General features: G+C 38.1%; 3 protein-coding genes across 3 annotated transcripts; 2 read left to right on the top strand and 1 right to left on the bottom strand.

Annotated features, from left to right (window-relative positions):
- The first annotated feature begins 27,150 nt into the window (after positions 1 to 27,150).
- On the top strand, positions 27,151 to 29,177 carry LOC149232597 (flavonoid 3'-monooxygenase CYP75B137-like). The gene is made up of 2 exons (XM_089379451.1): positions 27,151 to 28,116; positions 28,351 to 29,177. Exons 1-2 carry the CDS (start codon positions 27,199 to 27,201, stop codon positions 28,978 to 28,980), a joined length of 1,548 nt encoding a protein of 515 aa, XP_089235577.1. The 5' UTR covers positions 27,151 to 27,198; the 3' UTR covers positions 28,981 to 29,177.
- A 4,062-nt stretch (positions 29,178 to 33,239) lies between these two features.
- Positions 33,240 to 106,561, bottom strand: LOC149232596 (midasin-like). Its single transcript, XM_089381948.1, has 6 exons — positions 106,346 to 106,561; positions 34,262 to 34,343; positions 34,018 to 34,139; positions 33,754 to 33,918; positions 33,501 to 33,628; positions 33,240 to 33,252 (listed from the first exon to the last, which is right to left on the bottom strand). The coding sequence occupies exons 1-6, from the start codon at positions 106,559 to 106,561 to the stop codon at positions 33,240 to 33,242; spliced, it is 726 nt and encodes a 241-aa protein (XP_089238074.1).
- Positions 106,562 to 122,156: 15,595 nt separating this feature from the next.
- LOC149232595 (DNA polymerase delta catalytic subunit-like) lies at positions 122,157 to 129,014 on the top strand. The gene is made up of 17 exons (XM_089381947.1): positions 122,157 to 122,549; positions 122,671 to 122,796; positions 122,887 to 122,970; positions 124,712 to 124,777; positions 124,870 to 124,935; positions 125,037 to 125,124; positions 125,588 to 125,667; positions 125,846 to 125,959; positions 126,210 to 126,324; positions 126,463 to 126,635; positions 127,126 to 127,197; positions 127,403 to 127,477; positions 127,810 to 127,899; positions 128,034 to 128,194; positions 128,464 to 128,541; positions 128,652 to 128,735; positions 128,927 to 129,014. Exons 1-17 carry the CDS (start codon positions 122,157 to 122,159, stop codon positions 129,012 to 129,014), a joined length of 1,953 nt encoding a protein of 650 aa, XP_089238073.1.
- The last annotated feature ends 15,165 nt before the right edge of the window (positions 129,015 to 144,179 follow it).

The raw sequence follows: 144,179 nt of genomic DNA, 5'->3' as shown, positions 1-144,179 counted from the left end.
CCTAGGATCAGTGACATGAATTTTTATTTGCATAATGTGGGTATTGTCAGCTTAGGCTAGCATCATTTGGTATCAGAGCGGAATTGTGGTTGAAACATTTGGTATCAGAGGAGAATAAGGAAATTCTGTGTAAAAGGTCTTTGAGAAATTTATAACAGAGTTATGTTTTAAGATGTGTATGCAGGCAAGAGGAGATCAGATTTTAATATGACAAGCAGTAGGCACACAGGGATAAAGTGCAGTAGAATTTATAGATGCAAGAAATAGAGAACAATCCATTCAAAGTGTAGGAGAATGGTAAAACAAGATCATGGAGAGATCTTGAAGGTAGCGTCATAAGAAGGTGAGAAGATTATAGCGACCTAGAGCAAGGAGTGCTCAATTGGTTCCAGAGGAAAGAACCAGAGAAATGCTAAAAGACTGAGATCAGAGGAGAGAAGCTTAGTGAGGCATATGTAGCAAGAAGGAGACTTGTTACTCCAGAGGTATTGTTGCAACTCACAAAGGCAATTCCACAGAGGATGTGGGTAGAATTTCTAAGGGATAAAATAAGCTGGTAAAAGTTTTTGAATGAAAGAAAAATGTTGCAGAACATTGAGGAATATCAACAGAGGTTGGAAAAGAGGACAGTTGTGTTCTTAAAAGGTGCAGATGAGTTGAAGCCTGGAAGGAGCAGAGAGAAGTGCTCAAAGAGGTTCCATAGAAAAAGAACCAAGTGCTTGCCAAAAGACCAAGTATAGACGGGAGCTTGGTGAGGTAAGTGGAAACAGGGAGGACTTGTTGCTGTAGAGGCTTTAATGCAGCTCGTAGTGAGTGAGTGAAAGGACTCATAGAGATGGAGAAGAATATGACTACTGATATTCATAGTGGAGGTTCTGAGGAAGACCACAACAGAAGAAAAGTGAAGAAAGAGAATACCAAAGCAAATGGCAAGAGAATGAGTAAATTGGAGTGTGACAAAGAGGTTGCTGAGTTAAAAGAACAACTCAGTGTATTGAGGATGATACTTGAGGAACGCTAAAGACTAGGTTGGGTCTTGAAAAATAAGCCAGTGAAGTTTTCTATGTTACAGAGAAGGCTACAACAGAAGCAAGTAAAGTGGTTGATGGAAAAAAGCAGAGAATCTGAGTTGGAAATGGAATTTTCCATTTGTGAAGTAGAACAGGGTGAAGTTTTGGGTGAAGAAGAAGGAATTATTGATGATTTTCTGAACTGTTGGACAAATGCATACCAACAAGAAAATGTAAAACCTTATATTGTTGAATCTAATAATTTTGATGTGATTATAGGTTTCGCAGAGGATGAGCAATCTTTTGAAGCTGTCAAAAGTATGGAAGAGTATATTTTAGAAGATAAAAACTCTGAAGTAAAGAATGATGGAGAATGTGCCTTGAATGATAAAAGCAGTGAATTATTGCATTAGAAAGACTTTAGTAATACATTGATGTTTGAAGTTGTGACAACATAAGAAAAATTTCTTGTGAAAGGAGATGAAATTTAGTCTAAAGAACTGATATGTGAAGCAATAGTTGAGACTATTGAACCTTGTAATTTTCAAACTAGTAATTTGTGTATAAATGCAGGAATCATAAGTAATGATGAAGTACTTATGAAGTGTCATAGAGAAATTGAATTTATGGAGTATTTGTTGGGAAATTCAGACTATGATAGTGTGATTGCAGAGGAAGGCGTCCAGCAAAGAAATGATTTGGACGTAGAAATTGAATTGATGGTGGATTTGATGAGGAAAGTGTCTCAAAAGGAGAAGAGGATAGTAAGAGAGCAAAGCAGCAACAAGAAAAAGATAACAGTAGACTGTGAGAGCATAGCTAGTGGGGTAATGGAGCATAAAGTGTGGACACCTAGAGAACAACAAAAAAGTGGTACATCCGATATTGTTGTTAACCATTGGATCAAATGTGCTTTGATCAACGATGGAGGATCGTCAATTAGTTTTGTTGATCGGGTGAACCAACAACTCTTGGATTGAAAGGTAAGATCAATGACGGAGAGTTAGTGAGATAATTTTTGTGGAAAAAGTGGACGCGATGAAGGTTTATTCAATAGGCTTAAACCCTCATTGAATTCCAACGATCGAGACCGTTCATTGGTTCATGATCGAATGGTGATCGCGCGAAGAAGGTGAGCATCAATAAATGAGCAAAGGTCATCGATTGGCGGAAAGGTAAGGCTTACGTGCATCTTATGTGTATTTCTATTATAAGAGGGTTATAATACAAAATCAAGTGGATTAATATATTTTGAGTTAAATTGGGTGTAACCAAACGAAATTGACCATGGTATGAGGTTTGGTCAATAAGCACGGGGTATAGATTAACCAAGGTTAAGGAGGGCTGAATAAAGTTCTGCTGGAAGGCTTTGATAAATTTTAGGAATATGGACAGTCAATTAAATCATTTCCGCATACGATTTAATTAAGGGGCCTTAAACCTTGGTTTAAGGAGGTTTTCACCATGGATCAAGTGATTAATTCCTATGACCAGTGACATGAAATTTTATTTGCATAATGTGGGTATTGTCGGCTTAGGCTGGCATCACATTGTGAGAAAGAGGGGCATGATGAAGAAAATTGCTGGAAGTTGCACCCTGAACTGAGACCTGAAAGGAATGGTAGAAAGGGGAAGCAGAAGGTCGTCACCACCATGCAACAAAACCAAGATTCCAAGTTAGAGGAAGATGAGAAGGTTGCAGCTGCAGTATTTGCACGAGGTAGGCCCATTGACTTGGGGTCTGATTCTGGTCATGAAATGAATTTTACAGCCCTTGGGATCGCGGTAGGAGGACCCATAGATTTGGGGTCTGATTCTGGCCATGAATCAAGGATTTCAACATACATAATGAAAAGGGCACTCCCCACAGTAGGACTCCAAGAACTTGAGGAGATCAACCACCGCATCCAAGCATAGAATGCTGAGCTAAGGAGGCTTCTACAGGAGGAAAGGGAAAAAAAACAAAGATTACTATGCCAGTTGCAAGCCAAAGATGAGGCCTTCGAAAAGCTGCAACATCGCTATCTAGAGGTAAAAAGCGATTCCTCAATTTCATATGATTTTCATGATGATGAATTCGTTGCTTTTGAAAAACTTACTACAGGGATTGGATGCAAACTATTGACGAATATGGGGTATCAAGGAAAGGGCCTTGACATCAAAGGCCAAGGCATCGTAAACCCCATCGAAGTCGATGAATTTTCACATCGTGCAGGACTTGGATACACCAGAAACGAAATGGGAGAAAGCTCCAATACAGCTAGTAACCAGCCAAAAACAGACGATGAACTTCTCTCCTCATAGTCGAGCGATAGTGGGGGCCCCATAAACACTTATCGGAGGAACACCAAGGGAAAGCAACCCAAGGAAACCTCGACAGTTTGGAGGAAAAAGAATCATTGAAGCCATTGTAACAAAGATTGACACCAACAAACCGCATGTCCAAGAAAGGTGAAGACGAAAGCTGAACATGTTCAGCAAATGAAACCACCCCATTCACGGTGGTCTAATATGTTAAGTTGGTTTTTCCAAGGTAGTAGCTTGTTATGGCCACCATTATAAATCATACGTTGCAAGTAAATGTAAAAGTAATGGTCTGTTTCCTATCACTTCAAACCACAACGATGATATTTTGGCCTTTCTTTACTAGTAGTTGACGTATTGATTACATTTTATGTAATCCTTGGCCAAGGAGTGTGTGTTATAAACTCTTGGCAAGCAAGGCTTGTTAAGTCATGTGTGGTGTGCATGATTGCAAAAAAAAGTGTACTAGTTTTACGTGCAAGTGATCGAAAATGTGGGTTGAAAGGACACGAACAGTGTGCTAAGTGTAAATGCTTTTGGGGTCCAAAAGCTCCTCAGTTGGGAGGATTGATCTAGGTGGATCTTCAGACACCAGTGGCATGGAAAAAGCTCAAAATTCAAAGTGGCATAAATATGATGAACTTGACACCAGATTGAAGTTCTCATTGTCCTAATTCCAACGGTGTGAATGACACTCCAATCTAAGTTCGGATGAAGGAGATATAGGAAGTCAAAGTTGGGTTGACTTTTTTATTACTGGGCAGGATTAATGAAGGCACAATTTACACATTTTCTGGTGGACGGAATTCAGCCAACTATGGCCAGATTCCGGGTAAAATTGTTGCCTTGTTAAAATGACTCCTTTGGTCCAAAACCGAATTTTCAAAATTTCACAATTTGTTTTATACAACAAAAAAAAATATAAAAAAAAGGGGTGGCGGGCCACCAACCCCGCCACCCCAACACATACCATATAACAATATAAAATATTGGTGGAGGGGCGGGCCATGACCCCCAGCCCCTCCCATGGATCCATCCCAATGGAATCACCATACATTAAAAGGCACGGGAGTTGGGTGGGCCAACCCATTTAATATAAACCACAACCCATGGCTCAACATGAAACGAGAACGACGGGGTTTGGGTAGGGTCAGCCCTTGGGGCACAGACCCGATCCTGAAACTCAACAGCCACGTAACTGCACGGTGGAGGTGGGTACGGTGGGCAGGCCACCCAAGGCGGGCCCAGCCCAACCATAATGTAAAAAAAAGGGTTTGTTTAAATATAGTTTGATTCGATGTATAAAAAAAGGAGGTGGGGTTTGACCACCCAACCTCCTCCCTATTAACTGGGATCCTTAACCAACTCAGCCAACTGTCCACTTTGGAAAATCCACCGGCCAATTTTTATTTAAACACAGTTTGTTAGTGTGCCCAGGAAGAGGAGGCAGTGCATGCAGTTTGAGGTAGAATTTTGCAGGAGGGCCAAAATTTCACTTTGTCAGATTTTGACAAATTTTATATGGTTTCAGCATTTCTCGATGCCACGAACACAATGGTGCTATCCATTTCTCCATTAGAGTTCTTCATTTTTTGTCCATTTTTCAGTATGGAGGTATAAAACTCCTTTTTTGTTGTAACCAATGCTTGTACTCTTCTTTCTTATTCCACTTAATGAATGAAGGCCGCCCCATTGATCGAGCAGGGCTTAGAGATGTATTTCAAGTCGGACGAACTCCGTTATCAAATTTTGTTGTCTTCTTTCATGCGTTATGTGTTTCTCCTCTTTTCTCATGTGCACATTAAGTTTTCTATGTTAAGCTACAATTTATGCATGTAATTCTTTAATACATCTATAATTAAAAGATCTCGGATCAAAAGCTTAGTTAAGTAGTGGGAAATTAGTCAAACTCAATGATCATCCAATTAACTCATCAATCAACCCAAAATAGCTAGTGCATGCAGAGAATTCGAGTTGCCCGCTTGAGGTAGAGAATCTCAAGGAAACTTTTAGGGGCTAATATTACCAAGTGGGCTAATATTCCATGCTTTTTCCAGAAAAACGATTCACCAATTTCCATTTTTCTAAAAATGAATTCGCCCAAATTTTATAGTATAAAATTATTTGACCTTAAAAATTTCCAATATTATATATTGTCTAACCTAAAATAATTAGAAATCTAACTTTTTTTTTACAAAATTACCATTAAACATTTTAAACTTTGGATATTAGGCACTAATAAGATTTGCCAAGGTTTCTAAACTTTAAGATAAAATTTCATCCTTAAAATTTTCCTTGGTAGAGATTCCAAGGCAGTGTAACATTAGTTGTCAACTAGTCTTGAGTGTACAACAATTGTGTAACCGAAAGAATTGTGCAATTCAAATAGAGGAATTTCCTAAATAATATGGGCAAATTCTTCAAGGAACAATGCAACGAAATAGGAGCTCAAGCTGAAGCAAAATTGGACTAGGTCTACGTCAGAGGCCTTTAGTGAGAAGAGAGATAAGTTGTGCACTTGCAGGGTGAGCTCAATTGAGCAAAGAAATTTTAATACATATCTATTCATTTAATTAATGCAAGCAAACATTAGGGTTTTCAGCATATTTCTTTCCCGATATAAGAATACTTTTTGCATGTGTGTTATTTCTTCTTGCATGTCTGAAATTTTATTCTAAATGTAAATTAATGTCTGTAGAATAGTAGATTAGGTTTGTGTCTTCTGATTTTGATTAAAACTTCATAGGCAGTTGCCAATATACAACCTATTTCCACATGGTATCAGAGTAGGAAATTCGAAGTTGTTTCTTAAAGGTTCGAATTTGAAGATTAATGTAGCAGGATTTCTTCATTGCTGAGAAGATGGTCTTCAATAGACGAAGTCTAGAGTATGCCTTGGAAGGAACCTCAAATTTTGTTGAATGGAAGGATCACATGGAGGAAATATTGGATGATAATGGATTGCTATAATACATCAAGACCAATGTCGTAAAACCTCAAGCATCTATTGCCTAAAACCTTGCTCAGTGGAAGAAAGATGTAGCCAAGGTGAGGAGAATAATCATGGAGGGAGTACGAGATCATATTGTCCTGAATATACATGGAAAAGAAACTTCATTTGCGATGAGGAAAGAACTGACAGAATTTTTCAAGAACAGTAGTGGCCACAGGAAGTTGGCGCTTGTTATCACTTAGTAATTTCCCAAGGTTAAAGAAAGAGCTCACCGAGGTAACCACAAACTAACTTTTGGGCATAGGCTCTAGCCAACGTATACTCAGAGAGGGCTCTCTCTGTACGATTTAGCTTTGTTTGCTGGGATTTCAGGCTAGTTATGAATGTTCAGGGGGTTCTTTATTTGTATTGAAGATTGGGTGGTGGGATCCTTAAAGGAGATGGATAGAATGATGTCTTTAGACCATTGGGATATGGAGTCAACAAAAGGGTAGCAGAATTGGATCAAATCACTAAAGGGAATGTTCAAAGGGAAAGATAGCAAAGTAGAGTGCAAGACTTTGGGCCAGAGGGGTGAAATGGTTTGAATCAGGGTGAGAGAGCAATTAATAATTCTCAGACCGGGACTTAAATGAGGAATAGAGGGTAATCAAAAATAAAGGGAAATTAATAATCTTTTGCTATAGATTATAAAGAGACAACCTAAACTAAAGAGAAATTAAGAATTCCTTAACTTAGATATCAGTAGAAAACAATTATATGCCTAACTGTTAAAACAGAATGTAATTAAACAAATTCTGACATGATATTCCAATTATAACATTCAGATTCTAAAATACATTAAAGATTGTCGAAAAACGTTAAGAAAGATAACAACAACGTGAGAAAATAATTGTCTGCACTTCACTCAACACATGAATCCTTTGAAATATCTTGTCTTTATTCATCAATCCAGCTTGTTGGCTCAGTCAATGATCCAATAGCTTTACAGTCTTTTGATCAAGAAGTCTATAGAAATGTCTAAGAATCCACACTACATACTTCGAATTGTGAAGTATTTATACAAAAGTTTTATTACAAAATATCTCAAACTAACTTGAGATTTAATCTAGGAAATAAAAATATCTTCTTGTAGGAAGATAGAGACAACTATTGAACTGTTTTCATGTTGTCCCATTTATTGTGGTATTGTTGGCCTTTATGGTTTGGTTTTAGCCCTTTATGCTCTTTTTTTTTGGACTTTCACGCTGGAAGCTTCATTTACTTTAGGCTTTCATCCGATACTCTCTGTCACTGATACTCTTTCCGTTTGATGACCTGTTAATATCCTTTACTGTGTATTTACTTTTACTGTACATTTTCACTTTTCACTGTGTGTTTCAATAGTAAATTATTTAGTTTTTTATGTTTATCAGCATATGGTAATGGATATTGATCAATTTTTTGTATGTTTTATTTGTTTTTCTTCAAACTGTATACTCTATCTGGTTCCTCTGTATTGATAGTCAATGTCTCTATGTGAATGATTTCTTCTCTACTCTGTGTATAATTGTTTTATTATTCTGAATGAAGGTTTCTTAATAGATATACTTTCGAGTCTTGGAGTAAACAAGTTTTGTGACTAGTATCAAAACTGTTTTTCCAAGGTCTGGTCTTCTGCTAATTGCTTGCAAAATACAACAATCATTGAGAAAACACAGGTTCGCAGGAAGGACAATTGATGGTTTTATCGCACAGGGATGTCTGGGGAAGGAGTCGTGGTAATGTTTTGAAGGTAATCGGAGGTTGAATTGTGTTGCAGAGGTTCAGGGTGGTGCCAGAAGGGTTTAATGGGTTTTACTATGAAACAGGGCAAAAGGAATGAAAACGAGGGTTTTCAGGGTTTAACGGGCAACTTTTAAAATTTGGCATGGAAATTCATATTATGAACAGTAGGTGGTTTATCGGGTTGAGTGGGAGGTAGTTTTCTAGGCCGTCGCACCACTTATGAGGGTCTGTAGATATTTAGGAGGGGTCACCCAATCTACCTCCATGCCTGACACATAGCCTTTGGGGAGCGGGGGAAAACCGCTTTATCGGGCGGGTAACAATCGGCCATCGGGCATGGCCAATATGGGTGTGGACTGTCAAATGAGGGGGTGTTATCGGGAAATCTAGTGTCCACTCGGATCTGCTAGTCCCACTAAGACTGGTAGCTATCTTAGAAACAAACAAACTAAAACTACTTTCGTTTTCCTTTATGAGAAGTAGATGAGAGTGGAATGAAGGACATCAACCTCAGTCTTGCGCTTGGTTCCTTTCTTAGTTCCTCTCCCTTCTGATAGATCCTTGCCGCTTCTCCTTCATCCACCCAGCTTCAAAGAGCACCTGTGGAATCAAAGCAGCATAATACTATCGAAGAACAGAGATCTACAATCATAAACAATATAGGACGAGATGTACATTGACCACACAAATGCACATATCATCAAACATACAAGAATGTGGAGGAAAACTTGAATAGCTTTATTAATATCAAGAATAAGCAAAGAGGATTACAACCAATTGTTATGATGCAACATCACCCTCCAGCATGAAAGCCCTTCTTTCACCTCATGAAAAGCTTAGATCACCCAACACTATGATATTCCAACAAGAAACCAACAGCACTTCCTTACAAGATACAAAATTCCAGCCACTGGATCTCTGGGATGAGGGATCCATATATAGATGATTGCAGGGGGGTGAATCAACTTCTGGGATTCTGATTAGTGTCCTCTCTCTGATAGTTCTTGATTCCACTTAGAGAATGATGATCTCTTACTCATCCCTGGGCAAATTCAGAGAGGCAAGTGTCACAGGAGAATTTTCTGGAAGATTCCATGATCATCCACCTCGCAAACTGTCTTTTCTATTTGTCCACTCTCGCCCATCGCACCCCATTGAAGGGATTTTCAGTATGCATCACACCTCCCGTGTGCATTAGGTGGGATGCATCACACTTTGACCATGGAGCAGGTGAGATGGTCCAGTTTTGACCAGTTCTGAGCAGTTTTTCATGGAGAACTTCTGGGAGATCATGTAATCAGCTGACCTTGTTCTTTTAGGGTATGGAACAACACTTTTAGGGACTTAGGAGCCCTTGGGTTTTGGACATGTTTGATTGGGGTTGCAGTGCCCAAAAATGTCTATAACAGGGGAATGGTGATCAGACGACAATCAGGTGAGGGAGGTGTTCAGGTGATAAAAGCATGGGCTTCAGGGGGGGTAGAGCTTTAATTATGGTGGATCGGGATTTATTCAAGGTTAATGGAGGGATTAGTTTTTTTTGTCGGGATAAGGGGTAAATGGTAGAGTTTATATTAAAACTAAGGGTTGGGGTATTTATTTAGGGGATTTAATTAATGTACAGGAAAAGGTTTTATGGGATTTATATAATAGAATTAAAAATTAATATGAAATGTGATGGGTAGAGTGGATATTCCCCTAAGTAAGAAGGTAATGTTTTTGCATACACTCTATACTTAGTATAAAATGTTTTTTGTCTGTTTTTCGAGTAAAATAGGATTTACATGGGGGTTTTCACTTTTCATAGGCAAATGGTGTTTTAACCTTAGGAAAAGGGGTTTTATTAGGGTAGTGAAAGGGGGTGACTTTTATGAAGGGGATTCTACCACTTGATGTCCATAAGCCATTAAGCCGAGGGTTCAGTCCCACCAAAGGATAGAGAAATGCTCTGAGCCTCTTTGACTTGAAGGATTAAAAGTACTAGAATATGCTTGTGGATAGGAAATTGGTAAGTATAGGGGAAAACATGATTGAGGGGGAGTTAATTAAATTAACTTGTAAACCATTGCTTTTTCCTTCATAATTGATCATACATATTAGCACATATGTCTAAGAATGATGAATGTGTTTTGGTACAATCAACTTTATACTTCATAAACCTTTCTTCTTCTTACCCATTTCTTACCCTAACATGTTTTCTTAATTTATGTGGGTGGATTTTGGATAGAAAACCCTTATCTTATCTTATTTTTTTTATAAAAGAAACTATCTATTTCTAACCTTATATCATACAAGGGCTTAGATTAAGCTTATGACCTCCTTTTATTTTCTCTACCTATCTATTGATCTGCTAAGATTAAACTGTTTGGTCAGATTTTATTCTCTAACTATAAACATAAAATTCAAAGCATGATATAATCAAGATTAAGCAGTTTGATTACCATGGATTGTGGCATGAATAAAAAGCTGCACACAATCATTATTATGCATAAAAGTAAATAGTAGTGACATTTAGACTTGCACACTTTCATGGTGATTTTTCTTTTAGGACATACCCTCTTTACATTTTTTATTTTTTTAATATGGAAAACATTTGCAGAAAGCAAAGGTATGTACAATATTACAAGGCTTAACCTTAGTCATTTAAAATTATGACTCCAATTGGTATAGGAACCTAACAACACTCAAGGATAAACTTTGAAGTATCAAGATGCAGAAGAATGGCAGAATTATGCAGCATCTAAGCAAGTTTACAAAGTGTCATGATGAACTTGGCAGGGTCGCTGTTAATGTCCCCGAAGAAGACTTGGTAAGCCTATCCCTTCTTGGCCTTCTAAAGAGCTAGCATATCTATCAAGATTCGATGAATGAGAGGGAGAAACTACCAATTTAGGAGTGCTGATGATCTGATTTGGTACAGGAGGAAATAAGGAGGAATCCCAGAGATGGGACTTCATTTAAGGGTGAGAATGAAGAAAAAAAATCATTGGATGTAAAGGAAAAGGAGGGAAAAGGGAAGAAATCCCAATCCAAACCATAATCCAATCAAGGGGGAAAGAAGAAATATTTGTCAAAAATTAAATTCTTCCATTGTCATGAATTCAGGCACTATGCCACGAAGTGTCCACACAATAAGGTAAGAAAGAAGACCTTAGGAGGAGCAATAGTTGAATATTTGGCTTCATATTTCGAGCTTGACTTTACCATCATTGCATGCATGGACAACACAGTGATGTGGAGTGTGTAGTTCTTGGAATCAGGTGCATCTTTCCGTATGACGAGGAGTAGAGACATTTTTAGTGAACTGGAAGAAAAATATTTATAGATGCACATCGAGATGGGACTCGATGGAAGGTGTAACACGACCAAGATTGGTATAGTCACTTTTCATATGGAGTCACACTCCCCCCTCATGCTCAAGGATGTCATGTTCGTTTTGGACCTAAACAAAAATCTCGTCTCTATTGCATTTTTGGAAGACCGTGATTACGATGTGATCTTCAGCAAAGGAAAGGAATTCCTAAGACACATAGCCACGAGACAGGTGACACAAATCAGGGTTCCTGTGAAGAACATGTACAACCTAGATGTGGAGGATTGTGTTGCATTGAGCAGAAAGGTGGAGAAGGTGCAGAGTTGCGATGTCACTAAAATTTGGCATACAATACTTAGCCATTTTAATCATGGCACTTTGAGGATCATGAAACATACAACCACAAGCTTCCCCAAAGGAGCACTTCAGCAGCAAGATGAATGGAAAGGATGTAATTTGGGGAAGTACACAAAATCCACATTCCATGATCGGGACAACAAAGCACATGCAATGCTTGAAAGGATCCACTCTAATGTCTATGGACCTTTCTCGACAGCCTCTACTGTCAAGCACAAATATCTTGTCATTTTTATTGACGACTTCTCACAAAGTGTTAGATCTTCTTCATGCGGGAGAAGGCTGAGACATTCTCCAATTTCATAGAATTCAATGCAATGGTTGAGAAATAAATAGGCAAGAAGGTGAAGGATCTCAAGAGTTATAATGGAGGTGAGTATGTGTCGAATGAATTTTAAAACTTATGTGCAAAAGAAGGAATTCGACTGGAGTTGACAACACCCCACAACCCATAGCAGAACGAGGTGGCTAAGAGGAAGAACCATAGCATTGTGGGACCAGTGAAGATGATTTTGCATGATCATGACCTACCTCTACATTTGTGGGTCGAGGCATACAACGGAATAGTCTATTTACAGAACCCAATTCCTCATTGGATTTTGGGCATGATTACACTGAAGGAGGATTTCTTGAGGAGAAATTCAAATGGGTCACACTTCATAATTTTTGAAGCCTTTGTTTACTACCATGTCTCCAAATAATCAAGGAAGAAGCTAGAGCTAACAACAAAATTGGGGGTATTTGTGGGTTACACAGAAACTCCCCACAACTACCATGTGTACTTTCCATCCCTCAAAATTAAATTTGTGTGAAGGGATGTAAAATTTTACGAAGATAAATCCATGTGGTGCTCTCTTGAGAGGGAGCTTCATATCCCACCAGAAGAGGAGATTTTAGCTCCAAAGGAGGAACCTCAAGAAGTTGTGGAGCAACCATAAGTTGAGGAGTAGATACTGGAGACAAACACTCAAGAAGAACCATCCAGAGAAGGTGGGAAAAAGACCATGGAAGTTAAGAGACTTTTGCAGGATGCGAGGGAGAATGTGAGTGCTCCTTCGAATCATCACAGGTAGAGAAGGTCATGAAATCGGTACACTGGCTACATGCCTCTAATGACTGAGCTTATAGACACTGAGCCATTCTCTTTTGAGGAAGTAGTAGAGAAATTTTTTTGGGTTGATGCAATGGTGGAGGAATATGAATTCATTGTAAAGAACAATGTTTGGGAAGTGATCCCAAGACTAGTAGGTAAATCAGTTGTGGGTTCGAGATGGATCGTCAAGGTAAAGCATGTATTCGACAGAAGCATAGAAAAGTACAAGGCCAGATTTGTGGCCAAGGGGTACTCTCAAGTTGAGGGGATTGACTATGAGGAGACGTTTTCTCCTATATCAAGGTACTCATCCATTAGAACAATTATTTCTCTCACTGCACAGATGGGGTGGAAGACCCACTATATCGATGTAAAAAAAATATTGCTCAATGGAGTTATTGAGGTGGAGGTGTACATCGAGAAACTAGAAGGCTTCGAGACTTTTGATCGAGAGTCTCATGTGTGAAAATTCAGGTGAGCATTGTACGGTCTCAAGCAGGCACCCCATGCTTGGTACACTAGGATCGATAGCTATCTCACCAGTTTCGGCTTCACCAAAAGTGAAGTAGAAGAAAACCTCTATCATATCTTGGTAGAAGGTAAATTGTTGATTATTGTCTTATATGTTGATGACTTGATTTTAGCTAGTGATGATCAACTGATCATATCTTGCAAGGAGGACCTTGCAATAGAGTTTAAAATGAAGGACATGGGTCTCATGCACTACTTACTCGAATTGGAAGTATGATAGGGTGATGAGGAATTGTTTATATCTCAAGGAAAGTATGCCAATGAGATACTTCAGAGGTTCCACATCGACAATTGCAAACCCATAGAGACACCTCTAGTGACCAATTGGATGAAAGAGGATGCCACTTCAGGTGAGGAAGTGGCTGCTACTCTTTACCAACACTTGGTGGGTTCACTAATGTATCTTGTGAGCACACGACTAGATATGTGCTATGCAGTCAACCAGTTAATCCAAGCTATGGTTAGGCCAACCAAATTATTTTGGAGGGCATCTAAGCATGTTCTACGATACTTTAAAGGCACTACATAGTTTGGAGTATGGTACAAACAAATAGAGGGAGTGAAGTTGTGTGGCTTCACAGATGCATATTTGGTGGGGAGTCCATCAGACTGAAAGAGTACATCACGGGGGAATTTCAGTGTGGGGTATGCAGTTGTTTCCTGGTACAGTGGGAACCAAAGATCTGTGGCACTCATCTCAACAAAAGTAGAATACATGGGTTCCAGTCAAGAAACATCTAAGGTGATCTGGATGAGAAAGATACTTGTTGGATTGTTTGCTGAGATTATGGATCTAACTGTCATCTACTATGCTAATTAGAGTTACATCAAGCTCTCTGAAAATCTTATTTTTTGCAATCGATCCAAGCATATAGATATATGGTATCACCATTTACAAGATCCTACGTAGACGTAGATAATGTTGTTGCAGTACATTCCAATAAAGGAACAAAATGTTGACATTTTGACAAAGGCCTTGTCACGAGGGAATTTCGAGTTCTACGGTTGCAAGAGAGGGGCAATTGATAATCCCTTTCTTGCTCAAAGGGAGCGTTGGAAAATGCATCAAGAAATTTTCAATTTGATTTTGTCTTGATTAAATTGAGAAAAAATGAAGTTCTATATCAACAGATAATTTGGATGATGTTAACTTGTGTGAAATTCCTTCTTTCACCCAGTTTACTCAATAAATTCAAGTTGGAGGAGTTAGAGTTTAGTTTTTCATGTGTGATTACTAATTTGTAGCAATCAGGGTTAGTTATCTCAAGTTGTTTTAGTTAAACTAGTTCCAACTTCTGGAGGAACTAGTGGAAGGTCAGTTAAGTAGTGGGACTTCAGTCAAACTCAATGATCATCCATTTAACTCACCAATCAACCCAAAATAGCTATTACATGCAGATAATTTGAGCTACCCAGTTGAGATGGAGATTTCAAGGCAATGTAACTTCAATTGTAAACTAGTCTTGAGTGTACAAGTGTTGCATGCAGTCAGATGATCAGCCTAAGGAGTTGCACAATTCAATTAGAGGAATTTCCTAAATAATAGGGGATAATTCCTCAAGGAATAACACAAGGAAATAAGAGCTCAAGCCGAGGAAAAATTTGACTAAGTCTGGGTCAGAGGCCTTCAGTGAGCAGAGAGATAGGTTGTGCACTTGTAGGGTGAGCTTAGTTGAGCAAATAAATTGTTATACATCTCTACTCATTTAATTAATGCAAGCATGTATTGTGGTTTTTAGCAGATTTCTTTCCCCAGATAAAAATACTTGTTGCATGTGTGTTATCTCTTCTTGCATGTCTGAAATTTTTGTTCTAAATTGTGGATTAATGTATGCATAACAGTAGAGTGGGTTTATGTCTGGTGATTTTGATTAAAACTTCATGAGCACTTGCAAATCTACAACCTAATTTCTACACAAAACCCTCAAAACCTAATATGTCTTCCAACTCCTCCACTATATATGCACTAAACATAGGAGAATTTAGATCATTTAAAGAAGATGATTTTCCTTTAGCCACATCCTTCAAAGACACTAGGTATGAGGATGAAGTGACTCCATTTCCCACTAGTCCTCCATGCAAATGCAAAGCCCATGCTATAGATGAGTCTTTCTAAAAGTTGTAGGTAAATAGTAAGAGTGATCATCAATGAGTTTATCTTTAAAAATAAATCATTATTAGTCCATTAGGTTTCACATTGAGTGTTGCAATTTATATTTTAGAACTACCAGATAATTGATGGAGTTCACCTAAAAGAGTAATGATTTACCTATTAGAAATGTAACCATGATTTGAAAACTTCCTAAATCATAAAATCCTCTTTTCTTAAGGCTTCCCTGGGAAATTTCTTAATATCATGCATGTTATCAAACACTTGGTGAATGAACATATTAGTAAACATACTTCGTATAGATATGTTGTTGAACGCTTCTTTGTCACACATGAAGTCAAGCACTTCATTAGCATCCTTGTGTTGCAAGAGAAGATGGTACTTGTCGATGTATTTAGAGAAATAAAGGATAATATTTGTACTAGAAAGAGCGAAGGGTTGTTCTTTCATAATGTAGAGAGCTACAACTACCTCAACAACAATTTGAATAGAAGGAAAGGATGAAAAACAAATGACACCTATTATATTCCACCCCTTCAAATATCCAACATTGAAGCTTGTAGTTTTCCATTGTTGATCAATGGAGCATCCTAGCATTCCCTCACTAAGAAAATTCATTGCAAAATGGAAAGATCCATCCTATCTCCATGCCACCTAATAAAATAAATCAACAAATGATCATGTTCTAGAAATTGATGCCATAAACCTGTTCCAACATGTTTTATTCACTAGGTCAATGAATAATTAGGTCTATTCTTACCAAAGAAAGAGTTAAAGAGACCATGTTTCCCAAGCATATTTGAATGACCATGTTCAATTTGTAGAGCCACCCTGAAATACATTTTATCTAATTTCAAAACTAATTTCATACACAAATTTTGCTTTGAAGATGGAAAATTCTATCATAACTCAATTGCCAATTGATAGTGATGATAGCTATTAGTACACAATAGTTGTGAATGGATGCGACTAATCATCATTCTTCACATAAAACTACACCACTTAAAATTACATATTAATGACCCATATAATAGTAGATTTCATACCAAATACCTCTAATTATTGGGTCAATAACATATTTCCTTATCTCATAATAAAATGAACTCTTAGCCAAACAAAAATAATTTTAAGCCTTACACCAAAATCTAAAACTATTTCTATCATAAATTATATACATAAAAAAATTAATATCATAATTGAAATAACCTTTAATAAAATCATATAATATATCACAGTAATTTTATACATAGTTTTATCACTCTCCTATTAAAACACAATCTCGTAAAAAAAATATTTTGTTATACAATTTTATACCTAAACTAGATATCACTCCTCTATTATAACAAAATCCAGTAAAAAAATTATTTTCTTATACAATTTATATAAGTCACTCTAACACAATCTAGTAAAAGAAACATTTTCTTATACAGTTTTATACAAAAACTAGATATCACTCTCCTGCTCAGGGATGGAATTTGACGGGCACTTTGCCCATCATAAGGCTTTTTGAATGTATTTGACGGCTGGAATTTGTCCATGCCCGTTTTGACTGACGTGCCCGGAAGAGTAAAAAACGTTTTTTTGACGTTTGGAACTTTTTCCAAAACGTTCTTACGCCCGTTGCTTAGGGTTGGAATTTTTTTGAAAAACGCCATTCCCTTATCTCGCAGGGCCGTCACACACACTGTTTCCTTCCTTTTCCTATTCTCGCGCAACTCCTTTTCGCCTGACATCATGCTTTACTCTCAACTGCAGCGTGAAACTCTTGGCTACATGAGGCAAGTAGCTCAATGAATTGTGGAAATGTCAAGAGGGCCGAGGCTGTCAAATTAGCATGTGGGAGCAGCCAATGGCCATAGCCATTTTTTCTGAAATTTCTTCTCTTAAAAACGAAGTCTCGTCCCCAATAGCAGCGAATTTTTCCCTCCGCTAGAGATTTAGTTTTTTGTGGAGAATGGGCAATTCCCACTTGTTCCGCGAGTCGCACCATTCCCTTAGCCGAAGATTTTTTCTCTGGGAAAATTTGGAATCTTTCCCTGGACGATTTCGGGGATCTGTGCATGCCACTGCATGGTCTCCCTGTCTTTCACCCAACGAATGTGGCCCGTGGGCTTGTTTTCTTTGTACAATCGAGTTCATGATTCACAGTGCACACTCTCTCTCAACGCATTGCCCATTCAAACTTATGCCTGTCGCCCAGCTTAAGATTGGCTCCAAGGAAACTGCGAGGAAATTACAAATTGGTGCTTCAAAGTTCAGGTTAGTGATTGATTTTTTATTCTTCAAACACTGTGGGTCTACCGTCTGATTGTTGTTAGCTTTTAATTTTTTATTTCATAAATTTCACAAGAGTCTACCGTCTAATTGTTGCTAGCTTTTAATTTTTTATTTCATAAATTTCATAAGAGATTTGGATATGTGTAATTGCTCACCGCTCTTTAAACAGGGGTTTATTGGAGATTTAAATTCTTTTATGAAATGATTGTCGATTGTTTCACTGTCTACAAGTGTCTCCCAAAATTTACTTAATACACATTATTAATTTACTTCTTTTTTTTTCCGAAAAAAAAACGAACTTTTATTGAAGAAATAAAAAATTACTTTTCATATGCTTCAGCATCTCTGTTTGGACTGTAAGACTGCTTTTGTTATCCAACAAAAACGTCCTACCTTCAACAAAAAAACCAACTGTTCTTTGAATGAACTGCTATAGACTGTTTTTTCCTTCTAATCTGTTCAGCCATAAACCGTGACATCCCTTTCAAAAAGGGGCAACAGAACCATCATAAAAGACGGGTCCATTAAAGACATAAGCTTGGATCTGCTCCCTTGTATTGCTAAGCTTGTAAAAATAATCCATTGCTTTCTGTAAAATGGCATGGTATTGCACAAATGCAATTACAGTCACAAATACATCATCTTACGACCGTAAAAGTTATTGATGCAAAGATCATTTTAAGTAAAATTAAAAGAAAGATATTCGCTTCACTCTAGACACTGAAAATGTCTCCTATGCCTAGTACCTACGAATCACGATCTTTGCATTTTAAGGTATAGTAGTTGTTCACGATTCCCGATGGATTATTGTATTTTACAATCATTTTTTTTTTCAAATCTTGCTCTAAAAATAATATATTATACTGTTGTATAGGAGACGACTAGATAACAACAGAGTTTTAGAAATTGGTACGAGAGAAACCCACTATGATTCTGAAACCATGCAGCTCCGTAACTTGTAATCTTTATTAATAAGCGCTAAGGTTTTCTTTTATGGTGCAGCGCAGTTTTTATGCCCAAAAGTTTTGACCACATAATGTTTCTGTGCCCCGTTATGCACTTTTCCTTTCATTAACCCGTTAATTCTTCGATTATAAGTACTTACAGAAGGATGAAAGATTATAGAACTTAGTTATGGACAAAAATACAATGGGAAACATACTCCGCAATCGGGAGATATAACTGTGTGGAATTTGACTTCCTTACTCAATTTGGATCAATGGGATTTCATTACATGTTATACTTTTTTCTAGTTCCATGCATGAATGAAAAAAGAAAAATCTGAAGACAGGCCGTAGTCGATGTTGTGTTTGGAACTGAGGGAGTTGAGTGGCATCATGGATTTGAAAATGAACAAGGCATGTCCTAGTCCAGGATTAAACAGCCAATCGTGCACATCCCATAAGATTTGAACACGAACTCCTTCTACATAAATGGTATCGTTGCCCCTGAATTTCCAGGGCAATTGATTCACTTCCACCAGGGTTGGAATTTCGATTTGAACTTTATATATATTAGTGTTTTATATAATTTTAATATTGACTTTATTGTTTTAATTATTTTTTTAATTTAATAAAAATTGTAATAATTGATTTTTTCTAACTTTAAAAAAATATTAATAATAATTATTATTAAAATTATATATTTAAAATTATATATATATATATATATATATATATATATATATATATATATATATATATATATATATATATATATATATTTTGTTTATAAATAGTATATAGAAAATAATATAATCAACCTAAATTATATTTTGCTTTAGAGAAAATAGGGGGTGGTTCAAAAAATATGGAATTGTTATATATTATGTTTTTTTTTTATATATATATGAGGATCTAATAAAATGTTGATAATTCTATAAAAAAAAATATTTCAAATTTAAGATTACAATTATATGTAAGATTTAACAATATTATTAAGATGTTGAAATGCTAAGAAAATTTAAAAGTTTAACTATATAGATTAATATTCAAAATCAAAGTTCAAATAAATATTAATGTAGATATGAGGATTTCAACATATAACAACTTCCTTAATTTGATATGCCTTTGTCTTTACTTCTTCTTCAAATAAATATTAATATAGATATGAGGATTTCAATATATAGCAACTTCCTTAATTTGATTACCCTTGTCTTTACTTGTTCTTCTTATTTTTCCATTCGAGTGCTTCCATCCTCTTCTAAGTCTTCACATCTTAGCTCAAACCTCTTCCTTAACCATTGCCCTTGTCTTTACTTGGTCTTCTTATTTTTCCATTGCAATGCTTCCATCCTCTTCTAAGTCTTCACATCTTAGCTCAAACCTCTTCCTTAACCATTGCCCTCGTCTTTACTTGCTCTTCTTATTTTTCCACGCCCAGTTCAAGATTGACTCCAAGAAAAGTTCAAGATTGACTCCAAGGAAACTGCCAGGAAACTGCAAATTTGCGCTTCAGGTTAGTGATTGATTTTTTCTTCAAACACTGTGGGTCTAATTGCTGCTACGTTTTAATTTTTGATTTAATAAGTAATTTAATTTTTTATTTCACAAGAGATTTGTATGTGTAACTGCTCACAACTCTTTAAAACAAGGGTTTATCATTATGCAGAATATGGTTTCTTGGCCTGGAAATTGACATTCCACTGAAAGTTTCTTTTGGTTTTCAAAAAGCTTCTGGGTTTTTAAACTTATTTTACAACGAATAAATATGTTAAAACTTCAACCGACAGTGATAAAAACAAAAATTATTTTTTGTTTTTAAAAAGATTCTTGGCTAAATTATGTATGAGTGTTAATCGCCTTTGAGTGTTTTTATTTTTTGATCTTTGGATCTCTAACCCAATTTTCTTGACTTGCACTTGATTGGTTCTTAGATTACATTAGAATCATCTTGTGTTTGAGAATTCTCTTGCGTAGATCACATTTGCATAATTAGAATTCTCATTTTCAGAATATGAATGAAAAATGTGCATAGATTACATTTGCATACTTTTCAAATGAATTGTGCATAGATTACAATTGCATAGCTTACATTCTGAAAAATCAATCGTAGATTTAGATCAGCTTTCTTTGATTTCAATTTACATATTTTTATGCTTGTTTTTAACACATAAAAATAAAAAAATAAAAACTTTTTGGAATTGATTTGCATTAGTTTTTCTTGATGAAATTAGTGCATTAGAGAATTTGTTATATTTTCTCTTAGTGATCAATTTCTTGCATTGTTGGAAGTGAATGGAAACTCTCTCCTTACTTTAGTTAGGATTCATCGAATTGAAAAGATTACATTATCATATTCGATTGCATTCAGTTTTGGGTCGGGTCATAACACCATTGGTTTCATATCCATTTATCCTTTTGAGTAATAACAGCCTAAATAACACAGCGCTTAATTAAAATTCATCTAGTAATTTTTACATTTTTAGGGCTCTTTCCACCAATCTAGCTTAGGCTAGTATCTTGGAGTAGGGAGTAATTAACTCTCCAAGATAGTAAAACAAACAAGTAGCTGTATCTTGTGGTAGGAGATAAATTCCAATTGTTACATCTATGCTCTGGGAAATCTCCTCTTAAAGGAGAAGCACGAGATCATATCTGAACTAGTGTGGGAATCAATCCTTCCTCATTGGGAACGATAGAAGATATTCACGTATTAAAAACGGTAAACCTCGGATTAACCATTGTCGAGGAGCCTGGGGTCACTTGTTGGTAAACCTTGGATTATGTCAAGGAGCCTTCAAGGGGATTGAGCTTGTTACTCTGCCCTTGCGTGCGTATCAGATCGTATACTGTTCCCCCAGGTATATTTGTTTCCATTGGTAACCTTAGTGACCATATTCTATAGGATTCTTTCCTAAGGTGACGGTGGAGGGAAGATCCCACTGTACCTGGAGTAGACATCGACTAGACTCACTTAGATTTTATGTGGGGTTCTCTTCACTCAAGACGGTTTAGTGGAAAAACTTGTGCCAGTCTATTCATTAAGCAAGTTGTCGGGGTAACTGTTCCAACCGCCATTTCTGTATTGAATTCTGCGACGTTAGATTTCATCACCAATTAGTGTTTTCGATACGGAAAGTTACTGTTTGTGTGTGGTTTGACTCCTAGATTTGATAGTGCGTGTTAATTTGTTTGTTTTTACTTTTAGAGACCATAGGTGTGAATTGTGAATTTTAATTGTTAGGTGTGAATTGTGAATTGTTAATTTTAGTTTTAAATTGTTAATAAAATTCACTGAAGTTGAATATAATGGCAAATGTTCCGGAATTTACCAACCAAGGAATCCCTCTTAATGAGAATCCTAGTACTTTTCCTTACTTTTGATTACGTTTGGAATTTTTTAAGATCAAATATTTTGATGAGTCATCAAGCAATAATCACAATTATGTTATTATTTATATGAAGTATCGAAACTATTATTTAGAACTTACATGGAGTAAAAGGAGTTTTCGCTTTATCTTAACCCTAAAATTGTGAGTGAAGTCATGACATTTATTATTTAAAATATAATTTTATTATATAAATTGATTCAAAATTTTAAAACTATTTAAAATATATTTTTATTATATAAATTGATTTTAAATTTTTAAAAACTTTTAATTAAAACGGTTTTATAAATTATACCACTGAAATTTATAATTTAATACTATTTCAACCAAAAATTAAGAAGGAATGTATTATCCAACAAGGAATATATTAGCCCTCTCAGGATGACTCAAAATCTGATTTTTCGCAAAATTTGGATAACTACATGTATGCTACTGTGAATTGATTTTTTTTCCTTAAGAAGTCTATTGTGTGAGGAAGTGGGTTTCCATCGGATAATCCATTAACTTTACTAGAAAGTAAAGGGCTTTATTGTTTTCATTAATCTGATAATTCCCCCAATGAGACACATGTGACAATCAACATCTTTCACTGTCACAAGATTCCACTTGTCCAAAAACACTTTCCTAGGAAATTGCATCTTCATTCGTGAGTCATGACTCTCATATAATCCATCTTCTACCATCTTCTTATCAAAATCCTACTACAGTTTATCTACTAATAGCCACACTATCTCAGGAAAAATGGAATACTCTATTCCTAAGTTTTAACTTATAACCTTTTAGGGAGAACACTAGATTTAAAATAATTAACCAAAATCATGCTCCATTTTGACTGCTAAAAACAAGGCCTTCTCACGCACAGTGGGATAACCGACACACTTGGCGATACTAAAATCGAACATAAATTGAAGCTTTACCATAATTAGAGTTCCTTTGAAATCAAAGCCTAAATTGATGTCACATGATTTAGATTAGATGGTGACATGGTGCATTGTTAAGGCATTTTTTTGTGGTAGGATTTTAAGTTTCTAAGAGTTCTATTTGTAGATATAAAGTTATTTTTTTTGTAAGTTTTTTAAATTATTAATTTATTGTTATTGTTTTTCATGTAGGTACATTATTTAAATAGAAATGCCTCCAAAAAGAAAGGGTCAATCAACTATTAACAATTTTTATGGATATTCTAAGACATCAAAGACTTCTAATGTTAAAGATATTCCATCTATACCCGATTTGAATGATGATGCTAATGAAGATGTAAATGAAGAGTTTGTTGTTAATCTAGAAATTCCTGGCCATGAAAAGGAAGGACAAGATGGTGGATCTAGTAGTTCGAGGAGGAAGGCTTTCTCAAAACGTGAATTTCGAGAAGAGTGGACGATAAAACATCCTTGGGTTTATAGTATCAACGTTGAATATGGAAAGATTCGTATGAAGTGAAAAATTTGTGAGAAATACAAAGCTCAAGGTCCATGGGGTATTGGAGATGGATGTAATACCATTCAATATGATGCTATAACAACTCATGCAAAATATATTATTCATCAAACATCAACTCATAAAAATTTGTATGAAATTGAAAGGTTGGCAAAGCCCATTACAGAACACCTAGTGACAATAAATGAGGCTAATAAGGAAAGGGTCATAACCACTATGAAGTTAGCATATTTTATTGCGCAAAAGGATATTTCAATTGCTACTTATGAAGATCTTTGTCATCTTCAAATGCATCTTCGAACACCTAATATGCCTTTTCGAGTGGAGTATTCTTCCTACATAAATAGAAAAGCAGCTACTGAATTTATTCACTCTATATCAGATTACCTTGAAGAGGTTCAAACTAGAAAAATGTTTGAAAGCCCATTTTTCTCTATAATGTTAGATGAAAGTATAGACAATGGTTTGGAACAACACCTTGCCGTGTATTCTACATATCTAGACTTGAAAGGATTGGGCCCTTCAGTGTCACAATTTATGAAAATGATCATTGTTCCTGATGGAGAAGGAAAGACTATATATGATACCATCATTAATTTAAGGGAAACAAGGTAGTTGAAAAATGAGAAACTAATAGCAGTTTCGACTGATAGTGCTTCATCTATGGTTGGATGTGAAAATGGATTTGTCACATTGCTAAAGTATGATTTACCAAATCTTATTGGTACTCATTGCATTGCACATCGTGAAGCACTTGCAGCATCAGATGCTTCAAAAAAGATACCAGAGTTTTTGTTTGTTGAGAAAATAGCAAACAAGGTATACTCATGGGTTGGAAATTCAGCAAAGAGAAATAATGAACTCGTTTCTTTATTGGAGATAATGGAAATAGAATCCTTGCAGGTTCTTCAAATCCATGGGATTAGATGGCTCTCTAGGGGTCAAGTGGTTGAAAGACTAGTTACATTAATGCCTGCTATTTTGAGTTTGTGGAAGAGAGAAAGAAAGAATTCATGGTATGATAAGGCAAGAATTTTTTCAGTTCAATTTTGTTTGAATATGCTTGCTGATGTTTTGAATGAGTTGAATAATCTAAACAAAAAATTTCAAGAAGATAATGTGGATGTCACATCACTTGGAATAGCTATTGACCATACATTAAATTCTCTTAAAAGATATTTCTGCAAATCAGATTCTTTTGCTGAAGGTGCTGTACATCTTACTAAATTTTTAAAAGACTCTAAAGATGGATTCCTTGAAAATGTTGACAAAGAGGGAAATACCCATAGACATGATTTGTTGTATATTCCAATCCATGATGAACAATTGCCACAACCAATGGCAACTTGCATTGATGGCTCCCTTGAGAGTTGCATACAACTTACAAGAAACTATGTCCAAGCATTGATTGAGAGTTTCAATTCAAGATTTCCAGATCTTCATCTTTTTAATGCAGCAAGGTTGTTTAGTCCTTGTCATTATCCATCAGATCTTTATGTCAGAGAAAATAATGCAAATCATTGGCTTGAAATACTTTTTTCGCATTTGCAGCATAAAACATGTAATGAAGGTGAAAATGTACCAACATTTGATGTTACAGCATGTAAAAGAGAACTATACCAATTTATTGATGTGGTTTATTTGAACAGAGAAAGATTTCCAATGAAAGATGCATGGAAAGTGTTTTCTCAAACAAAAGATTGGCACTCTAGGTATCAAAATATGCTAAAATTATGGCAAGCAATGCTTGTCATACCAGCGAGCACTGTCGCATGTGAACGAGGGTTCTCTAAGCAAAATATGATCAAAGATATAAGGAGAACAAGACTATCAATTAACACACTTGATGCATTGATGCGTATATCATTAATAGGTCGTAACACAACAGATGTGGAATGGGAATGAGTTTATGAGATTTGGAAAACTGCAAAGGAAAGAAGACTCTTTGACAGGTGTGAATTATTAAGTTACATGTTTTTTTACTTTGCACAAAGTTTATATATATTATATATAGTTGTCCTCTACTATATTTATATTTTTTATATGAAATTTTAACGTTCTTTGTTTATTGATGGAATGTGGAATACATGCATGAACAGTTACATTGATGATCACTGATGTAAAAAGAAATTGAAGATATCATTTGAAAGTTTTTTCATGTGTTGTTGTTATAGGTTGATGGCACATGAAAAATGCCATCAAGGTTGAAAAATGGCCACATCTTACCAATCTTGTAGAAAATGTGATAAAAGATGTGATGCCTTTGGATTTTATCATTTTGGTACTATGGCATATCTTTTCTCGCTTTATGCTTCTCAAGATGCATTTAAATACAAGGAGATTTTTTTGCACATATATGTGATTCCCTTCTTTATTTGGCTTTAATGCATAACTTTCATGAAACATGAAGCATTTCATTGCTTTAATTGTCATTGGAGCAATGGAATTTAGAAACTTGTAAGTTGTGACATTAGTTTGGTGTAACTGGATTTTTGAGTAAACCATCATTTATGTATATGTATGAATTAATAATTTGTTTCCAAACGTATTTCTCTTATTGGATGGTTGGAAGTTGGTGGTACATTCTTATGCCTTTTTAAGGTGTCATATATTTATATTTTGTATCAAACATTATATTAGATAATGTCATAAATTATCTCTGAATTTGCATGGAACTTAGTCTTATTAGGCATCTAAATATTCATGTAGCATAATGTAAATTGTTGGCTTTAAATGATAATTTAAATATATGAAATGGATAACCATCAAGCGTTTTACCTTGGACTGATTATATAATTTAAATGAGCAAATTTCAAATGTTCAACACTTTTTATTGAAACCTCCACAATTGAGTTTTTTCAAATTTTGGTTTTTTTCCCTTACAATAAATATATGAAAATTTTCAACATAATTATTTATTGAATGGTAATTTTTTAATCAAAACTTTATTAGTGAAAGGTTAATTTATTATGAGAACATCACTCTTGAAGGGCAAAATTTTTAATATAACGTTTCTTGACGGGAAGCATAAGGACCCAAAATGTCAAAAAAAAATTGTATGACGGCTGAAGAGAAATCCAAATTCCAACCCTGCTCCTGCTATAAAACAAACTCAAAAAAAAAAAAAAAATCTTATACAATTTATATAACTCACTCTATCATCGGTAAAACATCTTATATTTTTAAAATTATAATATCTTACCTTGAGGATTAGTCATGTCACGTGTCTTTCTAAAAAAATTACTTGAGGATTAGTCATGTCATGACTCTTTCTAAAAAAAATTACTTGAAGATTAGTCATGTCTCTTTCTCAGAAATTTACACAAATAAAAATATATTATATAATTTATTTGTATAAAATTTATAAATATCTAATATATATAAAATTATGTAAATCTCTGTTATATAATTTATTTCCAAAAAATTCAACATCATCAGTATTTTGACTTGATTATCTTATTACACCCAAGACCGCATTCTTTTTTAAGGGTTATCTTGATTATCTTGTTACAACCAAGACCGCATTCTTGTTTAAGGGTTATCTTCTCACATCCTTCCGATGTACATGTGAACCTCAAACGTACACGTACACATCTGACGTTTGAAGATTGCACCCCACACAACGTGTCACCATCTAGATTCTAAATGCCGATGATAACCATAGAAAAATGAATCAGGGGGCACATAATCAAAGTTAAATTAAAGCGGAGGAAGCCATGGATTCATCGCCTGATTTGCTGCAGAGATCTAGTCCGAGCCTGAACCTCGGCTCAGCGCTGAGTCTGATCCTTCTGGCGATTTCTTTTATCTGCGTGGTGAAACGGAGTCTGAGAAAACGGTTTCCCCCGGGTCCGTCTGGATGGCCTGTGATCGGCAGCCTTCCACTTCTGGGCAACATGCCCCATCACTCACTCTATCAGCTATCGAAGCAATACGGTCCGATCATGTATTTGAAGCTCGGGACAACCGACACTGTGGTCGTCTCCTCGCCAAAGATAGCGGAGGCATGCCTCAAAACGAACGACCTCAACTTCTCCAACCGGCCAGGCAACTCTACGGCCAAATACATTGGCTACGACTCCAACGGCCTCGTCTGGGCTCCCTACGGCCCCCGCTGGAGAATGATGCGAAAGATCTGTAACATTCATCTCTTTGGCGGCAAGGCCCTGGACGATCTGCGGTCCGTGCGTGAAGAAGAGGTCGGGATACTGGTGAAGGCTATTCTCGAACATGAGCGACAAGGGAAGGCCGTGAACCTCGGGGAAGTGCTCAACATCTGCGCTGCCAACGTCATCGGGCAGACTCTGTTGAGCAAGCGCGTGTTCGATTTCCAGGGGCGTAGTGCCGGCGAGTTCAGACAGCTGGTGGTGGAGCAAACGGATTTGGCCGGTAAGTTTATTATCGGCGACTTCGTGCCCTCTCTGGCTTGGATGGATCCGCAGGGCGTACGGACTAAGATGAAAAAGCTGCACATAAGGGTTGATGAGTTCATAAGTAAGATGATAGAGGAGCACCAAACCGCATCGTGCAACGGAGCGAAGGCCGACTTTCTTAGTATTCTTTTGCTTCTTAGAAATGATGCGGAATCCGAAGAAGGAAAGCTCACGAATGATGAGATTAAGGGCCTTTTACTGGTGAGTCTTATTAAATTCATTGTATTGAATTTCATAGGAAAAAACCCAATTTTATCCTCTGTTCTGATCTTGCAAAAACCTATCGAAAATTTTCGAATTAGTAATTTTCCCAAAAATGTCGAGATTATAAGTTTTACAGGATTAAAAATGAAATGTTTTTGATTCTACTATTTCTGTTTTCCAAATTTCGGAAGCTTACGTTATACTTGCAACTTATACATGTATATTTTTTAGACCATGTTCAATGCAGGAACGGACACATCTTCGATTACAGTGGAATGGGCAATAGCAGAGCTGATACGCCACCCGAACATCATGAAGAGATGCCAAGAAGAAATAGAGTCGGCAGTAAAAGGGGAGCAAAGAAAGGTGAAGGAGTCAGACCTCCGAAACCTCCCGTACTTGCAGGCCGTGGTAAAGGAGACGTTACGGCTGCACCCCTCCGTTCCCCTCCTGCTGCCTAGGATGACAGTCGAGGCGTGCGAGATAGAGGGGTACTACATACCCAAGAACGCTCGACTCATGGTGAACGCGTGGGGTATGCAGCGCGACCCGGGCGTGTGGGAGAGGCCGCTGGAATTTGATCCCGGTAGGTTTATTGGTAGCAGTGTTGACGTGAGGGGGAGCGATTTCCAGCTAATCCCCTTCGGCGCAGGCAGACGGATCTGTGCGGGCATGAGCATGGGAATCCGCATGGTTCAACTCATGCTTGCTACCTTAGTCCATTCCTTTGACTTGTCTCTCCCCCATGGCCAGCCACCCGAGACGCTTGATATGGCAGAATCTTCTGGTCTCACAATGCGCAAGGCAGCGCCGCTGCTGGTTGTTCCCGCCGTTCGTATCCCTATCCATGACCACAAGTAATGGACACCATTTGTCAAGAGGATAGTGTGGTTTAGATTACGTAGTGTACATGCTTGAATTATGTAAATTTAAAAATTGAGGCTGAAAGTCTATTTTTCAGTAGCTGTAACATAATAGTGTTGTCTACCTTACGCCACTTAAATGTTTTTTTTTTTTTAAAGAAAAATCAGAAAAAATCAGATTGTTGGAGTTTTTAATGGGTTTTTTAAAAGTAGAAATGAATTAGTATTATCGAAAACTCAAAAACATTTGATATTTGATAGCTACGATTCAAATTTTCAAAAAAATTTGTTAAATTTTATCATAACCTTATCCAAATTTCTATTATTTTTAATTCAAATTTACAAAAAAAAATTATTAAATTTTATCATAATGTTATCCAAATTTCTATTATTTTTTAAATTAATTTGTAAATGCTTAACCTAATATATAGTGACTGAAGAATTGGTGCTTTATATTCTTTTAGCTTCACAGGTAATTATTATGCTTTAATATAACTGAATGTATAGTGAATGTCTGTAAGAAACGGGATCAAATTCGATAGACGAGCGAGGTAATTATTATGTGTGCTTATTATGTTTTAATATAACTGAATGTATAGTGAATGTTTGGTAAGAAAATGCATCAAATTCGAGAGACGGGCGGGAGAGGAAGAGTTAGTAGACGAAATGGACATTTGATTGTCATGGTTTTGCTGATTTATTGTAAGAGTTAGTAGATTAAATGGACATTTGATTGGCGTGTTTTTTCTGATTTATTGTATTTCTGACATATTCCTCATTTACATTTACTTGGGTTTATTATAGGTCAGTTTGAAAAGTGAGTTGTTATCTCTATAGTGGTTAATGTAGTATTGTTTGTTAACGATATTTTGATCATGTTTAATATTATAATTTATATGTTTAACAAGGGGAGCTGCAGGGCAGCAAGTCACTCGATGGTTAATGTAGTATTGTTTGTTAACGATATTTTGATCATGTTTAATATTATAATTTATATGTTTAACAAGGGGAGCTGCAGGGCAGCAAGTCCCTGCCTCGAGTGGATGATTTACTTGGGTTGAAGGGGGCTTGCTTCTGCATATGAAGAAGCTTATCAAGATAATAGTGGAGACCTGTACCTGACCTATGAACTGAACCGATACCAAACAACCACAGGAAAGAGCAAGAGAATCAAATATCTGCGCTACAAGTATATAGACTTGTTAGAGCAACCACAAGAAAGAGCAAGGGAATCAAATATCTGCGCTACAAGTATATAGACTTGTTAGAGTCCAAATAACTTGCTATTGAATCTGTTCACACAACTTATAAAATGAAGCCTCTTCCTGTCCACCCATGACACCGTTTCAAAGTCTCAACAACATGTTCAGAACATTGATTCTAAATACTCTCTATTGAGACACTGCTTTAAGCTACTAAATAGTTTAGGGAGAAATTGAAATAGAAATTAATTTACATACTTGCTTGAAGATGAAGCTGGCTGCACGTAACAGGATCTGCTGCCAGACTAAAAACCCAAGATTTATGTATGTAGGTTTTCAACTATTCGATCTACTGTTGCCAGCAATATTCTTGATACATTAATAAGAATATTTATTCAAACGTGAGATGAACTTAGTTATAACTAAATCAAAAGTAGTTAACCCCAAACAAAACTGTTTTTCGATTTATTACCTATTATTGAAAATATAATCATAATTGCCACTTCTTCAATAATAATCATAATTGCCACTTATTGAACAGGGAAAAAAATCAAGTGCAATACAGACTGGAAAATGCCATGGCTGTGAAATACTAAACCTTGAAACTGAGTATCTCAAGAAAAGTGCAACAAATTATCATCGGATAAAAGACACTCAGTCTATGATGATATTTGTGAAGACCCTTCCATCGCTAGACTTAATTAGATACTTGTGGCAGTGGACGCTATACCAGGGAACTCCAGTGGACGCTATACCAGGGAACTTCAGTAAGGCTGCAAAGGTTGCAAAGATGAAAGACGACTTATTAATTTACTCTGAGATGCTATTAAAAGAAGGGAAATATGAGCTAGCAATTAAATCCATTTTGTTTCACGTCCTAGGTTATCTTTGGGATGAATGGGAAGATAAGTTGTTTTCCTCACTAAACTCTATTTGAGACTTGAAAAATGACAGGAAGAGCAAGATATTCTCTACCTAGAGTATGCTATTGAATACTTTGGTGTTAGAAAAAGTAAAAATGATACATTTTGTACCGTGTTTAATTGTTATTCTAATGATGCCAGAGGCAATGAAGGTAAAGAATTATAGAAACCATAGCCAAACCTCACGGGCTCAGATAAGTGTTCAACAACATGGTTGCATGGACTCTGGAGTGCACACTTGGGCTGCATGTATGGTCGGTGTATCAACCTTGTATTGTTTTGTTCTTAATTTATGCCAACACATATAATAAAAATTTTAAAAATTAATAAAAATTAAAATGAATAAATAATAAATTAATTAAATTTCAAATAAAAGGAAAAGACTTGTCAGGTGGAGATTGCATGCATTTTGCGTGTTTGAACCTTCATCCACTAGTCACCACAGTTGAGTGCTCTATTAGTCACCAAACTTGAGCTAATGCCAAAAACATGGCAGAAATTTTTTATGCAGGTTGTGATATGATCATGCGTCCCATTAATCTCATTGCAGACATGAGAAATGGCTTCATGTAAATAACTTTGTGGTAATTCCTGTGTTCAACTCTATGTACAATCTTGCACCGATGCATCTTGGATATTCAACATGTTGTTTGATGTCGTCAGAACTGCCCTATTGCCAGAAGATAAGGGGAGGGTAGGCATTTAGACCAGTATTAGATGCCTACATGATTCCCTAATGTTGGATGGACAACCGTTGGATCATCGCAACTACCTTCTTGTATTGATTCACTATAACCAGACCCTGAAAAGAAGAGTGAAAGCCAAAGGAAAGAAGGGAAAATGTACGAGCGAAGGACAACTGCATTATATACGTTGCAAAGATAATTTCATAACCTCTATTCAGAGGTTATTCACGTTCCAGATGCAAATTCAGTTAATGGAGACCCTTCGTGCAGTTCCATATCCCTTTCCAATTGCAATAAGAATATACATGGGTCTACTCATATAGGTCTCATAAACTTAAATATATATGCACGACAGCTAGCTACCTACTGGACCGGGGAATACCCTCTTTCTTTATCAGTGCCTTCGATGCAAGGAAGGTCCGATGCTAGGAAGGAAGGGATTCAAAGCGAAGTGGATCCTTGCTAAACTCCATTACCTATTATTGGAAAAAAATAAGATGATACAGCATGAACAACTATCAGGTAAGCGAAATCCGCCAGCGGAATAACTGTGGGTAAAAAACCTCCATCTCCAGCTGGAAGAGATTAAAACTTCATAAGAAGAAACCATATCTCTTGCTTAACCAGTTTATGCAGAAGTAGGTATGAAACTGTGGCATTTGGAGACCGTTCAACGGATATATATATTGGAAGAGAGCGCTAATACGCTATAGTAATTTCGATAGATACTACCTCATCGCCAAAATGAAATTGACCTACAAGCAGGGGAAAAGGTAGGAGCATCCTCTTTGCTGACAGTGTGGTTTTGATCTCCAGGTTAGCCACAGTGTAGTGTTGGTTTCCAGTTTAGCCACATGATAGTCTTAGGTTTTTTTAGCTTTTTTCCTTTGATAATAGCGAATTAAATACTGTAGTATTCATTCTGCATAGATAGGTACACATTCTACCCATTAAAACCATTCTCTTGGTGAAAAGAGTCCACTTTCTTCTCAACAAAATAATACCATTTCCTTTCCCAGGAGGGAACTAATTTTCTCTACCTGGACATGCGATTCTTTCAGCATTTTAGTCGAATTTTTTTTTCTCTTAGCCCCCATTATCTCTTCATGCCTTAGGAAGCTTGCTAGTTTCTATAAGTAAGAAACCTAGCCCACATGCGATCACTGGTCTTCACTCAGTTTTGAGAACGTTTCTTTTATTTCTTCTTTCCTCTGAAACACGGAACTAAAAACATCAACGAATGTATCAGTCTAAGGGAAGATGCAACAACTATTTTGACTCTTCAAGACATCTCAAAAGATATTGTATCCAAGATGCAAAGACCTCCAACTCTTGGCCAGATTGAAATTAATTGCAAGTAGTACTTCCCCTTCTTTCGAAGGATCTGGTTTCAGAGTATTTAAAGAAAATTAGTATGTGCCTGGATGACAAACACTATTGGAATGCTCAAATGCTTTGGCTGCACATAAATGCATTTCCAGAAATCAATTTGCAGGATAAAAGAATTTGTCTGGTCAAAGGCTTCGAAAAATCCATATGTTCTACATTTAACAGCTGAGAGAAAATTGTTTATGTTTCCCCTCATAATTACCTCATTCTTTTTGAGAAGCTATTCTTTCTAGACTGAAAATAAAATGACTCGTACTAGGAAACACCAGATTTATTAGATTTGAATTAGCTAAAGCATATTGGTTTTGTTCTCCTGACCTGAACTGATTGACCAGATTGACTTTCACCAAATAAGAACTTTGAATACCTTTCAAAGAAACCATTCTTGAAGCAGTTTCCTCATATAGTTGTGATCTATGGAGTAAAAATTGCACACCAATGAGGGCCTGCATAAAGTATGTTGCATGTTTGTCAAAATTAAAGTACAATCTGAAAATGAAATTATCGAAATTGTATTCTAAAGAGATAAGAAATAAAGCCGTGATTTGCTTCCTTGGACGAAGAAAATAACTTTCATTAATGGAGAATTAAGAGAGATGCCAAGAAGTGTCCCAATAATTTGTAGAATCTGCTGCAACGTTGGATGTTCATGAAACTCCTTCAGGAGAACATTAACCCTTTCCTGAAGTCTCAGAAGGGGTTCTACCATTAATGCCATCTCGTATGTATTTGAATCCTGCATGCAACCAAAACTTGAGATTAAGAGAACTATCACATCCTTACACTATATCCTCAAACAAAACCAGATGTTCTACAATTATTCATGGTAAATAACCTTGTAAATATTGTATTTTGCACAGGATGACTGGGAAAGCTTCTGGTGCTCCAAACACAAACGCAACAAATGGCCTGACAAAATTTTTTCATCCAATCTTGCAGGTAAAGAATACCCAGTCCCTGGAAAAGTTGGAAAGCACATGAGAAGGATAGGAGGCTCAGTCAGTATAAACAGATTAGCACTGAAGAAATTGCGAGTCATTTAACATATTGCAAAGAAGACAGTGTACACTTAGCACAACCTTCAACAAATTTCTTGCCAGCATCATATGCGGTGGTAAATGCATGAAGTCTTTCCTCATCTGAGATCTGAACTTTTCCAAACTGCCACAAGATATCGCCAGAGTCAATACCATTTTCAGGACATGCAAAGTCCTGTGTGTGCTTGCATGTTTAGGATCATCAGGCTGCATTCCCCCAATACGCGTGAGTCGACAACCGACACTACCTACTTCCTGCTCTCTCCTCCTTCCTATACTACCGCCCGCCAAAGATAGTTGATTGTTGAAGTTATAATTTCAACGCAGCCCAAAAACCGCCGAACGAAACCACAAAACCGCCCAGAAGCATATCGCACCGCTTTTCCGGAAAAGCAGTTTCCGTATTCTAGGCTCCGATGCGTTTTGGTGCAGGCACGTGGCTCTCGCCTGACGTAAGCAACTCTGACATATCGGGAGCTATCGTTCACTCAAGTGAGGGCTTCCGATATCTTTGTCCACCGTCCGATTTAATTGATTGTTCTCCGCCGTTGATCGATTGAACCTCCATACGACCAGCATTAAATCAAGTTGCGTGGAGTGTTCCTCAATTTTCGTTGACCATACTTCTTTTAATGCATTGTCATAGGATTAGGTGAATACTTAAGTTTCACATACGGCACGTGAAGTTTTCTTTTATATGTGTTAGTTGTATGTTTTAATATGTTTTTTTTGTATTAAGTTTCATATATATGAGCCATGTAAAATGTGCTCAATGTTGTTGCGTTGACATTTTTTTTGTATGCCACACAGGAGGTAAAGAATGTTTGTGTTCGCAGCAATGTAAAAGGGAACCAGAGGGTGTATGCACAGCAGTGCACAAGAAATATTTGGTAATGTTTTGTTTTGACCCTTTGTAATGGAACGGTGAAAACGCAAGGTGAAATGAGAACAATGCCCGTAATGTTTTATGTGCTGAAGGTTTTGCAATTGTAATGTTTTATGTGTCTGTATAATGAATTTGTTTTAGTTTTGCTGTCTTCAAAGGCATGGAGAGAGTGAAGACAACAAAACTACAATTGCTGAGAAAGGATTTTGAAAACTTGAACATGAAGGAGTCAGACAACATTGAATCATTCTTCACTCATGTGATTGGTGTAATCACACAAATGAGAACTCATGGAGAAACAATTGAAGATAGAAGAATAGTGGAGAAAATATTGAGGGTCTTACCCTCAAGGTTTGATGCCATAGTCACCACCATTGAAGAGACAAAGGATCTCTCAAACTATTCAGTTGATGAGCTACATGCATCACTGATAACACATGAGCAGAGGTTGAGTAGGAATGAAAACTCATCTCTTGAGCAAGCCTTCAAGATCCAGATGTCCTTTGGAAGAGGAAGAGGTCAAGGAAGAGGAAACAGAAGAGGAAGAGGCAGAAGCCAGAACAGAGGTGGAAGGAACAGCCCATCAAATGCACAAGGAAGAGGCAGCAATCCAAATCAGAACCAAGGTCAAGGCAGCAACCAACAAAGAGATCAGTATCAGGCTCAAGGACAAAGGTATGATAAATCTAATGTTCAATGCTATTATTGCAAAAAGTATGGACATTATGCTAGTGATTGTAGAAAGAAACAACATGATAAGAACAGCAGACAAAATGCAAATGTTACAAGAGAAAACAGCAGTCAAGAAAATGTCCTGTTAGCTTGTAACATGGCTGAAACACATAGTGAGGACATATGGTTTTTAGACTCAGGTTGCAGCAACCATATGACAGGGAATATAGCCCTCTTTTCAGCCTTAAATCAGAATTTGAAATCAGAGGTCACACTAGGAACTGATTGTAAAGTGTCTGTTATGGGAAAAGGGGAGATAAAAATATTTACAAAACAAGGAGAAAGGAAAACCATAGCAGATGTCTACTATGTCCCCGGAATGAGATGTAACCTATTGAGTGTTGGACAGCTTGTCCAAAAGGGTTACAATGTTTACTTTGTAAATGATGTGTGCACCATCATGGACATACCACCCAGCAAAAGATGCATTGCTGAAGTGAAGATGACAAGGAACAGGATGTTCCCTCTCCGGATCAGGGCAGACATGAAGAACAAAAGGGAAATGGCAGCAGTCACCCAAGAGGCCTTCCAAAGCGTGCCAAAGGATGAGAACTGGTTATGGCACTTGAGATTCGGGCATCTAAATTTTGGACGTCTAAACTTATTGAGCAGAAAAGGAATGGTAAAGGGATTACCATTGATAGAGAAGCCGGACAGCCTTTGTGAAGGTTGTATATTGGGCAAACAACATAGAGAGAGTTTTCCATCAGGGAAAAGTATAAGGGCAAAGACACCCTTAGAGATTATCCACTCAGATTTGTGTGGACCAATGCAAGCTCCATCATTAGCAGGCAACCTATATTTCTTGACATTCATTGATGATTTTACAAGAAAGACTTGGATATATTTCCTCAAGAACAAAAGTGAAGTCTTTGAGAAATGTCAAAACTTCAAAGCACTTGTGGAGAACCAAAGCGGGCTGCATATAAAAGTATTGAGAACTGATAGAGGAGGTGAGTATATCTCAAATGAATTCCTAAAGTTTTGTAGAGAAAATGGAATACATAAACAGTTCACAACTAGGTACACCCCACAGCAAAATGGAGTTGCTGAAAGGAAGAACAGGACCATCATGGATATGGCAAGGAGCATGTTGAAGGCAAAGCATTTGCCAAATGAGTATTGGGCTGAAGCTGTACATTGCGCAGTTTATATATTGAACAGGTGTCCTACAAAAGCAGTCTTGAACAAAGTGCCAGAAGAGGCATGGAGTGGGAGAAAGCAAGGAGTCACCCACATGAGAGTTTTTGGGTGTGTGGCCTATGCACACATACCAGATCAGCTCAGGAGGAAGTTGGACAGCAAAGGGGAGAAATGCATCTTCATTGGATACAGTGATGAAACCAAAGCCTACAGGCTGTACATCCCATCTACCAAGAAGTTCTTTGTATGCAGGGATGTTCAATTCATTGAAGAGGAAGCTTGGGATGGAAGCATAGAGAAAACATTGAATGTCAAGAACTGTTTGTCTCATGATGAAGATGAAGAGGAAGTGGCTGAAGTACATCCCCAAACAGCAGCGCCAACACAAGGATAGCAAGGGACACCATTGAGGATAAATGAGAATGCTTCTCCAAGCACACCACAAGGAGGAAATTCAAGTGCATCTTCAAGCACTTGCACACCAAGTGAAAGAGGTAAGAAATTTAGAAATCTAAGTGATATTTATGATGAAGGAATGAATTCCTTATTTGCCTTGTATTGTCATGTTGATGATCCTATTCATTTCGAAGATGCAATTAAAGATAGGAAATGGATAGAAGCTATGGATGAGGAGATGAATGCCATAGAGAGAAACAAAACATGGGATTTGGTTGAGCTACCAAAAGGCAAAGAAGTCATTGGTGTGAAATGGGTTTACAAGACCAAGAGCAATGCTGAAGGCAAGATAGAAAGGCACAAGGCAAGGCTGGTTTTTAAGGGCTACAAGCAGCAGTATGGGAGAGATTATGAGGAGACTTTCGCACCGGTTGCAAGAATGGAAACCGTGAGAGCAGTGCTGTCCATAGCAGCACAAAACAAATGGAAAGTCTACCAAATGGATGTGAAATCATCATTCCTAAATGGAGTGTTAATGGAAGAGGTCTATGTGGAACAGCCTCTCGGATATGAGAAGAAAGGTGAAGAGCACAAAGTGTGCAAATTGAAGAAAGCTCTTTATGGGCTGAAGCAAGCACCAAGAGCATGGTACAGCAGGATAGATTCTTATCTATTGGATAATGAATTCGACAAATGTGAAGGAGAACCCACAGTCTACATCAAGGAAAAGGATGGTAAAATTTTAATTGTTGTCTTGTATGTAGATGATGTTATTTTCACTGGAAATGATATTTATCTTATTGAGAATTTTAAATCAGTCATGAAGGATGAATTTGAAATGACTCACATGGGTTTGTTGAGATACTTCTTAGGCATAGAAGTAGATCAAAATGAAAAAGGAATTTTTATATCTCAAGCAAGATATGTAAATCAAGTTTTGGACAGATTTAACATGCAAGAATGCAAGGCAGCCATCACTCCCACAGTAATGGGATTAAAGCTCAGCAGAGAGGAAAGCAGCAAGGATTTTGATCCTAGCCTATACAAAAGCATTGTGGGCAGCCTTATGTATTTAACAGCAACTAGGCCTGATTTAATTTATGCTGTTAGTTTAATTTCCAGGTTCATGGAGAGGCCAAAGGAGGCACATTGGCAGGCAGCAAAGAGAATTTTGAGGTATGTCAAAGGTACCAAAATGTTTGGAATTCTATATCGTGCCTCAGAACATTCAGATTTGGTTGGGTACACAGATAGCGATTGGGCTGGAAGTGTAGATGATCGGAAAAGCACTTCCGGTTATGTTTTTCATATGGGTTCAGGAGCCATCTCATGGGCTTCTAAGAAGCAGTCCATTGTAGCATTGTCTACAGCAGAGGCTGAATATGTCGCAGCTATAGCAGCAGCATGTCAAGCAGTGTGGATGAAAAGAATGTTGAGAAGCTTAGGCCAAGAGCAGGCAAAAGCGACAGTGATCTTTTGTGACAATAGCTCAGCTATTGCATTGTCAAAGAATTCAGTGTTTCATAAAAGAACGAAACACATTGATACAAGGTTTCACTACATCAGAGAATTAGTGAACAATGGAGAAATTGTCTTGGAACATTGCAGGACTCAAGAACAGGTTGCAGACATCTTGACAAAGCCGCTGGATCAGAGAAGCTTTGAATTTTTAAGAAAGTGTCTCGGTATGACCGAATGGCCAGCAGTTGAAATTAAAGGGGAGTGTTGAAGCTATAATTTCAACGCAGCCCAAAAACCGCCGAACGAAACCACAAAACCGCCCAGAAGCATATCGCACCGCTTTTCCGGAAAAGCAGTTTCCGTATTCTAGGCTCCGATGCGTTTTGGTGCAGGTACGTGGCTCTCGCCTGACGTAAGCAACTCTGACATATCGGGAGCTATCGTTCACTCAAGTGAGGGCTTCCGATATCTTTGTCCACCGTCCGATTTAATTGATTGTTCTCGGCCGTTGATCGATTGAACCTGCATACGACCAGCATTAAATCAAGTTGCGTGGAGTGTTCCTCAATTTTCGTTGACCATACTTCTTTTAATGCATTGTCATAGGATTAGGTGAATACTTAAGTTTCACATACGACACGTGAAGTTTTCTTTTATATGTGTTAGTTGTATGTTTTAATATGTTTTTTTTGTATTAAGTTTCATATATATGAGCCATGTAAAATGTGCTCAATGTTGTTGCGTTGACATTTTTTTTGTATGCCACACGGGAGGTAAAGAATGTTTGTGTTCGCAGCAGCGTAAAAGAGAACCAGAGGGTGTATGCACAGCAGTGCACAAGAAATATTTGGTAATGTTTTGTTTTGACCCTTTGTAATGGAACGGTGAAAACGCAAGGTGAAATGAGAACAAAGCCCGTAATGTTTTATGTGCTGAAGGTTTTGTAAAATCCATGAGCGTATAATGAATTTGTTTTACAGCAGTAAACTTATGTAAATTTTTATATTACAGCAGTAAAGTTTTTTTTGGCAGTGAATGTAAAAGGGGATTTACAGCAGTAAACCCAGTTCAGTAAATTCTCAGAATTTTTTTTTATGGTGGTGAAATACTCTGTCTCTCAGTGAATTTTTTTTTAAGTCTCCCTGTGCACAAAAAGGATCCCGGAACAAAGGAAACAGAGCATTGCCTCTGTGTTTAGTTTGAATCTTGGTTTTTGGTATTTTCTCCCATTGAAAAATACCTAACATTGATCTCGTTATGTTAGACACCACACCATGGCATGCACAAAGCCACCTGGTGTGTTGAGCCATGTGGAGTGCCCTTTGTATATTGTTACAAATGTCCGAAGCGTCTGAAATAAACAAACATTTAATGTTTACAGATTAATGTTAGCATTACTTCCATTACTGAAACAAAAATCAATTAAATAAGTCCAATGAATTCATAATATAACCTCGCATAATATAACCACTATACTTCACCACTATACTTCAGCTCCCTTGAGAAGAGGTCAAAAAAATGATCAAACATCTTATTGGCCATGGAAATCTTGATATCAAATCTGATAGGTTATTTAAGAAATAAGAGGAGCGTGAAAGCTAAAAACTTTAGATTAAACGTAAAAATACTGATGCTTTCATCGAAAATTGATTACTAATAGTCCCTTTTATAAGAGTTAGTAGACGAAATGGACATTTGATTGTCATGTTTTTGCTGATTTATTGTATTTTTGACATATTCCTCATTTACATTTACTTGGGTTTATATCGGTCTATTTGAAAAGTGAGTTGTTATCTCTATAGTGGTTAATGTATTATTGTTTTCTAACGATATTTTGAGCATGTTTAATATTATAATTTATATCTTTAATAAGATGAAAGTAAGAGAAAGTGAGTGATGTCATGGAAATTGATAAAAACAAATATCGTATTAGTGGGATAATCAGCAGTTAGGAAGGTGTTGTGAAGAATTTAGTTAGAAGTGGGTGTTTATTCTAATGTACAACGTAGTGTACTCACATAAATTGTTATTTTTTTTTAATTTTTAATTTTTTTTGGGTAGTGTTATTTTCTAAGGATTATTAGTTGAAGTGACATTTTAAAAGAAAAATGATAATTTTTTTTTCAAGAACGCAATTTTTCTTTAATTTTTAATTTTTTTTCCAGTAGTGTTATTTTCTCAGGATTATTAGTTGAAGTGACATTTTAAAAGAAAAATGATATATTTTTTTCAAGAATGCAATTTTTTTTAAATTGTCTTAAATTAATGTTATTTAAAAATATATATATAATTTTTTTAATAAATGTTTGTAGAGGAATTTTTTATCATGTTTAATATGATAATTTTGCATATTTAATAAGATTGGTATTTTTAAAGGATTTTATCCTTTGCAATGTAACATATAATATTTGGTTTTCTTTCACGAAAGTTGTTGACTTTCTTATGGATGCATGTATTTGGAAGTTTCTACCATTTGATATTCTTGAGCTTATATTTCATTGGCTTCCTTATTCGGTGCTGATAAAATTTCAGTTGGTTTGTAAACAATGGATTATTGTGTTGGAAAAGCCGATTTTTCTCGCTTCTTGCAATCAATGTACTGACAAATAATTTGGATTTATTTATTTTCTAGTTAGTACCAAGGATACATGCTTTGTTCGATCTTACCTTAATGAGAAAGGTTAAATATCTCAGTTCATTTTTCTTTTCTTACACTTTCGATACAAAATTCAATCTGCAGTAAGATCGATGATTGTGTTCACTACACATTGAAGCTCTTTACATTCTAATAGTTATTTCATAGTAAACCCTTTTACAAATACCTTTACAAATCGTGGAAGTGTTACTCTTGGAGACTGGGGATTATTTTCTTTGTTGCAGAAATTTAGTCCATAAAAATATTATTGAGTTATGCTGAAACATGTGTGCAAAGACATGGAATCACATTTTTTTATTTGCACATGTGTATACATGGTTTGGAGAAGGACAAATCCTCCTTTTAGTGGTGCAATGCCCCCAAAGGAGGCTATCTTTCATAAAGGAAATTTTTTTTGGTTATATTTAAACACAGATTATGATGATTGCCCTTTGTATGCCTACATTATCTATTGGATAGATGTTATAAACAACGAATGGTGTTTTTCATTTGCTCCAATCCTTGACATACGATGTATGGCATTAAGATTGTATGGAAACTACCTAGTTTTTCTTGTAAAAAATGGTTCAATGCTTGTTTGGTCACGTGAAGAGATAAAAAAATTTGAATTTGGCCATGCTTCAATCGATCAAAGCTTAGAATATTTTGAAGATGTTTGGGGTTTCAGATGGAGATTGCTTCATACTATCTCAATGGATATAAATAGTAAATGCCCAAGCTACATACCTTTTCATTTAGTTGAAGGAAAGGTAGCTATGTTGGGTTGCATGGAAGTGAAACTAAAGCTATATGATATGGTGACTAGATTATGGACAACGACAATTAGGGATGGTGTTTCCCTTCAGAAATATCTGGGTTCCATGTGCAATCGGTTGAAGGTTTAAATGATGTTATTGAGAATGGAATTGTTTTCTCACTTTCTCCAAATACAAATTCTATTGGTGATATAGCACTACTGCCTATGGATAACCTCATTTAGCCTTTGAGGAATCAATAAGCTTTTAGGTGGACATTGTTGCAAATGTCATGTTTGTTTAACCTTTGCGGAGATATTTTAGAGATCACTATGATACGAATTTGGATTGTTTAATGAAAACACAACCATGTCAAATTTTCATATTTTTGTTGGATATTACTTGCACCAATTTACTATCGAACAATGCACTTATTATGTATATGTGGATTGTATAGAGTGTTTTTCTATTGCTTATGTTAAATTGCGTAAATGATGGTTTTTTTGTATTTGTAATATTGAAGACCGATTGTATGTATTTAAACTTATTTAGTATTGAAATTAACTTGAAGTATAAAGTTAGTGAGCATAAGGAGTAGAACTTGTTGAAGATGTAACAATAGATGCAAGATTGAAAATCGAAATTTCAAAGAACCAGTGTAAATAGGGCATGAAGAAAATACTACAAAATAGGAAGTAGAAAGAAGGAAACTTGCTAAATTTTGTTTAAACCCTTTGGAGGAGCAATAATAAATCTGAATGAAAGGTGTTAATTTTTTATTAAAGTGGCGATAAGCAAGTGAGAACGAGCTTCTGAGATGGAAGAAGAGTATTATCTCAATGATTTTCTGTTGTTTATCACAAAGAATCTGACGCATAAAAAGTATAATGCAACATATGATAATAAAGACTAAGAGGTAACCCTGAGATGAACACCATTCTAAATCAGATGCTTAACTTTATTAAAAAAAACACTTTATTTAAATACAAAGAAGTAGAAGGTCACCTTACAGGCCATGGTGAAGGCCACAAGAGTCTGGATGAAACCTTAAAACAAAATATAGGGATGAGAGACTCTTTTATTAACGTAAAAGGTTACATGTAGACCACCTATATGGGAAGGTTCTGGGTGTTCTTGTCAACTCTTGATGTCTCCTCTTCTAATCTATGTACTGTACATAAAATGTGGCGTGTCTGTTGACGGAGTTATTTCTTCCTCTAAGTGTGAGGGTAGCTCCAGGCCCTTGCAAGAGGACTTAACTAGCCTTACATTTTAAGTACATTGGGTATTTGCTACTAGCATCCTCGCATTGACCGTCAACCATCAGAAGGTTCTATGTAATGACAAGGAGATGCTTGCAGGCTCGAGAAGGGTCCTAGAAAAAATAGCATGTGCCAAGAGGTGTAACCCCTTCAGATTTCACACCAAACTCATGTGGAATAATGGTTGTTGGAGTGTCGAAGCCGGCATGCTTGGAGCATATCACCCGAGTTTGGGGAAAGTAGGAGTGGTCGAAACATATTAAGGAATTTAGTACCCTAGCTTAGGAGGCTTAGCGTTGCCATATGTCTCAAATATCCAAAGTTGTTTGGAATGAGCACTGACGTCGATTTTCGGGTCTGCGGAACCTCTTTGGAAGAGCCATGGTCAAGGAAACAAGCTTCAGATGATAAATGTAGAGTTGAGACCTATTTCGGCGATGACCATAAATACCTTCCTCTAATGCATTGGAGATGGGAAAGAAGGGATCCTTCAGTCGATTCATGGTGAAATCAGAGAGCCACTTTGATGCAACGCATAAAGGAGTGCTCTAACCTTATAATTTATATTGCATACACCTTATCCTGCCCTAGAGAGGTAAACCCTATGAATGACGACAAGTGACTAGTTGTTGATATGACATAGGGAAGTGGTTGGTCAGAAAATGGACCTTATGCGTGTTGACCTCAGACTGTTTGTTGAGGTCGTACACCATAGTGGTTTGTAAAAAATAGACCCCTTGCGTAGTAAGGATATTAAACTTAGGTGAGAGGTCACAAGTCAGGACAGGTGCAAAAGAATATTGCCTCAGGAGAAGACAACCAACCTCGATTATACAGAAGGATAGAGAGAAAGACCCTCAGAGGTTAGGTACTAAACAAGGTCGAAGGAAGCAAGTTAAGTTGTGCTGAGAAGGTTTATCAGACATGATTGTACGACAAAATGCAATAGGATTGGTGATGAGGGGTTAGATCAAGATAAGTGAGAATGCGTCAAGTAAGTTAGACTAGCTCCAACCGCTCCACACGCCTGACTAACACGTGGAACTTTGGTAGAGTGCCATGTGGCAGAGGCAAGAGGTTCACGAAATTAGTCTATCCCTTGAGATGCAATATCTTCTAATCCGAAGGTCCTATCGAGGTAATATTTCACATCACCAAGTTTGACTTGGTGAGGCAGGTGTGATGGAAAACATCACTCTGAGTCTAAGGTAAATTATACAAGACAAGAAGTAAAAAATTGTAGGTCTCATTCCCATAAATATACATTGGGAGCTAGAGTTTCATAATGGCTACTCCCCTTGCTATGGGTTTGTAACATACCCATCTTCTGACTAGATTTTTATTTTTTATTTTTTTCCTATATATACATATTCTTTCTTATACCATCATATGATTGTTTATTACTGTTTATAAAAATTTATTCCATGCTGATGTAATTTGATACACTCGCTGTTTCTCAAGATGTTATATATTAAGTTGGTTTCCACATATGGTTCAGCTAGTATTCTTCCACTCCTCTGCTTACTCAAGTAGTCATACAATAACGATATTTCTATTTTTGATGTTAGAATAAGGTTGTTCAAGGTTGACTTGGTGAAATCATGTGTGTGGTCCAATCGTGCACTTTCAATTTAAAAGATTTTGGTATAATTTATTTATTTTTGTTTATCAAGGCTATCTTTACACCTTACACATAGGTCTCAGTACATAGTTGTCTATGAAAACATGTATAATTTCCTTTATCTCAACTACTCTCGATATTATTTCTTAATATTTTCATATGTAATTTAAAATAACCTTGGGAGTGGGATTCTTGGAAGGCATGTGATGAATTTTCCATCGCCACACAACCCCACTCCATGTGAAGACCATGTGCGCAGTGAGCGCCTATCACAGTGAATGGTCTAAATTTTGTTAGTGAAATCTAAGGGTGGAGAATGAATTTCATAAACCCTAACCCTCAACTTGGAATTAGTAACGACATTTTTTTCTTTGATTCTCTTTTATTTTTTGCTGAATGGTGTCATGGGCACAGAGGGAGGTAGAGGCTCTGGACACTTGTGGCCTGATACAAGGCTCTGGTGGAATTTGAATCCTCCCTTCCCTTACCTCTTGTCAAGGTTTTGATGGTCCCTTGATAATTTAGAGGGGTTCCATTTAACGTGTGACCTATTATATGTGTTTCTGTGGATTAAGGCGGGTTAAGGTTAATTAGATAATTAATTTTTCTTTATTTTCGATTCCACTTCTAGGTTTCTTTCTTGCTAGCGAAGTAAATAGACCCAACCTGATAGCATACTTTTCCAAGGTGATTACCCAACAACAAGTCCTTCACGTAACAATAGTTTCACATGTTCTCATTCCACTTCTTTACTAGCATATTTGTTTCATGTCAATTTCTTGTGGGGTTCTTGTTCACCCTATACCAATTTTGAACAGAGCACACCTAGTGATGCAACTTTCAGGAGGTATTGGCGGAATATTTCCTTCTACTTCTACTAGGGCATATTACAGTAATCGGTTTCTTTTGATACTTCCTATTTCATTTATTTGGATTTCATGTTTCCTAGATACTTAGTTAAGTCGTCCCTGTCCTCGCTTTCCTTTCTTTGCCTTGTCTATATATATAATTCCCAACACTGCATTTTATTATGGTACTAATAATTAATATATATATGCGACCCTTGTAGAAATGTTATTTCCTTCTCTATAACATGAGATTTTTGGTTCCCCTGTCGCATGTATAATTTTTTTTGTCTATAATCTCGCGAACTAGGTTTATATGTTCTAACATTTTCTTGAAAACCCTGTGACAAGTAGGAATATTCTCCCTATAGATTGAATTTTCTAGTCAGTAATGATTCAATGTACAATAAATAATAGTAATTATAATAAGGCAGTGTCAGGCTATTGGCCAAGTAATTTTTTTATGCTAGTAATGTGATAGTTGTCATCATTCAACTATAGTTTAGGATGAGACAAAATCTCCTCAACTGTAATAGCCATTTGATAAAGGAAAAAACAGTTACACCGTTCTACACCATAGTGACCAAATATCACCCCAGCAGGTATTTTCCCTTCTTCTTTAAATTTCTTTTTATCTCCAGGATTTTGTAAGTTTCTTTCTTAGATGATCGAAGTCTAACTTATGTTTGTTATCTAGGTTGTAGGTAAGCAATTATCCCTAAGTTATTACTCTACAACTTGCGTTTATCTTGATCTAGAGTTAATTTTTGGTACCACTTTCTCTCTTCCAGGTCGACATCTTACTAGACTAGACCCACTTTGTCCTATGCCATGGTGCTGGTCCTATGTGGCCTCAGTGGTCCAAACCCTCTCTAGGGTTTTATGTTTCTTGGGAAAATTGTTTATACTCCTCTCAAATAATTTTCTTTATGGCATGGATTGGCCTATTAGACACTGGTTATACAAGATTTAGCTTAGTTATACATCTGGGTGAGACTGTATGATTAAATTTGTAAATTTAACATGGATATATATTAGTTTTTTTTTTTTTAAGTTTCTTATACACCTTTGCATTTGTATGAAATCGGGTACCACTAATATAAATATTTCTTGTTTTTTATTGTTCATATTCTTGTGAGAGATGGGAAATTTGGGTTGTGTATTAATACTTTGGTATCTCCTTCTTTTATGGCTATGAGTGTGGTAATCATGTACCCTTGTTTTCCTTCAATATAGGCAACAATTGCATCTTCATAGAGACTTGATTATTATTGGCTTATGTTTCTCAATCATGTTCTATGGGATGTACATAATTGAAATTAGGTATGTTTACTTTGGTGATCACCCATATCCGATCATGTATTTCATGGATTATACTATGTTAATAGTTAGCGGAACACTTTTACTATCCCCTGCCAAGGCGAGAAGAATAATATTGGAAGGAGTATGGGATCATATTGTCTTGAATCTCCATGGAAAATAAACTATGTTTACGATGTGGAAAGAACTGACAGAATTGTTCAAGAATAGTATTGACCACAGGAAGTTAGCGTTCGAGGATAAAATTCAAAGTATCAAGATGCAGGACAATGACAAAATTCTGCAGTATCTAAGGAAGTTTACATAATTTCATGATGAACTTGGCGGGTTCAGTGTTAATGTCCTCGAAGAGGACTTCATAACTCTATCCTTTGTGGGCCTTCCAAAGAGCTGGCATAACTATCAATATTTGGTGAATGAAAGGGAGAAACTACCATGTTGGGAGCGCTTATGATCTGATTTGGTATAGGAGGACAAAATTGGTAGAGGACAAAAAGGTGTTATTCATAAAGGTGGACATTTTGAAGAACACTAAAGGAGGAATACCAGAGATGGGACTTCATCTAAGGGCAAGGATGAAAAAAAAATTTCTTTGGATGGAAGGGAAAAGAAGGGAAAAGGGAAGAAATCCCAATAAAAACTAGAATCCAATAAAAGGGTCCCTAGGGTCAATCTTGGTTATTTTAATCAGTTTTTCATTAGAATTTTGTAAAGAATGTAAAATCTCCTTGAAATGGGGAATCGAAGTGCACATCAAAGTAAGAGTCAAAGGGGCTTTAGCCCCTTGTATGGGTAAGTGATAGGATGGTTTTGAGATTCACCCATAGGTCATGGGCCATGGTATTGTAATAGAAAGGCTATAAATATTTGAGTCATAGCGAGTCTAGAAGAATAACTTTCGGTGAAGAACAAGTGTAAGTGACAACTGCTAAGGTAGGAAAGCTTTGTTTTCCTATACTTGGACAAAAGGGGAAGGCTCCTACAGCTAAGTGCGTCAATACCTTGGAAAGTCTGCAGCTGGGTGCAGGGGCCCCTGCAGCTAGGTGAGTAGGGTAGAAGAGTCTGTAAATTGAATAATGAAGCTCATAGGGATAATTTTGGACTGAATCTATTGCATCTGTGCCTTATTCTTATTTCTGTTAAGGTTATGCATTGTTGCTTAATGATCTATTTTCTGTAAAATAAAGTGTATTTTCTATGCGAATATGTTAGATCATTAATACTCATGCATGAAAAGTGTAATAAACTGTTTTTGTGAAGTTATTAGATAGATCTAATAATATAATTGTTTGGTACAGGTATATCTGTGTGAAGGCAGATCTAGGGTTGCTATCTACTGAGTGAAAGTCGCGATTGAGCCTCTTTTATGTCTGAGAAGTCTGATCGTAGACCTTTGCGAAGGTCTAGAGGTCATTTGGATAAAGTTGCAGTAGTGGACCATAGGAAGGTATAGATCTATGTGAAGGCAAATCTGAGCTATAAGGGCTTTAGAATACACATCACACGATCTCTAGATGCAAAAACTTGGTTCTAGCATCCCCCAATAATGCTTCGGGTGAGACTACAGCCTGCGCTATGCAGGTTTTTCCCAAAAGGGCTAGCAGTTAGGTTTTTGTTGGTTGGCATGAATAATTTTGAACTTGGGTTAGGCCACCTTAAGCCAACATGGCACTTTGAGGATCATGCAACATACAACCACAGGCCTCCCCAGAGGAGCACTTGAGCAACATGATGTATGCAAAAGATGTACCTTGAGGAAGTGGATAAAATCCACATTCCATGATCAGGACAACAAAGCACATGGAGTACTTGAAAGGATCCACTCTAATGTGTGTGGACCTTTCTCAAAAGCCTCCACTGTCAAGCACAAATATTTTGTCATTTTTGTTGATGAGTTCTCACGGAAGTGCTAGATCTTCTTCATGCGGGAGAAGGATGATACATTCTCCAAGTTTGTAGAATTCAAGGAACTGATTGAGAAAGAAATGGGCAAGAATTTGAAGGCTCTTATGATTGATAATGGAGGTGAGTATGTGTGGAATGAATTTAAAAATTTATGTGAAAAATAAGGCATTTGACTAGAGTTTACAGCACCCCACAACCCACAACAAAATGGGGTGTCTAAGAGGAAGAACCATAGAATTATGGGAACAATGAGAGCGATGTTGCTTGATCAAGGCCTACCTTTGAATTTGTGAGTTGAGGCATGAAACACAATAGTCTATTTATAGAACCAGAGTCTCTCACACAGAATCTGTCAAGGGTGCGGACACGACTGACCTTCCTAGAAGTCTAAGACATTCTAATGACAAACAAGACAAAATGGAGTGATCTTTCTCTAAATACACCTTTTACAACATGAAAACTACAAGTGTTTAGGCTTACCTTATTCCAAAACGCTGTTGTTGAAGTCCGTTCTTGACGATCCGGATGAGCTCCTCCTTCAAGTCAATTCCTGCAACCACAAACAATCAAACAATTACCAAGCACTTGCATTTCATATAATAAAACATATATTCAACATGCAGACCAAGGAACACATGAAATAACTCGTTAACACAAGCTATTGAGAAAAATAAACCAGTTTGTATTAATAACGAAACAAAGAAACTCTTACAACCTAGCCTTGGTGTTGTGCAAGTTCCTCCGAGGGTCCATCAAGGGTTTTCCTCTACTTTGACAAAGCTCACCCTCTCCCAAGTAGAATCAAGTGAAGACAATCTCTCCTCACAAAGGCTCTAATGGAAGACCTAAATCCTGCAGCATTTACCCAAAGAAAATGTATAGCTCCAACCTCCTCTCCTTTTGGCTCAATGCCTTTATTTATAGTGCTGTAAAGAGGTTATTCAGGTCCACTATCAATGGGATCATCCCCCTCTATGGGTGGGATAGCTCCCTTATTGATGGGATAAGTTCCCCCTTAATAGAGATACATGAACCAACTGGAGGCGCATCCATTTCATCAAACCGACCTCTAGAATGTTCTAGAAGTAACCACAAGTAACTTTTTCAAGATAAAACTCGCGCATTTTGCCTTTTACAGAGGGACGCACCTGTCCCTTAACATACAGAGCGTCCATGGACGCAGATTTTGTGAACATGGTCAGCGTCCCCGCAGGTAAGGCTAGAGAGAACCTGCGACCCCAGAGATAAACATAGTTTTTACAAGACTTTCTCTCTTCTTTGAGTTTGAGATGGATAACAGAGGCATGAGACTTGCCTAAGAGGGTAGCATGACTGTTGATTTGAGCCATACTAACTGTAAGTAGTCAAGGTGACATTTTTTAGTGTAACAGATTGCCCCCTAAAGTGCGAAGCCTGGAATAGAATAGGGTTTTGTAATTCTAGGAAGGGTGAAGCGCTTTATCATTTCAAGGATTGCCTTGTGGATGGCCTGGTTGGAACCTGCAATTTTCAACACAAAATACATGGATAAGATTATATCATCACTGAGGTAGGCATTCCCATACTCAGATTCAAAACTTTAACTAATGGACTAACTATTCTGATACAGGAATGATCTTGCAGTACATCATTTTTATAGACTTTTGTAGATACAGTATGGATGCAGCCATCTGTTTATGATAAGTCTACATAGACAATGAATACAAAACTCCTCGCAGCCTGGATGGTAGAAACTAGATCCAGGGTCTTCACTTCTACTTCCCGAATTGGTACGATTCTAGCCATGTGATTAAATGATTCGATGTCGAACATGGTAGAAACCACTTGATTACCAGTCAATGATGTAAACTGTTAACAAGCGTGAGAGAAACCACCAGTAATGTCAATGGTTCTCAAAGTACCAAGCACAACCCGTGAAATGTGAATAGATGTTTTGATGTCGAACACTTCACGGAATCCTCTGATCGAAAGTCAATGATGTAAACTGACGTCAAAGGCGAGAAACCTGCCATTGATGCATGCAGACTTCAAGGTACTGTCGATTCCTAAGTCATCTTTCTAGATAATGTGTCGATGTCGATAGAAAGCGACCCGTTGCAGGCAAGCCCGCAACACGAAATCATTGTTCAAGTTGAAGAAATGTTGCTATAAGGACTGACTCAGGGATGGTCAAATGGATGACAAGTATTTTGCAGATGAAAGTTTTTCTTGCAGACCTCTTGAACACATAACGACACGATAGATGGCTTGGTGACGAATAACTCAAAGTTAATCCCCGGAACCCGGTTAAAGACTTTCAAAGTGATTTGGTCAACTGTGAGGTAAAAGATTTCCCAACCCAGGTGAATGAAAAGTGTCGTGTTCAAGAGCAGTAATAAAGTTTCTTCTGAGACAAAAGGTGACAAATAGGTTCATTCTTCTCTTTTTTCCCCCACCATTTCTGGCAAGTACCTTTTTATTTTTAACAAGCTTGAGGAGGATAACATATGCTTGATTATAAGCTCATCCTTCGGATGAGTCCAACCTAGTTTAAATTCGAACCCTAGGAAGGAGTGGTTCGTTCCTGTTTGTAATTGAACAGGTCCTCTACTGTAAAAGTTTAACGAGCCCAGTACAGGAGAAACTCGGTGTTTTTCAATTTTAGAGAGTCTAAAAAAAACTAAAGGAGACTCCACGTTGAACTTTTTCGTATATTTGTGTCCCTCAAGCCCGAAAAAGTATAAAATAATACCTGGGGGAACCGCTTGATCTTGCGACCAAGGAGTACTTTCATAATAGTGTCGTTAACCTGAAAAGTAAAAAGCGATCAAGGACACGTCGTTTTATTTCCTTATCGAGTTCGAAACGACAAAAACCCGGCAATCTTTTCCTGATTTTGCGGTCAGAAAAGAGCTAAAAGGGGACCGTCTTTTAATTCCGTTTTAACGAGTGAAAAAGAAACACTCGGCGATCTTTTCATGTTTTAGGAGTCAGAAAAGGGCTTAAAAGATGACTCTGAAATTTTGTTTGTGAAAAATTACAATTTCCCTCGAAATCCCTTCGTCCTGCACAAAAGCGACACATTACTCATACCTGTTTAAAATAGGCAAAAATACATTCAAAAACATCTTTTCATGGTAAAAAATGAACTAATTCATCCAAAAAACCTATAAAAAGACCTTTTACCATGTCATTTTTACCGTTTCACTGTTGAGGTTGAAAAAGGATCTTTTGACAAGAAACTTCCCGTGGTTGCTGCGGAAAATCTGACCGTCGGAATCGAACGCCGCTTCACCGAGGTATTTTACACATCCCACTCTTCATTTTTATCCGTTTAGTTTTTTGTTTTTGGTCTCTGTTTCATTTTTTGGGGGGTTTTGGGTTCAAAATGCGCCCCTCGGCGGACGCAGGTGCCCTTCGGGTGACCTCCGTCCCCCGACTTTTTCTCACACGGGAAAAAGATCGGGGGACGCAGTCCGCCTTCAGGCGAGCTGCGTCCGGACGCCCTGTGCTACAAAGCCGGGGTGCGTCTTCCGCAAAGGGCGCATTTCAAAACCCCAACTCTCTCAAAAAACCACCAAATTTGCTCAAATTAATTTCTAATTGACTCTTTTGATGTGCAGGACCTTAAACATGTTAGACTGGAGAGAGAGAGAGCACGTAGAGGACGATGAAGCTGCGATTAACCACCAACCCTCTCTGGATGCCTTAAGAACATGTGGATTGTACAAATATTGGACCATACCGGGCATGAGGGGCCAGGTAAGATTTTTGGAATGGCTGGTTGAGCGATGGAACGTTCAGGATCAATGTTTTTACATTGGAGGGCACCAGCTCGAGATAGAGCCCTCGGATGTATACTTTCTCACTGGCTTGCCAAACAGAGGTGAGCAACTCAACCTTGCGGGGACCAGGCCGAGTGGCCAATCCCTTGATGATCTCCGCGAGGAGTGGTGCAGACCAGGGACTCGCCATAAAAAAGGCGTGGAGATAAAACACATCGCTCTGGCGGAACTTAGAGTTATTGCATTTACGGTCACCAGGATTTGTGGCGCGGCCGCCTTGCACATTGCCTCCGGATCCCAAATGCGGATGGCAGTTGACTGTTACCAAGGCACCATCTTCAACTGGTGCGAAGCTGTGTCGGCTCATATGAAGAGCCAACTAACCAAGGCAAAGAACGGACGACTAAAAACTTTTGGATATGGGCCTATAGTCGTGAGCTTTGCCTTGGAGAGAGTTCCTATGCTGATCCCTCAGCAACTCACTGTTGATGACTTGGGTCCTCGGGAGCCAAAGCTTGTTCGATGGGTTGCGGTGATGGCCCGGCATCCTGACGAGGGTGCTGCAGTGGTTCGATTCTCGGACAGTTACTTCGACTGGCTAGAGGGCCAGCTTTTTGTGATACAAGACTTTCCATATGCCGGAATGGATTTCAGAGGTGATCCGGACATGGTTCTTCCACAGGGGGAACAATGGGACGACAGAGGTACTTTCATTTTCACAAGTTTTCTAATTATGTATTTTTTTATTTTTCATATATATCGTCTCAAAGTAACAGTAAAACTTTAAAAATGCAGATGTTGGACCACAGCGTCCAGCCAATCTCCGGCCTTACGACAGACGACATCCAGCTGCACCGGCACCGGCCCCACAGGACGCGGCTGCGGACGTACTAGCTGAGTTGGAGCATGACCTAGATCGTCTCACGGTAGACATACCTGAGACTTCTATGGACGACATTCCTATCAGGCTTCAACGCTTCGTAGTCGCGGTCCCTGGACCGTTTAGGAGATTTTTGCGTAAGGTAGCGCGCGCAGTGGTGTCGTACAGAGAGCACCACCAGTGATTGACTAGTCACTTTTGTAGTCACATATGACATTTTTGACTTTTTGTACTATCATTTTGCCGATCATAAGGTGTTTTAAACCTATGATCGAAGACGATGTATATATTTTTTGACACACTTCTATCTATATATATCACTATTACCGGCTTATCTTGTTTAACATATGTGATGAAATGTTTTTAAATTTACTTGCATGATTATTGTAAATGTCTGTCCAACATTCGAGAAGCAATTGCATCTGCTAATGTATTCAAAGACCTTGGAATATGTTGATATTCAATGTAATCAAATTCACGTTCCAAGAGACGCACTCTCAAAAACAACCTTAATAACACAGGATTTCTAATGGCATAAACTCTATTAAGCTGTAATACAACAAGTTCAGAATCTAACCTCACTATCAAACGTCGAATTCCAAATGAAATAGATTCGGATAATAATTCAACCACTGCACTGTATTCTGCAATGTTATTCGTTGTTTGACCGAGGCTTACCCCATGCATAGAAACTAACTCGTCAGAGGGCGAATAGATAACCCAAGCTGCGGAAGAGATATTCCGTGTATTACGACAAGCACCATCAACAAATCCAATGTATGTTTGGAGAGGCGTCGACATCTACAATATCAAGAGTAAAACCAAGATAAGCCAGAATAATGACGAAAAACCACACTTGCTAAGCTAAGCACACTGACTAAACTAACACACTTGCTAGTTAGAAAGAAAATCTAACCTATCTAAAAATTTCTCCATCCATCATTTTAAGCATAATACCTCTTTAGGTAAAGTCCATTTCTGGGTTTGCCCAAAGAGTCCCCATCAAAATCAACTAACTCATAAGCCCCTTTTGCTAACTTTCGCTTTACAATGTAGGGCCCATGCCACATAGGAACGAATTTTCCGGCACCTAGCTTATCGTTAGCTTGATCATATAATAGTACTAGGTCTCCTTCTGAAAAACTCCGAGGAGTTACATTTTTATCGTACTGAGCTTTCATTCGTTTCGCGTGAGTCTCGATGGCTAAAGTAGCGTCACGTCGAGTCTCATCTAATTTAGCCAAGTATAATAACCGTTTCTCCTCTTCGGAAGTAGCTGGAAGTAATTCGACAGCCATTTGAAGTGATGGGATTTCGCACTCAATAGGTAACACAGCTTCTAAGCCATAAACTAGCTGAAAAGGGGTGAAACCTGTTGAATTTTTCACTGAAGTTCGATATGCCCATAGCGCCGAAAATAGCATGTTATGCCAATTCGTTCGATGGATACCAATGATCCATCGAATCATGATGACTAGAACTTTGTTGATTGACTCAACCAAACCGTTGGCTTGCGGATAATAAGAAGTAGAGCTATCGTGGCGCAAACCAAGCTGGCTTGTAAGCTCAGTCATCATGATGTTTCGAAAATGGCTCCCATGGTCAGTAATGATTGCTTGTGGGACACCAAACCTAGTTATGATATGATTGAATACGAAAACTGCAGCTGTCTTGCCGCTTGCGTCGAATGTAGGCATCGCCTCGGCCCATTTCGTAAAATAATCAACCGCGAGGATGATATACGCATGCCCCCCGGCCGAGTGAGGGTTACAAGTAATAAAGTCAATGCCCCATTTGGCGAATGGACCAGCGGCAATTATAGGGTGGAGAGGAGCAGGTGGAGCGCGCATCTTTCGATCAAACACTTGACAGTTGTGGCATGTTCTGACAGCAAGGATACAATCTTTAAACATAGACGGCCAGAAATAGCCAGCGCGCAACACCTTCTGAGCTGTGGCATACCCAGACATATGACCGCCACATGCTCCAGAGTGACAATCATTCAAAACTCTCTCAGCCTCTTCGTGAGTTAAACAACGTCGAAAAACTAAGTCTGCCCCCCGGCGATAAAGTGTATCTCCAATAATTCTGTATTGCTGGGATCGAAACCGAATTTTTCGACGGTCTTCCTTGGAAGCTTCAGGCCGAAAGGTTTGGGTTTGGAGATAGATGATTATATCCCCATACCACGGATCTAAAGTGCTAATAAGAAACAAAGATTCGTCCACAATGGACTCCTCTGCCACAGTCTCTGTGTCAGCACTCGGGAAATCACACATCAATTCCGCAAAAACTAAAGATTTCTTAGACTTGGACTTCTCGAACTCCAAGTCGAACTCTTGCAGGATAACAATCCATTTAGAGTACTTGCCCCCTAGCAGTTGTTTTGTCAAAATATAAATCATAGGGTTGCAATCCGAAATAACTGTAGTCTTGCGGAGAAGAATGTAGTGACGAAAACGCTGGACAGCTTGAACGGCTGCCAGGGCCAATTTCTCCACATGTGAATATTTTAACTCAGTTGGATTTAAGGTTCTGCTAAGGTAATATATCACATGCTCTGCTTTGAATTCATCTTCTTGAACTAACACCATTCCAATGGTGGAATGCGAAGCTGCGAGGTATAAGAAGTAGTCCTGGTTGTAGTTGGGAGGATGCAATAACGGTGCATGGGTCAACGCGTGTTTCAGTGCATCAAAAGATTGTTGGGCAATCTCGTCCCAAAAGAATTGTGCGTTCTGTTTCAACAACCGTGTAAAACCTTTAGTGACCTCGGCGTAGTTTGGGATGAATCGGCGTAAAAAGTTCGCTTTCCCTTGCAAACTTTGGAGTTGGCGCAAACTCGAAGGAGGAGGAAATTTGATGACAGCCTCGACTTTCGAGGGATCGACGCGAATGCCGGCTTTTGAAACAACAAATCCCAGCAATCGACCTGTTTCTATACAGAAAACACACTTGTGGGGATTCAACCGAATTCGATAATGCCTACACCTCATAAAGATGGCTCGTAGGTGGACAAGGTGATCAGCTCGTTGTAAAGAATGAGCAGGCAAATCATCGAGATAGGGTTGCACAATGTGCTTGATGTCATGAAACGCATAAGACATCGCCCGTTGAAAAGTGGCTCCGGCATTCTTAAGTCCAAAAGGTAATTTGCAATAAGCAAATGTCCCCCATGGACAAATGAATGCCGTTTTTGGTTGATCGGCGGGTAGAATATTGATTTGATTATAGCCTGAAAAACCATCCATGAAGGAAAACATCTCACTTCCGGCACAATCATCAATAATTTGATCGATATAAGGCGTAGGATAGTTGTCTTTTGGACAAGCTCGATTGATATCCCTATAGTCGATACAGATTCTTATTGTTCCTTGTTTTTTATTGACGGGAACAATATTCGATACCCAATCCGTTAACGGGATCGGATAAATGAAACCTGCTTTCAACAGCTTTTCGACTTCTGCTTTAATCGCAGCCGCTTTTCGAGGGTGAATCTGACGCAACCGTTGCCGAATGGGTTTAGCATCCGGGTAGGTTTTGATCTCATGAACAACAATGGCAGGATCAATTCCCGGCATTTCCTCGTAAGACCAGGCAAACACGTCGCGGAATTCTTGGAATAGGGCCTTGTAAGTTTGGATTTCTTCTTCAGTACATGCGGCACCTATATGAATGTTCTCCTCGATTCCGGGCTTCACTGAAATATCAATGGGAATAGTACGAGAAATATTCCCTAAATTCAGCTCTGAATCAGAATGTTTCGTTGGATCCTGAGCGTCTTTGACATATTCAGCGGGAAAGATAGATGAAAAATCATTTTCAAATGCATCATCCTTAGGTAAAAACGAAGATCTGTGATGGAGATCTTCCCAGCTCGTGTCCGAACCAGTGAGGGGATCATTCCTCCCTCGTTGGGAACGACGCCAGGCAGTACGTATTACAAACGGTAAACCTCGGATTAACCATTGTCGAGGAGCCAGGGGTCACTTATCGGTAAACCTTGGATTGTTGTCAAGGAGCCGGTAAGGGGATTGGAGCTTGCTACTCTGCCCTTGCGTGCTGTCGGAGTTTAGACTGTTCCCCCAGGTGTAATTGTTGTGATTGGTTACCTTAGTGGCCATAATATCTAGGATTCTACCCAAGGTGACGGTGGAGGGAAGGTCCCACTGTACCTGGAGCAGACGTCGGTTATACTCACTTGGATTTTCTGGGGGGTTCGCTTCACTTCGAGACGGTTAAAGTGGAGGAACTTGGTCCAGTCTATTCATTAAGCAGGTTGCCGAGGTAACTGTTCCACCCACTATTTCTGTACTGAATCCTGCGAGGTTGGGCCTAATCACCAACTAGCGTTTTTGGTCCGGAAGACTACTGTTTGTGTGTGGTTTGACGCTCTAGATTATTTAGGCGTGTGCTTCAAATTTGATTGGTTCTTTAGAAGACTTTAGGTGGTTTGATTTGAAATTTTTTACTTTGTTTTCGTGTGTTGTAGTTAAAAATCTTTAATTGTGGCGGAATTACCGAGAAGGTCCCGTCGCATTGCGGGCCAGTCTCCTGAAGTTGTTTCTGTGGCCGAATTGTTGAGAAGATCCCGTGAACTTAGGGGTTCACCTCCTCGAGACGACCCCAGTAATTTAGAGGGTTTAAAGGTCCTTGTAACTCCTAGTGGCAGTAAAGTAGGTTCACCTGAAGAAGGAGAATCTTCTTTGGTAGTCCATCCAGATTACCAAAGATTAGAAACAGGTTACAATCCCGAAGCTGTTACAGTTTCCGAGCTTGCTGGTAGTTTTTCATCTGCCAGTGAAACAGGCGAAGAACCTGAAATTTCCGAACCTGTTACTCCAACTCCTAGTGTTCCTGATTCACCAAGAATAGAAAGAATTATCACCGAAAATCTTCCTGTTGGATTAATTGCTATAGAAGAACTTGTTCCAGAGGAAGAAATAGGCGTGTCTGATTCTGAAGATCTAATTACCCTTGATCTAAGGGAGCGTGAATCCATCTTTTACAGTCCTCCTAGAAGTGAATCTTGGTACCTTGCATTAACCAATTTTTTAGACAACTCAGTAGGTTTTTCTACACCTCGTACTCCAGTTCCACCTAGAGGAATTCATTCTCCTGTAAATATGTCTGGTCAGTCATCTGTGTTTTCACAAAGTACTGAATCATTTTTACATGGCGGTCCTTCTGTTCCTACTGGGTATCACTCACTTTCTGGTACCTTTGCGGGAGCATCTCCTCAACCTGTTGATCATGGGTTATTAGTTGGAAACACTGGTAATGTACCATTGAGTATAGGTGACGTTTATATGATGTCAGGTTCAACTCCCATTAACCAACCTCAAGGTGGCCAATTACCGCCTGGGGGGCAACCTCCGTTAATACCTGGGGGGCAACCTCAAGGTACTTCATTCGTGACTGGGGGGCAACCTCAAGGGTATCAACCCCAAGGGTATCAACCCCAGCCTCAATATGTACCCCAAAGTCAACCTCAGTATCAATATCAACCTCAAGGATGGCAACCTCAAGGATGGCAACCCCAAGGGTATCAACCCCAAGGGTATCAACCTCAAGGATACCAACCTCAAGGTCAAGGTCAACCCCAGTATTCGTATTTACCTCAAGGTTATCAACCTACGGGTCAATACCCTGGTCAAGGTTATCAACCACCTCAAGGGCAATCATATGGGACTACACCTTACAGTTATCAACCCTATCCTCAATACGGCTATGGATCTCAGTATCCTCAACCTGTTACGAGTCAATACCCTGGAATGTTAACATGGGATCCGTCACAGGGTCAACAGATGTCGCAACCAAGTATACAGTCGGTACCTCAAGCAGGACAACCTGCAGTTCCTGGTCCACCCCAGCAACCGCAACCTGTCCAGTCAAGTGTTCAGACCCCTGTAACTTCTGTAGTTACTCAGCCGCCAATTGCACCTGGTACTCCACCTCACACGGCTGCAGCAACTACCGCTTCATCTACCATGCTTACTTCTGGAGTATCGGCAGCTCCGGTTTCTACTGTCCCTGTAACCACTCCTCAGACATCTGTACCGTTGTCTGGACCCACGGTTCAAACCACAGTCCAGATGCCTGCAGGCCAACCTGGTACAAGTACGGTTGTTACTACTCAACCTCAATTTGTTCAACCTCCGTACCAGGGACAGTATCAACCTGGGCAAGCTGCCCAACAACCGGTTTACCAGTATCAACCGTATCCTGGGTACACTTATCAACCACCTCAGCAACCCCAGTACGGTCCGGTTAATCCTGGTTTTCCAGGAGGATATAATATCCCAAATGCGACTCCTGTTCCTAGTTATCCTGGATATCCTCCTCCTGGGGCTGGTATTGTGACTCAGAGTTTTAGAGATCCTAACCGGCAGTTACCGTTTATTGCGACTTTAGATTTACCCGACTTGACGCGCCTAACGAACGATCCAATTCAATATCTTCCGTTCTGGCCGCCAATGCCAAATAAGTTGCCCAGCGATATACCCAAGTTCGAAGGTAAGTCTGGAGAGGATCCGTCTAATCACGTGATGACTTACCACCTCTGGTGTGCATCAAATTCCATCTCAGATGATTCTATCCGCTTACGTCTTTTCCAGCGTACACTCATTGGTCTCGCAGCCAAGTGGTACATTGAGTTGCCACGGGCTTCTTTTTACAACTTTAGCCAGTTAGCTACTTCATTCTTAACTCATTTTCAGTTACCAGTCAGATACGATAATGGTACAGAATTATTAACTTCGCTAAAACAATCGACATCCACGTACATTTCTGATCACATCCATGAGTGGAGACGTCGAAGAAGATTAGTGAAAGTTTTTATCCCGGACCAAATTTTAGCTGAATGGTTTGTAAAATCATTATTACCAAGAATTACTGAAGATGTAGCTAAGGCCGGAGTAGTTACTGAGGAGCAAGTCATTGCTCAGGCACAATACCTTGACTTAGTTTACACTCAGTCGGGTACGTTACACGAGAAAATTCCGGATCTTCCAAAGTCAAACCAAATCGCTGCTGCTCCTTCGGGATCTCATGCCGCTGATGGTATGATCGGTATCGTGACTACGAAGAGTAAGAAGAAGTCTTCCAAGACCTCCAATACTCCAATTATCACTTTGCCTGATTCTCCGACAGGAGAGTCTTCTCCTCCTGAACTTACCGCCGACATTCACGCTGTAGAGTCATCTACGGCCAAATCCAAAAACGGTGGAAAGAAGAAAGGAAAGAAGAAGGCTAAAGCAGACAAGGCTCCAAAGGAGAAAACGGAAAAGTCGGAAACCAATGACGAAAAGCGCAAACCTCGCTATCCTTGTCTTATTTGTGAAGAAGATCATTTTACGAGAGACTGCCCTCATCGGGCCGAGGTAGTGAAAATAGTCAAAGGTTCTCCCACTCCTGCTGTGTTAAAAAATCCATTTCCAGAGCAGGAAAATAAGATGATAGGTTCTTCTTCGAATGCCAGTGAAGAACCCATTTTGATGATGTCTCATGTCAGGATTGCGACTCGATCGCAAGATTATGGTAGTAAGGCTCCTGTTGATGGTAAAGAAGCAGAATCTTCTCACTCTAACCCATCAACCTCAGCTCCTGGTTCCGATCCACTACAGATCGAAAAACCTAACCCAGACTTAGTGATTAAGCCGCCCGCCAAGGGTGTACTTCGAAGGTCTGCTTTCAATCCACATGCGAGAGCAGCCCAGAATTACAACATTGTTGAAGACTTAGCTGTTTCACCTTCAGCAATGTCGGCACTCGAAGTGCTGCAATCATGTCCAGCGCAACGAAAATTGCTTTTGTCGGCTATTGGAGCTGTCGATGTTCAGGACCCGAACCTAATGATCTTTGATCTAGAAAGTAGTACACCGCGTCTCCCCCATCAAATGGCTTTCCAAATTCCAGTGATAGTCAAAAACAGGCCTATTCATCGGACTGTGATTGATGAGGGAGCTTCTACGTGTATTATGTCGATTCAATGTTGGAGATCGCTTGGTTCTCCTTCGTTGAACCAATCCCCCACCATCCTTAAGGCCTTTGATGGCCGTGGGTTCCGTCCGTTTGGTATTCTACAAGAATTGCCTATAGGGGTCGAAGGTAAAACCGTTAGTCTGGATGTGGAAGTGGTTGATGCCCCTCTAGACTACAACCTTCTTTTGGGTCGAAGTTGGTCATATGCTATGACAGCGGTCGTTTCATCGGTCTTCAGAGTCATTAAGTTTCCACATAACGGTAAGATCGTGACTATTGATCAGCTGACATACTTTTCATCCGACCCAACCTCTTTAGAAACTATCCAGCATGTTGGTAAAACGACAATCCCTTATAGGGACATTGGTGTAGGTTTAGTTAAGGATTCCGGTTTACTGGGAACTTTTCCTCTCCCTCCACTCAATGCAGACCCTTCGTTTGCAACAATTCATATGATCACGTCAGAAAACATTATTTATGATGATCCTTGGTATGTTCCCTCTGACTCTGAGCTAGACTCACTCGGTGATGTTATGCCGTTGAGTCCGTATGAGATTGCTTATGAAGCTCTTATGTCTTTTACCGACTTTCATTCAACCGACCAAATGAATGTGGTCAGTGAAGAGTCACTTTTCACCTCACCCTTAGAACGGATAACGTTTCCCGAAGAAGTGTCATCTGACGAACAACTTCGCGAAATCCTAAGTGTAGATGATCTACCATGGGAAGATCTCCATCACAGATCTTCGTTTTTACCTAAGGATGATGCATTTGAAAATGATTTTTCATCTATCTTTACCGCTGAATATGTCAAAGACGCTCAGGATCCAACGAAACATTCTGATTCAGAGCTGAATTTAGGGAATATTTCTCGTACTATTCCCATTGATATTTCAGTGAAGCCCGGAATCGAGGAGAACATTCATATAGGTGCCGCATGTACTGAAGAAGAAATCCAAACTTACAAGGCCCTATTCCAAGAATTCCGCGACGTGTTTGCCTGGTCTTACGAGGAAATGCCGGGAATTGATCCTGCCATTGTTGTTCATGAAATCAAAACCTACCCGGATGCTAAACCCATTCGGCAACGGTTGCGTCAGATTCACCCTCGAAAAGCGGCTGCGATTAAAGCAGAAGTCGAAAAGCTGTTGAAAGCAGGTTTCATTTATCCGATCCCGTTAACGGATTGGGTATCGAATATTGTTCCCGTCAATAAAAAACAAGGAACAATAAGAATCTGTATCGACTATAGGGATATCAATCGAGCTTGTCCAAAAGACAACTATCCTACGCCTTATATCGATCAAATTATTGATGATTGTGCCGGAAGTGAGATGTTTTCCTTCATGGATGGTTTCTCAGGCTATAATCAAATCAATATTCTACCTGCCGATCAACCAAAAACGGCATTCATTTGTCCATGGGGGACATTTGCTTATTGCAAATTACCTTTTGGACTTAAGAATGCCGGAGCCACTTTTCAACGGGCGATGTCTTATGCGTTTCATGACATCAAGCACATTGTGCAACCCTATCTCGATGATTTGCCTGCTCATTCTTTACAACGAGCTGATCACCTTGTCCACCTACGAGCAATCTTTATGAGGTGTAGGCATTATCGAATTCGGTTGAATCCCCACAAGTGTGTTTTCTGTATAGAAACAGGTCGATTGCTGGGATTTGTTGTTTCAAAAGCCGGCATTCGCGTCGATCCCTCGAAAGTCGAGGCTATCATCAAATTGCCTCCTCCTTCGAGTTTGCGCCAACTCCAAAGTTTGCAAGGGAAAGCGAACTTTTTACGCCGATTCATCCCAAACTACGCCGAGGTCACTAAAGGTTTTACACGGTTGTTGAAACAGAACGCACAATTCTTTTGGGACGAGATTGCCCAACAATCTTTTGATGCACTGAAACACGCGTTGACCCATGCACCGTTATTGCATCCTCCCAACTACAACCAGGACTACTTCTTATACCTCGCAGCTTCGCATTCCACCATTGGAATGGTGTTAGTTCAAGAAGATGAATTCAAAGCAGAGCATGTGATATATTACCTTAGCAGAACCTTAAATCCAACTGAGTTAAAATATTCGCATGTGGAGAAATTGGCCCTGGCAGCCGTTCAAGCTGTCCAGCGTTTTCGTCACTACATTCTTCTCCGCAAGACTACAGTTATTTCGGATTGCAACCCTATGATTTATATTTTGACAAAACAACTGCTAGGGGGCAAGTACTCTAAATGGATTGTTATCCTGCAAGAGTTCGACTTGGAGTTCGAGAAGTCCAAGTCTAAGAAATCTTTAGTTTTTGCGGAATTGATGTGTGATTTCCCGAGTGCTGACACAGAGACTGTGGCAGAGGAGTCCATTGTGGACGAATCTTTGTTTCTTATTAGCACTTTAGATCCGTGGTATGGGGATATAATCATCTATCTCCAAACCCAAACCTTTCGGCCTGAAGCTTCCAAGGAAGACCGTCGAAAAATTCGGTTTCGATCCCAGCAATACAGAATTATTGGAGATACACTTTATCGCCGGGGGGCAGACTTAGTTTTTCGACGTTGTTTAACTCACGAAGAGGCTGAGAGAGTTTTGAATGATTGTCACTCTGGAGCATGTGGCGGTCATATGTCTGGGTATGCCACAGCTCAGAAGGTGTTGCGCGCTGGCTATTTCTGGCCGTCTATGTTTAAAGATTGTATCCTTGCTGTCAGAACATGCCACAACTGTCAAGTGTTTGATCGCAAGATGCGCGCTCCACCTGCTCCTCTCCACCCTATAATTGCCGCTGGTCCATTCGCCAAATGGGGCATTGACTTTATTACTTGTAACCCTCACTCGGCCGGGGGGCATGCGTATATCATCCTCGCGGTTGATTATTTTACAAAATGGGCCGAGGCGATGCCTACATTCGACGCAAGCGGCAAGACAGCTGCAGTTTTCGTATTCAATCATATCATAACTAGGTTTGGTGTCCCACAAGCAATCATTACTGACCATGGGAGCCATTTTCGAAACGTCATGATGACTGAGCTTACAAGCCAGCTTGGTTTGCGCCACGATAGCTCTACTCCTTATTATCCGCAAGCCAACGGTTTGGTTGAGTCAATCAACAAAGTTCTAGTCATCATGATTCGACGGATCATTGGTATCCATCGAACGAATTGGCATAACATGTTATTTTCGGCGCTATGGGCATATCGAACTTCAGTGAAAAATTCAACAGGTTTCACCCCTTTTCAGCTAGTTTATGGCTTAGAAGCTGTGTTACCTATTGAATGCGAAATCCCATCACTTCAAATGGCTGTCGAATTACTTCCAGCTACTTCCGAAGAGGAGAAACGGTTATTATACTTGGCTAAATTAGATGAGACTCGACGTGACGCTACTTTAGCTATCGAGACTCACGCGAAACGAATGAAAGCTCAGTACGATAAAAATGTAACCCCTCGAAGTTTTTCGGAAGGAGACCTAGTACTATTATATGATCAAGCTAACGATAAGCTAGGTGCCGGAAAATTCGTTCCCATGTGGCATGGGCCCTACATTGTAAAGCGAAAGCTAGCAAAAGGGGCTTATGAGTTAGTTGATTTTGATGGGGACTCTTTGGGCAAACCCAGAAATGGACTTTACCTAAAGAGGTATTATGCTTAAAATGATGGATGGAGAAATTTTTAGATAGGTTAGATTTCCTTTCTAGCTAGCAAGTGTGTTAGTTTAGTCAGTGTGCTTAGCTTAGCGAGTGTGGTTTTTCGTCATTATTCTGGCTTATCTTGGTTTTACTCTTGATATTGTAGATGTCGACGCCTCTCCAAACATACATTGGATTTGCTGATGGTGCTTGTCGTAATACACGGAATATCTCTTCCGCAGCTTGGGTTATCTATTCGCCCTCTGACGAGTTAGTTTCTATGCATGGGGTAAGCCTCGGTCAAACAACGAATAACATTGCAGAATACAGTGCAGTGGTTGAATTATTATCCGAATCTATTTCATTTGGAATTCGACGTTTGATAGTGAGGTTAGATTCTGAACTTGTTGTATTACAGCTTAATAGAGTTTATGCCATTAGAAATCCTGTGTTATTAAGGTTGTTTTTGAGAGTGCGTCTCTTGGAACGTGAATTTGATTACATTGAATATCAACATATTCCAAGGTCTTTGAATACATTAGCAGATGCAATTGCTTCTCGAATGTTGGACAGACATTTACAATAATCATGCAAGTAAATTTAAAAACATTTCATCACATATGTTAAACAAGATAAGCCGGTAATAGTGATATATATAGATAGAAGTGTGTCAAAAAATATATACATCGTCTTCGATCATAGGTTTAAAACACCTTATGATCGGCAAAATGATAGTACAAAAAGTCAAAAATGTCACATGTGACTACAAAAGTGACTAGTCAATCACTGGTGGTGCTCTCTGTACGACACCACTGCGCGGGCTACCTTACGCAAAAATCTCCTAAACGGTCCAGGGACCGCGACTACGAAGCGCTGAAGCCTGATAGGAATGTCGTCCATAGTAGTCTCAGGTATATCTGCCGTGAGACGCTCTAGATCATGCTCCAACTCAGCTAGTACTTCTGCTGCCGCGTCCTGTGGGGCCGGTGCCGGTGCAGCTGGATGTCGTCTGTCGTAAGGCCGGAGATTGGCTGGACGCTGTGGTCCAACATCTGCATTTTTAAAGTTTTACTGTTACTTTGAGACGATATATATGAAAAATAAAAAAATACATAATTAGAAAACTTGTGAAAATGAAAGTACCTCTGTCGTCCCATTGTTCCCCTGTGGAAGAACCATGTCCGGATCACCTCTGAAATCCATTCCGGCATATGGAAAGTCTTGTATCACAAAAAGCTGGCCCTCTAGCCAGTCGAAGTAACTGTCTGAGAATCGAACCACTGTAGCACCCTCGTCAGGATGCCGGGCCATCACCGCAACCCATCGAACAAGCTTTGGCTCCCGAGGACCCAAGTCATCAACAGTGAGTTGCTGAGGGATCAGCATAGGAACTCTCTCCAAGGCAAAGCTCACGACTATAGGCCCATATCCAAAAGTTTTTAGTCGTCCGTTCTTTGCCTTGGTTAGTTGGCTCTTCATATGAGCCGACACAGCTTCGCACCAGTTGAAGATGGTGCCTTGGTAACAGTCAACTGCCATCCGCATTTGGGATCCGGAAGCAATGTGCAAGGCGGCCGCGCCACAAATCCTGGTGACCGTAAATGCAATAACTCTAAGTTCCGCCAGAGCGATGTGTTTTATCTCCACGCCTTTTTTATGGCGAGTCCCTGGTCTGCACCACTCCTCGCGGAGATCATCAAGGGATTGGCCACCCGGCCTGGTCCCCGCAAGGTTGAGTTGCTCACCTCTGTTTGGCAAGCCAGTGAGAAAGTATACATCCGAGGGCTCTATCTCGAGCTGGTGCCCTCCAATGTAAAAACATTGATCTTGAACGTTCCATCGCTCAACCAGCCATTCCAAAAATCTTACCTGGCCCCTCATGCCCGGTATGGTCCAATATTTGTACAATCCACATGTTCTTAAGGCATCCAGAGAGGGTTGGTGGTTAATCGCAGCTTCATTGTCCTCTACGTGCTCTCTCTCTCTCCAGTCTAACATGTTTAAGGTCCTGCACATCAAAAGAGTCAATTAGAAATTAATTTGAGCAAATTTGGTGGTTTTTTGAGAGAGTTGGGGTTTTGAAATGCGCCCTTTGCGGAAGACGCACCCCGGCTTTGTAGCACAGGGCGTCCGGACGCAGCTTGCCTGAAGGCGGACTGCGTCCCCCGACCTTTTTCCCGTGTGAGAAAAAGTCGGGGGACGCAGGTCACCCGAAGGGCACCTGCGTCCGCCGAGGGGCGCATTTTGAACCCAAAACCCCCCAAAAAATGAAACAGAGACCAAAAACAAAAAACTAAACGGATAAAAATGAAGAGTGGGATGTGTAAAATACCTCGGTGAAGCGGCGTTCGATTCCGACGGTCAGATTTTCCGCAGCAACCACGGGAAGTTTCTTGTCAAAAGCTCCTTTTTCAACCTCAACAGTGAAACGGTAAAAATGACATGGTAAAAGGTCTTTTTATAGGTTTTTTGGATGAATTAGTTCATTTTTTACCATGAAAAGATGTTTTTGAATGTATTTTTGCCTATTTTAAACAGGTATGAGTAATGTGTCGCTTTTGTGCAGGACGAAGGGATTTCGAGGGAAATTGTAATTTTTCACAAACAAAATTTCAGAGTCATCTTTTAAGCCCTTTTCTGACTCCTAAAACATGAAAAGATCGCCGAGTGTTTCTTTTTCACTCGTTAAAACGGAATTAAAAGACGGTCCCCTTTTAGCTCTTTTCTGACCGCAAAATCAGGAAAAGATTGCCGGGTTTTTGTCGTTTCGAACTCGATAAGGAAATAAAACGACGTGTCCTTGATCGCTTTTTACTTTTCAGGTTAACGACACTATTATGAAAGTACTCCTTGGTCGCAAGATCAAGCGGTTCCCCCAGGTATTATTTTATACTTTTTCGGGCTTGAGGGACACAAATATACGAAAAAGTTCAACGTGGAGTCTCCTTTAGTTTTTTCAGACTCTCTAAAATTGAAAAACGCCGAGTTTCTCCTATACTGGGCTCGTTAAACTTTTACAGTAGAGGACCTGTTCAATTACAAACAGGAACGAACCACTCCTTCCTAGGGTTCGAATTTAAACTAGGTTGGACTCGTCCGAAGGATGAGCTTATAATCAAGCATATGTTATCCTCCTCAAGCTTGTTAAAAATAAAGAGGTACTTGCCAGAAATGGTGGGGGAAAAAAGAGAAGAATGAACCTATTTGTCACCTTTTGTCTCAGAAGAAACTTTATTACCGCTCTTGAACACGACACTTTTCATTCACCTGGGTTGGGAAATCTTTTACCTCACAGTTGACCAAATCACTTTGAAAGTCTTTAACCGGGTTCCAGGGGTTAACTTTGAGTTATTCGTCACCAAGCCATCTGTTGTGTCGTTATGTGTTCAAGAGGTCTGCAAGAAAAAACTTTCATCTGCAAAATACTTGTCATCCATTTGACCATCCCTGAGTCAGTCCTTACAGCAACATTTCTTCAACTTGAACAATGATTTCGTGTTGCGGGCTTGCCTGCAACGGGTCGCTTTCTATCGACATCGACACATTATCTAGAAAGATGACTTAGGAATCGACAGTACCTTGAAGTCTGCATGCATCAATGGCAGGTTTCTCGCCTTTGACGTCAGTTTACATCATTGACTTTCGATCAGAGGATTCCGTGAAGTGTTCGACATCAAAACATCTATTCACATTTCACGGGTTGTGCTTGGTACTTTGAGAACCATTGACATTACTGGTGGTTTCTCTCACGCTTGTTAACAGTTTACATCATTGACTGGTAATCAAGTGGTTTCTACCATGTTCGACATCGAATCATTTAATCACATGGCTAGAATCGTACCAATTCGGGAAGTAGAAGTGAAGACCCTGGATCTAGTTTCTACCATCCAGGCTGCGAGGAGTTTTGTATTCATTGTCTATGTAGACTTATCATAAACAGATGGCTGCGTCCATACTGTGTCTACAAAAGTCTATAAAAATGATGTACTGCAAGATCATTCCTGTATCAGAATAGTTAGTCCATTAGTTAAAGTTTTGAATCTGAGTATGGGAATGCCTACCTCAGTGATGATATAATCTTATCCATGTATTTTGTGTTGAAAATTGCAGGTTCCAACCAGGCCATCCACAAGGCAATCCTTGAAATGATAAAGCGCTTCACCCTTCCTAGAATTACAAAACCCTATTCTATTCCAGGCTTCGCACTTTAGGGGGCAATCTGTTACACTAAAAAATGTCACCTTGACTACTTACAGTTAGTATGGCTCAAATCAACAGTCATGCTACCCTCTTAGGCAAGTCTCATGCCTCTGTTATCCATCTCAAACTCAAAGAAGAGAGAAAGTCTTGTAAAAACTATGTTTATCTCTGGGGTCGCAGGTTCTCTCTAGCCTTACCTGCGGGGACGCTGACCATGTTCACAAAATCTGCGTCCATGGACGCTCTGTATGTTAAGGGACAGGTGCGTCCCTCTGTAAAAGGCAAAATGCGCGAGTTTTATCTTGAAAAAGTTACTTGTGGTTACTTCTAGAACATTCTAGAGGTCGGTTTGATGAAATGGATGCGCCTCCAGTTGGTTCATGTATCTCTATTAAGGGGGAACTTATCCCATCAATAAGGGAGCTATCCCACCCATAGAGGGGGATGATCCCATTGATAGTGGACCTGAATAACCTCTTTACAGCACTATAAATAAAGGCATTGAGCCAGAAGGAGGGGAGGTTGGAGCTATACATTTTCTTTGGGTAAATGCTGCAGGATTTAGGTCTTCCATTAGAGCCTTTGTGAGGAGAGATTGTCTTCACTTGATTCTACTTGGGAGAGGGTGAGCTTTGTCAAAGTAGAGGAAAACCCTTGATGGACCCTGGGAGGAACTTGCACAACACCAAGGCCAGGTTGTAAGAGTTTCTTTGTTTCGTTATTAATACAAACTGGTTTATTTTTCTCAATAGCTTGTGTTAATGAGTTATTTCATGTGTTCCTTGGTCTGCATGTTGAATATATGTTTTATTATATGAAATGCAAGTGCTTGGTAATTGTTTGATTGTTTGTGGTTGCAGGAATTGACTTGAAGGAGGAGCTCATCCGGATCGTCAAGAACGGACTTCAACAACAGCGTTTTGGAATAAGGTAAGCCTAAACACTTGTAGTTTTCATGTTGTAAAAGGTGTATTTAGATAAAGATCACTCCATTTTGTCTTGTTTGTCATTAGAATGTCTTAGACTTCTAGGAAGGTCAGTCGTGTCTGCACCCTTGACAGATTCCGTGTGACAAATTTGCAAACGAAGGGTCTGCATTGAGTGGAGGGAGAGGAAAAGTTCCCAGTAAACCGGAATCCTTAACTAAACCTACACCAATGTCTCTATAAGGGATTGTCGTTTTACCAACATGCTGGATAGTTTCTAAAGAGGTTGGGTCGGATGAAAAGTATGTCAGCTGATCAATAGTCACGATCTTACCGTTATGTGGAAACTTAATGACTCTGAAGACCGATGAAACAACCGCTGTCATAGCATATGACCAACTTCGACCCAAAAGAAGGTTGTAGTCTAGAGGGGCATCAACCACTTCCACATCCAGACTAACGGTTTTACCTTCGACCCCTATAGGCAATTCTTGTAGAATACCAAACGGACGGAACCCACGGCCATCAAAGGCCTTAAGGATGGTGGGGGATTGGTTCAACGAAGGAGAACCAAGCGATCTCCAACATTGAATCGACATAATACACGTAGAAGCTCCCTCATCAATCACAGTCCGATGAATAGGCCTGTTTTTGACTATCACTGGAATTTGGAAAGCCATTTGATGGGGGAGACGCGGTGTACTACTTTCTAGATCAAAGATCATTAGGTTCGGGTCCTGAACATCGACAGCTCCAATAGCCGACAAAAGCAATTTTCGTTGCGCTGGACATGATTGCAGCACTTCGAGTGCCGACATTGCTGAAGGTGAAACAGCTAAGTCTTCAACAATGTTGTAATTCTGGGCTGCTCTCGCATGTGGGTTGAAAGCAGACCTTCGAAGTACACCCTTGGCGGGCGGCTTAATCACTAAGTCTGGGTTAGGTTTTTCGATCTGTAGTGGATCGGAACCAGGAGTTGAGGTTGATGGGTTAGAGTGAGAAGATTCTGCTTCTTTACCATCAACAGGAGCCTTACTACCATAATCTTGCGATCGAGTCGCAATCCTGACATGAGACATCATCAAAATGGGTTCTTCACTGGCATTCGAAGAAGAACCTATCATCTTATTTTCCTGCTCGGGAAATGGATTCTTTAACACAGCAGGAGTGGGAGAACCTTTAACTATTTTCACTACCTCGGCCCGATGAGGGCAGTCTCTCGTAAAATGATCTTCTTCACAAATGAGACAAGGATAACGAGGTTTGCGCTTTTCGTCATTGGTTTCGGACTTTTCCGTTTTCTCCTTTGGAGCCTTGTCTGCTTTAGCCTTCTTCTTTCCTTTCTTCTTTCCACCGTTTTTGGATTTGGCCGTAGATGACTCTACAGCGTGAATGTCGGCGGTAAGTTCAGGAGGAGAAGACTCTCCTGTCGGAGAATCAGGCAAAGTGATAATTGGAGTATTGGAGGTCTTGGAAGACTTCTTCTTACTCTTCGTAGTCACGATACCGATCATACCATCAGCGGCATGAGATCCCGAAGGAGCAGCAGCGATTTGGTTTGACTTTGGAAGATCCGGAATTTTCTCGTGTAACGTACCCGACTGAGTGTAAACTAAGTCAAGGTATTGTGCCTGAGCAATGACTTGCTCCTCAGTAACTACTCCGGCCTTAGCTACATCTTCAGTAATTCTTGGTAATAATGATTTTACAAACCATTCAGCTAAAATTTGGTCCGGGATAAAAACTTTCACTAATCTTCTTCGACGTCTCCACTCATGGATGTGATCAGAAATGTACGTGGATGTCGATTGTTTTAGCGAAGTTAATAATTTTGTACCATTATCGTATCTGACTGGTAACTGAAAATGAGTTAAGAATGAAGTAGCTAACTGGCTAAAGTTGTAAAAAGAAGCCCGTGGCAACTCAATGTACCACTTGGCTGCGAGACCAATGAGTGTACGCTGGAAAAGACGTAAGCGGATGGAATCATCTGAGATGGAATTTGATGCACACCAGAGGTGGTAAGTCATCACGTGATTAGACGGATCCTCTCCAGACTTACCTTCGAACTTGGGTATATCGCTGGGCAACTTATTTGGCATTGGCGGCCAGAACGGAAGATATTGAATTGGATCGTTCGTTAGGCGCGTCAAGTCGGGTAAATCTAAAGTCGCAATAAACGGTAACTGCCGGTTAGGATCTCTAAAACTCTGAGTCACAATACCAGCCCCAGGAGGAGGATATCCAGGATAACTAGGAACAGGAGTCGCATTTGGGATATTATATCCTCCTGGAAAACCAGGATTAACCGGACCGTACTGGGGTTGCTGAGGTGGTTGATAAGTGTACCCAGGATACGGTTGATACTGGTAAACCGGTTGTTGGGCAGCTTGCCCAGGTTGATACTGTCCCTGGTACGGAGGTTGAACAAATTGAGGTTGAGTAGTAACAACCGTACTTGTACCAGGTTGGCCTGCAGGCATCTGGACTGTGGTTTGAACCGTGGGTCCAGACAACGGTACAGATGTCTGAGGAGTGGTTACAGGGACAGTAGAAACCGGAGCTGCCGATACTCCAGAAGTAAGCATGGTAGATGAAGCGGTAGTTGCTGCAGCCGTGTGAGGTGGAGTACCAGGTGCAATTGGCGGCTGAGTAACTACAGAAGTTACAGGGGTCTGAACACTTGACTGGACAGGTTGCGGTTGCTGGGGTGGACCAGGAACTGCAGGTTGTCCTGCTTGAGGTACCGACTGTATACTTGGTTGCGACATCTGTTGACCCTGTGACGGATCCCATGTTAACATTCCAGGGTATTGACTCGTAACAGGTTGAGGATACTGAGATCCATAGCCGTATTGAGGATAGGGTTGATAACTGTAAGGTGTAGTCCCATATGATTGCCCTTGAGGTGGTTGATAACCTTGACCAGGGTATTGACCCGTAGGTTGATAACCTTGAGGTAAATACGAATACTGGGGTTGACCTTGACCTTGAGGTTGGTATCCTTGAGGTTGATACCCTTGGGGTTGATACCCTTGGGGTTGCCATCCTTGAGGTTGCCATCCTTGAGGTTGATATTGATACTGAGGTTGACTTTGGGGTACATATTGAGGCTGGGGTTGATACCCTTGGGGTTGATACCCTTGAGGTTGCCCCCCAGTCACGAATGAAGTACCTTGAGGTTGCCCCCCAGGCATTAACGAAGGTTGCCCCCCAGGCGGTAATTGGCCACCTTGAGGTTGGTTAATGGGAGTTGAACCTGACATCATATAAACGTCACCTATACTCAATGGTACATTACCACTGTTTCCAACTAATAACCCATGATCAACAGGTTGAGGAGATGCTCCCGCAAAGGTACCAGAAAGTGAGTGATACCCAGTAGGAACAGAAGGACCGCCATGTAAAAATGATTCAGGACTTTGTGAAAACACAGATGACTGACCAGACATATTTACAGGAGAATGAATTCCTCTAGGTGGAACCGGAGTACGAGGTGTAGAAAAACCTACTGAGTTGTCTAAAAAATTGGTTAATGCAAGGTACCAAGATTCACTTCTAGGAGGACTGTAAAAGATGGATTCACGCTCCCTTAGATCAAGGGTAATTAGATCTTCAGAATCAGAAACGCCTATTTCTTCCTCTGGAACAAGTTCTTCTATAGCAATTAATCCAACAGGAAGATTTTCGGTGATAATTCTTTCTATTCTTGGTGAATCAGGAACACTAGGAGTTGGAGTAACAGGTTCGGAAATTTCAGGTTCTTCGCCTGTTTCACTGGCAGATGAAAAACTACCAGCAAGCTCGGAAACTGTAACAGCTTCGGGATTGTAACCTGTTTCTAATCTTTGGTAATCTGGATGGACTACCAAAGAAGATTCTCCTTCTTCAGGTGAACCTACTTTACTGCCACTAGGAGTTACAAGGACCTTTAAACCCTCTAAATTACTGGGGTCGTCTCGAGGAGGTGAACCCCTAAGTTCACGGGATCTTCTCAACAATTCGGCCACAGAAACAACTTCAGGAGACTGGCCCGCAATGCGACGGGACCTTCTCGGTAATTCCGCCACAATTAAAGATTTTTAACTACAACACACGAAAACAAAGTAAAAAATTTCAAATCAAACCACCTAAAGTCTTCTAAAGAACCAATCAAATTTGAAGCACACGCCTAAATAATCTAGAGCGTCAAACCACACACAAACAGTAGTCTTCCGGACCAAAAACGCTAGTTGGTGATTAGGCCCAACCTCGCAGGATTCAGTACAGAAATAGTGGGTGGAACAGTTACCCCGGCAACCTGCTTAATGAATAGACTGGACCAAGTTCCTCCACTTTAACCGTCTCGAAGTGAAGCGAACCCCCCAGAAAATCCAAGTGAGTATAACCGACGTCTGCTCCAGGTACAGTGGGACCTTCCCTCCACCGTCACCTTGGGTAGAATCCTAGATATTATGGCCACTAAGGTTACCAATCACAACAATTACACCTGGGGGAACAGTCTAAACTCCGACAGCACGCAAGGGCAGAGTAGCAAGCTCCAATCCCCTTACCGGCTCCTTGACAACAATCCAAGGTTTACCGATAAGTGACCCCTGGCTCCTCGACAATGGTTAATCCGAGGTTTACCGTTTGTAATACGTACTGCCTGGCGTCGTTCCCAACGAGGGAGGAATGATCCCCTCACTGGTTCGGACACGAGCTCGTGTTTCTCCTTTAAGAGGAGCTTTCCCAGAATGTAACTGAAACAATTGGATTTGTTCTACTCAAGATAGACTATCTGTTTGGTTTTGTAGTCTTGGAGAGTTAAGTACTCACCTACTCCAAGACCCTAGCCTAAGCTATGTTGGTGCTTCAGAGCCCTAGAAAAATAAAGATTACTAAATTGATTTTAATTTAAGCGTTACTTTTAAGGTTGTTTCTTAAGTCAAAAGGTGATGGAAGTGAAACTAGTGGTGTGTTGACTCGACTCGAAACCACTACAAAATGCACCTAGAATGATTTATCCACTACTTTACTTTTTCGATGAATTGCTTAACTAAAAAGTTGAGAGAATGCAATCTTTATAAAAGCAAATTCTTAATTGAAGACAATCAAAGAAACAATTCGTTTTTCTTTTCCAAGCATAAAAACATAACTTCTCTTTACATGCACGAAAAAACTCTTTTCTTCTTTTGAAAACAAAAAGCTACTTGAAACAAGACTTTTTAAGAAGATGTTTTTGTATTTTTCTTTTAATAAAGCAAGTAAATCTAATATAACCAAAAAATCAATCTTAACAACTCTTAAAATCTATGAAAATGCACTCATAAGCAAACTAAAAGCAAATTTACTCTAAGCAATCTTAACGAGGCCAAAACTAACAATGATTATTCTAAGGTGTTTTACTTGATTATGAACGAATCAAGGACTAGCTTATCGCAGAACCAAAAACTAGTCAAAACAAAATTCTAATCTTTTTGTCCTTTTTGAAAATGGAAATCAATACTTTAAAAACAAGCAATGCGAAATTTGACCCAAAACAACTCAAATGACAAGTTGCTCAAACAAGGAGACTTTACGACAGGCTCAACTTCTAAGAAGGTTGACTAACCAGAGATATCTAAGGCTGGACAACTTTCTACTATCAAAGTCACTACAAAGCCTTTCCAAAAATCAAACCCTAGGTCTAAACTTCGTTGAAAACCACTAAAACACTCAAAGCTCACAAAACTAGTTCAGGTGAGAATTCTTGACAGGGTACTAAAGGATCTGGGCAGAAAACACTAAGGAAAAACAAAATCTAAAAGTAATTTAAAGCAAAAATGGAATTTTCTTAACTTTTACAGGAAGACGCAGGCCACCCGTTGTCACAGGTGCGGCCCCGCACTGTGCAGTCGACAACAGCGCGTCCAAGGACGCACTGTGCAGCACACAGAGACTGCGTCCTTCTGGAAAAAGGAAGAAAAACTAAAGCCAACTAAATCTAAAGCTAAGCCACCCAAATACTAATTCTCACAGTCAAAAACCAGAAAATAAAAATGATTTTCTCAAAGCAAAGTTCATATAAAGGAAAAGACTCTCTCATTAATGGAATCCCCAGCGGAGTCGCCAATTTGTCACACGGAATCTGTCAAGGGTGCGGACACGACTGACCTTCCTAGAAGTCTAAGACATTCTAATGACAAACAAGACAAAATGGAGTGATCTTTCTCTAAATACACCTTTTACAACATGAAAACTACAAGTGTTTAGGCTTACCTTATTCCAAAACGCTGTTGTTGAAGTCCGTTCTTGACGATCCGGATGAGCTCCTCCTTCAAGTCAATTCCTGCAACCACAAACAATCAAACAATTACCAAGCACTTGCATTTCATATAATAAAACATATATTCAACATGCAGACCAAGGAACACATGAAATAACTCATTAACACAAGCTATTGAGAAAAATAAACCAGTTTGTATTAATAACGAAACAAAGAAACTCTTACAACCTAGCCTTGGTGTTGTGCAAGTTCCTCCCAGGGTCCATCAAGGGTTTTCCTCTACTTTGACAAAGCTCACCCTCTCCCAAGTAGAATCAAGTGAAGACAATCTCTCCTCACAAAGGCTCTAATGGAAGACCTAAATCCTGCAGCATTTACCCAAAGAAAATGTATAGCTCCACCTCCTCTCCTTTTGGCTCAATGCCTTTATTTATAGTGCTGTAAAGAGGTTATTCGGGTCCACTATCAATGGGATCATCCCCCTCTATGGGTGGGATAGCTCCCTTATTGATGGGATAAGCTCCCCCTTAATAGAGATACATGAACCAACTGGAGGCGCATCCATTTCATCAAACCGACCTCTAGAATGTTCTAGAAGTAACCACAAGTAACTTTTTCAAGATAAAACTCGCGCATTTTGCCTTTTACAGAGGGACGCACCTGTCCCTTAACATACAGAGCGTCCATGCACGCAGATTTTGTGAACATGGTCAGCGTCCCCGCAGGTAAGGCTAGAGAGAACCTGCGACCCCAGAGATAAACATAGTTTTTACAAGACTTTCTCTCTTCTTTGAGTTTGAGATGGATAACAGAGGCATGAGACTTGCCTAAAAGGGTAGCATGACTGTTGATTTGAGCCATACTAACTGTAAGTAGTCAAGGTGACATTTTTTAGTGTAACAGAGTCCTCATTAGATTCTGGGCATGATTACACTCAAGGAGGCTTTCTCAAGGATAAAGTCAAATGTGTCACAATTCAATATTTTTGAAGCCTTTGTTTACTGTCATGTCTCCAAAGAATCAAGGAAGAAGTTATAGTTGACGACGGAATTGGGGGTACTTTTGGGTTACACAGAAACTCCCCACAACTAATGTCTGTACTTTCCATTCCTCAAAATGAATGTTTTGTGAAGGGATGCAAATTTGACGAAGATGAATCCATGTGGTGCTCTCTTGGGAGGGAGCTTCAGATCCCACCAGAAGAGGAGATTTTGGCTCCAAAGGAGGAACCTTAAGAAGTTTTGGAGAAACCATAAGTTGAGGAGCAGAGAGTGGAGACAACCACTCAAGAAGAACCATCTAGGGAAGGCAATAAAAGGATCATGGAAGCTAAGATACTTATGTAGGATGTGAGAGAGAATGTGAGTGCTCCTTCAAAACAACATAGGTAGAAAAGGTCACCAGACCAGTACACTGGCTACATGGATCTAATGAATGAGATTGTAGACACTTAGTCATCCTCTTTTGAGGAAGCAGTAGAGAAATTTGTGTGGGTTGATGCAATGGTGGAGGAATATGAATCCATTCTAAAGAAAAATGTTTGACAAGTAGTCCCAAGACCAGCAGATAAATCAATTATTGGTTAGAGATGGATCTTCAAGGTAAAGCATGCAGTAGACAGAAGCATAGAAAATTACAAGGCCAAATTTGTGGCCAAGGGGTACTCTCAAGTTGAGGGGATTAATTATGAGGATACCTTTTCTCTTGTAGCAAGGTACTCATCCATTAGAAAAATTATTTCTCTCAATGAGAGGTTGAGGTGGGAGATCCACTAGATCGATGTAAAAACAACATTCCTCAATGGAGTTATTGAGGAGGAGGTGTACATCGAGCAACTAGAAGGCTTTGAGAGTTTTGATCAAAAGTCTCATGTGTTTATATTCAAGTGAGCATTGTATGGTCTCAAGAAAGCACCCTTTGTTTGGTACACCAGGATTGATAGATACCTTACTGATTTGGGCTTCACTAAAGTTGAAGTGGGTGTAGACCTCTATCATATCCTGGTAGAAGGTAAATGGTTGATTATTGTCTTATATGTTGATGACTTTATTTTAACTAGTGATGAGAATTCGATCATATCTTGCAAGGAGGACCTTGCAATAGAGTTTAAAATGAAGGACATGGGTCTTATGCCCTACTTCCTTGAATTTGAAGTATGACAAGGTGATGACGCACTGTTTATATCTGTTATAGCCTTGATGAAAATTCCATATATATATATATATATATATATATATATGACATGTATTTTAAGCTAAATGGTGGGTGAAAACATCCTAGTGGGTATTGATTTAGTTTGTTATGGCAAAGTAAATTGGCAAAGGCAATGGCTAAGGCTTTCGAAAGGAAAATCGATTTTTTGGCACATTTATTTATGAAAATAATGGAAATCAGAAGAAAAGGGAGGTGAAAGGTCAGATGTTGCATGTGAGCAGGAAAATGAAAGAAAATGATGGAAAATGAAGAAAATAAAGGCCTCATTAATAAAAAGGATTCCAAGGATCAGTGGGCAAGCCTTGATCAGTTCAGTTTTGGAGCTCTCTAATTTAAATCTCTCTCTTGTACTCTTGGATACTTAGACTTTTCTTAGAGCACTCTTCGAGAGTGTGGCATACTTGGATCTTTGGAGCAACAAGGCAAAGAAATAATAGGAAATCATAAGAGGGCATTAGTATTAGTAGATACAGTGGGATTATCTTGCAGATATCGAGTTGCATGTATAATTTCTTCACTAGTTTTTGTATGCATGGCATATGCATCTGGTTTATTGGTTGTGATCTGTCATTGTCATGGAGAATAGTCGGGATCGACAGTGGATTTCCTAGCCTTGACATTTCTTGGATAGCCATGGTGATTGTGGGTTTATTTACATTTTTTTTTTTTTGGTTGGTTCTCATGTTTCCTTACCTTGGGTTGATTTATTAGTCCCGTAGCCTTGGTTGGACAAACACTCTGGAGCCCTAGAACAACTTGGGTTGACTTACTAGTCTCATAGCTTGGGCTGGACAAACGCGTTGGATCCCTTGGTGGGTTAAGTTACTAGTCCAATAGCCTTGGTTGGATAAATTCTCTAGAGCTTGGTAAGAGTTTTGGGCTAAGTTACTAGTCCCGTAGCCGGGTTGGAAAAATGCTCTAGAGCCCTAGATGGTTGGGATAGAGACTAATTTGATGATGGTTTTGTGATGTCCAACTGTGAGGTTGAATAACTATTTGATGGTTTGAAGTGGATGGCATGTCGAAGCTCTAGATGAGTTTTGATCAATGTGTTCTATGAGATCCCACATTCATGCTTGGAATATGACATGGGGCTGAATGGATCAAGAGAGATTTAGCTCAGCCACTCTATGGTCAGGTGGAATGTGGAAGTCCCATCCCGGGTTTGGATTTTTCATCATTAGTGAAAGGTTATTTCTCCTTCTATTTGTATGAGCATTATGCTAGATTAAATGTGGTTTATATGGCTCTGATTCCATGGATAATTCTGTCGCAATTATGCTAGTTATTTACATGTTTTATGACAAAAGCCATGTGTGGCTCTCATCATGTTCTTAGTTATTATTGAATGATCAACGTATCTATGACCTAGTGGATGAAATGGCATCTAATGTGATAAGCAGAGAAAGCTTCATAGTGAATCTCAGATAAGTATGAGGCCCCTGTGCTCAGATATGTTATTTACACCTGTATATTACACATTTGCAATATGTTTGACAAAATTCCTGTCATGGCTAGTACGGGTCCATTCAAGGTCTTGAACAAGTATTTTCTTTATTACTTTCATTTCCAAGTTATTTCACTGATTTGAAGAGATGGTTCAATTCCGGGCAGTGACTTGGGCTTTGGGCCTAAAAAAGTGGCTTGAATCTCGGAGTCGTTGGTGTAGCACTGACAAATTGGGTCTCTGGTTGTTGGTGGGAAAGCTTGTTAGAGTGACTATAGGGTTACAGCCGCATGGATATCTTTTTATGGGAGCGACTTTGGGTTTAATTCATCTAAATGATAGGTTAACTCAGGGATTGGGTACCTGGAGTGGTGGATTAGTTCCTGGGGGTCCTGAAGCACTTGAGGGAGGTCTATGTGTTGCGTTTCCATCGATTCCATTAACTTAAGGTCACCTAGGAGATTGAATCAAATCACATTAGGCTCTCATTGCATGTTTACCCCGGCTGGCCGATTGCTTGGGTAGATTTCAGAGGAGGGTGTTACAATATCTCATGGAAAGTATGCTAATGAGATACTTCAGAGGTTCCACATGGATAGTTGCAAACCAATGGATACACCTCTAGCGACCAACTAGATGAAAGTGGATGGTACGGTTTACCGACAATTGGTGGGTTCACTAATGTATCTTATGAACACGCAACCATACGTGTGATATGTACTCAACCAACTAAGCCAAGCTATGGTTAGGCCAAGAAAATTATTTTGGAGGGCATCTAAGCATGTCCTACAGTACCTCAAACACACTACACAGTTTGGGCTATGGTACAAAAAGATAGAAGGAGTGAAGTTGTGTGGCTTCATAGATGCAGATTTGGCTGGGAGTTTATTAGACCAAAAGAGTACATGAGGTGTAATTTTCAGTGTTGGGTATGTAGTTGTTTCCTGGTACAGTAGGAAACAAATATCTATGGTTGAGGCAGGTGGATGTTGGTGGCCACCCACCTATCCCATTTGGACCCCCACAACTGTCTCTTTCAGCTTTTTCAGTTTCCTACATTGTAGCACAGTTTACTATTTTTAGCATTTTTTCAGGTCCTGAACTTCTGGAGCCATTTTGAGGCCTTAAACGACGTTTTTTGGGAAATCTGGGGCAACATCGGTCGCCTCCCAAAGTGGTAGTGCTCGGATATATCTTTCTAACAAGCTATTGTACGCGTCAAACAGAGATCGTATGCCAAAGTTACGACCCCGGGAAATTGATGTACCAATTTACGCAAACGGGGCCCACAATTTGGTGTTTCATCTTCTAGGGTTAGGTTTCGGGACGTGAAAGGTTTTCCATTGTTTCTCAACAATAAATAGGCCTTCAAGCCTCATTGTAACACAGTTCAAAGGCATGTAGCCACCACATCTCTTCTCAGAGATAAGCTACCATCGCCCTAGCTGGTTTATTTTCCATTTTTGTTTGTAAGCATATTTCAGTATTTTACAATAATGAAATGAAGTATTATTTATGCTGCATATCTGTATTTATGGTTATCTCTGTGTTCTATTGCATTCCTGTTTAAATCCTGATGAGTGGTATCAGAGTGGTCTTCTTTTCCTCTGTTTTTCTTTGCATGTCCCCAACGAGGTTGGGATATAAGGAGTTAGGGCTTGAACTAGTCGAACCTTTGCAAGACCAGCCTCGCAAACCCTGATGGCCTCCCATGGCGGATGAGAAGAAAGATGAGGGGGTAGGAGATCCTATCAAAATCTTGCTTGAAGAAGCTCTCGAGCAACAACGGAACGCGATGATGGACAACTTTACCCAAATCCTTCAGCGGCTACCTAGAAGCGACACATCGGCTTCCACCAGCTACTCTGGAAACACCACGCCCTTTAAGGTGCAAGTTAATTTTGAAATCCCCATATTCGAGGGTCAGATAGACGCAGATGCCATAGATAAATGGTTAAATCTGCTAGAGGGTTATTTTTCTGTTCATGAATTTTCGAGTCGGGAAAAGATTGTTTTCGCTCTTCTCAAAGTAGCCCCCCACGTCAAGGACTGGTGGGAAACCTACTGTGAGCAGAAGGATGAAAGTACAGGCTCACTATTTTTAGTCGCACCCACTTGGAATGACTTTCGGGATGCCATCAAGGAGCAGTACTACCCTGTTAAAAGCTATGAGGACAAATACATCAAATGGACCACACTATGGCAGGGACGAGACCAAGATGTGCCAGAGTTCACAAACATTTTTCATACCCTTCGCACACAGTTGGGTATCAAAGATTCTGAGCTACATCTGGTACTAAAATACTGTGGCTGCCTACACTGATACATCCAGGAAGAGATTGAGTTCTTGAACATCTCCTCACTTGGAACAACATACCGATACGTTGTCAAAATTGAGCAAAAGTTCAAACAGAAGAAGCGAGACTTTGGATCTGCAAATCCGAAGCCCAAAGGGCAAAGCCAAGGTGGGGTGACCCAAGACAACCCGTCGAAGCCACAAGAAAAGAACAACACCACGAAGCCAAAGAAGGACACAGGAAAGTGGTGTGAGTTCCACAAGAGTCCCACTCATAACACAAGTAAGTGTCGGACCAAGCAGTCGCTGGTGGCTGAGTTGAAGGCTTCTGAATCAGATGCATGTTCTGACCCTGAGCCAGAACCCGATAAGGGGAATGGCAAAGGGAAGCATATCATTGATGTGGATCCTAGTGCCACTATTGCTACTGCCAAGATCTAGAAAAATGAGCCCGAAAATCTAGAGGAAGGGGAGTGTCTTTTCCACTCACAAAGGTGGGTGAAGGGTTCGCTGTTGCAATTCATTGTCGATAATGGCAGCCAGAAGAACCTCGTTTCAGCAGAGGTCATGAAGCGGTTGGGCCTACCAACCACACCACACCCACAGCCATACAGTATCGGGTGGCTTCATGAAGGACGAGATCTCAAAGTTCGCTAGCAGTGACTTCTTCCCTACAGCATCAAGCCCTTCATAGATGAGGTATTGTGTGATGTTACACCTCTGGATGTTTGTGATGTTTTATTAGTCCAGCCATACTTATGGAGGCGACATGCTGTTTATGAGTCAAGGCCTCGCGCTGTTATTATTTCTTTGGATAATTCATTATACAGGATACCGGAGGTAGCCTCACCTACCACCACCTCTTTGATCACTACCAAGAAAGGCAGTAAGCTCATATTATAGACTAGGAAATTTATTTTCTATCTGGTTCGCTCCCAAAGTAAGGGGAATATCGTTGCTACATCCATGACCCCCGCAAAGGGTTCCTCCACGTAGCAGCAGCAGCAAAGGGATACGATCATGATAGAACATAGGAACAACTTCTCCTCACCCACAGGGGTACCAAACAAGTTTCAGGTGGGAGACAAAGTTTGGTTGCATCTGCAAAGAGAACGCCTTACTAGAACCCATCAGAAACTCAGACCACTCCAACATGGTCCTTGCACTAGTACCAAGGCTACGGGGAACAATATTTTAAAGAACAACATTCCTCCATTCCTTGGCTTGCACCGAGTGTTCAATGTGGACCGTTGTCGACCATGCTTCCCACCATTTCTGGACACATCAAAGATTGTAGAACAACTCACCAGAGACCCAGCTCAGCAGAAGCTTCCTCATCTCAGGGAGGAACTCAATGCAATGGGGACCATTGCTTCCTAAGGGGGGAGGAATGATCCAGGTGGATTTTGGTGGCCACCCACCTATCCCATTTGGACCCCCACAACTGTCTCTTTCAACTTTTTCAGTTTCCTAAATTGTAGCACAATTTACTATTTTTAGCAGTTTTTTCGGTCCTGAACTTCCGAAGCCGTTTTGAGGCCCTAAACGACTTTTTTTGGGAAATCTGGGGCAACATCGGTCCATAGACCGATGTTACCTCCCAAAGTGGTAGTGCTCAGATAGATCTTTTTAACGAGTTATTGTACGCATCAAACAGAGATCGTATGCCAAAGTTACGACCCCGGGAAATTGATGTACCAATTTACCCAAACGGGGCCCACAATTTTGCTTTTCATCTTCTAGGGTTAGGTTTCGGGATGTGAAAGGTTTTCCATTGTTTCTCAACAATAAATAGGCCTTCAAGCCTCATTGTAACACAGTTCAGAGGCATGTAGCCGCCACATCTCTTCTCAGAGATAAGCTACCATCACCCTAGTTGGTTTATTTTCCATTTTTGTTTGTAAGCATATTTTAGTATTTTACAATAATGAAATGAAGTATTATTTCCACTGCATATCTGTCTTTATGGTTATCTCTATGTTTTATTGTGTTCCTGTTTAAATCCGGATCAATGGTACTCATCTCAGAAAAAGTAGAATACATGGATTACAATCAAGCAACATTTGAGGTGATCTGGATGAGAAAGATACTTGTTAGATTGTTTGCTCAAATTATGGATGTAACTGTGATAATCAGAGTTGCATCAAGCTCTCTGAAAAGTCTTTTTTTTCACGATCGAACCAAACATATAGATATCTGGTATCACCGTTTACAGGATCATGTGCAAACGTGGATAATGTTCTTGCAATACATTTCGACAGAGGAACAAGATGCTGACATTTGGACAAAAGCCTTGTCAAGAGGGAAGTTTGAGTTCCACAGGTGCAGGATAGGGGTGGTTGATAATCCCTTTCTTCCTAAGAGGGAGTGTTGAAAAGTGCTTCAAGAAATTCTTAATTTAATTTTCCTTGATTAAATTGAGAAAAAATGAATTTGTATATCAGTAGATAACTTGAATGATGTTAACTTGTGTGACATGGATTCTGTCACCCAGTTTACTCAATAAATTCAAGTTGGAGGAGTTAGAGTTCAATTTTGCATGTGTGATTGCTAATTTGTAGCAATCAAGGTCAGTTATCTCAACTTGTATTTAGTTAAACTAGTTCCAACTTTTGAAGGAACTAGTGGAAGGTTAGTTAAGTAGTGGGACTTCAGTCAAGCTCAGTGATCATCCGGTTAACTGATCAATCAAATCAAAATAGCTAGTGTATGCAGAGAATTAAAGTTACCTAGTTGAGGTGGAGATTAAAAGACAGTGTAGCATCAGTTGTAGACTAGTCTTGAGTGTACAAGTGTTGCATGCATTCAGATGATCAGCCTAAGGAGTTACACAATTCAATTATAGGAATTTTTTAAACAATAGGGGCTAATTCCTTAAGTACCGACACAAGGAAATAGGAGCTCATTTTGAGGAAAATTTTGACTAAGTCTGGGTCAGAGGCCTTCTATGAGCAGGGAGATAGGATATGCACTTGCACGGTGAGCTCAGTTGGGCAAAGAAATTGTAATACATCTCTTCTCTATTCATTTAATTAATCCAAGAAGACGTTGGTATTTTTAGCAAATTTCTTTCCCCAGATAAAAATACTTGTCGCATGTGTGTTATTTTTCCTTGCGTGTCTGAAATTCTAGTTATAAATTGTGAATTTATGTCCATAGAACAGTAGAGTAGGTTTCTGTCTTGTGATTTTAATTAAAAAATCATGGGTATTTTCAAATCTACAACCTAATTTCTACATGGTATCAAAGTTGGATTCATATTAGAGTAGGATATGTGAAGTGGTTTCTCAAAGGTTCAAATTTGAAGATTAATGTAGCAGGATTTCTTCAGAGCTGAGAAGATGGTCTTCAATAGACCAAGGCTAGAGTATGCCTTGGAAGGCACCTCAAATTTTGTTGCATGGAAGGATCACATGGAGGAGATATTGGATGATAATTGATTTCTAGAATACATGAAGACCAATGTTGCAAAACCTCAATCATTTATTTCCCAGAACCTTGCTCAGTGGAAGAAAGATGTAGCCAAGGGGAGGAGAATAATGTTGGGGGGAGTATGGGATCATATTGTCCTGAATCTCCATGGAAAATAAACTGTCTATGATGTGGAAAGAACTAATAGAATTGTTCACAAACAGTAGTGACCACAAAATGTTGGCATTCAAGGATAAACTTTTAAGTATCAAGATGCAGAAGAATGAAAAAATTCGGCAGTATCTATGTAGGTTTACACAGTTTCATGATGAACTTGGTGGGGTCAGTGTTAATGTCCCTGAAGAATACTTGGTAACCTGATCCCTTATGGGCCTTCGAAAGCGCTGGCATAACTATCAAGATTTGGTGAATCAAAGGGAGAAACTACCATGTTGGGAGCACTTATGATCCGATTTGGTATAGGAGGAAATAAGGATGAATACCAGAGATGGAACTTCATCTAAGGGCGAGGATGAGAACAAATTTTCTTTGGATGGAAAGGAAAAGAAGGGAAAAGGGAAGGAATCCCCATCGAAACTAGAATCCAATGAAGGGGTAAAGAATAAAGATTTGTCAAAAATTAAATGCTTCCATTATCATGAATTCAGGGACTATGCCACGAAGTGTCCACACAATAAGGTAACCGAGAATACCTTAGGAGGAGCAGTAGGTGAATCTTTGGCTTCATATTTCGAGCTTGACTTTAACCTCATTGCATGCATGGATAGCACAGTGATGTGGAGCGTGTAGTCCTTAGACTTAGGTGCATCATTCCCTATGACAAGGATTAGAGACTTTTTTAGTGACGTAGAAGAAAAATATTTACAGATGCACATCGATATGGGGGACAATGGAAGGTATAGCATGACCAAGATTGGTATATTCACCTTTCATAGGGAGCTAGGCTCCACCCTCAGCGTCAAGGATGTCATGTTCGTTCCGAACCTAAAGAAAAATCCCATCTCTGTTGCAGTTTTGGAAGATAGTGATTATGATTTGATATTCAGCGAAGGCAATGAATTCATGAGACACATAGCCATGAGATAGGTGAAGCAAATCAGGGTTCATGTGTATAACGTGTACAACCTAGATGTGGAGGATTGTGTTGCTTCAAGAACAAAGGCAGAGAAGGTGCAGAGTTGTGACGTCATTGAGATTTCTCGTAGAAGACTTAGCCATTTTCATCATGGCATGTTGGGATAGGGTCCCTAGGGTTAATATTGCTTATTTTAATCATTTTTTGGTTAGAATTTTGTAAATAATGTAAATTCTCAGTGAAATGGGGAAGCAGAGCGTGTGGCTAAGTAAGATTCAAAGGGGCTTTAGTCCCTTGTATAGGTAAGTGATAGGATGGTTTTGAGATTCACCCATAGGTTGCAGGCCATGGTATTGTAATAAAAAGGCTATAAATATCTGAGTCATAGTGAGTCTAGGAGAATAACTTTCAGTGGAAAAAAGTGTAAGGGAAAAGTGATAAGGAAGGAAAGATTTGTTTTCCTGTACTTGGGCAAAATGGGAAGGATCTTGTAGCTAAGTGAGTGGAGACCTTGGCAACTCTGCAATTGAGTGTGTAGGCCCCTACAACTAGGTGTGTAGGGTAGAAGAGTCTGTAAATTGAATGATGAAGCTAATAAAGACAGTTTTGGACCAAATCTATTGTATATGTGCCTTATTCTTATTTCTATTAAGTTGATGCATTATCGCTTGATGATCTATTTCCTATGAAATAAAGTGTATTCTCTGCACGAATATGTTAGATATTTAATACTCATGCATGAAAAGTGTAGTGAACATTTTCGTGAAGATATTAGATAGATCTAATAATATAAGTGTTCAGAACGGGTAGATCTACGCAAAGTCATATCTAGGGTTGCTATCCACTGAGCGAAAGTGATGATTCTACCTCTTTTATATCCAATAGGCCTGATCGTAGACCTTCGCAAAGGTCTGGAGGTCATTTGGATAAAGTTGTAGTAGTGGACCATAGGAAGGTATAAATCTGCATAGATCTGAGATATAAGGGCTTTAGAATACACATAACATGGTCTTTCGATGTAGAAACCCAGTTCTAGCATCCCCAAATAATGCTTCGGGTGAGACTGCAACCTGCATTATGCAAGTTGTTGCCGAAAGGGCCAGCAGTTAGGGTTTTGTTGGTTGGCGTGAACAACTTGAACTTGGGTCAGGCCCCTTTAAGCCAGCATGGAACTTTGAGGATCATGCAACAGAGAACCACAACTGTCCCCAAAGGAGCACTTGAGGAACAGTATGTACCCTAGCGATGTACATAAAATCCACATTCCATGATTAGGATAACAAAGCACACGTAGTACTTGAAGGATCCACTCTAATGTCTGTGGGCCTTTCTTGACAACCTCCACTCTCAAGCAAAAATATTTTGTCATTTTTATTAATGAGTTCTCATGGAAGTGCTAGATCTTCTTCATGCGAGAGAAGGATGAGACATTCTCCAAGTTTGTATAATTCAAGGAACCGGTTGGGAAGGAAATGGGCAAGAAGGTGAAGGCTCTTATGAGTGATAATGGAGGTGAGTATGTGTCGAATGAAATTAAAAATTTATGTGCAAAAGAAGGCCTTCGACTGGAGTTGACAACACCCCACAACTCACAGCAGAATGGGGTGGCTGAGAGGAAGAACCATAACATTATGGGAGTAGCGAAAATGATGTTTCTTGGTCAAGGCCTACCTCTACATTTGTGGGTCGAGGCATGCAACACAATAGTCTATTTACAGAACCAGAGTCCTCATCAGATTCTGGGCATGATTACACCCAAGGATGCTTTCTTAAGGAGAAAGTCAAATGTGTCGCACTTCAAGATTTTTGAAGCCTCTATTTACTGCCACATCTCCAAAGAATCAAGGAAGAAGCTAGAGTTAACAACAGATTTGGGAGTATTTGTGGGTTACACAAAAACTCCCCACAACTACCTTGTTTACTTTCGATTCCTCAGAATGAATTTTTTTGCGAAGGGATGTAAAATTTGACGAAGATAAATCCATGTTGTGCTCTCTTGAGAGGGAGCTTCAGATCCCACTAGAAGAGGATATTTTAGCTCTAAAGGAGGAACCTCAAGAAGTTGTGGAGGAACCATAACTTGAGGAGCAGAGAGTGGAGACAACCATCAAGAAGAACGATCTAGAGAAGGCAAGAAAAGGACCATGGAAGCTAAGAGACTTGTGCAAGATGTGAGGTAGAATTTGAGCACTCCTTCAAATCAACACAGGTAGAGAATGTCATCAGACTAGTACACTGGCTACATGGATCTAATGATTGAGATTGTAGACACTAAGCCATCCTCTTTTGACGAAGTAGTAGATAAAGCTGGGTGGGTTGATGCAATGGTGGAGGAATATGAATCCATCGTAAAGAATAGTGTTTGGGAAGTGGTCCCAAGACCAACAGATAAATCAATTATGGGCTAGAGATGGATCTTCACGGTAAAGCATGCAGTAGACAGAAGCATAGAAAAATACAAGGCCAAATTTGTGGCCAAGGGGTACTCTCAAGTTGAGGGGATTGACTATGAGGAGACATTTTCTCTTGTAGAAAGGTACTCATCCATTAGAAAAATTATTTCTCTCATTGCGCAGATGAGGTGGAAGATCCATTAAATTGATGTAAACACACCATTACTCAATGGAGTTATTGAGAAGGAGGTGTACATCGAGCAACCATAAGGCTTCACGACTTTTGATCAAGACTCTCATTTGTATATATTCAAGCGAGAGTTGAACGGTCTCAAGCAAGAACCCCGTGTTTGGTACACCAGGATCGATAGCTATCTCATAAGTTTGGGCATCACCAAAACTGAAGCGGATGCAAACCTCTATCATATCCTGGTAGAAGGTAAGTGGTTAATTATTGTCTTATATGTTGATGACTTTATTTTAACTCGTGATAAGAAGTTGATAAGATCTTGCAAGGAGGACCTTCCAAGAGAGTTTAAAATGAAGGACATGGGTCTTATGCACTTATTCATCGATTGGAAGTATGACAAGGTGATGAGGAACTATTTATATTTGTTACAGCCGTTGTGAAAATTCCATGTATATGTGTATGCATATGTATGTATGTATGTATGTATGTATGTATATATATATATATATATATATATATATATATATAGATATATATATCGATATATGTATATGTATATGTATATATGTGTGTATATATATACATATACATATACATATACATATACATATATATATATATATACATACATACATATCTATATATATATATATATATATATATATATATATATATATATATATAATGCCACAATGATATGACACATATTCCAAGTTGAATTGTGGGTGAAAACATCCTAGTGGGTATTGATTTAGTTTATTTTGGAAAAAGGAAATTGGCAAAGGAAATGACTAAGGCTTTCGAAAGGAAAATGGATTTTTTGGCACAATTATTTATGAAAATAATGGAAATTAGGAGAAAACTAAGGTGAAAGGTCACTTGTTGCATGTGAGGAGGAAAATGAAGGAAATAATGGAAAATGAAGAAAACAGAGAACTCATTAATAAAAAGGCCTCTAAGGATCAATGGGAAATACTTGATCAGTTTAGTTTTGAGGCTCTCTCATTTTTATCTCTCTCTCTCTCTCTCTCTCTCTCTCTCTCTCTCTCTCTCGTACTCTTGGATACTTAGATTTTTCTTGGAGCACTCTTGGAGGCTGTGGCATACTTTGATTTTTGGAGCAAGAAGGCAAAAGAAGTATAGGAAATCACAAGAGGGCATCGGTATCAGTAGATACAGTGGGTTTTTCTTGTAGATATCGAGTTGCATGTATGTTTTCTTCACTAATTTTGGTATGCAGGGCATATGGATGTGTTTTATTGGTTGTGACCTATCATTGGCATGGAGGATAGTTGGAATTGACAGTGGATTTCCAATCCTTGCCATTTCCTAGATAGCCATGGTGATTGTGGGTTTATTTTCATTGTTTTGCTTTTGGTTGGTTCTCATGTTTCCTTACCTTGGGTTGAGTTAGTAGTTCCGTAGCCTTAGTTGCACAAAAACTCTGGAGCCCTGGAACAACATGGGTTGACTTACGAGTCCCATAGCATAGGTTGGACAAATGCTTTGGAGCCCTTGGTGGGTTAAGTTACTAGTCCCATAGCCTTGGCTGGATAAACTCTCTGGAGCTTGGTAAGAGTTGTGGGTTGAGTTACTAGTCCCGTAGCTGGGTTGGACAAACACTCTAGAGCCCTGGATAGTTGGGATAGAGACCGATCCGCTGATGGTTTTGAGATGTCCAACCGTGAGGTGGAATCACTATTTGATGGGTTGTGGTGGATGGCCTTTGGAAGCCCTGGATGAGTTTTGATTGATGTGTTCTATGAGATCCCACATTCATGCTTGGAATATAACATGGGGGTGAATGGTTGAAGAGAGACTTGGCTTAACCATTCAACGGTCAGGTGGAACGTGGAAGTCCCCGATTTGGATTTTGTATCATTAATGAAACGTTATTTCTCATGGTATTTGAATGAGAATTATGCTAGATTATATGTGGTTTATACTGCTATGATTTCATGGATAATTATGTTGCTATTGTGTTGGTTATTTACATGTTTTATGACAGAAGCCATGTGTGGATTTCATCATGTTCTTACTTGTTATTGAATGATCAATGTATCTATGACCTAATGGATGAAATGGCAGCTAATGTGATAAGGAGACAAATCTTCATAACAAATCTCAAATAAGTATGAGGCGCCTATGCTCAGATATGTTATTTACACCTGTAGATTATGCATTTGTAATATGTTTTACGAAATTATTGTCATGGCTAGTAGGGGTCTATTCGAGGTCTTGAACAAATATTTGCTTTAGTACTGTCATTTCCATGTTATTTTAATGATTTGAAGAGATGGTTCAATTTTGTGCAGTGATTTGGGCTTTGAGCCTAAAAAAGTGGCTCAAATCCCACAGTCGTTAGCATAGCACTGACAAATTGGGTCTCTGGTTGCTAGTAGGAAATCCTATGAGAGCGAGTATAGGGTTACAGTCGCATGCATGCCTCTTCATGGGAGCGAATTTGGGTTTAATTCATCTAAATTATAGGTTAACTCAGGGTTTGGGCACCTGGAGTGGTGGATTAGTTCCCAGGGGTCCTAATGCACTTGAGGGAGGTTTGTGTGTTTTGTTTCTGTTGTTTCCATTTCGTTAAGGTCACCTAGGAGATTGAATCAAATCACAATAGCCTCTTGTTGCATGTTTACCCCGGCTAGCCGGTTTCTTGGGTAGATTTGGGAGGAGGGTGTTACAATATCTCAAGGAAAGTATGCCAACAAGATACTTTAGAGGTTCCACATGGATAGTTGCAAACCCATGGAGACACCTCTAGTGACCAACTCGATGAAAGATGATGCCACTTCAGGTGAGGAAGTGGAAGCTACTATTTACCGACAATTGGTGGGTTCACTAATGTATGTTATGAACACGCGACCATACATGTGCTATGTAGTAAACCAGCTAAGCCAAGCTATGGTTAGGCTAAGAAAATTATTTTGGAGGGTATCTAAGCATGTTCTATGGTACCTCAAAGGCACTACCGAGTTTGGACTATGTTACAAATAGAGAGAAGGAGTGAAGTTGAGTTCATAAGTAAGGCACTACCGAGTTTGGACTATGTTACAAAAGAATACTAATGAACTCAACGAGATCCCAAACTTCATTATGTTGCATGGATTTCATTTCTTCTTTCATGGCATTAATCCATTCCTTTGACTCTTTACTTTCTACAGCATGTGAAAACGAAACTGGATCCTTATTGATTCCAATATCATAATCTGATTCTTGCATATAAACCACATAATCATCAGAAATAGCTGACCTACGATTTCTTTGAGGTCTTCTTAATGCTACTTGTTGTGGTTCATGCATATCAGTATTATGTAAGTCATTTCCTTCAGGAAGTACTTCTTCATTTATATGTTGTTCATTATCATCATGTTGTTCTACAACAGCTGGAACAACATTTGGAGTAATAGTAGATGGAGGAACTATTCTAGGCAATGTAACATTTACCCTTGTTTCCTTTATTTCTACTATTTCTCTTCTAGTACTTCCACTGACTTCACCATTCTCAATGAATCTTGCATTACCAGTCTCTACAATTCTTGGACTATGATTAGGACAGTAAAACACATACCCTTTAGATTTCTCAGGGTAACCTAAAAAATACCCACTGATCGTTCGAGAATCTAATTTCTTTTCATGTGGATTATAAATTCTCGCTTCCGCTGGACAACCCCAAACATGCAGGTGTCTTAAGCTAGGTTTCCTGTTAGTCCATAACTCAAAAGGAGTCTTTTGAACAGCTTTACTAGGAACCCTATTCAACAAATAATTAGCGGTTTTGAGAGCATACGACCACAAATTCTTAGGTAGTGTAGAATCTGACATCATACTCCTAATCATATCCATTAACGTCCTATTGCGCCTTTCTGCTGTGGTGTACCTGGCATTGTGTATTGCGCACATATGCCATGACTTTCGAGGAATTTTGCAAATGGACCTGGACACTGGCCTGACTCATTATATTTACCATAATATTCACCACCTCTATCAGACCTTATGATTTTCACCTTTTTATCTAATTTCCTCTCAACTTCCTTTACAAACGTCTCAAGGACATTCACAGATTGAGATTTTTCATGAAGCAAATAGACATAACCATAACGGGAAAAATCGTCAATGAAAGTGATGAAATACTTTTCTCCATTAAAGGCTGGAGTGTCCATAGGTCCGCAAATATCAGTGTGTATTATTTCAAGAAGCTGGCTGCTTCTAGTGGCTCCTTTCTTATTATGTTTGGTTTGTTTACCTTTAATACAATCCACACATAATTCTAGATCACTAAAGTCCAAATCTGACAAAATTTCATTACTTACTAATCTCATCATTCTTTCTTTGGATATATGACCTAGTCGTTTATGCCACAAGAAAGCAGAATTTTCATTCAACCTGCTACGTTTACATCCAACATTATTTACTACATTCAACAAGGAATTCGCATAAGTGTCATTCAGTTTCAATTTATATAAACCATCAATTAGAATACCAGAACCAACATTATCAGTATTCTTATATAAATCAAAACAACCAGATCCAATCATACATCTAAAACCAGAAATATCCAATTTACTTGCGGAAATAAAATTTCTAGATAATGAAGGTACATAAAGGGTACTGTATAAGTCTAATACATATCCACTTTCTAGAATTAGACGATAAGTCCCAATGCCTTCAATTGAAGATTTCATTCCGTTTCCCATAAAGAGAAAACGATCTTCATTTGGATTTATGGTTCGGATCGTAAGAAATCCCTGCATATTGTTGGAAACATGAGTTGTAGCACCAGTATCAAGCCACCATGTATTAATAGGAACTTCAACTAAATTTGATTCAAAACATACGAAAGATAGATAACCTGCAAATCAAAAATGAAATAACTATAAGCTCATAACTAACGCGATTCAGATGTAGACATAATAGTATAATATAACACTCCTTTGGGTAGATACTATCTTATACTTAACATAATTAAATACCAAAACATAAGTAGGTAATAAATATATCCAATTAAATAGAACTGACATCTTTGGATGATCAATATTTATTTAATCAAAATATCTATCAAACCTCATCATGTCAACTAGTTATAGAACAAGACTTTCCTTTGGGTAAGTTCTCAGGTTCTATCATTAATGACGCCAGTTTTTAATTGGTATTATTATAACTGGCAATTTCTATCAATAATCATTATGTCACTTATGCACTAAATGATTATTCTGATTTTGACCACTTTGGTGATTAACAAAATCATAAATCTCATGTGCATAAATAATTTATAACACATACCTTATGCAAAACAACATTCTGATTTTGACCACTTTGGTGATTAACAAAATCATAAATCTCATGTGCATAAATAATTTATAACACATACCTTATGCAAAACAATTAGTCATAGAGCAATTACTTTTATGCCCAAATTTCAAACGTCAATCAAAACTATAACTTTCCTACAGGAGTTCTACTCAACTTTTGCAAGCGAGAAAATTTTAGTAATGAACAGGCCACGCCTCCCAGTCATACGACGTACACAGTTGCCCTGTGATCCCCTTTATCAAAATGTTTCTGACGAATCCCATATGTCAGGTCTAATCCCATATTGGAAAGCTTCTAAAAAAACATGCAAGCGAGTGTCAATTTTGAAGCTTTACCGTATAGGCATCGTATACGATTCGGACGTTTCATATTTGGGATTTTCGCCCTTTGTCCACGCAAAGATTCAGCATTTCAATTTCAATTGGGCGTTACATTTTAAAATTGGAATCGACACGGTTTGTTTCAAAGCCATCACAATAATATTAATCATAAACCAAGAATAGCATCCATGACATGCGTGAAGAGTAACATGTAAAGAAACCCAAAATTATTTTATTTAGGAGGGAAGATCCTAGAAGCTTATGACATAACTTTCGAAACAAGCATATACTGATTAGTCATTGTGGCTCTCGAGCATTCTCCAAACAATAATGAAGGAAATGGAGTATGGGGTTTTATGTGCATGCAGCTTTAATGGGATCGGACAGGCTATAAAGCGAAGTGAACCACAGAAACGGCTAGCCATCGGGATTCATAATTTTGTGGGATTTGGAGTCGTATTTTAATACGCGCCCCTATTGTTCTTATAATAATTATAGCGATGACCTTGATTTGTATAAGTGCCAGTCGTAAGTCTCTTGGTCAAAAGAAAAATTCAACACGTTACAGCCACTAAATAGCGGCCTAATATCTTCGAGAAGTGAAATGGGTTCATTTGAAAACCTAGAGGTAAGCTCTTAACCCCTTTTGTGAAGCTTGCACAGGACTTGGTTAACAACGAAAGGATGCAAACAGGGGTCAATAGGCGCATAGTCAAAGGACTCATGAATGCGTGAACCCCCACAGTTTCCCGAAGGCTCAATCACATGAGTAAAGCACAGAACAGATCAATTGCAATCATAGGAAATATTCAGTTATTGATTGTGGCTTTGATACCAAATGTAAAATATAGCTACTAACAGCCTAAAGATCATCAATACCAAATGTTTCACATTCAGAACTTAATATGTTATTTAAGATGACATACCTTGACTAACAGCGGAAGATGTAATGGCTGCCATCTTCTGTCTTCTGTCTTCTTCTCAGAATTCGGTTTCTCTCCTCTTGCCCTCACTTCCTTTATGTGTTTCTTGATGGAGAAGAATACAACTCTTGTGTGGGAGAGAGAGGACCCAATCCTTTATATATTATTTAACTCTAATCTGGTACGTCCATCATATACCAATTCAACGCTTAAGATCTAATGCTTTAGATTAGAAACTGCTTTAAGATAAGATCTAAATGCTTTAAGATCAGATCGGGTCACATTAAGATTAGAAACTGCTTTAACGTTAAAAGCATTTGCTATTTCCAATAGCAGATTTCTAACAGAGCAAAGAAAGGTGAAGGAGTCAGACCTCCGAAACCTCCCGTACTTGGAGGCCGTGGTAAAGGAGACGTTACGGCTGCACCCCTCCGCTCCCCTCTTGCTGCCTAGGATGACAGTGGAGGCGTGCGAGATAGAGGGGTACTACATACCCAAGAACGCTTGACTCATGGTGAACGCGTGGGGTATGCAGCGCAACCCGGGCGTGTGGGAGAGGCCGCTGGAATTTGATCCCGACAGGTTCATTGGTAGCAGTGTTGACGTGAGGGGGAGCGATTTCCAGCTAATCCCGTTCGGCGCAGGCAGATGGATCTGTGCGGGCATGAGCATGGGGATCCGCATGGTTCAACTCATGCTTGCTACCTTACTCCATTCCTTTGACTTGTCTCTTTCCAACGGCCAGCCACCCGAGACGCTTGATAGGGCGGAATCCTCTGGTCTCACACTGCGCAAGGCAGCGCCACTGCTCGTTGTTCCCGCCGCTCGTATCCCTATCCATCTCTACAAGTAATTAATGGAATCCATTTGTGAAGAGGATAGTGTGGTTTAGATTACATAGTGTGCATGAAGAATTTTGTAAAATGAAAATTTGAGGCTAAAAGTCAATTTTTCAGTAGCTATAACATAATAGCGCTGTCTACCTACGCCAAACGTGGATTTCTTTTTTTTTAATTAAAAATCAGAATGTTGGAGTTAAATCACAATGTTAGAGTTTTTGAGTTAAATCACAATGTTAGAGTTTTTGAATGGTTTTTTTAACAGTAGAAATGGATTAGGATTATAATTTTTTAACAGTAGAAATGGATTAGCATTATAAAATTTTGATATTTTGATATTTGATAACTGTAATTCAAATTTTCAAAAAGGTAATTATTATGTGTGTTTATTATGTTTTAATATAACTAAATGTATATTAAATGTTCGTAAGAAAAGGATCAAATTCGAGAGACGAGCCAGAGATGAAGAGTTAGTATACGAAATGGACATTTTATTGTCATGTTTTTGCCGATTTAGTTTATTTCTCACATTTTCCTCATTTACATTTACTTCTGTTTATTACCCGTCGGTTTGACAAGTGAGTTGTTATCCCTATAGTGGTTAATGTAGGCAGTATTGTTTAGTAATTTGTTATGGTGGTGTTGTGATAAAATGATTATAATAACATTAGTTTATTATAATAATTTTCTGATAGAATGGTTATAGTAATAGGTGTTTAGTATATTTTAATATAATTTAATGTATAGTGTATGTGGGTTAGAAAATGGATTAAATTTAAATTTTAAAGTAAGAAAAAGATTAAATTCTAAAGGCTAAGTTAGGAGAAGAAATAAGAAAAGGGATTCAATTTTAGAGAAAGCTAGGAGAGAGAGAGTAGTTCCGAGAGGAAGAGCTAGGAGAAGAATGGTATCATGTTTTTGTTGGTTTGTTCTTTTTCTTCTCTTTTTCACTTACATTTATTTGTGTTTATTATGAGTAGACTTGAAATTTGAATTGGGTTTTATAATGGGTAGGCTTGGAATGTAAATTGGGTTTATTTTTTCCTATAGTCATTTATTCACTCATAGATGTATATATTTCAACCTTCGGTAGATGTCAATTGTAGAAAATTCATTTTTTTATTTATCAAGGGCTAGGATCCATTGTTGTCTCTTTGTCTGATAGCTTGATCCACCAGTGAAATGAGAGGGAGTGCAAAGAGTCTAGAAACATGGCTGTGAACGATCGAAGCATCGTCTGAAATCTAGGGGTGAGCATTGTGGTGATGATCGTGTGTGAAGAGAAAACACCACATTACAAATACAAATGTTTCAATATCTAAGAGAAGAATGACATTTTAAAGATCAAACAAAACAACTATTTATGGTGTTGCTTAGCTTAGTTTGGTTTTGTATTGCACTAGTGGTTGAGTTTTGTTCGCCTCAGATTGTTTGGATTTCTAATTCAAGTAGAGGGACATATTTTTTCCAGAACAATGTGCATGTTTGCATAGATTTCATGGTGAGATATATGGAAAAAGAGAAGGTGACTACATGAACACATACAACAACATGAGTGGTGAGATTCTTTTGGTCCTTCTATATCTGTACTCAAAGTTTGGTTCTACTTTTATTTTAAAAGAAATATGCTTTTCACTTGCAATAAGATGGATAGGGAATGTGGGGTTGTCTAAACTCATTATATTGATAGCATAAAACTGGTCTTGAAATTGGTAAATGTGTGAATTCTATAGGTGATCATTCCAGTCTTAAAGACTTGCAGTGACTAGATGTAAAAACGCACCGACAATCTTGTCGAACTTCTAGTGAATATTATGATTGAAATTTGGGGTGGTCTATAAGCTACCAAGTAAGAGAAAATAGATGTTTAGATATAGAATTTGTTATGAAATCTTTTGAAGATTTAGTTTTTTTTTTCATCTAATGTCCTATAGAAATAAATAAAAATAATTTAGGTTTCTTAAACAAATATGGACTTCGGTAACACTATTCTTTAGGACATTGCATGTTAAGTAGAAATTGCTAGCAAAAACATGAAATTGAAGTTCTTTCTTTGTAATTGGATAAAAGTTTCATAGAAGCAATGTAAAGAGAGTGTGAAGAAGAGATAACTAATAGAAAAGTCGCAAAGGAGGAAAGAAAAAAAATTTTGTTAAAAGGCTACATACAAGCAACAATATATGCACATGGAGGTGAGGTCAGATGAAGGGACACCGGGGAAGATTTATTTGAAATATAGAAGATTGCAAGTTGTGACTTACTATTATAAAGAAATAAAAGGAAAGTACAAGAAAGTGATTGCTGGGAGGGAAATAGATAGAAACAATATTTTAACTGTACTTGGAGTTGAAGTTATTCGGGCAGTCAGAAAGAAGCATGGTGTTGCATACAAGTTACTTGCAGTGGTGACCCTGACCCCAAAGTACAACATGTTGCGCCTAGGGTGAATTTCAGGAATGGCAAGGTCGAGCAAAAGGGAAGTAAGAGAAATTGATAAAAACAATATTGTATTGGTAGTCGAATCTCAATTCAGTCGAGTAGTCAGAGTTTGTGATGGTGTTGCACAAAAGTTAGTTGGAGCACTACTACACCAAGGGCACTTTTGAGACATTTTTTTGAGAAAAAAAAATCTTTTATCTCAAAAAATCAATTTTTTATTTTACTTATTTTATATTAAATATTAATATCAATTGATTTGTCTTAAATATAAACTTTAAGACAAAAATAGGTTGAGACAAAATATTTTAAGACAAAACGTTATATTTAAGACAAAAATAGTTTAAGACAAAATTTTTTTAAGACAAAAGTAGTTTGAGACAAAAATATTTTAAGACAAAACTTTATATTTAAGACAAAAATAATTTAAGACGAAAATATTTTTAGAAAAAACTTTATATTTAAGACAAAAATAGTTTGAGACAAAAATTTAAAGACAAAACTTTATATTTAAGACAAAAATAGTTTAAGAAAAAATTATTTAAAGACAAAAACAGTTTAAGACAAAATTATTTTAAGACAAAACTTTATATTTAAAACAAAAGCATTTTGAGACAAAAATATTTTAAGACAAAACTTTATATTTAATACAATGACCACTTTAGATCAAACCTATGTTTAATACGATATTTCACTTCGAATGAAAATGGAGAGCGGAGCGCTTAGGGTTTGACATTGCTCTGCAACTGGCAGACCTTCACAGACTGCGCCATTCTGCCATTAACCTTCAGCCATAAGGCAGCTACAGCACAATAAGGAACAACTATTGGACAATGGAACCCCCTCAGGGGGAGGACATGATGCCTCCCGCCGTTGATACGAAAAACGGTCTGCGACATACTGAAAGTGTTAGGATGGACCATTCAGAAGATATAGCAGCAAAGAATGAAAATACGCCAACGAACAACAACAAAAATGAAGAACCACGAGTGACGTCAAACACGTGCAAGCCGGTAGCAGTTGACAGACCCAAAATCGAGCTCCCAAGTCAACGCATCAACACCCAGATCTAGTTTATGAGGGATCATGCTTTGATAGGAAAGTTCATAGGCCTTTGGCCAACGGAGAAAGATTTACATGGCCGGATCACAGCCAAATGGAAGCCACAAGGGCACATAACATTGCAGTTAGGGCCTAAGGGCTTCTTTACTACCATTTTCAATTATCTGGAGGACCGAAACAGGGTATTGGATGGAGGACCATATTTCTTTAATGCAGCAGGGCTATACCTAAGAGGATGGATCGAGCGCTTTAACTCAGAAAAAGAAGATCTGAGCTGGGCCCTTGTGTGGTTCTGTCTTTATTCTCTCCCTCTAGAGTATTGGGACGAAGACTCTTTATGAGACATTGGGAATGGTTTAGGCAAATTTATCAAAGTGGCAGAGGAGACAAAGCTGAAGCGATATACCTCTTATGTGCAGATCTATTTATACATGCACCTCAGCAAAGCTCTCCCAGACGTGGTAAGCCTATACCATGATGATTATGAATGGTTACAAACAATATATTACGAGCATGTACCATTCCACTGTCGAAAATGCCTCGCCCTGGGCCATTTATTCCGAGACTGTCCCTCCAATATGAAATCCACGACCACCCCTTCAATGGACAAATCCGACTCGAATGGGTTCACAAAAGTTCCAAATCGCAAAAAGACCCATAAAAAGCCCTCTACCTCAGTCAAAAAACCTGTCAGTAGCACCTCCTTTCCTTCAACAAGCAACAACTTTGAAATCCTGCTCTAGTTGGAGGTTCATATTTTAGATATTCAGAAACAACCTGAAGCCATTCCTAAGACTTATGACCATTTTTCTCCATCAAACTCAAAGAAATCCCTCACTTCTAAGCAACCCGCGGACACCAAAATGCCCTCTCGCAGTAACATGCAGAAAAGGAATGCTCAAGGTATGGAGGTACATAGCACTCAGATGCAGCTCACGATTGTAGATGATACAGACGTAGAGCACGAAACACTACAGCACATGAAAGAGGAACCAGAGAGCTTCAACATCGAAGATCTAGATATACTAGGACTTGAACAGGCTTGTAAGAAAAAGGAATATGACAAAATTCCTAAGCTACAGCTAGAGAACTTAGAAGTAATTCTCTCAAGAGCATAGAAGCAAAGATCATTAGCCATCCAAACTGGTAGTCAGTGGGATGGAAGAAATATCTTCAAAGACAACAAGAAACGAGGACGGAAAACCGATCTTCAAAGAACCATCTGCATAGGGGAGATGATGGTGGGATCTGAAAGATACTCCAAGCTCACCAAATACTATAATCCCCTTCCCAATCGTGAATCATGAAGCTCATCTCATGGAACATCAGAGGGCTCAACAGCCCGGGGAAGGGACGATTAATAAGGAACATGCTACAGCAGGAAAAGACTCAAATTCTCTTCTTACAGGAGACCAAGTGTAATTCCACAACGTTGGATCGGATCCTTGCCAAAGCATGGCTAGGAAGCAAAGAAGTGGCAGTGGAAGCCATGGGAGCCTCAGGAGGGCTAGCCATCATTTGGGATGATAGAGCTATAACACTTACCAACATGCATGCCAGTAAACACTTTATTTAGGCCAAGTTTCGTTTAACAGGGACAAATGTTCATGGACACTTAACTAATGTCTACTTCCCCCAGGAGGCAATAAACAAAGTAGACACATTCAACACCCTAACTCAGATCAACTCAGAAATACCCACCCACTTTAGATCACAGGAGGGGACTTCAACATGATTACAAGATTGGAGGAAAAAAGAGGAGGACGGATCAAGCTGGATTGTGAAAGCAAGCACTTCAAAACCTACATTCATAACTATAGGTTTATAGATATGGAATTCAACAATTGCGTTTATACTTGGAACAACAAGCGTGTAGATGCCCACTAAATTGCATCTCGGTTAGATAGATTCCTAATCTCTGATAACGCAATACATCTTGGCAGGGATCTCTTGGCCTCTATATTGCCACTCTCTGGCTCGAACCATTGGCCTATTAGGCTTCACTAGAAAATACCGGGAGACACTGTTTGCAAGCCCTTTTGCTTTGAAGCTTTTTGGCTGAATCACCCTGATTTTCATAACCTAATAACAAAGACATGGAGAAATTTCACACCACCAAAAGGTGCAAAAATATACAAGCTCCAACAAAAGCCAAAACATATCAAGGAAAAAATAAAATAGTGGAATCGCTTTACCTTTGGCAATATCTTTCAGGCGCAAAACACTCTTGAACAAGAAATGCAAAAATTACAGCAGAGAATCATAGCTGAAGGCAGATCCGAAACCATAGCAAAACAGGAACGTCAACTACAAACGCAGATCTCAGAAAGAGCAAGACAGGCAGAGATTCTTTGGAGACAAAAATCGAGGATCCGATGGCTTAAAGAGGGCGAACGCAATACAAAGTTCTTCCACCATACCACTATCCAATGGAGAATGCACAACAACATTACTCTCCTCCAAAATCGACAAGGGGAACATCTAGAGAAGCATGAAGATATAGAATAGGAACTCGTCACCCACTTTCGGAGGGTGCATAAGGAAACAGAGACTGATCGGTTGCCAGCTATAGAGAAGATCATCAAGATTATTCCTAAGTTCGTAACTGAGGAACACAATCAAATACTCCTCAGGCCTATTTCTTTCAGCTATGTGACAGCTCAAAGTTGGGAAAGCACCCGAACCAGATGACTTCACTTCGGACCTCTTTCACAACTTCTGGGATCTAATCAAGGAGGAAGTCTGGCAAGTAGTCGAGGAGTCCAGAGTTAACAGATGGATGCTTCCATCCTTGAATGCCAACTTCATCGCCCTCATCCCTAAGGAGAAGAACAGCCAAACTCTGGACAAATTCCGACGTATTGCACTATGCAAGGTATTATATAAAATTGTCTCCAAAGTGATCGCCACACGCCTCAAGCCCCTGCTTCCTCTTCTTATATCACCGGAGCAATCAAGTTACGTGGAAGGAAGGCAGATCACCGATGGCATAATTCTCACTCATGAAATCATTCACTCCCTAAAGCAAACCAAAAAGGCAGGTATGCTCCTAAAATCGACCTCTCAAAAGCTTTCGATACTTTAAGCTGGAAATATATTCAAAAAATACTGCTAGCCTTTGGCTTTACCCCCCCTTGGGTAAGATGGATTATGAGTCTCATCACTTCTACCTTTTTCTCAATTCTTGTCAATGGGACCCCCTCCACCCCCTTCCACCCATCCAGAGGTATCCGACAAGGGGACCCTCTCTCACCCTTTCTATTTGTTATTATGGTGGAAGGTCTTGGACGTTACATCAAAGATGCCCTTCAAAACCAGCAATTACGTGGCCTTTCTTTCCAGAATACCCCTTCTTTCACCCACAAACAATTTGTGGATGACAATATGTTATTTGGTCATCCTTCAGTCCAGGAAGCCCGTAAGCTGAAATCAATTTTATCTGACTTTTCGGATGCCTCTGGCACCTGCATTAACAAATCAAAATCTCAAGTCTTCTTCTTTCACACACCTCCCATCACTCAAGCCTCCATAGCTAGAATTTTGGGCTTCTCAATTGCATCTCTACCCTCCAAATACCTGGGAGGACCAATGACAGCCTCTGTCTTAAAGCACTCATCCTAGAAAATTATCCTAGAAAAACTGGAAGCCCGTATCTCTTCATGGACCTTTAGAGCTCTCAATATGGCGAGTTGCCTAGTTCTAATCAAGGTAGTGCTACAATCTTTACCGCTCTACCTCTTCACGGTCCTGGCAGCACCCAAATGGGTTCTTAAAGCAATCAAAAATCTTCAACGAGATTTTTTATGGGGGAATATGAAACAAAACAGAAAATGGGCTATGGTAAAGTGGGAAACAGTTTTTCACCTAAAATCCTCTGGAGGCACTGGATTATGGGATCCTCAGCACAGAAACGAGGTCATGGGAGCGTGCATCTAGTGGAGATGGATCTCGAACCCATATGCTCCTTGGGAAATCCTCTAGACAGCTAATTATGCTCATAATAGACTAGTGGATGATTTAATTCAGCTCAAAGAAGTTAGCACATGCTCTCTAATTTGGAATGCTGCCAAACAACATAAAGATCTAATCCAACAATAGAGTTTTTGGAAAATCAGGAATGGAGATAATGCGAGCTTTTGGGAGGACTCCTAGCAGCAAAGACCAAAATTGAAGGACCTACTCATGCCTCACTAGCTTCAGGATTGGGTAGAGCAACCGACGATCAAAGTAAATCAACTTTGGGAGGAAGTTCACAACCAAGGTTATAGGCAATGGTTATGCTCAAACCTCATTCTTGGGCAAGCCACGCAATCCATCAAAGATAGCCTGGATACAGAACTCTCAAAAAGGAAAATTCACCAATCACATAAGAAAGACATCATCAGATGGGGTTATGAAACGAGAGGTACCTTCACTTCCCAGGAAGCATATCATATAATACTAAGGGACCATACTGTCAAGGATAGCCTCTGGCACAAAGTTTGGGAACCACCAATTTGGCCAAAAATCTCCACCTTTCTTTGGTTGCTATGCCAAAATAGAATCCTTACTTGGGATAATCTAAGGAAACAGAGTTTTCACAGACCTTCCATTTGCCCAAATTGTAAACAGGCAAAAGAAACTAAGGAACATCTCCTAAACTCATGTCTGTTAGCAACCTGACTTTGGGAGAAGGTTAGCTTCAGACGTCAAAGAGATGGACGAAATAAGAAGAATTCAACCAACACTATTCGTTCTTGGGCACCTCACCCTAATAAAAGAAAAATATTAAACACCTTATGGAAGCTAATACCGGGTTTCCTCATGTGGAAAATCTGGAAAGAGAGAAATAGCCGCATCTTCAAAGACCATTCCTCTCCCATAGAAGTTCTATGGATCAATATATGTCAAAACATACGAGAAACCTTGATGCCCCAAACGTGGCTTGATGATGATTTTCCATCCACACCACAGGAACCGAATATATGACTGAATTGGAACCTTCAGTGGAACCATGAGCATGTACACCTAAGGAAAATCCCTCCCTCTGGAGATACACCTGACAAATGGACTCCAACCCTACCACACATGGTACTGCTCAACTTTGATGGAGCATCAAAGGGAAATCTAGGTAAAGAAGGATTTGGGGGAATATTTAGAAATCACAAGGGCAATGTTCTCCAAACATTCATGGGGTCAATAGGTTGGGATACAAACAACTCAACCAAATTAGAATGAATTTGGCAAGGACTTCTCTTGGCTCAGAACAATAGATTCTTCCCACTCATAATTGAAGGGGACTCCTAGATCTTAATTAACATGACCAACCAGATCCTACAGGGAACTCCAGCACATAAAGTGGGTAGCAGTTGGAGATTGGCGTAAAGGCTGGAACACATTGAATAGTGGCTTCTCATTCATAGAGCAGTTACCATCAGGCACACTCGTTAGAATGGTAACAAAGTAGCAGACCTCCTATCAAACATTGGCGTTGAAAGTGGTAAGACTCTTCATGTAGGAGCTCTTAGCACTATAGCCAATACTCATCAATTGTAGGATTTCAATGATCTAGTGCAAAAGGAAAGGGAAAATGCAGAGGAAACGCACCCGGATGCGGGTGTCAACAACGACATTTAAATGACAAGATGGATCGCTGGCGGGTTGGGAAGCCATCTGGCTAAGTGCTTCATCCTGAGAGCTCACCGCAGATGGATTAAAAACACCTTGCAGGTGACATTTATGGACTCCGAAAGCTGTGATGAGCTCACTTCCTTCAACACTATGGCCCCTGCAAACAGTTTTGTTACTCCTCCCCTTCTCCATGGTGTTTGTCCTCCACAAGCAGCTAAACCGCGTTTCAAAATTGCTACAGGCAATTGTTGCCTAATTCTCCCTTGTCAGGATTTTGGTAATGTTTTTCATTTTTCACATTCCTGTCGTTGTATTCTTGATTATGGTTCACCCACCCCTGCTCCCACTCACCGTCGCCTTCATTCCAATTCTTCCAATGTCAATTCAGCCATGGCTCACCTCAGGCACCACATGCGTAGTAGGCGTGGAGGTTTGCATGGAGGTTTTAACCACTCGCCGGCTTCTACCAGTTCCACCTATGACTCCCCAGACTTAACTACTAAATTTCCCAACTCGCTCATTAACCCCACTCATAGCTACCTGAATACCAGAAGTGGGAGAGGTTGGAGGGACAATGATGTCCACACTATGGATCTCCCACTCCCTCCTCCTTTTGGCCCTCACAACACACAATTTTGTTTCTACAATTCACTAAACAGGCCTACAATCACTGCTACCATCATAATTTATTTCAAGGAAGAGTCTGTGATGCAAGCTACTCTGTCCAGTCATGGGAACAAGCAGAACAGGGAAGAGACAGGTAGTCATGGGATCAACAACAAGCAGCAAGGTGAAAGTAGTAAGGCTCTGCATGACAAAGATAAAGCTGGGGACACTGGTAAGCGACAGATGGATGCTGAAGGCACTGTAGATTCTCCAACTGTTCAAGGTTGCGGCGCATTTGAAGAGGATGATGATTGGTATCAGTTTGCCTTCCGGATTGAGGAAGAGCCAGCTTCGGTGGTACCACCAGCCTAACACATGGCCTCATGCAAAGGTCTCCAACTCCCAGGTGGATTCGTCTCACTTTTTATGGTTTTTGGTCTCTCGCAAAGGTGTCTGGCTTCCAAGCGGATATGTTTCTATGATTCATGGTTTTGTGGTCTGGATGTGTTCTGTCTTCACGCCAAGTATCTTGAATTCTCTGTTGACTCTTTGCTAGGTGGAAATGGCATACTATTACTTGGTTATGTCCCTATATTTTTGGTTCAGGATTGCATTCCTCTTTGTTCATTTTGGAAAACCAAGGTATACTTTGAAATAGTTATTCTGGTTCAATGGCTGGTTTCCCCCATAACAAGGGCAGTCTTCAAAGCTTCTCGGACAAGTTTCCCCTCTGTTGGGGCAGTGCAATACCAACAGTTGCATTTTGTGATGATGACTGATGCTTAACATCTCTGAGATCAGGTTTCTCGGTAACACTTTTTGTATTACACAAGTGTCCCCTTTATCCTCCCGAAGTCTATAATCGAAGCCGCACTTGCCGTAAGCTGCCACAAAGGTTGTTTCATTAAGTGAAGTATGTGTTATATGTTCTAGATGGTCTATGTTGTATTGATAAGTTTTCAAGTGTATGATCTTATTGAATTTTTATCACTATTCACATAAGTTCCACTAATCCCACACTTAGCTAAATTTCAGAGTTTCCTTAGCAACCTAGCCTCATCCAACTTTCCTAAACTACATAATTCACATATGTAACCCTCAAGCTTTTCTGTTGCTTGTTTGAATCGTGCAATATGTAGAAATCCTAACCTCCCTTACCATTCAAAAATGCACAGTGGTTTCCTCCAGTGTCCTTCCCTCAGTCGGAACCCACTGTCTCCAAAAACTGTGCAGTTTTGTCCCTTGACTACCCAGTCTACCTTGCATCCTAAAATTGCATAGATGTGTCCTCCCAGGGCCTCATCCCAAGTAGTGCCTTACATCCTAAAACTGTGTAAATGTGTCCCCCCAAGGCCTCATCATGTAATAGTCACTGCCCATTGAAACTACACAATTATGTCCCTCACGGGCCACAAAGAAATATGACATGATAGATGACTCTCAAGGAGTTGAGGAGAAAAATAAGCATACCAAGAAACCTAAGGTATGATAGAATATTAGGACCGCATGAAGACTCCATCTGATGCATAACCCTTTGGAGGCTAGGTATGGAAAACAAAGCACAACTTTTGAAATACACCTCTTAATGTAGCTTAAAAGTTTGCTTATCATTGTCGTATCATTTCGTCTTCAATGACATTCATGGTTGCAAGAATTGAAAGTCATTCCGTGTGTTTGATCTACGTGTCTTGCTCCCTTTCACTTGTTTATTACATAGCTTAGAAGATGAAGAGTATTACCAGTTATTTATTTAAGCTACTGAGCTTGTGACCAACATGATCTTATGATTAACCAGGAACGATGCAAGACATATTAAGTGGGATGAAAGATGTTTGATGATATGTATGTAGTCAGTACACTCCTCTGCATTACTCCTTTGCATTAATCCTTGCTTTGTATCTTGCATGTACCCTCACCGCTTGTTAGATTTGGCTACTTGCTGATGGATTCTGTGCTTAAAACACAGTTCTGCCACCAACTCTGTCTACACATGACACACCATATATAACAATATTTTTGTTAATCAATGGATCACCATCAATCGTTATAGTGATTGATGGTGGATCAACAATCTCGTAATGCAGGAATTAAGCCATCATCGCATATATATACGGATAATACGAAAAGGCATTATTACATATACACACACAGAAATCCACACAATATCAACACTGAACACACTTTATATTATACACGATATGATTACAGATCTAATGCATTTCAGCCTTGGGAGCAAATTACCCTTCAACTGCATTTTGATCACTCTATTCTCACAAATTTACTTTGTTCTCACTCTTCCTATTGAACACGCGGGTTCATCATTTATAAACACATTGGATCAGATCACTGAAAGGATCCGATCAAATCCTCTCCATGAATCACTCAACTATCCCTAATTCTGTCTACATGCATACATACATATGGCATATTACATTAAATAAGTCTTCTAGAGACTTTATCCATTCCATCAAACTAGCTCTATTTTAATAGAATTGTCCCATGTTTACTCTGATGGCCCATGTCGTCCTCCTTGCTCCGCTTTGGATTCCTTGTTTGATTAAGAGTGTCGAATTCTCCTGCATTAGGCTCAAGGATGTCATGTTTGTTCTAGGCCTAAAGAAAAATCTCATCTTTGTTGAATTTTGGAAGACCATGGTTGTGAAGTGATATTAATCAAGGGAAAAGCATTCCTAAGACACATAGCCATGGGATAGGTGAAGAGATCGGGGTTCGTGTGAAGAACTTGTATAATCTAGATGTGGAAGACTATGTCGCATTAAGCACTAAGGCAAAGAAAGTGCAGGTCACAATGTCGATGAACTTTGGCACAAAATACTTGGCCATTTGCATCATGAAACCTCGAATATTATACAACAAATAACCACTAGCCTCCCTAAAGGCGCACTTAAGTAGTATGATGTATGTGTAGGTTTTAATCTCGTATAAAAATTACCTGCATACGAATTCTAAAACACAGAAAATAAACAATGCGAGAGAATAACACATAAAACACATATACACAGAGATTTTCCCTTGGATCCCGAAACCGGGACTACCAGCTTGATTTTTTCATTATGTTCCTTTCAATGTTATAATACATATTTATACATGCCGAAGCATCTAATACCATGGACCGAAAACCATCACGTCCAAAATGATGTGTGAAAATCATGCACAAAACCATAGGTGGGTCCACCCATCCTAACATAGGGTCCAAAACCAAAATTTTCCGGGGCGCTGCCCCAGACCCCATAAAGTGGGGTTACAGGTACGCCTCAAACCCCCTGTGACCCCCCTGCTACACAATCGATGCAACGAAGGCGGGCTCCTCCCTCCCTCTAACCCCCTGGTTAACTACGTGGGCTAGTTGTGGAAAGAATATAACACAACCCAACAGTATGCAAAGGATGTACATTGTGGAAGTACATAAAATCCACATTCCATGGTCGGGACAAAAAAGCACATGTAGTCCTAGAAAGGATCCACTATCATGTTTATGGATGTTTCTCGACAACCTCCACTGCCATATACAAATATTTTGTCATTTTTATTGATGAATTCTCACGGAAGTGTTGGATCTTCTTCATGTGGAAGAAAGATGACACATTATCCAAGTTCGTATAATTCAAGGCACTACCCAGTCTACCTTGCATCCTGAAACTGCGTAGATGTGTCCTCCTAGGGCCTCATCCCATAGCAGTGGCTTGCATCCTAAAACTATGTAAATGTGTCCCCCCAGGGCCTCATCCCGCAACAGTCATTTCCCACTGAAACTACACAATTATGTCTCTCAGGGGCCATGAAGAATGATGACATGATAGATGACTCTCAAGGAGCTAAGGAGAAAAATAAGAACACTGAGAAACCAAAGGTATGAGAGAATATCAGTACCGCATGAAGAATCCATCTGATGCATAACCCTTTGGAGGCTAGGTATGGAAAGCAAAGCACATATTTTGAAATACACCTCTTAGTGTAGCTTAAAATATTTTTTATCATTGTTGAATCATTCTGTCTTCAATGACATGCATGGTTGCAAGAACTGAAAGTCATTCCATGTGTTTCCTCTTCATGTCTTGCTCCCTTTCACTTGTTTATTACATAACTTAGAAGATGAAGAGTATTACCATTTGTTTATTTAAGCTACGGAGGTTGTGACCAACATGATCTTTTGACTAACCAGGATGGAGGACCATATTTCCTCAACACAGGAGGGCTATACCTAAGAGGATGGATCGAGCGCTTTAACCCGGGCAAAAAAGATCTGAGCTGGGCCCCGGTGTGGTTGCGCCTTTATTCTCTCCCTCTGGAGTATTGGGACGAAGACTCTTTGTGAGACATTGGGAATGGTTTAGGTGAATTCATCAAAGTGGCCTCCTCGGAAAATGAGCTACTTTAAGTTCCCAGCTAGGTGGTCTCCCTTATAATGTTGAGGCAAAGAAATTTGAGCTTTCAAGTGGTACACAGACACAACTCACAACTATCGTGTGTACTCTCCAACTCTCGAGATGAAAATGGTCACAAGAGATGTGAAGTTTGATGAGGAGAAGACAATGAGGTGTTCTCCTGAGAGGGAGCTTCAATTGCAGCCTGATCAGGAGCTTTTGGCTCCAAAGGAAGAACCTTAGGAAGTTGTGGAGTAGCCACAAGCAAAGGAGCAGAGAGTGGAGACATCCAGAGAAGGAAGGAAGCAGACCAGGGAAGCTAACGAATTATTGCAGGATTCTCAAGAGAATGTGGGAGCACCCACATCACAGTGCAAGCAAAGGAGGTCATAGGATCAGTACCATGGGTACATGGCTTTGATGAGTGAGCTAGTTGAGACATAAACATCTTCATTCAAGGAAGCAGTGCAATAACCAATATGGGTTGATGCTATGGTAGAGGAATATGATTCCATTGTCAGAAACAGTGTTTTATAATTGGTCCAAAGACCAAAAAACACATCAGTGGTTGGTTTGAGATGGCTTTATAAGATAAAGCATGTATAAGATGGGAGCATAGAGAAACACAAGGCCTGATTTGTGGCCAAGGGGTTCTCTCAGGTGGAGGGAATTGACTATGAGGAGGCGTTTGCTCCAGTAGCAAGATACTCATCCATCAAGTCAATTCTAGCACTGTTAGCACAGATGAGGTGGAAGATCCACCAAATTGATGTGAAGATAACATTCCTCAATGGATTTATTGAGGAGGAGGTGTATATTGAGAAATCGAAGGGGTTTGAGACCTTCAACAGAGAGTCGCATGTGTGCAGACTCAAGCGAGTGTTGTATGGACTCAAATAAGCACCCCGTGCTTGGTATACTAGGATCAATAACTATCTCACTAGTTTGGGCTTCACCAAAATAGAGAGCCATAGAATCCCATGGATTTGAAGAACTTGCAAGGATTCTAATTCGATTATCTCTAATAAGGAAATGAGCTTATTATTTCTCTTTGCTAAATTTCCAACCCATGAGTATACCTTGTTTGTTATTGTCTCAACATACAAATACTCAAGTATCTTGTTCAAAGCATATGATGCTACAAGTGCTTCAATATGTGAAATGCAATGAGTGCCAATCAAATTTGCTAAATCATTCTTTAGCAGTGTGACAAATCCATTTTCACATCCAACCATAGATGAAGCACCATCAGTCGAAACCGCTATTAGTTTCTCATTTTCCAACTACCTTGTTTCCTTTAAATTAACAATGGTATCATACATAGTATTTCCTTTTCCACTAGGAACAATAATCATTTTCATAAATTGTGTGATTGGAGGGCCCAAACCTTTTAAATCTAGATATGTAGAATACACAACAAGGTGTTGTTCCAAACCATTGTCTATACTTTCATCTAACATTAGAGAGAAAGAGGGATTTTCTAACACTTTTCTAGTTTTCACCTCTTCAAGATAATTTGATATAGAGTGAATGAATTTAGTAGCTTCTTTTCTATTTATGTAGGAAGAATACTCCACTCGAGAAGGCATATTAGGCGTTTGTAGATGCATTTAAATATGACAAAGATCTTCATAGGTAAAAATTGAAATATCTTTTTTCGCAATACAATATGCTAACTAAATGGTAGTTCTGACCATTTCCTTATTAGCCTCACTTATAGCCACTATGTGTTCTTTAATGGGATTTTCAAACCTTTCAGTGTCATACAAATTTCTTTGAGTTGATGTTTGATGAATAATGGATTTTGTACGAGTTCTCACCACATCATATTGAATCGTATTAAATCCATCTCCAATACCCCATGGACCTTGAGCCTTGTATTTCTCACAAATTTTACACTTCATATGAGTCTTGTGATATTCAACATTGATACTATACACCCAAGGATGTTTTATCATCCACTCTTCTCGCAATTCACGTTTTGAGAAGGCCTTCCTCCTCGAACTACTAGATCCACCATCGTGTCCTTCCTTTTTATTGTCAAGAATTTCAATATCAACAAAATACTCTTCATTCATATCTTCATTAGCATCATCATTCAAATGAGGTATATATGGAATATCTTTAACATTATAAGTCTTTGATGTTTTAAAATATACATAAAAAAAATTTAGTTGATTGACCCTTCCTTTTTGGAGGCATTTCTATTTAAATAATTTACCTACATGCAAAACAATTACAATAAATCACAATAATCAAATAAAGAGTGAAGGATTGATAGTCATTACATAAGTAAAGATGTCAAGATAATAAGGTGTAATTACTAAAGAATAGCACATTCCACCTTGAAGTGCCTATGAATGTGGAATGAATTTTTTTATCTATTTGTAATAGTAGAATTTTATTAGTCACTCAAATTACATTTTGGTAATTTATGATGATAAAATCCCTTCAATAAATATGATATTTATTATGGTTCATTAGATTTCTTTGTTTTGATGAATGCTCAAAAAATTACTAGACACTACCTATAGTACAACAAGTAGATCAATAATAAGTCAATTCAAAAAAGCAACTTCAAACGGAACCTTAACCTTTGTAAAATAACATAACATTTTAAAATTCTTATGGAATTTAACATTCTTAAACCTATAAGAAATCAAATTAAGTTAAATATATGTTTGTTATTAATAAATTTAACATAAAAGATTTAAATTAAAATATATTAAGTATTAAGAGCCCTGGGTTATGCATGGTTCGACTGCCAAGGAGCCTCCAGTTGGTACCCTGGTTGTCGTATGCCTAGGGTTATGCATGGTTCAACTGCCAAGGAGCCTCTAGTTGGAATCATTCCGTGGGAATATGGATCAGTTCTATGGTGCAGATGCCTCTTCCAAATGCAATGGTCATGGTGTTAGATCCTGGTACATTGTGTGTCTTGAGGTGATCTCCCAGGGTTGTCGAGCTGGGAGTGTTAGTCTATCGAGTCCTCAAATGGTTCACTTCTGTCTTTCTCTGTTATGGTTCTCTACCCGCTGCTTTACCTCGCCACAATTTGCCTTTGATCAAGTTGCCCACTTCTGGTTGCCTTCGAAATTGGTTCTTTTTAGTGGTATAACATGATGTGCGCTGAGACACAGTCTCTATTTTCAGAAAGGGTTTCTAGCTTGGATAGTCTCTTCAGGTAAGCGCATATTCGTTTTAGGTGTTAAACTTAAATAGTTTCTGAGTTTTATAGCTTTTCTCTTGTTTTGTCATCACATACTCATCTTGTTTTCTACTTGAATGTGCAGCCCTGGTTGGCTATGGTGTGGGTCTTCGGAGTCATGCCAAATTGCGGTTGGGTCTACCAGTTTCTTGGCGCCCACTACCAGGTATGTGTTTATTTGTCGAACTAGGCTAGGGATATTAGTTAACATCCTTCATCTGTGAACTGGATGGAATACTATCCCTGTAATGTATTTTTAAAAGGTTTCTCTGGCCTAAGGCTGAGGGTTTTGTTATAATAACTCAGAGGGACTGGGCCAAACTCAGAGGAATAATTCCTCATTTTCAGACTTTTGGTTTTGGTTATGAAATTGTAGTCTTGTTGCCAAGAATGCGCTTGTGTTAAGTTATTGATCTATTAAAGCCACGAGACTAGGGTTTCTGTGATGGGCATTAAGGGCACGAGGCCCAACGGCTGCAGAGTACATACTCATTTATTTGTGGGTGGCGGGAGATAGATATTAAGGCCCTCATTCTTATGAAAAGTGGGAGACATACGCAGGAAATAGCAGGAAACAGTGGGATAGGCCATCTTAAAATGGAAACAAGACCGCTGAAACCACCGAAACTTTTTTGGTGTAGAGGCCGAAAATCTTTTTGGCGCTAAATTGTTTTAGTTTTTATATGCTGGGGCTTTCACTATTATTTTGCAAAGGAACTTGAAGCTGAGCTAGAAGTTTCAAGGAAGACAACAAAGGGTTTATTTTCCACAGGTATTTTCCATTCAATTTGATGTATTTCCCTTGCAAAGATGTTGGCCTTAACAAGTATTCTCTGCCACGAATTTAAAGAATTTTTAGCTGCACTATCTCTAACTTCAAATAAAAAGAAGGATCTGTGATAATCTGATTTCTTCATATTGAAGAAATGTTTTGAAAAAGTTGTCTTTCCTATGCCACCTAACCCCACTATCCCCAATATCTGAGATTTCCCCCTTTGCTGTTGCTGCAACATGACTGTCTCTTCAAAATATTGAAGCTTAAATTTCAGGCCTGTTGGATAGTCAGCCACGGGCAACTCTGGCTTTTTCACAATTTCCGACAAACATTTAACCCTTTCATCTTGAATTTGAGTGTAAATTTAGGGCAATAATGTTTATTAGGGCATAATGTTGTTTCTCTTTGTAAATTTATTAAATAACCTGGTGTTATATGGAATCTCGTTACATATAACATAGTTTTGAGCACTCATTGTTAGGTTGGACATGGAAGCCTGGTTCGATATGCTGAAAACCATCTACAAGGTTGAGATGACACTGAGTACATTGACTTTTAATCATTTAATGATGGCCCATTTTACGCTCAATAGGTATAAAGAGATCATGAGGATTTTCAGGTAAATGTTAGAGAAATTCGACGGCTTTGATCCACCTAATAAGTATGAGGAGGTCATGAAACGTTTCAGGGAAATGTTAAAAAAATGTCACGAGGCTGATCCTCCTACCTATGCTACTACAGACCTCCAAAGTAGCACCCCCCAGAATCCCGCATGTCCTCTCGAAAGGTTTCAATGGAGTTGGTTGTTTTGGGATGTGTTTTGTTCATCTTACCTTATTGTTGAGTCAACAAGTTCTTTCTCGTGTTTCCAGCAATACTTGATTTATTTCCATGGAAGAAACTTATAATTTGCTACAGTTGAATCATGGATTACGAGACAAATTTGTGATAATCCAATTTACTGTCTCAATCTAAATTTTCGGTGGCTTTTTTTGCATTATTATTGGCCCCTCGAGGGGTATTGATGTTTCGTTTTATTTATCAATGGGAACCTTGTATTCTAGGGACCTTTATACTTACATAACTACTCATTCTCAATCTGTTGTGGGTTTTCCTGTAGTTTTCTCATAAACCCATTTTAAAAATTTAGGTTGCACCAATTTTGTGGCCTCTCGGTCTTCCATGAGTTCAACACAAAATGGGCATAATTGAAGTTGGTAGTACATGGAAGGTCTATTCCCATCTTTATTGACGTCTCTCAGGATGGTTATGTATAGATGGAAAAAATGGTTTATGAAGTTTTCTCGACAATGGAAAGGAGAGCTTCAAAGATGCAACAATCTGCACGCAGTGGTTTCTGAGAAAATAATTGTTTTAAATGATTCCATATTTCCCTCTTTCAAACCTCTTCCCACACTTCTCATGCAAGATATGCTTGTAAGTTCCTTTATATGTTCAAACTAAACAACATAGCATTTTGTATTTAAGTATTGTAACCATGATTTGGGTTTTCAATTTTATGTCATCAGCCCCTCTCTAGGCACTTGGGTTTTCTTTGAAGTACATTTCTATAAATTAACATATACATTAGCCAAATCTATTTAAATTTAGGTTGGATATTTAGAGTTACAATAATGCATACATCGACCATTTGTGTGAACTCAAGATAGATATTCATCCTCGAGTTTCATGTGTCTAGGTGCATTCTAGATCTTGATTTACATGAGATTGTGTTAGTTTCCTTATTTAATGTGCCATGAAAGAGATGATGGCTCATCTCATTTCCATGAATGTTGTAGAAGGAACTTAGGCTCTTTTGGTGCAAACATCATATTGATTAGGTGTATCTGGGTTTACAAATTTTCTAACATGGATCTGAAATTTCACTTGGGAATTGGAAAAATGTAAATTTATTTCAACCTGAAGATAGTGTTAATTCCCAAATACAAGGAAGGAATTGGACTGTCTTTTTTATTCTTAGGACTATTGGATTTTGTCTCTTGAAATTGATTTCTGAAACTAGTTCTGATCTCAAAACTTTTTATTAAATTCCTTGGAATATTATGGACGATATTTATAAAAACATTTGAGTACAATCGGACCTAAATTTACTAGTGACATTCATACTGGAAGATTACCAACACTAATTTACTACAAGTTTCCCTATCTCATTTTTCTAACATATGGGTTAACAATATTCTCCATACTTTTACCCATGTTATCATCTAGTTTTTTCTTAAAACATTTGGCCTCAAAGTACCTATTTCTCTATCTATCACTTGGTAGTGAATTTAGGTCATCTAGTCTAGATTTGGGGGACATATATTTCAATAGTATGGAAATATTGATTGAGTTATGTGCTTGTCCTTTCATTGTATCTATTTTCAATGTTTAGAACTTAGTGACATCAACATTATCATTTTGGTACTAGTTGTTTTGTATGCAATAGTCTTGATATGTACTCTTTTCCATTCCTAGTAAAGTAGTGCAAAGGTTTCAACATGTTTACACCAAATATGTTTGTCAATTTTAAAAGGTATGGGGCCACATGAAAAACAGGGTTAAAATCTCATCTTTTTTCAATGTTTTGAAAAAGTTGTCTTTCCTACGCCACCTAACTCCACTATCCCCAATATCTGAGATTTCCCCCTTTGGTGTTGCTGCAACAAGACTGTCTCCTCAAAATCTTGAAGCTTAAAATTCAAGCCTATTGGATAGTCGGCCACAGGCAACTCTGTCTTGTTCACTATTTCCGACAGACATTTAACCACCTTATCTAGCAGCTCCATCTCCAGCTTCTTTCTAGTTATTCAGAAGAAAATAAATATGATAGTGAGAAAAAAACGTCTATGTCTATTTATCAAACATAAAATACTATCATTGATAGTGAAGGTTGAGTTTTCACCCCAGTGTTGCACGCCTCCAGCTCGAAACCACTAATGTCTGCAACACAAAAAAGTGAATTTCTCCAATCTTCAATAGTCTTGGAGTCAAAGCGTGGCTTCTCTTCATTAGTTTGAGTCACTTGATATCCACCATTCTAGGAGATGCACTGGGATGATCTTTTGCTTGGATATGTGATCATGTGTTTGGCACTAGACTCTAATTCGTTAGCATGAAATAGGTTCGAGAGGGGTGTTATGGAAATAGGATTAATTCTCCTCCGAACATCTCAAATCTACATAAATCTGCGCATAGGTATAATACCAAGCCATGATATTTGTAGCTTGGGTATTTGAGAAGTATGAGGCATGAAATTGGCATTATTTGGTTTAATCCCACACCAACATTTACTCATGAATTGATGAAACCAGAGCTCATGGGCATTACTACATTGTCATTCATTTGAATTCACTTATTCCATGTGTGGTTAACTATATTGGAGGGTTAAACATAATTCTGAGTTTTTATACCCTCTCTGCCACTAGTGCTCTACATTATTTATGTCTTTTCATTTTCCAAGCATATTTTAGTGTTCTTTATTGCATATTGGTGCTCTTCTAAGGCAACACACCATATCGCTTCATCTACCATAATAATTCTTTGGAATCCGATTAGTAGTTTCCATGCATGCTTAATATGCTTCATATGCATTGGTTTTCAAATGTTGATTTCACAGTTTAATATAAACTGGTGATAATTTATTTAAATATTTTATATAAAAAATGATGCTTGTTTGTTAGGAACACTGCTTATCTTTTTAGCACCATATATGGAACCTCATTGGTTTCAATCCATAATTGCAGAGAGTCAACCAACCAGACTTTCATTTAATTTTCTAAAATCTCTCACTTTAATCCAACTTCCAAATGTTGTTATATAAATGATCGAACAGACACTAACTGTGGCAACAAACTATCTTGAGGCATTATCTGGGTAGCGAATCATTCCTGAGACATTATCTGAGGCATTGGCCTATCTCTAAGGCATTATGTGTAGCAGCACATTAAATCCGAGGTTTCACTGTGGCAACAATATGTCTATGAAGCAATTCTGGGATAGAAAGATACCTTTGAGGCACTGTTGATGACAACAGATCATCCCTGAGGTATCAATTGTGGCAGCGAACCACCTATAAGGGATTGTTTGTGGCAACGAACCACCCCTAAGGTTTTTATGTTGTAGGAAATCATCTTGAGGTATGGTCTGGGGTTTCGAGGAAAGCAAGGTGTGGTTTGGAGTTGATTGTGGCTTCAATGAGATAGTGAAGTAATGTTTATAGGCAGCAAGGAGATATTCTACAAAGATTACTTTGCATTATGCAACAACAATTTAAGATAGTGCGTTACCCTTTGTAATACGATCAAGAGAACTCCTCAATGAAATTAGTATTACATGCATAGAAGTTTAAACCAACACATTTTAGAATAATTTTATGGTTTTACATGTTGTCATACATTTCAACATTTATTTATGTAATGATCCTAACGAGTGTCCACAAACTTTTCTTCGTAGATTTCTATTACATTATTCTATACAAAATAGCAGACCAGGTATTTATGTTGCTTTTGGTATTTGTATTATTTATGTTGTTGATTTAGCTAGAGGTTAGATTTGTTTTTAGAAATAACTTTAAAATGATACTTCAAAAGTTTGTTTGTGACTAGTTAAATGCTTGTCTGAACACTCTGATAAGCTTGCCTCAAAGAGTTGGACAGATCTTCAATGCTCACTCAACACATATTTGGTGTTACCGATTCTATTTTATTATCGTTTTTTTGATCAAGGTTTTCTTATTTTTATGTTATTATGTGTTTTTTTAATAATTCACCCATGGGTGTTACTGATGCTACTATGGGGGGTTCAATGATATTCACTACTTTCATGGAAATGTTAACAAATGCATGAGGGCAAGACGCTGCTATGATGATGCATGAGGTAAGCTTGAATGTTGTCTTTTATAGGTTCAATTATCTTATATTCCTTATTATAGTATGCTAATTTATGTTTGTGGAATGCAGGAAATTGCTAAAGTCATTCCAACCCCTATAAAAACCTTATAAAACATCTAAGGTAATGATAGTGGTAAAACTTGTTCAATATTTTTGTGCATTTAGTTAACTTATTTCACTATATATATTTATTAATATTTGTGTTTTTACTAAGCGTGCATTTTGTTGGCATGCAAGATTCATTTATGCCCCTCAATACAACCAATGTTGGCATGCAGGGATCATTAATGCCCCCATATACATCTAATGTTGTGCAAGATGTAAGATTCAACCATTTATTTATGTGAGTTTGATTATGTTATTTGCTGAGAAATCTAGGGCATATATTTAATAAAGTTTTTGCACAACGACTCCATGATTTATGAGGTGTTACGAAGAGCTACATCATGCCTTCAAATGGATCACCCCATTTGTTTTTCTTCTTGTACATACAATACTATTTTAACAAGTAGCCCAAGCAATATGTTATTCTAAAACATGATGTCAAGTTACCTTTTAGGGTTTTTATGTAATCAAGAGGCATTTTTAGGGTTTCTTAAATTCAAACATTAGATCATACACTTTTCCCTTTATTTCATTCTAGAGTTTATCCCATGCCCTAGAAATCAAATCATAGGGAACAAATACCTTAAGATTAAGGTTTCTAAATACTAGGGTATTTCTTAAAATAAAAACCCATAAATTCAACCCTACTACATCTTATGATGGACCCTTTAAAAGAAAATTATTATACATACCTCATGGACACCTATCTGTATTGATTAGTATTTTGGTTGCCATGATTATTTGCAACTTTACATTACATTTCATTGATCATTTGCCACCCTTATGACCTTCTTTTAATGAATCTTCTGAGATATTGTCATTCTATAATGAGACTTGCTTCTTCATGTGTTCATGAAACCCATGCCTCAGTCATAACAAAAATAATCTTCTTTTTCCTTTTTTTACATAAATTACATAGAATGGTGATTAGATATGTCATTATGAAGACTGAACCTAGTTACATATTTCAACATTATTCATCTGTTATTCCATATTATTATTTATATTTGTGCCTTGCAGGATGTTTCTAGGGTGGCTCCAACAAGTATACAATCTGTTGGTATAGAGGGTCATGTTATGCCATCTACACCTAGACCAGAACCCCATAACATGCCCTTTACACAATCTGTTGGTATAGAGGGTCATTTTATGCCATCTACACCTAGACCAGAACCCCATAACATGCCCTTTACACAATTTGTTGGTATAGAGGTTCATGTTATGCCATCTACACCTAGACCAGAACCCCATAACATGCCCTCTACATAAAATGTGGGTCTAGTTAGCATTCTCCCACCAGGACCAAAACAAGTTTCTTTGAGGAGTCTTATAGACTCACAAACAAGAATGTTAAGGCTCCTACTAGATATTCCTGCGAATGTTCAAATCAGACAAGAAATAATTGACCAAATTTAGTTATGGGAAATGTCATTGTTGGAGAGTGTAGCTCCTGCAAGAGACCAACAGGTAATTTTTATTTATTTTTTATTTTTTTATTTTTTTATAATTTCATTTGTTATGTTTAGGATCATTATTTTAGATATGATAAATAGTTTCATATTTTGGTTGGGTTCTTAATAGTTCCACAATTTCATTGTAAATGCAGGAAGTAAGTGACATAGTGCCTAATGTATCTATAAGGGAACCTTCCTCAATCCCCAAGACTACGAAAATATCATCGCTGACCACAAAAGGAATGCAAGAAGTTACAATCTTGCTCACTTCAGAAGGAAATGTCTTGAAGGATGAAACAGGGCTGAAATTTTATCACTTTATTTTTCGTCGTGCATAATAATTATTTGGAAATACCATCCAAATGGATTGGAGGAAACAAGCCAATGCCAAAAAAGAGGAACTATTTAAAGATGTAGTAATAGCATTTGGTAATCCTAGATTTGATAAGGAACTTATTTTACAGATTGCAAGTAAATACATGCACTCAAAGAGGTCCAATTTAAGGACAAAGTTGACAAAAAACTTGATGTATCCACGTCCAACTTGGATGATAGACCAAGTGATATGGGATGAACTTATGAAAGATGCCAAGTTTAAGAGGAAAGTCCTCAGAAATCCAAACTATATTCCATATGCACAAGGAGGAGCTAAGAGATGCCTACGAGATACAAGAAAAGAAACCCAAGCTAGGGTGTCAAAAATTGGATCTCACAAATTAGGCTCTGGTGGATATAATAGTATTCGTGGTGGTATAGTAAGTGATATTTCCATCTATTATAGTTTCTATTTTAGGCAAAGTAACCATGGTCACGTTGAGTTAATTGTATCTTATTAGTTATTTTACCTTATAGATATGATTATCTTTGTTAATGTAGGTTCACCAGTTTCAAAAGGAAGCTTCAGAGGAAGACCTAAAATATGTGGTATTACATGGTTCCCAAGGTCTTCACCAACACATGATAAATCGAGGGGAAAAAATAATTACTGGTTATGGATATGAGGTTAGTTGTTTATAATATTATATGAATAATGCAATAAATCAATTGGAGGTTTTAATGTTATTATAACAAGTTAAAGTGTGTTGTGTACAGGAATTAGGTGAAACATCTGGGAGTGAGCATGGGGAGGAGATAAAAGCACATGATGATTTGCTTGTTGCACAAAATCATCCAATAGTCATTACTGAACCTTGGCAAGAAACCATTGTTGAATTTCAGTGAATGGGAGACAGAAATAATGAGGAGGGTGTTCAATGTGATGAGCATTCCACACCCACAACTAATGTAGCACCTCCTAAAAAGAGGACAAAAAGGATTGATATGTGTTAAATTTTAATAACTTGAATGTGCATCACTCTAGCTTATAAGGAGCGCACTAGGTTGTGAGGGTCCAAACATAAACTAATTATGTGTGCAACAAAACTTGAAGATACTTTGTTTTTTTGATGAGTACTTACATATTAAGGGCATCACTAAGACTATTGTAGGCCCTAACTTGTATTATTTGTTTGATTATGATCAATTTGATATGCTTATATTTGTGTTGTATGTAGATGACCTGGTCCTAAAAGTTAGTTAAAAAAATTGTATCCGATGGTGCAAGAAAAAACTGGCAAGTGAAGTTGACATGAAGGATATACACCTCATGTGTTATTTCTTGGTCTTGGAGGTTTGGCTGAGTTGAGGTGAGTTGGTCCTCGAATAGGGGTAAGTAAGCAATTGAGATTCTGAATAAGTTTTGGATAATGGACAAAAAACCATAGGCTAATTTTATGATACATATTTTGAAGTTATCAGTAGCTTAAGATTCAAATTTGGCTGATTCGTCAGCGTACAAAAAGTATATAGCTTCCCTAACATATTTGGTAGAATTTAGCAGTCAAATCGTTGTGTGCAAGAGATCCCTTGTCTCACAAACAAGGGGGACTCAGACACCAATTTATTTTCCAGCTTGGCTGCTAATATATGGTTGAGTTGAGGTTGCTGCAAATATGCTCCATGGTCTGAGGTATGTGAGGTACTTAAAGGGCACACTGGCACAGTGCTTTGAGCTATTGCATGCTTTAACGGATTTTGACAGGGCCAGAGATGCAGGTGGCAGGAAGAGTGATTCATGGTTTTGTTTCAGCTTGCGTTCAAATATAATATATTTGTTAGGATGGGATACCCATTTGTGCAAGTTGAAGAAGTCCCTTTTTGGGCTAAAGTAGCCTCTTGTGCTTGGCACTCATGGATTTATGAGTACTTACAGATTATGGGCATCACTAAGACCGTTGCAGGTCCTAAATTTGATTATTTGTTTGATTATGATAAATTTGATATGCTTATATTTGTTTTGTATGTAGATTACCTGGTCCTAACAGTTAGTTTAAAAAACTCTATCCCATGGTGCAATAAGAAACTGGCAAGTGAAGTTGACATGTATTATTTCTTGGTCTTGGGGGTTTGGCTAAGTTGAGGTGAGCTGGTCCTCGAACATGGGTACGTAAGCAATTGAGATTCTGAAGAAGTTTTGGATAATGGACAATAAACCCTAGGCTACTTTTATGATACATATTTTGAAGTTTTCTGTAGATTCAGATTCAGATTTGGTTGATTCGTCAATGTACAAAAAGTAGATAGGTTCCCTAACATGTATGGTAGACTTTAGCAGTCAAATTTCTATGTGGATGAGATCCCAATACACTATCCTAGTCATCCCAGCTGTATAATGCACAGTTGTACCGTTGTAACACTAACATAGGAACCAGAAGCTATGCTACTAGAAAGGATTAAAAGTAAAATAGGATGCTAAGACCTTAATGTCTTTGCATGTCAAACACTATGCTGATACTTATTTCATTATTTAATTTTTAACCATCATATGCTGACCATTTTCGATGATGCTAAATTGAATGCTCTTTTTCCTGTTTCCTAGGGCATATTACCAGAGATCCTAGAAGAGTTACTGGCTTCCAGGAAAAGAGACAAGGCAGACCTAAAGGTGGTGAAGTAAGTGCTTCCTATGTTCATGTTACATGCTTGTATTTTTTCCACTTAGCATCTCAGTTTTTAACTTCCTGTAATCTTGTTTAGGAGGCTAAAGATCCTTTTGAAAAGGCTGTCTTAGATGGCCGACAATTGGCTTTGAAGGAAATTATAGCTTTGTCAAGTCTGTATTAATTATGGCTTGGACATGGAATAAAAGTAAAACTAGGTATGCTGGTGAAATGCATAAAATAGTTTTGAGTGTGCACTTGCAGATAAGTGCGAATTCAGTTTATGGGTTTACTGGTGCCACTGTTGGGAAATTTCCCTATTTGGAGATTTTGTCAAGTGTGGTGAGCTATGGTAGTTTCACCATTCTTCCATGGAAAAAAAACATTAAATCCATGGACACCTTGATTCTCCCCTTGTTTTTCCTAGTTGTAATGTTATTGGTGCTTCTTTTACTTACAAGATAGAGATGCTTGCAGTCCTCTCTTATTCTATATATGCTTGTATCAGCCATTCACATTGATTATTTTTGGGCATCAATTATATCCATGTAATTCTTTTCTTCCTCCTCACATAATGTTTTGGGGACGAACTGTAATTGGCAATCTCGTACAAATAAGATCGAGTTCTTGAATTGCATTAATTAGTCATGTGTACGTGTACAACTAAGATGATATGCTTAGGCCCTCTTATTATATTTGGATTACAAGTCCAGTTTGATCTTTTGACACATTCTCTATTCCATCAGATAGTATCGATTTTACGTATTGTTTTAAAATTTCATATCATTAATCATCTCATTTTTTCCACCTGTCAGGCCGTCAAATGATAGAGCATACAAAGAGGCTAGTTGAAGAAAGGTTCACAATAGTTGGTGGTTACCAGTACAATGCTGAGGTAGGCTATTATTTAGCAACTAAAGGCATTTGTAACCTTTGAGTTGGATCAGTAATGACAGGAAGTACACTTGTTGTGTTGGTGATAGTCCAAGTTCTTGAAATCATAATGGGTGATCTGATCCTAACCAAGATTTCTACTGTAAATCTTGATATTATATTTTTATATTTGAATCTAGGGTGTATATGGAGATATAGATTCAGTTATGATACAGTTTGGTGTACCAAATATAGAAGAGGCCATGACGCTAGGGAGGGAAGCCTCAGATTATATTAGTGGTACATTTACAAAGGTACAGTGTCAAGGATTTTAAATATCCATGAAGCCTCTAGAGTTGTTAATGATGTTTTTGTAGGGATGAATGTTTTAATATCACCTTTATTTTTGAAACTAATCTTCTTTTGACATTCCACTTCCATGAGATCTTTGTAAATATGCACAGGACAAGATGATCAGTTATGCTTTTCTGTGGCTTATTTACATCTGTTTGGTGCATCTTTGGCATCTAATCAGTGTGTTATTTAACATATGCTTTTATGTAGACTATTAAACTAAAATTTGAAAAAATATACTACCCATTCTTGTTGATCAGCAAGAAAAGATATGTTGGGTTGTTGTGGACAAAGCCATATGATTATGACAAAATGGATACTAAAGGTGACAAACCTGATCTTTTTGTTTCAAAGGCAGGCCTTAGTGTTTGTGAAGGCTCAAAATGCTCTTAGAAAAATAATTTATTTGATACCTTATTAATTATTAAATATTCCTGATCTTTTAAATATTCCATATCAACAAGCATTGAAACAGTGCGAAGGGACAATTGCCTACTGGTGAAGAACTTGGTTACAGAGTGCCTTCACAAAATACTCATTGATCGTGACATACCTGGTGCAGTGTTGTATGTTAAGAACACTATTTCTAACTTGTTAATGAACATAATCGATTTGTCACTTTTGGTGATAACTAAGGTGAGAACAATGAACCCTTCTGCATGTTTATGACCAAGTTTGTTTGACCATTTGTTACTTTTGAAATGGATAAAATATGATAGGGGGAAGAGGAGATTTACATTGTGAGCAAGTCACTTATTACATATTCCTGGTTTCAAGTGTTAGAAGTATATACTATATACCTAGTTGGGGCAAGCCATGGAAGTTTTGTTTTTAAGTTTGTCATGTTTCTTCTCCCTACATTCTGTACTTGGAAGGGATTCAGTCAATATTTAATACTAGAAATGGGAGGAAGAAGTGTCAAGGGAGGCTCTTATACAATTGAAGAGAATCAAAACATGACAATATATAATATATCTGCATTTTTAATCTCATGCTGAGAAAAATTGATTACTGTTTAGCTGCGGTAGAAACAGATGTTTGTAGGTCATATCCTTTATCAAGGCCATCGGCATATTCTTAAGGGAATTGTTGTTTGCCTGTGCTAACAATCTCTTTGTTGAGTCAGGGTCTAACAAAGACTGGAGATGACTATGCAGTCAAGGCAGCACACGTGGAACTAGCTGAGCGCATGCGGAAGGTAAATACTGGAAATAACTTCCGAGAACAAGTATAATGAATGGTGCAATGCCTTCTAGTTCCATTTCAATCCTATCTCTCTACTTTTATTACTGCATTGCATCTAAAGACTCTTGTAATATTTTGCTTTTTATTGACAATGAGTCCATTGTTGGATGTTTTAAATTGATGTCATGTTTTAAAGCCAAGTTGCCCCTGTTTTACAGAGGGATGCTGCTACTGCTCCAACTATGGGTGATCCTGTTCCATATGTCATCATAAAGGCTGCAAAAGGAGCGAAGGCAATAATTAACCGCTTCTGTGCTCAGCATAAGTCTCGATATTGCACTAAAAAATGGTTATTTTAATTATTTTGTTGTGTTTTAAAGCCAAGTTGCCCCTGGTTTACAGAGGGATGCTGCAATTGCTCCAACTGTGGGTGATCATGTTCCAGATGTCATCATAAAGGCTGCAAAAGGTGCCAAGGTAATAATTAACCCCTTATGTGCTCAGCATAAGTCTCGATATTGCACTAAAAAATGATTATTTTAATTATTTTGTTATGTTTTATTTGGAGGCATAATTTATAGAGGGATTACGAATATAATGACTAATGTGTTTTTCTTGGGCTCAGGCATATGAGAAATCTGAGGATCCAATTTACGTACTGGAGAATAACATCCCTATTGATCCACAATATTATCTGGAGAATCAACTGAGCAAGGTGAAAGACCAAAGCATCATCACTTGCTGTTTATGCTCTTTTTGAAGATTTCACCTGTGTTTCAAATATATGTTGATAGATAGTAATTCTTTCCAGCTAAGTGTTTCTTATTAGTGACTATTTTTGCTCTGTAGCTGTTGTTTGGAATATTTGAGCCCATTTTGAAGAATGCAAGCAAGGAGCTTCTTCATGGTAGTCACACACGAGCAGTTTCCATATCAACTCCTTCAAATAGTGGAATTATGAAATTTGTCAAGAAACAACTCAGTTGTGTTGGTTGTAAAACACCTATCAAGTATTTAGTTAATACAAGTAGAGGGTGTCCTGCATGTGGTTTCCTTGCTTATAACTTAGTGTACAATTGAGAGTAACTATTATTTCAGTTTGGTGCTTTAGAAAGCCACTAGGGTTCATATTTTTGATGTGGAAAATCTATGAGGTTGCATGATTCCATGCCTGCTCTCCTTGTAAGAAACTTTCTAGATTTCTTATAATAAGAATGTCTGGTTAGGTTGCTTCATACTGAAATTCATGATGTTACCTGATTTCATGTTGCCATTGCAGCAAAGAAGATCAGACACTTTGTTCACATTGCAAAGGAAGAGAAGCAGAATTGTATCAGAAAACAATTGCAAATGTTAAGCTGGCACTCTAATACCATTACTCTTTATTTGGAGAATTTAAAGTAGGCTTTGTGTCTATTGCCTAGATTTTCTATCATATGGCAGTAATATTTTATCAATGTCAGTGAGGGAATTAGAAATGCTCTTCGGTAAACTATGGACACAATGTCAGCGGTGCGAAGGCTCTCTGCACCAAGATGTTCTTTGCACAAGGTTTTTGAATGCTATATTTCAAGTATTACATATTATTGCATTCTCATAACATGATTTAAATTTACATTATGGATGTATTTGTAACATTTGTGTGATCATGTATTTGTTTTAATTAATAGGATGTTTTTTTTTTTAATTTTTACAATTACTATCTCTTTTATACTTACATTGATGTCCTATCCTTATTGCAGTTGTGACTGCCCAATATTTTATCGTAGGAAGAAAGCTCAGAAAGACCTAACTGAAGCAGAGGTGCAACTAGAGCGCTGGCAGTTTTGAGGATTTTGCCTGTGTAGCTTGTAATTTTTTTTATTATCGAATATTTTTGTTTTCCTGAATTTTCTCTGGTGTATGTTTCTCTGATTTAATGGACCAGGGAATTTATTTGGTCCCTGAATCAGGATGAAATTTTTTGTATTATCGAATATTTTGCGCTGGCAGTTTTGAGGATGCTACCTGTGTAGCTTGTAATTTTTTGTATTATCGAATATTTTTGTTTTCCTGAATTTTCTCTGGTGTATGTTTCTCTGATTTAATGGACCAGGGAATTTATTTGGTCCCTGAATCAGGATGAGCATGGTTTATTTATTGTACAGTGATTGTCAAGTCCTTGTTATTTAATGTTAACCAGTTCGATATATATTTTCTCCTTGCAAATGAGATGGAGTAAAAGTCAAAATGGATACATACTTCCCAAGGCACACCCTATAAATGCAATGTGCATGCATATCCCAAATTTTAGGAGAGCACACACTATAAAACATAGATCTGCAGGCTTACATATGTATATCTAGACATGCATATAGTTGAATGGATGGATGGATGGATAGGTAGATAGAGATGGATACACAGATCGATTGGTAGGAGAGACAATAGTTTGAGCAGATTTATTTTTTTTTAAATAATTTTTGGCAGGAGAAAATCCGAGACAATAGTTTGAGTAGATTTATTTATTTTTTAAATAATTTTTTTATTGTCTCTAGAGAGACAATAGTTTGGATTATGGACATTTATTTTTTTCAAATAATTTTTTATATTGTCTCTAGAGAGACAATAGTTTGAATTATGGACATTTATTTTTTTTTAAATAATTTTTTATATTGTCTCTAGAGAGACAATAGTTTGAATTATGGACATTTATTTTTTTTTAAATAATTTTTTTATTGTCTCTAGAGAGACAATAGTTTGAATTATGGACATTTATTTTTTTTAAATAATTCTTTATATTGTCTCTAGAGAGACAATAGTTTGAATTATGGAATTGTCTCTAAAAAGACAAAAACGTAATTGTCTCTAAAGGGACACAAATGAAATTGTCTCTAGAGAGACAAATCAAATTGTCTTTATAGAGACAATAATAATATGTGTTCTATATTGTCTTTATAGAGACAAATTTTTGAGACACCTGCTTAGAGACAATATTTAAGACAATATTTGAGTTTCTTTTTGTCTCAAGTTAAGACAATTGACTCAAATATTGTCTTAAAACCCCCCTACATGTAGTAGTGGAGGGGCGACCCAACCCCGACATACAACTTCCTCGCATATTTTTTTTTTACTATATATATATATATATATAGATATATTTTTTTTTTTTTTACTATATATATATATATATCTATATCTATATCTATATCTATATATATATATATATATCTATATATATATATATATATATATATATATATAGGTAATGTTATTTTCCAAGAATTGTTAGTTGAAATGACATTTTAAAAGAAAAATGATAGTGTTTTCAAAATGTAATATTATTTTTAAATTGTCTTAAAATAATGTTATTTAAAAAAAATTGTTTTCAAACGATATTTTTTAGCATAGTTAATAATATGCAAGTAATAGAAAGTGATTGTTGGCACAAAAAATGATAAAAGTTAATATTGTATTGGTAGTAAAAGTTGGAGCTATTAGTCGGGATGGTGTTGCGAAGAAGCTAGTTAGAGGGGGGCGTTGATCCTGTCACGCAACGTAGTTGGCGTAATCGCATGAATTCTTTTTTTAGTATTTTTTTCTTTTTTGGTAATGTTATTTTTGAAGAAATGTTAGTTGAAATAATGTTTTAAAAGAAAATTGATATTTTCTTTCAAAATGCAATTTTTAAAAATTGTTTTAAACTGATCATACTTTTTTAAAATATTTTTTTTAAACAAATGTTTGCAAAGGATATTTTTAGCATGTTTAATATGATAATTTACATGTTTAATAAGATGAAAGTAAGAGAAAGTGACTACTAACATGGAAATTGATAAAAAACAATATTGTATTGGTAGGCTGAAGTTAGTCAGGTAGTGGGAAGTTGGGATGGTGTTGTGAATAATTTACTTGGAGGTGGGCCCTGATCCCAACATACAACGTAGTCAACGTACTCACATAATTGTTTTCGTTTTATTTTATTTTATTTATTTATTTATTTATTTTTTTTTTAATTTTTTTATTTAATTTTTTATTTTTTTTCGGTAGTGTTATTTTCCGAGGATTATTAGTTGAAATGATGTTTTATAAGAAAAAATGATATTTTTTTTCAAGAATGCAATTTTTTTTTAAATTGTCTTAAATTATGTTACTTAAAAAATACATATATATTTCTTTTAATAGATGTTTGCGAAGGATTTTTTTAGCATGTTTAATATGATGATTTTCACATTTAATAAGATTGGTAGTTTTTAAGGACTTTATCCTTTGCAATGTAACATATAATATTTGGTTTGCTTTCATGAAAGTTGTTGATTTTCTCATGGATCCAAGTATTTGGAAGTTTATACCATTTGATATTCTTGAATTATATTTCATTGGCTTCCTTTATTGGTGCTGATAAAATTTTGGTTGGTTTGTAAACAATGGAGTATTCCTGTTAGAAAACCTAATTTTTCTTGCTTATTACAATCAATGTGCCGACAAAGAATTTTGATTTATTTCTTTTCGAGTTGGTATCAAGGATACGTGCTTTGTTGGATCTTACCTTAATGAGAAATGTTAAATATCTTAGTTGGTTTTTCCTTTTTCCACTTTGGATACAAAATTAAATGTACATTTGGATCAATGATTATGTTCACTATGCTTAGAAGCTCTTTACATTCTAAGAATGATTTCATAGTAAACCGTTCTACAAATACCTTTACAAATATTAGAAGTGTCATTGTTGGAGACTCAGGATTCTTATCTTTGTTGGAGAAATTTAGTCCATGAAAATGTTATTGGGTTATGTTGAAACATGTGTGCAAAGACATGGAATCACATTTTTTTATTTGCACGAGTGTATACATGGTTTGGAGAAAGAAGAATCCTCATTTTGGTGGTGTAACACCCCCAAAGGAGGCTATCTTTTAGAAAGGAATTTTTTTTTGCTTATATTTAAACAAAGACTATGTTGATTACCCTATGTATGCCTACATTATTTATTGGATAGATTTTATCATAAATGAATGGGGTTTTTCATTTGTTCCTATCCTTGACATACGATGTATGGCATTAGGATTGTATGGGAACTAACTGTTTTTTCTGGTAAAAAATGGTTCAACGTTTGTTTGGTCACTTAAAGAGATAGAAAATTTTGAATTTGGCCATGCTTCAATTAGACAAGCTTAGAATATTTTGAAGATGTCTAAGGTTTCAGATGGAGATTGCTTCATACCATCTCAATGGATACAAATAGTAAACACCCAGGCTACATACCATTTTGTGTAGTTGAAGGAAAAGTACTTATGTTGGGTTGTATGGAAGTGAAACTAAAGCTATATGATATGGTGATTGGATTATGCACAATGACAATTGGCAATGGTGTCCTCCTTTAGAAAGATCTGTGTTCCATGTGCAATCAGTTGAAAGTTTCAATGATGTTATTGAGAATGGAAATGTTTTCTCACTTTCTCCAAATACAAATTCTATTGGTGATATAGCACTACTGCCTATGGATAACCTGATTTACCCTTTGAGGCTTCAAGAATTTTTTTGGTTTGTTTAACCTTTGTAGAGATATTTTAGATATCATTGCCATACGAATTTGGATTGTTTAATGAAAACAAAACCATGTCAAATTTTCATATTCTTGTTGGATATTACGTGCACAGATTTACTATTTTACAGATCGAACAATGCACTTAAATGTGAAATTTTGTTATGTATTTGTGGATTGTATAGTGCGTTTTTCTATTTCTTATGTTAAACTGCGTAAATGATGGTTATTTTTGTATTTGTAATATGGAAGGCTAATTATTTGTGTTTAAACTCATGTAGTATTGAAATTCAATTGAAGTATAAAGTCATTAAGCATAAGGAGTAGAACTTGTTGACGATGTAAGAAGAGATCCAAGATTGAAAATCGAAATTTCAGAGAACCAGTGCAAACAAGGTGCCAACAACATACTGCAAAATATGGCGTAGAAAGAAGGAAACTTGCTAAATTTTGTTTAAACCCTAGAGATGAGCAATAATAAATCAGAATGAAAGGTGTTAAATTTTTATTAAAGTGACGATAAGAAAGTGAGGGCGAGCTTCTGAGATGGAAGAAGAATATTACCTCAATGATTCGTTGTTGTTTATCACAAATCATCTAATGCACAAAAAGTATAATGCAACACACGATAATAAAGACTAAGACGTAACTCTGAGTTGAACACCATTCTAAATGACATGCTTAACTTTACTGAAAAACAACTCAATAATTAAATATAGAGAAGTAGAAGGCCAACTTATGCGTCGTAGTGAAGGTCACAAGAGTCTTGATGAAAACTTAAAAAAAACATAGGGCTGAGAGACCCTTTTATTAACGCAAAAGGTTACATGTAGACCACCTCTATGGGAAGGGTCTGAGTGTTCTTGTCAACTCTTGATGTCTCTGCTTCTAACCTATGTTACTTACAGAGAATGTGCCATTGCCATTGACAGAGTTATATCTTCTTCTAAGTGTGAGGGTAGGTCGAGGCCCTTATAGGAGTGTGAGGGTAGGTCGAGGCCCTTATAGGAGAGCTTAACCAGCCTTGCATTTTCAATAGACTGGGTATCTCCTACTAGCGTCCTCGCATTGGCGGTCGGTTGCCGGAAGTTTCTACACAACAGCATCGATATGGTTGCAGGATCGAGAAGGGTCCTGGCACAAGCGGTCTATGCCAAAATAGGTGTAACCCCTTCTGGAGTTCACACCAAATTGATGTGGAATAATGGTCGTTAGAGTGCTGGAGTTGACATGCCTGGAGCTCGCCTTCTGAGTTCAGGGAAAGTAGGAGTGATCAGAACATATTGACGAATCTATTACTCTAGCTAAGGAGGGTTAGCATTGGAGAATGCCTCAAATACCCAAAGTTATTGGTATGAGCACTGACGTCAATTTGGGGGTGTATAAAACCTCTTAGGAAGAGCCATGGTCGAGGAAACCAACTTGAGATGATCAATGTAGAGCTAAGACCTATTTCCACAATGACCATAACGACCTTCCTCTAATGCATTGGATGTGGGAAGGAAGTGATCCCTCAGTCCATTCATGGTGAAAGCATTATAAAAAAGTTAAGGGTACTTAAAATTTTGATATTTGACCGTTATAATCTAAATCTTCAATAATTTTTACAAAATTTTATCATAATCTTGTCCAATTTTTTTATTATTTTTAAAACTAATTTGCAATTGCTTAACCTAATATATAGTAACTGAAGAATCGGTGCTTTATATTTTCTTAGCTTCACACATAACTATTATGCTTTAATATAACTAAATGTATAGTGAATTTCTATAAGAAACGTGATCAAATTCAATAGAGGAGCTAGGTAATTATTATGTGTGTTTATTATGTTTTAATATAACTGAATGTATAGTGAATCTTGGTAAGAAAAGGGATCAAATTCGAGAGACGAGCAGGAGAGGAAGAGTTAGTAGATGAAATGGACATTTGGTTGTCATGTTTTTTCTGATTTATTGTATTTCTCACATTTTCCTCATTTACATTTACTTGTGTTTATAATCAGTCTATTTGAAAAGTGAGTTGTTATCCCTATAGTGGTTAATGTAGTATTGTCTAGTAACTTGTTATGGTATTATAGTGGTTAATGTAGTATTGTCTAGTAATTTGTTATGGTATCGTTGTGATAAAATGATTATACTAATAGGTGTTTAGTATGTTTTAATATAATTTAATGTATAGTGTATTTGTTTGAAAAAGGATTAAATTTAAATTCAAAAGGTGAAGCAAGGAGAAGAAATAACAAAAGGGATTATATTTTAAAGGTGAAGTTAGGAGAAGAAATAAGAAAAGGGATCAAATTTGAGAGAATTCTAGGAAAGAGAGTAGCTATGAGAAGAAGAGCTAGGAGAGGAATGGACATAGGATTGTCATGTTTTTGTTGGTTTGTTCTTTTTTCTTCCTTTTTTCATTTACATTTATTTGTGTTTATTATGCGTGAGTTTGAAATTTTAATTGGCTTCTATAATGGGTAGGTTTCGAATGTCAATTGTTGATATTTTTTCTTATAATCATTTATTCACCAATAGGTGTATATATTTCAACTTATTTATTTGATGCTTATGCAACCTATGCTTTGTGTGTTATTTTCCGGAGTCATCGCATTCATGTTTTCGAGGAATCAACGTTTCTAACCCTCATCTACATCAAGATAGATCCATGAGTGAAAAAATCAGAACTCAAAGGTGTCGACAAATAATGGTTAGGGTAGGGTTGGGAATGAATGGTAGCCGACAATAATGGTAATGCTTTAACCCATTTATTAAAAAAGTTGGAATTATAAAAACCCTAACCATAAGAGCCTCTAGAATTTCCAACCCAAAGCACCTAAAAAATGAAATGAAACATCCATGTCAGGTCTTTGAGCACAATGGTTATAATAAAAACATCATTGAGAAAACCACCCACAAAACCCTGAAAGAAAATAAGATAAACAAAACCATTAACATTCCAAAAATCTCTTTACCTTACATAAAAGGAACACCTGATAAAATTTCTAGAATCCTAAATAAGAACAACGTTAACATTGCTTGCACTCCTCCTAACACCATCAAAAAAATCGTAGACTCTGCAAAGGACCCTATAAACCCTAGATTACAAAATGGGGTGTACCTGGTCCCTTGGTCATGTGGAAAACAATATATTAGTGAAATAGACAGATCTTTAAACATTAGGATTAAGGAACATGCTACTCACATATCTAGGAATAAAACATCAAAATCTGCTCTTGCAGAACATGCTCTCCTCTCCTCACACTACATCTATATGCAAGAAGCCCAAGTTGTCATCAAAGAAGATCATTACCTTAAACTGAAAATAAAAGAGGCCATCAAAATTGAAAAGAGAAAAAACAATATAAACCGAGATGAAGGCCTTATCATAATCAACACCTCGAAACCCTTAATAAATCGTTCCTCTCTTAACAACAATTCTAATAATAGGACCAGTAACTTATAATAAAATTTATAAACACATAAATTTTGATTTATTGCTTCAACTTATATTAATTAAATAAAATAAAAATAAAAATTATTATTAGCTTTAATAAAATTATTAAGATCAAACTTTGTAATGATTAAAGATAAATAGTGAATTTAAGACAAAAGAATAAAGATAATAATTAACATAAATCATTGATAAAAGTAATACTTATTATTGAAGTTTTCAAATGATTAAAATAAATTTATAATCATTTCTTAACTTATAATAATTAAACATAAAATTTATTATTCATTAGCTCTAATAAATTTATCAAATTTAAACTTAATAATGTTGATATATTTAGGTAACTTCAACTATTTCTCACACATACAACTCCTAACAAATTAATAAATATTTTTAGTAATAGTGATTTCTAATATCAACAATTAATATTAAATCTCATTCAAATTCATAATGACCTAAACTAAACCAAACATTACAACTACACATTTTAACAATTAAATTTAATATAAAACAAAAATAACTAACAAATAATAATAATAATAATAGTTTTTAGTTTAAATAATCATTCATTAATGTTATTTATACATTATATAATAGTATGATTTAAAATAACCATGAATTAATTTAAAATAAAAATAAAAATAAAAAGTATCATATATAATTAATAAAATTGCTTTAAAATTACTAAAAGCAGAATAATAATTTACACCAGACCCTCAACCATTCCCTTCATAAATCAATCCATTAGTATATATATCCTACCTATTTTGTGCCCTAATCCATATCAATCTTCTCAAGAATCTATGGGTTCGGCTGAAGATGGACACACATAGTAGTCCTAAATTTTGGGTTAAAAAACTCATTCTACCATTATTTTGAATATTAATATTTTTTTTTTTTTAATTTTGTTAATGATTTTAGTTTTAGAGTTATTATTTAATGTTTAGTTTTATTTTGAAGGTATTACAATTTTAAATTTTGTATTATTAGGTATAATAGAATGAACAAAATAAATACTAATTGTTTCTCATGTTTATTAATGTTGATAAAATTAACCCATTATCTTATTTTTATAATGTTAGGGTTAAATGGATTATTATTTTTATTTATTTATTAAGTTGTATAAAATTATTTTGAATTTAATTGAATAATTGATATTTATCACGGTTATTAACCTATTATTGTTTACATGATGAATACAATTTCTATTAATACTTTTTTTTATTATTTTCAAGAAATGAATTTAATTAATTTTTATTTAGTATAAAGTTATTCTAGGTTTCAATAATTAGATTAATTAATATTTAATTCATTTTTTATAAACCTATTATTTTTGCATGAATTTAATTGAAATAAAATTGAATAACATTTTTATTAATCTTTAATTTTGTTGAAATAAATTGAGAATTAAATTGTTTATGTTGTTACAAGGTTTTAGTGTTGAATCATAGTTGATTATTATTGATTAATTTGTAAATTTTTATAATAAGTGAATTAAACTAAAGTTTGGTTGATAATTAAAATAAATTGGTTTATTTTAGTTCTAAATTTTTATTTATTTTAATTTAATTTGAAAATCTATTTTTTTTGTTTCTACTTTATTTTAGATTAAAATATTTTAAATAAATTTTAGGGATGGTTTATTAGGGGGAACATCTTGCAAGGAAAACCTAGTGGTAAGAGGGTGGGGAGAATCTAGGAGAGGGTGGAATCAAAGGTTAGAGCGGGAATCCAATTATCACTAATTTTCCAACCTTCATCTCAATTAAGGTTCAACTTTCTGCAGATGTCAATTGTAGAAACTTGAGTTTTTTTATTTAAGGGCTAGGATCGATTGTTGCCTGAATATTTTTCGTCTAGGAGCTTTATCTACGACTACAATGAGAGGGAGTGCAAAGAGTCATGGAAACATGACAATGAAGGATGGAAGCATCGTTTAAAACCCAAGGGTGGGCATCGTGGTGATGATTGCGTGTGAAGAGTGAACACCACTTTACGAATTGAAATGTTTTAATACTCAAGATCTATGTTTACCTTGAAGTGTCTTCCCATTAGGAAGGGTTGCCATTTCTCAAGTACATGTAGTCTCACCAACATTTCATTCTCATAAATAGATTTATGTAAATACGTTCCTTTGATTGGATGACTTTCTAAAGATATGGGTCTTTCTTCTTGAATTAAAACAACATTGATTCCATTTCCTGAGGCATCACATTCCACAATAAAGGTTTTTGTGAAGAGTGGTGCAGCTAAGACCAGTTCTTGGCACATTGCCTCTTTAAGATGCTCAAAATCCTTCATTGCTTCTGGAGCGCTTGAATATGCATCTTTCTTTAATGATGTTGTCATATGTTCTACTATTCTCCCATAATTCTTAACAAACTTGCGATAATTCCTTGTTAACCCGAGAAATCCTCACATATGCTTTATGGATGTGGGGATTTTCCATTCCTTAATGTCTTTAATTTTGCTAGGGTCTACCTTAACACCTTCATGAGATACAATATGACCCAAATATTCCACCTCTTGTACTCCAAAGCAACATTTGGAGCTTTTTTAATATAATTGTTTCTCCTCCAATAGTTTGAGCACCCTGTCAACATGTTGGACATGATACTTCCAAGACTTTCTAAAGATTAGTATATCACCAAAAAATACTAACACAAATTTTCTAAGGGTTGGCTAGAAAATGAAATTCATCAAACCTTGAAATGTAGAAGGTGCATTGGTAAGGCCAAAAGGCATGACCAGAAATTCATAATGACCCTCATGAGTTCTAAAATATGTTTTCGGAATGTCTTTAGTCTTCATTCTAATTTGATGATATCATTAACAAAGATCCAACTTGGTGAAGTAAATTGATCCATGCAATTCATCCAATAATACATCAATGTCAAGAATGGGGAATTTATCTTTAATAGTGATCTTGTTGAGCTCCCTATTATCTAGACACATGTGCCATGATCCATCCTTCTTGTGCACCAATAATACTGGAGTAGAGAAAGAACATTGACTAGGTTGAATTATACCAGCCTCTAGCATTTCTAGAACCATACATTGAATTTCACTGTTTTGGGAATAGGGATATCTGTAAGGCCTGATGTTTGTAGGAACACTTCCTGGAATCAAATGAATAATAGGATCATGATAAAAAATAGGTGGGATTCCTTTGGGAGTCTCAAATACCTTGGAGTGATTGTCCAACACTTTTTGGAGATTTTGAGAAATAGACGATTTCAATGCGGGAACACGTAGAAAACGTAATTGTGCAATTACACCTCATTTTTATCTCTTTAGAAGCTTTGTCATGATGTTAGAGCTGATTATATTTCATGATTTCCCTACAATACCCCTTAATTCAACTTCCTTTCCTTCTGGAAAAAAAATCAAGAAAAGTTCTTGAAAATTAAAAGTTATTGTACCCGAAGATTGTAGCTATTGGACTCCTAGTACAACATCAACACCACCCATTGGAAAGGAAATAATTGGTCTATTAAATACATATTATCCCATGGATATTGATATTATGGCACTTTCTAGAGAAATTTATGTTTCCACCATTTGCAACCATCACTTGACGCTATGGTGCTGGATATAGGAAGTAATTCAATTCCTTGGCTATCTTATAACCAACCTAGATCCATCTTAACTTTGGCCCTATCAAGTGCCGAGAGGGATCAAATATCTCGAGGTGTAAACCTCTTTTTCTAGTGTAAAACTTGAGGGAAGGTTTGCACCTCGAGAGACTTGATCCCTCTCGATGCTTTATAGATCCAGAGTTAAGATGGACCTAGGCTAGTTCATGTCATCTGCAGCCAAAGAAAATCTAATGAACATATGATTAATTTTAAAAACAATATGTAAAATCATCTTACATTAATATATTCATTTTAGATATGCTAAATATGTCTCAGATTAATCTGGTCATTTAAATTTTAAACTTTCTTATTTACCTCAATTTGTTGAGTGATAAATATTGTGAATAACTTTAATTACGAAAAATGATGAAATAAAAATTTTGAATGTAAAGTGACAATCTAATAGTTTTGAACGATAGAAAATGTGAATAATAAGGATATCGTAAATTACAAATAGTCCTCATTTTGATTAATCTCAAACTGTTTTCTTCTACTATTCTTATTTTCACCCTTGTTACTTTTGTTGCATTTTCATATCGATTATCTGAAAAGCACAGGTTAAACTGTAAAACATTTAAATATTTAGCTCGTGATATTGTAGTAAACATCATACCTTGTCTCTCTTTCTCTCCAATATTAATAGGTTGAATTACTATAACACAAAAATCAGTGTACATTGTCAATAATTTTTTATGCTTACACTGAAATCAATGCACAATATTAATCCAATCACTTTAAAATTAATGCACCATTATACAACCAATTACAACAAATCAAAAACCAACATCTACACTGAAATCAATGCATCTAATGCAAGAAATCAAATATGATTAGAAAACAACATTTACACTGAAATCAATGCATCTAATGCAAGCAACCAAATATGATTAGAAATCAACATTAACACTCAAATAAATTCATCTAGTGCAAGTGAGAAAATAGTTTTATAAACCAACATCTACAGTGAAATCAATGCATCTAGTGCAAGGAAGCATATAGGATTATAAACCAACATCTACACTAAAATCAATACATTTAGTGAAAGCAATCAAATAGGATTAGAAATCATCTACATTGAAATCAATGCATATAGTGCAAGAAATCAAATCTCATTAGAAATCAACATCTACACTAAAATAAATGCTTCTAGTGAAAGCAATGAAATAGGATTAGAAATCACCATATAAACTGAAATCAATGCATATAGTGTAATAAATCCTCTTCCCTCGCTCCCCCCTCCATATATATCTATATCTCCCTCCATATCTCTTTATGTGTCTCTCTATCTCAACCCCCCAAACATATGCTCTCTCACTCCATATCTGTCCACCTCTTTGTCCTTCCCTATCTCTCTCCATCTCTCCCTTCTACCCTCTCTTCACTTTCCATCTATATCTCTATCTCCCTTTGTCTCTGTTATCACTCAGGTTGTCCCTGAAGGTTAAGAAAGGGATACGGCCGAGGTAACCACAAACCAACTTTGGACTGCAGGTTCTAGCCAACCTGCAATCAGAGAGGGCTCTCTCTATTAGATTTAACTTTGTTTAAAAGGATTTCAGGCTAGGTCTTGGGCTCAGGGGGTTATTTGTTTTGTTTTGGTGGGAAAATTGATTCTTCAGGTGGGGAGGCAGTGTATACTCTAAGTTTCTCAAACCAGTGGGTGTGGAGTCAAGGATGAGAAGAGCTATTATATTTCTTTAAACACAGTGAGGGAAGATGGAACAGGATAGCTGAGGTCGAAGCAACTTTCAGGTTTTATGGATGGAAGAGATGCCAAGCAATGAGAGGCAGTTAAGAATCTCTCAATTGGCTTAACAGAGGAGATGACAGGGCGCTACCCAGGGGCAGTTAAGAATCCCTAGATAATTGACAAACACAGGTAAATTGGGGTAAATATGAGCCGGGAGGAATTCATATTCATAACCAATTCATTGAGACGAAAACACAGAGAAATAGCAGAAATTGAGCATAGAGAGTGTTTAAACTTATTCTAGGCTATTCTTTCTTCCTGCTATTTAGATAATGGTAAACACATAAACAGAGATAAGAGGCACTTATTGCTTCAGGCCGCAGCGCAGGAATTCCATCTTCAACTCTTCAAAAAATTCATCAACAACAGACAGTTCGTTCTCCGAGCTTTCAGCAATCTTTGATTATGGAAGAACTCAGGTGTACAATGCGAGTCTCTCATGAAATTCTCAATTGACCAACCCTTAAAACTATACAGAGGGTGGTATATATAGGGCAAAACTTTCTATCTACTGCTTTTATTACAACTTGACCTAATCAGGTCATAAAACATCATTTATTGACCTAACTCTATCTGGAATTAAATGCAAAAAATCTCTTGAGCGGCGCTGAGGGTCGCCGTATCAGAATTGAGTGAATGATGTGGTCCTTGGTGGCTTGGTGTAGTGTCTTCTGAAATAAATATGCATGGGTTCCTGTTCCTCGAAGCCTGCCTGCATTTAAGTTTAAGCTGTGATTTGAGTGCAGGAATGGGCTTTAGCTGCCTGATTTGACTTCCTGATGGGCTCATTAATTCTTAGCTGCTTCGAGCCACTAAAGTATCTTCGGCTGATACTCTTTGGCGTCTTCTCCTTCTCTGATACTCTTTGACAAAATCTGGGCTGCTGATCTAATGTACTGCGGGTCTAATCACGATTTAACGGCCGTTGTTCGGCCTCTGCACCTTTGAAATTGTTTTCTGATCCTTTCGGCCTGCTCTGTGAAGAAAACTGATCATTTCTGCGCCTTTTCGGGCTTCCTGGGGCTGCATGGAGCGAAGATTCCTTAAAGATTCCCTGAAGATTCTCCATTTTGGCCCAAAAAATCCTGCGATGAAAAACTGCCTCAGAATTCGATTCCGGGGCTCTGAAGTGCGATTTTCGCGCCTCTGCGTCCAAAAAGGACTGATGACGTCAGCATTGTACGGCGGGTGACGTCAGCATGGCGACATGGCGGGATGACGTCATCATGTATGGATGATGACGTGGCAGGTACGGTGGCGGGACACATGGCAGTGACGTGGCAGGAGGCCACGCAAGAGGGTGACTCATCGGGTGACTATACAAGGGCGGTGACGTGGGCTAGTGGTAAGCGGTATGTGGTGCTCTGCTTATGGGGGATGGCGGTTTCGGAGGGAGAGGCTCCGCCACAATCCGACGCTTGACACGTGGCGGGAGTAGGGCGGCGAAACTGCCGAACTCCCAGACGTTAAAGGCCAGGCGCGTCGGGGATAAGGATGCCCGCCAGCCGTAGATCTGCGGGGCTGTGGATCAGACGGTTGGCAGCGGACGCGATGGGATATGGGGTTAACGGGCAGGAATATTCACAGGAATATTCTGAATTTAATATGCGCGGCGGATGGGTAAGGACTTAGGGAAACGGATTTAAGGGGTTTTTTACAGCGGTGGGGTGGAATTTTACAAGGGGAAGGTGAAAACATGGGTTTTTTTTGGGGGTTTTTTGGGTTAAGGGAGAGGTTGCTAGCTGACCAGGTGTCAAACTAGTTCCTCAATGACACGGATGGGCTAAAAACAGTCCCAGATGGACTGTGATTTCCCTGACTTAGTATAATTATGGCTATAATGCCAGGGATGGGATATTTACATAGGGGGATTTATATACATGATTTTAATAGGGGAAGGGAAAAACTAATAGGGAGTTATATAATAAGGGTGATGAGAAAAAGAGAGATGTTAGTGAACTCCCGCCTGAGTACCTCCAACTGAAAAACTACCTCAAACCAAAAATGGATTGCCTTATCAAAATTGGAACACAGCAGTGGTCCTTAGACCAGCCTACTCTTATGGATACTTTTTGGCCATCTGTAGCAAATATGGAGCATTGCAGCATGCATAGCACGACATATTTGGCATGTAAAACTGTCGATCATGAAAGATGATTAACCTGCTGCAGCAGGAGGCTAACAGTCTCTATATCACCCCCAAAAAATACACTCTCTTTCTTCAATATATCTATCCCTCCCTCCCTCCTCCTCTCCCTCTCTCTCTCTCTCTCTTCCCCATTCTCTTCCTCTCCCCTACTTCTATATCTCTTCCATCTTGTTTTCCTCTCTCCCTCTCTCTCCATCTTCCTTATCACTCCCTCTCTCTCTCTCTCCACCTTTATCTCTCTATTTATTTCTTATTACCTCCCTCTCTCCCCCTCCAAATCCATCTCTCTTTAGCTTCCTCTCTCCACTCTCTCACATCATCTCTCTCTCTCTCTCTCTCTCTCTCTCTCTCTCTCTCTCTCTCTCTCTCTCTCTCTCTCTTTATTACTATATCCTTCCCTCTCTCCTCTCTCCTTCTCTCCCCAATTCTCTCCATCTCTCCTTATTTGTCTCTTTATCTCACCCCAAAACATGCACATTCTCTCTCCATCTCTCCCTTA

Source organism: Pinus tabuliformis, chromosome J (genome assembly GCF_031772625.1).
Source record: "Pinus tabuliformis cultivar Carrire ecotype Pingquan chromosome J, CPIR1, whole genome shotgun sequence".
In the NCBI taxonomy this organism is placed as follows: domain Eukaryota; kingdom Viridiplantae; phylum Streptophyta; class Pinopsida; order Pinales; family Pinaceae; genus Pinus; species Pinus tabuliformis.
Note: the sequence above shows the minus strand (reverse complement) of the source record. Positions and strands in the feature narration are given on the sequence as shown.

Bases quoted from the DNA above. Each gene is read 5' to 3' on its own strand.
- LOC149232597 (XM_089379451.1), top strand. From the start codon at position 27,199: ATGGATTCATCGCCTGATTTGCTGCAGAGATCTAGTCCGAGCCTGAAC. The intron at 28,117-28,350 runs GTGAGTCTTATT...TATATTTTTTAG, and splicing joins AGATTAAGGGCCTTTTACTG to ACCATGTTCAATGCAGGAAC.
- LOC149232596 (XM_089381948.1), bottom strand. From the start codon at position 106,561: ATGGAGAAGGGGAGGAGTAACAAAACTGTTTGCAGGGGCCATAGTGTT. The intron at 33,919-34,017 runs GTTATTTACCAT...GGTTGCATGCAG, and splicing joins CAAAATACAATATTTACAAG to GATTCAAATACATACGAGAT. The intron at 33,629-33,753 runs GTTATTTTCTTC...TACTTTATGCAG, and splicing joins TTAATTCTCCATTAATGAAA to GCCCTCATTGGTGTGCAATT.
- LOC149232595 (XM_089381947.1), top strand. From the start codon at position 122,157: ATGGATTGGAGGAAACAAGCCAATGCCAAAAAAGAGGAACTATTTAAA. The intron at 122,797-122,886 runs GTTAGTTGTTTA...TGTTGTGTACAG, and splicing joins TTACTGGTTATGGATATGAG to GAATTAGGTGAAACATCTGG. The intron at 127,900-128,033 runs GTGAAAGACCAA...TTTGCTCTGTAG, and splicing joins TGGAGAATCAACTGAGCAAG to CTGTTGTTTGGAATATTTGA.